At 39.8% G+C, this 125712-nt stretch overlaps 8 protein-coding genes and 1 non-coding gene across 14 annotated transcripts; 7 read left to right on the top strand and 2 right to left on the bottom strand.

The window, feature by feature from the left end:
* Positions 1-3370: 3370 nt before the first annotated feature.
* On the bottom strand, positions 3371-5406 carry LOC105041077 (3-ketoacyl-CoA synthase 6). Its single transcript, XM_010917870.4, is given in 2 exon segments — positions 3371-4800; positions 4803-5406. Coding segments are annotated over 2 exon segments (1488 nt in total). The 5' UTR covers positions 5245-5406; the 3' UTR covers positions 3371-3754.
* A 17053-nt stretch (positions 5407-22459) lies between these two features.
* Positions 22460-22566, top strand: LOC140856743 (small nucleolar RNA R71). The gene has a single exon (XR_012140347.1). It is a non-coding gene; the product is annotated as a small nucleolar RNA R71 (small nucleolar RNA).
* A 14200-nt stretch (positions 22567-36766) lies between these two features.
* Positions 36767-46719, top strand: LOC140856311 (uncharacterized). The gene is made up of 8 exons (XM_073253422.1): positions 36767-36876; positions 42090-42214; positions 42311-42549; positions 42675-42896; positions 42969-43061; positions 43156-43239; positions 43320-43578; positions 46586-46719. Exons 1-8 carry the CDS (start codon positions 36767-36769, stop codon positions 46717-46719), a joined length of 1266 nt encoding a protein of 421 aa, XP_073109523.1.
* Positions 46720-49189: 2470 nt separating this feature from the next.
* On the top strand, positions 49190-53014 carry LOC105041078 (U-box domain-containing protein 10). Of its 3 annotated transcripts, none has more exons than XM_019848876.3 (5): positions 49190-49659; positions 50777-50893; positions 50983-51429; positions 51534-52610; positions 52741-53014. In XM_019848876.3, the coding sequence occupies exons 1-4, from the start codon at positions 49330-49332 to the stop codon at positions 52608-52610; spliced, it is 1971 nt and encodes a 656-aa protein (XP_019704435.1). In that variant the 5' UTR covers positions 49190-49329; the 3' UTR covers positions 52741-53014. The 3 variants fall into 3 exon arrangements, with proteins under 3 accessions (XP_019704435.1, XP_010916175.1, XP_019704436.1); XM_010917873.4 differs by having other exon boundaries at positions 49191-49659; positions 52752-53014; XM_019848877.2 differs by adding an exon at positions 50497-50560 and having other exon boundaries at positions 49409-49659; positions 51534-53014.
* Positions 53015-59727: 6713 nt separating this feature from the next.
* On the top strand, positions 59728-62186 carry LOC105041079 (uncharacterized protein At1g66480). The gene is made up of 2 exons (XM_010917874.3): positions 59728-60318; positions 61853-62186. The coding sequence occupies exons 1-2, from the start codon at positions 59770-59772 to the stop codon at positions 61895-61897; spliced, it is 594 nt and encodes a 197-aa protein (XP_010916176.1). The 5' UTR covers positions 59728-59769; the 3' UTR covers positions 61898-62186.
* An 11329-nt stretch (positions 62187-73515) lies between these two features.
* On the top strand, positions 73516-74552 carry LOC105041080 (HMG-Y-related protein A). The gene is made up of 2 exons (XM_010917876.4): positions 73516-73764; positions 73865-74552. The coding sequence occupies exons 1-2, from the start codon at positions 73714-73716 to the stop codon at positions 74312-74314; spliced, it is 501 nt and encodes a 166-aa protein (XP_010916178.1). The 5' UTR covers positions 73516-73713; the 3' UTR covers positions 74315-74552.
* Positions 74553-76006: 1454 nt separating this feature from the next.
* On the top strand, positions 76007-79792 carry LOC140856576 (uncharacterized). The gene is made up of 4 exons (XM_073254304.1): positions 76007-76170; positions 78891-78944; positions 79047-79136; positions 79464-79792. Exons 3-4 carry the CDS (start codon positions 79069-79071, stop codon positions 79786-79788), a joined length of 393 nt encoding a protein of 130 aa, XP_073110405.1. The 5' UTR covers positions 76007-76170; positions 78891-78944; positions 79047-79068; the 3' UTR covers positions 79789-79792.
* A 239-nt stretch (positions 79793-80031) lies between these two features.
* Positions 80032-86126, top strand: LOC105041081 (DNA-directed RNA polymerase I subunit RPA12). Its single transcript, XM_010917877.4, has 5 exons — positions 80032-80303; positions 83823-83863; positions 85590-85673; positions 85757-85813; positions 85916-86126. Exons 1-5 carry the CDS (start codon positions 80186-80188, stop codon positions 85991-85993), a joined length of 378 nt encoding a protein of 125 aa, XP_010916179.1. The 5' UTR covers positions 80032-80185; the 3' UTR covers positions 85994-86126.
* Positions 86127-86573: 447 nt separating this feature from the next.
* Positions 86574-112478, bottom strand: LOC105041082 (probable serine/threonine protein kinase IREH1). 4 transcript variants are annotated; one of them, XR_003800302.2, is made up of 18 exons: positions 111544-112478; positions 106204-106274; positions 105902-106087; positions 104348-105727; positions 102347-102519; positions 101892-102129; positions 101126-101218; positions 100908-101048; positions 100732-100824; positions 96911-97121; positions 96723-96808; positions 92096-92184; positions 89121-89172; positions 88943-88999; positions 88679-88852; positions 88347-88427; positions 87154-87322; positions 86574-87054 (listed from the first exon to the last, which is right to left on the bottom strand). XR_003800302.2 is itself a non-coding variant. In XM_029263372.2 (18 exons), exons 1-17 carry the CDS (start codon positions 112235-112237, stop codon positions 87239-87241), a joined length of 3903 nt encoding a protein of 1300 aa, XP_029119205.1. In that variant the 5' UTR covers positions 112238-112478; the 3' UTR covers positions 86574-87054; positions 87205-87238. The 4 variants fall into 4 exon arrangements, 2 of the variants coding, with proteins under 2 accessions (XP_029119205.1, XP_010916180.1); XR_003800303.2 differs by having other exon boundaries at positions 88347-88424; XM_029263372.2 differs by having other exon boundaries at positions 87205-87322.
* Between the last annotated feature and the right edge of the window lie 13234 nt (positions 112479-125712).

Here is a 125712-nt window from a genome sequence, read left to right as displayed (position 1 = left end):
ACATTCACTTTGTAATGATTTTCACGTGTCAAACATACTAGAGTTTAAAATATATGCATCAAATGATCGGCGGATTAAGATCAAAAGCCAAATGTAATAAATGATCACAAAGTAATAACTTTTACTTTCTAGATTAAAATCAAAGCCTCTCGATAGCACATGTATTAAGGAGAAGAGTGTCAGTCAACTAGGTCAAGATAGAGAAATTTTTTGTGCACCACGAGCATTATAGAAAATCTGATATGGAGCACACTGTTTTATCCGATTAGTCCACATCGTCACCATTTTTTAACGTATATTTAATGTCTGCTGATCAATTATTTAATTTAAAAATTTTATATAATAAAAATATCTCTGCTTTTGAGAAAAAATTATGACATCCTGTGGCATATTATAGCCCAGGATGTCATGATATGACCCAAGATATCATAATATGGAAGGAATATTTTTATCCAACTACTCTCCAACGTACATTTAATACCCATAAATCGGCCTTTTCGTTTAAAAATTATGACTTTCTGGACGCAGAATGTCATAATATTATCAAAAAATAGGAGTATTTTCATCATATAAAATTTTTAAATAAAAAAATCGATATACGGATATTAAATATATGTTGAAAAATGATGACTATATTGATCAATCGGATAAGATGGTACGTTTACATCGGATTTTCTACATCATCTGTGGTGCCTAAAAGTTTTCCCGACCAAAATGTGGTTAGGATTTCCTTAGGCCCAAGCTTGGCTGAAAAGAATATCTTTGGACTTCAAATTGGGCCCATTCTCAAAACTTTTGCTAAAGTTAAGCTCAAGCTTCAGCTTGAGCTTGAGCTAGACTGAAAGGCGAGAGAGTAGAAGATGGCAACATTGCAGTGCAATCAGGCGTGCTGGTAAAAGCTTGAAAGGTAATGGATTAGGGTAAGATGGATTGGAGTCTAAACTCTGAATTCACTTTAAGTCAAGCACAAACTAGAATTTTATTTGGGCCTTGCATGGCTGGGCATTGGCTCATTTCCAACCGCATCCAAGACTTATTGATGTATTTGCATGTGAATATTATAATGGAAATGTATCTCAAGCACATCATCAATGGCATCATTATTTTCTGTCAATTTTCTATCCTAAGAAAACTATACATCATCGCCGTGTTACTGCGAGACTCAAAATCTCGGATGGGAGATTAGATTAAGCCATGTTGGTGTGGCTGTGGTGATCAAATTTGAATCTTTTTTGAATAATCCTGTAAAATAAGTCAAAAAATCAGATGAATATCCTTCGATTCTTGATCCTCTGATACTTAAGTCAGTTCGAACATTGAGAACAGGAGATGGAAAAATAGAAGAATAGAACGCATGAGGGTTGGTGAGGAGCTAAAGAGTTTGTGACTTTTGCGGGAGCTAGAGTCCCTACGGTAGAGTCTCGCTCTATTTTGAGCTCTAATTTCAGTTTAGAACTTGGGAGTCATAATTTACTCAGAGGATCTCCTGGCTCTCTATTTATAGAGGGGATGATGAGACTGTTAGAAAGTTTGTTAAGCCGTTAAAGAAGTTTGTTAGACCGTTAGAAGCCAGCTATAAGTGAGCTAGAGCATAGCTATATGTATTAGCTGGAAATGAGGTCATACTTAGCTGTATGTATCAGCTGGAGATGAGTTGTAGCATGGCTGTATGTGAGATCGCGGTCAGCTGTGGTTTAGTTGTAGAGATTGTGGTGGGCTCTTGCAAAATGATTACTGTCATTAATATAATGGCTCACTTCGATAAAAGATCAAGATGAAATCGAGTATCATATGAGATCAGACGTCTCCGATATATGAAATACTTTGTTTCAAATTGGTATTTATATGAAGTGAAATAAATCAGATCGGTATTTATATGATCTGATCATGATATTTTGTCAGAAGTCAATTCAGATAATTCAGATTAATATTTATATGGGTTGAAATGAGTCAGATCGGCATTCAACTTCCTATTTAGATCGGTGTCCAGATTCCAACTCAAATTATTTTTATATGTGCTTAGCCTTCCGGGATAAGCTGTATCTTTCTTGAGTTGTCGTGTCGAGGCCGAGTTGAGGTAAGATAAACCATAACAAAATTTAAGGCCAAGCCCATGGCCCTTTCTTTGCATGACCTGTACAATTGATTTCATTCGCTGATTGAAATTTATCACATCCTTTTGATTTTGATATGTCATACCTCATTAAAAGTGATCGAGATATATCCAAGCTATAGAGGTCCAAAATTAATTCGTGTCAACTTTTCTACTCATCTACAGTTGATCTTAGTTTTTTAATGCTTCTATCACTCCAACCAATAAAAGAGTAGGTGCGTAATCCGGTTCGCTCCTCCAAATCTATCGTCCAAATCTATGACTACGATAGACGAGGACATTCATCCTCAAACCTAATACAAAACATGTTTCACATTATTGCCAATCAGATTCTCCACACCAACAGTCATTAAACAAGGGCTACCAGGGTTTACCGATTGAATTGACTACCATTTTACGTGTAAAAATTTTATGTGAGTTACTTGATTGCATAACTATTTTATATATTACCCTCCAGCTCATTATACCTTTAGACACAATAATATACAAAACAAGTACTATAGAAATAAATCAAACTCGGTGGTGCAGAAAACCAGTCTGGTCGTGGACAGAGCCTAAATATAAAATACTATATGCAACCAATCAGCAAATGACAGTAGAAAGATTTGAAAATAATAGGAACATAAATTTTTTTTTTGAATTGATTATAAAAAAAAATTATGATCGAATTGTCACGTACATAGAGATATTCATCAAAATAAGAATAATTATATAATATTTATTTAAATTATTTAAATATTTATAAAATTTATTTATTTATTTTAAATATTTTGATACGTATGTAGTCACCTATTTTTTTATGGATATTTTCATAATATATTTGATCATAATTTTTTTAACGATCCATCTGAATATAAAAGTTTATAGAAAGTGATGTGATGCACGGCCGAGTCTAACACCCGAGCCACTCCCTGACCGCGGCGTTTGATTAGCATGGTTCAACTAACAACCAACCCCAGCAGGCCAACGCATTTAAACCTCTCGCAAGTACCGATCCATCGCGTAATTGTTGGTCCTCCTTGACCGTATTTTCCCCTCTGCTCCTCATCCATCCCGCATTTAAAATGTTGCCTCTGATGCCCGGTATGCTGGCGCGGACCGTCTGTTCTGAACATGTTGGGTAAAGAACAAGGATGGAAGTTTATCGGGTTGGCTTCTACAGGATCCTCTAATATTTAGATAATAAAAATTAAAAGATTTATTTGTAGTCAAAAACTTGTATCTTCATCCCAATAAATCATAAAATGCTAGTGAAAAAATTTGAGATAGACGGACTGAGTACCTTTCTTTCGAAGGAAATTCGATTTAGCATGGACGGTAGCAGACATCGGTCTTGGATGCAGGTTATTTTAGATCCATTTATTCCGATATAGGATGCACGTCATTCGCTAATCGCGTATTAAGTGCATTGTCACGTACAGGAGGACGGACACGTCCTCTCAAAACCCCATTCCAGTTTTAGACCAAGGTGGCTGTCTTGCCAGCATTAAGTACACCGTCGAAGCAAATCCAAGCACACATGGAGAGCAGATACCGATACAGAGAGCGAGCGAGAGAGAGAGAGAGAAAGAAGAAGTCTATGCATTGGCTGAGGGTTGGTGATCTATGGTAGATCGTCGTCGGGCTAATTAAGTTCCTCCATCAAAGCTTGACGACCTCCGGGATGTGGACCGGGTAGCGGTGGATGCAGTCGGCCCACGGCCCATCGACGGGGGTCTTGATGGTGCGGATGCACTTCCAGACAGCGCTGTTGCACTTGAAGCCGCTGCCGAAGCCGATCTGCCACACCCGATCGCCGCGCCGCATCCGGCCTTTGGACTCGATGTAGCTGAGCTCGTACCAGAGGGAGCTGCTGGAGGTGTTGCCGAAGCGGTGCAGCGTCATGCGCGACGCCTCGACGTGCTCCGGCGACAGCTGCAGGTTCTTCTGCAGCTCGTCGATCACCGCGCGGCCGCCGGCGTGGATGCAGAAGTGCTCGAAGGCCAGCTTGAAGTCGGGGATGTAGGGCTTCCATTTCATGTTGATGAGCTTCCGGCCGACGAGGGTGAAGAAGAAGAGCAGCTGCTCCGACACCGGCAGAACCAACGGGCCGATGGTGGTGATGTTGGACTTGAGCGCCTCGCCGGCGATCGCCATGAGGTCCTTGGACAGTGAGATCCCCGAGTAGCCCTCGGCGTCCTCCTCTTCGTAGATGCAGCGGTAGGCCCGGTCGTCGGCGCCCTTGTGGGTGCGCACCACGTGGACAAGCCGGTACTTTGCACGCCGGGCCTCTCGGGGGCGGTTCGACAGCAGGATGGCGGCGGCGCCCATGCGGAAGAGGCAGTTGGGCAGGAGCATCGCCCGCTGGTTGCCGGAGTAGAAGTTGGGCGTGATGATCTCCGTGGAGATGACAAGGGCGTTCGAGTTCGAGTGCACCTGAAGGAGATCGCGGGCGAGGTCAATGGAGAGCAGCCCCGCGCTGCATCCCATGCCGGAGAGGTTGAAGCTTCGGATGTTGCTGCGGAGTTTGTACTTGTTCACGATCATCGCCGAGAGGGACGGCGTGGGAGAGAAGAGGCTGCAGTTAACGACGAGGATATCGATATCCTTGGGCTTGACGCCGGTTTTCTTGATGAGGTCGTCGATGGCGGAGAAGATGACGAACTGGGCCTCGGCGCGGGAGGCCTCCATGGTGGGGTTGGGGGGATGTAGTGGTTGGCCGGGGGAAGGCAGGTCTCCTCGCCCAAGCCGGAGCGCTCGAGGATGCGGGTCTGGAACTGGACGCTCTTGGGGTCGGAGTAGATGAGCCGGGTGTGCTCCATGAAGGTAGCGAAGGGAACGCGGCACGTGTTCGGGGGCTTGAAGCAGGCGTAGTCCACCAGGTACACCGGCCGGGGCCGCGACATGAAGTAGACCGTGGAAACGAACACTATCAAGAACGCCATGCAGAGGATCTCGACGAGGTCGAGATGGAGGGACCGCCACAGCGTGATGATCTCGTCGGGGCCGAGACGGACTAGCTCGACGGCCAGTACAGCCATGAAAGGGACCAGGAGGAAGGTCAGGAAGTTGTTCACGAGGTATTGGTATCCCAGCTTGACGTACTTGAGCTTGACCGAGCTCGAGAACTCAGGCAGCGGCGCGGCCGGCATCGTGTGGAGGTCGATCTCAATTTCTTACTCGCTATTTTTCTTTTTCTCCTTGGATTTGGTTTTACCCTTGAATTGTATATAAGCTGTCTCCTTTCTGCTGCTTTCCGTGATGTGGAAATTGAAAGGAGAAGCTTGCCTTGGAGAGGAGTTATGGGTGTTGAGTTGGGGTGGCGGTGGGGGACTAGGGAGGAGAATTTAAAGGCTTGTGAGCGGGCAATGAATGAGGCAGATGGGTAGTTCAGACGGAGAAAATATTGCATGGACCAGGTCCAAATGGACCAGGGCAAATCGCGAAGCACATGGATGGTGGACAACGCGCAATCGGGAATGGGTGCAATACAACGGGTAATGTGGCGCATCATCAATCGTGGGGTTTGGTGCGGTCCATTGGATCTGGTTCAACTAATAATTAGACGTTTGGACGCGGGCTCCCACCAACAGCAACAGCAATCGGGGGCCAGCGCCAGTGTGGATCCTGTGTTTTGCACCGCAAGATCAGCCACACCATCTGTATTCGAGAAATTTTTAGATAGAGTTAACCTACCTCATACGCTATCGACAAAATCAATAAAAGAATACCATATCATTATTTTAAATTAAAAAAATTTACGATCGTTTCAACACATTGCTACTGGGACCACCTCTAGTACACATGATAAATTTAGTCCATCGAAGGATTCCTTCATCTATTTCAAAGATCGATGGCCATCATTAGAGTGACCTATAAAGACACAGGTCGCATGTTCGAGTGAAAGAAGAATTCGCTTTCCTTCATGCAAATCCATCATTGGATCTTGTAATGGCCATTTTGGGATCCATGCAAAAAGTAACTGAAGAAGTATGCATTGCTTTGAGATCTATGTGGGATGTAATGCAATCGGTCGGTACCGGTGAAAAAAATTAATTATTCTTTAGTGCCAAGACATCAAAGAGACTACGGAAGGCTTGGATGATCAGCAAGGCATCCATTTGCTTGGTTAGTTAACGTGGTTTAGAAGTTAATTAATTTGGTCAACTGATCAGATGCAGTGGATTGCCAAATTTAGCACAGCTGCCCCAACTACTACCTTCCCCTTACTCCTCCTTTAAATGTGCTACAGTACTGTAATACTTAGGAGTCCAAAGTCCAAACTACGGGATGGAATCTTTCGCCATTGACGCAACATTAAAGGAATTAGGTCGCAGGAAGCAAACATCAGTCAACTGATCTGATGGCAGGTTTATCTTATTTAATTCTAATCAACCAAATTATAGACTTTCATATCTAGCCAGATCTTGGTTCTCAAGTTTGAGAAGGTTGCCTTCGGCTTCTCTTACAAAAGCTTATCTTAAACTGTAGAAGTATCACAGTCAATCTTATTGTCCAACAAATAATGGCATTACATAATAATATTTAATTAAAGTTCCGAGTTCAGAGAAGATATAAACACCATGGATGGGTACTTAATTATTATGGTATAACAGTGATATATACCCTTTTTTTGTATTGCACTCAACATTTCTTGGATTTCCTCTTAGGTCGTGTCTCGGCAGGATCAAGGATTTAACCAGAGTAACAGGTAAATTTAACCTTATACCCATACAGTGTAACAATCTGCTGAGGCTACGTGCCCAGAGTGTACGAACCTTTCTTTCTCCACCGCATGCAAGGTATTGTCCGCTCTGAAACAGCGCTTACTCGCTACAGGGATCACTAGAATGCCGTCCCTCATGATTTTACCCCACAAAAGGCACCTCATATAGGCAAGAGAGAGTCCGCATTCTTAAACAGTAGATACTCTCGACTGTGATCGATATGGAACTTTCGAGGCTCGGCCTCCCGATGCCCGACCCACAACATAGCCCCCCCAGTCGAGAGGGTCTGCGCGTGGGTGCGGGGACGGGTTCCCTTCATGACGTGCCAAAGTTGAGGCTACGTACCCAGAGTGTACGAACCTTCCCCCCTCCACCGCACGCAAGGTATTGTCCGCTCTGAGACGGCTCGTGCCCGCTACAGGAATCACTAGAACGCCGCCCCTCACGGTTTTGCCCCACAAAAGGTGCCTCACGTGGGCAAGAGGGAGTCCGCACTCTTAAGCAGTAGACACTCTCAACTGTAGTCGATATGAGACTTTCGAGGCTCGGCCTCCCGATGCCCGACTCACAACACTGCCCCCCCAGTCGAGAGGGTCTGCGCGTGGGTGTGGGGATGGGTTCCCCTACCTGGCACGCTAATGTTGAGGCTATGTGTCCAGAGTGTACGAACCTTCCCCCCTTCACCGCATGCAAGGTATTGTCCGCTCTGAGACGACGCGTGCCCGCTACAGGGATCACTAGAACGCTGCTCCTCACGGTTTTGTTCCACAAAAGGCGTCTCATGTGGGCAAGAGGGAGTCCGCACTCTTAAGCAGTAGACACTCTCGACTGTGGTTGATATGGAACTTTCGAAGCTCGACCTCCCGATGCTCGACCCACAACACAGCCCCCCCAGTAGAGAGGGTCTGCGCGTGGGTGCGGGGACGGGTTCCCCTACCTGGCGCGCCAATGTTGAGGCTACGTGTCCAGAGTGTACGAACCTTCCCTCCTCCACCGCACGCAAGGTATTGTCCGCTCTGAGATGGCGCGTGCCCGCTACAGGGATCATTAGAATGCCGCCCCTCATGATTTTGCCCCATAAAAGATGCCTCACGTGGGCAAGAGGGAGTCCGCACTCTTAAGCAGTAGACACTCTCGACTGTGGTCGATATGGAACTTTCAAGGTTCGACCTCCCGATGCCCGACCCACAACACAGCCCCCCCAGTCGAGAGGGTCAATGTTGAGGCTACGTGCCCAGAGTGTACGAACCTTCCTCCTTCCACCGCATGCAAGGTATTGTCCACTCTGAAACGGCACGTACCTGCTACAGGGATCACTAGAATGCTGCCCCTCACTGTTTTGCCCCACAAAAGGTGCCTCACGTAGGCAAGAGGGAGTCCGCACTCTTAAGCAGTAGACACTCTCGACCGTGGTCGATATGGGACTTTCGAGGCTCGGCCTCCCGATGCTCGACCCACAACACAGCCCCCCCAATCGAGAGGGTCTGCGCGTGGGTGCGGGGACGGGTTCCCCTACCTGACATGCCAATGTTGAGGCTATGTGCCCAGAGTGTACGAACCTTCCCTCCGCCACCGCACGTAAGGTATTGTCCGCTTTGAGACGGTGCGTGCCCGCTACAGGGATCACTAGAACGTCACCCCTCACTGTTTTGCCCCACAAAAGATGCCTCACGTGGGCAAGAGGGAGTCCGCACTTTTAAGCAGTAGACACTCTCGACTGTGGTCGATATGGAACTTTTGAGGCTCGGCCTCCCGATGCCTGACCCACAACACAGATTGAGCCACGTCGATATTCAGCCCTGAAAGTGAAGAAGCCTCCACCTTCAGGGTCGACCGAGAATCATCGGTCGGGTTCTCCGACTGACTTCCTCGAGGAGAGGTTCTAGCCACAATGCTAGCCCCAAAAAGGAGAACAAAAAGAAAAATATCAAAGGAGAAAGGATGCAAGGAGACAAGAATGAAAAAACTTCGAGAAGAGCCTTCGAAGGAGGATGAAAATGACCATCTGAAACTGGGAGACAACTCGACAGAGCCTCAGCGCCAGAAACAGGGCAGCAAAAAATGAAGTTTTGGATGTAAGTGGCCGCATATATATAAGGCCCTTCGACGGTCGAGATGAAAGCGCGCCTGTTGGGTGTAAAACCCACCCAGCCGAAGTTCGTGTCAGGAGTGACCCCTCGGGGATTCTACAGGAAAACTTCGTCCGGACTCCTACGGGAGCCGGACTTCGTCTCCAACTTCAGCTGCAGGTAAACTTCGTCCGAACTCCTACGGGAGCCGGACTCCGTCTTCAACTTCAACTACAGGTAAACTTCGTCCGGACTCCTACGGGAGTCGGACTCCGTCTCCAACTTCAACTACAGGTAAATTTCATCCGGACTCCTACGGGAGCCAGACTCCGTCTCCAACTTCTACTGCAGGTAAACTTCATCCGAACTCCTACGGGAGCCGGACTCCGTCTTCAACTTCAACTACAGGTAAACTACGTCCGGACTCCTACGGGAGCCAGACTCCGTCTTCAACTTCAACTACAGGTGAACTTCGTCCGGACTCCTACGGGAGTCGGACTCCATCTCCAACTTCTACTGCAGGTAAACTTCATCCGAACTCCTATGGGAGCCGGACTCCGTCTCCAACTTCGGCTGCAGGCAAACTTCGTCCGGACTCCTACGGGAGTCGAACTCCGTCTCCAACTTCAACCACAGGTAAACTTTGTTCGAACTCCTACGGGAGCCGGACTCTGTCTCCAATTTTAACTGCAGGTAAACTTCGTTCGGACTCCACGGGAGCCAGACTCCATCTCCAACTCCAACTGCAGACAAACTTCATCCGGACTCCTACGGGAGCCGGACTTCATCCCCAACTCCGACTGCGGGAAGATCTCGTCCGAGCTCCTACGGAAGCCGGACTTCGCCTCCGACTCCAGTTACAGGTAGGATTTGTCCGGGCTCCCACAAGAGTCGGACTTCCGCCCTAAATTCCTGCTGAAGGTCTCGGTCGAGGTTCCTCGACAAATGATCCCCATCCGGGCTTCCATGGAAATCAGACTCCAACCGAACTTCAGCCGACAAGTCTGGACCCCCTGGCAGGCCGTAGTAACGGCCACGACTTTGTTCCACTCTCTGCGGTGGATCCTACGCGGCTCCATTACTCCCTGACAAGCCGTAGTAACGGCCACAATTCTGCTCCACTCCCTGCGGCGGATCCTGTGCGGTTCCACCATTCTCTGGCGAGTCACGACAACGGACGTCGCTCCACTCCCCGCAACTGATTCCACGTGGCGAGCCATGGTGACAGCCACGACTCCACCCCATTACTCTTCATGATAAATTCCTCCTGGCCCCGTACGGTCCACGATGAGGCGATCATAAACAGTCGCTATCAATCTGCTGCTCCCCCCGTCTATAAAAGGGGACCCTAGATATGTTATTCTCTAAGCTCTCATTTTTTACCTAGAAACTCTGTTAAAATTTCCGTTCGAGTGCTCCATTCTTGTTGAGGCAAAGAACTGACTTGAGCATCGGAGGGTCTTGCCGGAGCAACCCCACCTCCGGTTTAGACTTCTTTTGCAGGTCCCAGCGGCGACTACGACTCTCTCAACTCCAGCTTCTCTGACACAGGCGGATTTTTGCACCAACAGGATTGGCGCTAGAGGAAGGGCGGTGAACCTTCGCAGTACCCTTGTTCTTAAAGGAGCGCTCAACGGGACCGCCTCTGGTCATCTTCTCCGACATCCACTCCTCCTTCCCCCACTAGATCCTCGCCCGATGCCTTCTCGCGAAGCATCCACACGGCGACCCACGGCCTCCGCGGCCAGATCTCAGGCTCCGGTCTCGCCTCCGATTTCCCAAGCCCCACATCCTCCGATAATGGTCGTCGGCATGAAGCGGTCGGATAATCGACCTCCGACGGATTTCGCCAACACCATCTCAGGAGGATCCCGGCTGGAAGCAACCAACGTACTGACCGTACCCCTCAAGCGACAAAAGATTGAGGAGCCCATAACCTTTACTGAAGAAGATGCTCAGGGAGTCCAATTCCCTCATAACGACGTGGTTGTAGTTTCTTTGAATATAGCAAATTACGACGTCCGCCGTATTCTTGTCGACAATAGAAGTTCGGCCGATATTTTATTCTACGACGCCTTTTCAAGAATGTCCATCCTTGACGGCCATTTGAGGCCGATTACCTCCCCTCTAGTAGGGTTTACCGGCGACGCTGTCCCGGTGGAGGGAGTGATGACTTTGACTGTAGCTGCGGGTCGATATCCAAGACAATCCAGGTCTCTGGTGAATTTTCTGGTGGTGAAGGCGCCGTCAACCTACAACGCAATCCTCGGCCGACCTGGCCTCAATGCTCTCCGAGCTGTCGTGTCAACTTACCATTTGAAGTTGAAATTTCCTACCAACCAGGAGATCAGAGAGGTCAGAGGAGACCAAGCCCTGGCCAGACACTGCTACAACATAGCCTTGCAAAGAAGCGACCAATCCGACCCCTGTCCAGTTGATGGGCTGGATGCTCGTGACGACCTCACTGAAGAGAGGGGCGGCCCAATCGAAGATCTGGTACCGATCCCTTTGAATGACGGGAATGCGGAGCATGTGGCGATGATCGACTCCAACCTGGGGGAAGAGGTGCGGACGCGTCTCATCGATTTTCTACGAAAGAATATGGACGTCTTCGCTTGGGTTCCGACGGACGTGTCGGGGATGGACGCGGAAGTCATGGAGCACCGTCTAGCCGTCGATCCAAAGCATCGACCGACGAAAGAAAAAATCCGAGGTCATGCACCAGAGAGGCAGAAGGCAATAGCCAAGGAAGTGGACAAACTCCTGAAAGTCGGATTCATTAGAGAAGTCAATTATCCTGACTGGATTTCCAACATTGTCCTAGTCAAAAAGGCAAACGGCAAGTGGAGGATGTGCATAGACTTCAAAAAGCTGAATAAAGCATGCCCAAAGGATAACTATCCCCTGCCCAGAATTGATCAACTGGTGGATGCAACCTCGGGCCATGAGCTCCTCACCTTCATGAATGCATTCTCCGGCTATAATCAAATCAGGATGGCGCCGGAAGACGAAGAAAAGACTGCTTTAATTACTAACCGTGGTCTTTACTGTTACAGGGTCATGCCTTTCGGCCTCAAAAATGCAGGCGCAACCTACCAGCGGTTGGTGAACAAAATCTTCAAGGAGCAGATCGGCCGCAACATGGAGGTCTACGTGGACGACATGCTCGTAAAAAGTAAATCTTCCATGAACCACATCGCCGACCTCGAGGAGACCTTCGGCGCCCTCCGAAAATATAAAATGAAGCTGAACCCGACTAAATATGCTTTCGGAGTGACCTCAGAAAAGTTTCTGGGCTTCATGGTATCGGGGCGCAGAATTGAGGCTAATCCGAAGAAAATTCGCGCCATCCAGGAGATGGCCGCCCCAAAGTCGATAAAAAAGATTCAGCGCCTTACAGGGAGGGTAGCAGCCCTGAATCATTTCGTCGCAAGGTCAGCCGAACGGTGCTTACCCTTCTTCCAAACCCTCAAGCAACCGAAGAACTTCTGTTGGACCCCTGAGTGCCAACAGGTATTCGAAGAATTAAGGAGCTACCTCGGCTCACCTCCACTGTTGGCAAAGCCAGAGCCTGAAGAGGAACTGTTTTTATACCTGGCGGTCTCTCCCATGGCTCTCGCGGCAGTCCTTGTCAAAGAAGAAGCAAAAGTCCAACGGCCGATCTACTACGTCAGCCGCGCGTTGAGAGACGCCGAGACCAGGTATACTAAATTAGAAAAACTGACTTACGCCTTGTTGATTGCAGCCCGGAGGCTCCGACCCTACTTTCAAGGGCACACCGTAACGCTGCTCACCGACCAACCGATCAAGGTGATTCTACATCGGGCGGATGCCTTCGGGAGGATGGCAAAATGGGCGATCGAGCTCACAGAATTCGACATCAACTATCGACCCAGGCCAGCAGTGAAGGCCTACATATTGGCAGATTTTATAGTGAAGTGTACTATCCCAGAGGAGGCCGAACCTGAACAACACGAAATTGACGGCCTGAAGTCCCGACCGAACTCCCCCAAAGAAGAAGCAGATCCCTCTGGTTGCTTTTGGGCCCTCTACGTGGACGGGTCCTCCAACATGTCAGGCGCAGATGCGGGTCTGATCTTGATCTGTCCAGAGGGAGTTGTCGCAGAGTACGCTCTGCACTTCGAGTTCTCCACAACGAACAATGGAGCAGAATATGAAGCTCTGATCGCAGGACTAAGGATCGCCAAAGAGCTGGGGATAGATCGGCTCCAGGTCCACAGCGACTCTCAACTAGTAGTGGGACAAGTCAACGAAAACTACGAAGTATGGGAGGACAGCATGGCTAAATATCTTGAAAAGGTAAAGGAGCTCATCCCCGCCTTCAGCAGCTTCAACATCAGGCAGATTTCGAGGTTGAAAAATACCAGGGCCAACCTTCTCTCTAAGCTGGCAATGCTGGCTCCGGCCGAATTGCCCAAGGGTGTTCTCTTTGAAGTTCTAAAGTGCCCGAGTACGGAAGAATCGCGGTCCGTGATGGAAATTGACCACGAATCCAGCTGAATTGACCCACTGATAACCTATCTCAGAGATGGGGTTCTCCCCCTGGATGCAAAAGAGGCTCGGAAGCTCAGAAATCAAGCCTCCCGATACATCCTTTATGAGGGCAAGTTGTACAAGAGATCATACTCTTTGCCCCTTTTGAAATATCTCCATCTTTCGGAAGCTGACTACGCCTTGTGGGAGGTGCATGAAGAAATCTGCGGAAGCCATCTGGGGGCTAGATCTTTATCCCACAAGTTGCTCCGTCAAGGATATTACTGGCCGACGATGCATCATGACTCGATTGAATATGTCAGAAAGTGTGATCGATGCCAGAGATATGCCAACATCCAGAGACAACCCACCGCCGAGCTTACACCCTTGAGTGCCCCATGGCCTTTTGCGCAATGGGGGATGGACATCCTTGGACCCTTTCCCGTGGCGTCGGAGCAGAGGAAGTTCCTCCTAGTAGCGATTGACTACTTCACTAAATGGGTTGAAGCCGAACCATTGACAAAAATCACAGAAGCAAAAGTGCAAGATTTCGTCTAGAAGTCAATCGTATGCAGGTTCGGTCTGCCAAGGACCCTAATCACTGATAATGGACAGTAATTCGCGGGAGCAAGATTCGCTAAATTCTGTGAAGATCTAAACATCTCCCACAACTTCACATCAGTAGCCCATCCTCAGGCGAACAGCGAAGCTGAAGTGACCAACAAAACCTTGCTGTAGGGGATCAAGACGAGGCTTGAAAAGGCGAAGGAAACTTGGACAGATGAACTTTATCATGTGCTGTGGGCGTATCGAACTACCCAAAGACTGCCCACGGGGGAGACCCCCTTTGCTTTAGCCTTCGGAACGGAGGCCGTCATCCCAATTGAGCTTAAACTCCCGTCGGCACGGGTCGTGGCATTCAACGAACATCATAATTCGCAAGGTCTTAAAGCCAACCTTGACTTGCTGGAAGAAAAGCGGGAGGTAGCTCAAGTTCGGATGGCAGCCTACAGACAGAAAGTCGCCCGCTATTACAACTCTCGGATTAAGAATAAAGCCTTTAGAGTAGGAGATCTAGTACTTCGACGAGCCGCTGTCTCGCAACCTCAGGATCGAGGGAAGCTCACCCCAAACTGGGAAGGCCCGTATGAGGTCAAAGAAGTAGTCCGACCCAGAACTTATTACCTCAAGAAGCTCGGAGGAGCAGACCTCCCGTGACCATGAAGCTCGAAAAACTTACGAATGTATTACCGATAACTTTGTTTTAAATAAAAGTTGCATATCTACATGTCTCCCCTCTTGGCACTAGCTTATATCGACAGGGCAGTCAAAACAAACTGTGTCGGAAGCAGGAGGGGAACTTCATCTCGACAAAGTCGAAGGTCCGGTTCTCTTTAGACCGGATGGGGGGAAAGGCCCGGCAACGCCCATATGCGCCCCCACGACCCTGTTAGGGACAGGAGGAGAACCTCGTCCTAACTTGAGCAAAGTCGAAGGCCCGATTTTCTTTAAATCGGATGGGAGAAGAGGTCCTACAACGCCCATATACGCCCCCACAGCCCTATTAGGGACAGGAGGAGAACCTCACCCTAACTTGAGTAAAGTCGAAGGCCCGGTTCTCTTTAGATCGGATGGGGAGAGAGGCCCGACAACGTCCATATGCACCCCCACAGCCCTGTTAGGGACAGGAGGAGAACCTCGCCCTAACTTGAGCAAAGTCGAAGGCCCGATTCTCTTTAGACCGGATGGGGGGAGAGACCCTGCAACGCCCATATGCGCCCCCACAATCCTGTTAGGGACAGGAGGAGAACCTCGCCCTAACTTGAGCAAAGTCGAAAGCCCGGTTACGCCTAGACCGGATGGGGGAAGGGTCCAGCAACTCCCATATGTGCCCCTACAGCCACGTTAGAGAGAGGAGAAGAATCTCATCCTAACTAGAGCTGAAACCTGTTATGATGGAAATAGGGGAAGAACCTCGCCCCGACATCAATTAAGGTCTGGTCATTCAAGACCAGATGAGAAAAAGGGGGACCTTCCCAGCGGCCCCTTCGCAATAAGACTCCATCCCAACTCCTACGGGAGCCAGACTTCGCCCTCGACTTTGATCGCAAGAAGACTCCGTCCGGACTCCTATGGGAGCCAGACTTCATCCCCGACTTCGACCGCTGGTAAGCTCCGTCCGGACTCTTACGGGAGCCAGATTTCACCTCTGACTTCAATTACAGGTAGACTCCGTCCGGACTCCCACGGGAGCCGGACTTCGTCCCGACTCCACCTACGGGAGCCGGACTCCCGCAGCCCCACCAAGAGCGGAGAGAAAAATTTCACTCTCAAAAAAAAAAGGAGAGAGGAGTTAAAAAGGAAAGCGATGGACTACGTCAGCGACGAATGGAAAACAAACAGCGTCGAAGATGCAGAAAACCCCGTCTCAGCAAGGATTGGGGTTCTTATCAAGAACCCCAGCTTTCAAGGAAGCTTTCGACGCAAGCCCGAGATGAGGCGATTTCCTCAGGGTGACGGAAGCTCAGACCTCCGAGCTCGAGCCCTGATGGGGGGCACCAAATTCGAGTGACCCCAGACAAATCTGCAGCCACGGACGAAAAAGACGGATCGATACGATGGCAATCGGGTACCTCCAAATGATGCAAAGATCAAAAAGAAGCTCGACAAGCGACAATTCAACACATGAGTAAAAGAGGTAGCAGAAATTTTTTTTCTCATATTATTCATCAAATACACATTATAGAGCCCTTAAGGTTGGGAGAGAAGGATAACTGAAAGGCGAGCCGACGTGGCAACAACCGATAACTTACGGACGACGTCAAAAAAAAAAAAGAAGAAAAGAAGAGAAAAAGAGAGAAGGGAATACAACAATAACAATGGTAAAGGAAAGAAGTTCGGTGCTGTGGATCAGGCGGCTAATCAGATCACCAAATCAGTTAATTTTTGATCAATTTTGACCTGATTTGACTCGGGTTTGACCCAATTGAGTCTTCTTTCTTCATTCTTCAATTCCTGGGTCAATTTAACTCCGTTTTGCGTAAAATTTGCGCCGTTGGAATCTTCTTTCCTTTTTCTTTCTATTGATGACCTCTTCTTCTGCAAAATATAATAACAAGTATCAATTTTCTAATAAAGTTAGATAATTTAGATATTAATTGATATTTTTTATGTCAATTTGTGACATAAATCACACCCCCCAACTTAATCATTGCTAGTCCCTTAGCAATGTACCAAAATAAGATCATATTCCAAAAAGATCCTTTCTTTGTAAATTAATTTAAGATCGAAATTCAAAAAGTTTTCTAGTATTACTAAGTAATGAGCTTTGAATTAGAATCGGTAGTCAGTCTACTTAGGAGCTTTCTTAGAGTACACTTAAAGTTTTATAGCACTTGTGTGAGTGATAACTAACTTAGTATTTCAGTATTAACTTGTACAGGCCAATTGTATCATTTTTCATAACTTAGTTCGATTAATTTTCTATACACCCCAGATTAAACAAAGAACTAAGGTAGCTTTCACACTATTTTTTTTTTTTTTTGCTGAGCATCCTGACCTTCCCACCATCGTTTGATGCGAATCTCAACACTTGACTTAGGTGAAGAGACCCAGTTACTAGGCTTAGGGCAATCCATATTTACTCTGTGTTTTGCATTTTATTTCAAGCAGGTAGCTCTTTCCTTAAATTCAAATTTCTTCAATTGGGGTGTAGAAAAAATTATCTAATTTAAATAATATTCAATTCTTTAATTGGCCTTACAATTAATACCTACTTTACCTTGTTAGTGTGCATGTGCAATTGGAAGTGCTAATAGTCTTTAAATGACCTATGCCACCAAGAGTCTAACCAGCTAATCTTCTCCGTGACTCACTACATTTATTAGCAAATACTTTCTAACTTACTCTTATTTTTTTTCTAGATTAATTTATTTTAATTTATTTTAATATATTAAATACAAGAAATAACTCATAGTGGAAGGAAAAGGAAATGATAACACCTGATTTTGTTCAAGCTCTAATTTGCGCCGTTGGAATCCTTTTTCCTTGTTCTTTCTATTGATGACCTCTTCTTCTGCAAAATATAATAACAAGTATCAATTTTCTAATAAAGTTAGATAATTTAGATATTAATTGATACTTTTTATGTCAATTTGTGACATAAATCACACCCCCCAACTTAACCGACATTGTCCCCAATGAAGTTTATCTAATTTATTTGTCTGAAAATAAAAAAAATATTAGAAATTAAATAAGCTAGGTTGCCTCCCAGAAGTGCTAAGTTTTATGTCTTCAGCCAGATCAAATCTCGAAGCAATTTAATCAGAATAAGTTAGTTCATAAAGAACCATGGCATCTTCAACAGTCTCGACAGGTAATTTCAAGAATGATTTTAATCGTTGACCATTAACTTTAAAGATAACACCATTACTTGGGTTTTCTATCTCAACAGCTCCGTGTGAAAAGACTTCCTTTACTAAAAATGATCTTATCCATCTAGACCTAAGCTTTCCTGGAAACAGATGTAATCTCGAGTTATATAAGAGCACCTTTTGTCCGATATTGAAAGTTTTTCTCATAATTGATTGATCATGAAATGCTTTGGTTCGTTTCTTGTATATCCTTGCATTTTCATAGGCTTCATTTCTAAGTTCTTCTAATTCATTCAACTGAAACTTCCTATGGTTTCCAGCGTCGTTCAAATTTGTATTTAGTTGTTTGATGGCCCACATGACTTTGTGTTCTATCTCAATAGGCAAGTGACATGGTTTACCAAATACAATCCTATAAGGAGACATTCCTAGATTGATCTTGAAAGCGGTTCGGTATGCCCAAAGTGCATCAATTAATTTCAAAGACCAATCCTTTCTATTAGCACTAACAGTTTTTTCCAGGATCTGTTTGATTTGTCGGTTTGACACTTCAACTTACCCACTAGTTTGAGGATGATATGGTGTGGCCAATTTGTGGGTGACATTATACTTTTTCATCAATGTTGCAAAAGATCGGTTACAAAAATGGGTTCCCCGATCACTAATGATTGCCCTAGGAATACCGAAATGGGAGAGAATATTTTCTTTAAGAAACTTAATGACCATTTTGCTATCGGGTGTTCTACTTGCAATTGCTTCTACCCATTTTGAAACATAATCAACTGCTACTAGAATATATTCATTTCCAAAGAAATTTGGAAATGATCCCATGAAATCGATCCCCCAAACATCAAAAACTTCAACTACCAAGATTGGGTTGAGTGGCATCATGTGTCGCTTGGTGATTCGATCCATTTTCTGACATTGAGCACAACTTTTACAATATTCATGAGCATCCTTAAACAAATTGGGCCAATAAAAATCATATTGGAGAACCTTAGCAGCAGTTTTCTTAGACGCGAAGTGACCCCCACATGCTTGATCATGACAAAAAGATAAAATATTCATGACTTCATTATCTGGGATATACCTTCTAATAATTTGATCAGGACATTGTTTAAAAAGATAAGGATCATCCCAAATGAAATACTTCACTTGGGCAAAGATTTATATTTATCCTGCTTAGTCCAATGAGAAGGTATCTTACCTATGGCTAAATAATTTACAATATCAGCAAACCAAGGTTCAGTAGACACAGACATGAGTTGCTCATCTGGGAAAGATTCATTAATGGGTGGTTCACTAGATGGTGCGACTGGAATTCGGGACAAATGATCTGCTACAACGTTCTCAGTGCCATTCTTGTCCCTAATTTCTAGGTCAAATTCTTGAAGGAGCAAAATCCATCTGATTAAGCGTACCTTGACATCCTTCTTTGCTAGGAGATGTCTAATGGCTAAGTGATCGGTGTAAACAATGGTGTAGGTCCCAACCAAATAAGATCTAAATTTCTCTAAAATAAAGACAACGGCAAGAAACTCCTTCTCAGTTGTGGTGTAGCTAAGCTGCGCATCATTTAAGGTTTTACTTGCATAATATATCACTTTAGGCAGCTTATTTATCCGTTGACCTAAGATTGCGCCCACAACATGATCGGACGTATCACACATTAATTCAAATGGTTCAGACCAGACAGGAGGATGAATGATTGGAGCTGATACAAGTGCTTTTTTTAGAAATTCAAAAGATTCTAAGCACTCATGAGTAAATTCAAATTTGGTATCCTTTGCCAAAAGATTAGTCAGTGGACGTGCTACTTTGCTAAAGTTGGCAATAAACCTTCTATAGAATCCAGCATGACTTAAAAATGAACGTATTTCTTTCACAGATTTAGGTAGTGGAAGACTTGCAATTAGATATATTTTGGCCTTGTCTACTTCAATCTCCTTTTTAGAAATGACATGGCCAAGAACTATTCCCTGTTTGACCATAAACTGATATTTTTCCCAGTTGAGAACTAAGTGCTTCTCCTTACATCGTTCTAGAACTAATTGCAGGTGATTCAGACACTCGGAGAAGGTTAGGCCAAAAACAGAAAAGTCATCCATAAAAATTTCTAGAAATCGTTCTATCATATCTGAAAATATGCTGATCATGCATCTCTGGAAGGTTGCCGGTGCATTACATAGTCCAAAGGGCATTCGTCTATAGGCAAAAGTACCAAATGGATAGGTGAATGTAGTCTTTTCTTGATCTTCAGCGGCTATGGAGATCTGGTTGTAACCGGAGTATCCATCAAAAAAATAGTAAAACTCTTATCTGGCTAGTCTTTCCAACATTTGATCAATAAATGGCAAAGAAAAGTGATCTTTCCTTGTCACAGCATTCAACTTTCTATAGTCTATACAGACCCTCCATCTCGTTTGGGTCCTAGTTGGGATAAGTTCGTTTGTATCATTTTGGACCACTGTTACCCCAGATTTCTTGGATACTACTTGAACTGGGCTTACCCAAGAGCTATCAGAAATAGGATAAATTATTTCACTATCTAGGAGTTTCAGAATCTCCTTTTTAACTACATCCTTCATAGCTGGATTAAGCCTTCTTTGGGCTTCTCTTGTTGGTTTAGCCTCTTCCTCTAAGTATATTCTATGTTGAACTATAGAAGGGCTTATTCCTTTGATATCTGCTATGGTCCAACCTATTGCTTCTTGATTTGCTTTTAGAACTGACACTAACTTCTCCTCTTGCTTGGGATCTAGGTCTGATGCAATAATTACAGGTAAAGTTTCTTTGGGTCCTCGATATGCATACTTGAGATGTTCTGGGAGGGGTTTCAGTTCTAAAATGGGTGCTTCCTCTATCGATGGTTTAGGTGATGATTTCACCATCTCAATGATTGGTTCAGTAGGAAGTGTCGATTCCTGATTAATCTGATTTTCTTTAAGTATTTCATTGACATCCTCAGACTCATGGATTAACCAGGGGTTAGACTCTAGGTCGACTTCATCATCACTAATGTCAATGGATTCATAAATACCATCTTGGACTACATTGACATCAGCATGAGAAGAGGATTCCTGTTCTAAGTTAAAAACATTAAGCTCAATGGTCATATTTCCAAAGGATAACTTCATTAGACAATTTCGACAATTGATTTCAGCATTGGCCGTAGCTAAGAATGGTCTTCCTAAAATGACAGGTATATGTCCTTTAGGATTCGCAACTGGCTCAGTCTCTAAAACAATAAAATCTACAGAAAAAATAAAATTTTCAACTTTTATCAGAACATCCTCGACCATTCCCTTAGGGATCCTGAGAGATCTATCGGCTAACTGTAATGTGATCCCAGTAGGTTGAAATTTTTCTAATCCTAATTGCTCATACACCGAATATGGAAGGATATTCACACTAGCTCCTAGATCTAGCAAGGCCTTTTTTATATTGATTTCTCCAATAACACAAAAAATTGTTGGAGCTCCAGGGTCCTTATATTTAATTGGCACATGGCTAGATAGGTATGAACTGACACTTGCAGCCAAAAATACTTTCTTTGGTACATTAGTGGTCCTTTTCCTAGTGCAAAGATCTTTTAAAAATTTGGCATAAGTTGGAACCTGATGGATTATATCTAAAAGAGGAATATTAACTTGGACTTGTTTAAATACTTCTAAAATTTTGTCTAAATGTTCAGATTTATTGAATTTCAGTCTGTTTGGAAAAGGAGCTCTAGGACTTTTAAGTACTGGACTAGGTGAATTTTCAGTTTCTGATGCTTGAGGTTGAAAGGTAGTAGTTTTAGAAGGTGACTCGGCAGATGAGTCTTCTATATCATCAAGTGCAACTACCTTATTGTCTATTTGTTTTCCCGATCTTAAGGTATGAATGGCATTTACACCATTAACTTGGTTTCTTTGTTGGGGTCGTGGACCATTTTGGTTCCTAGGATTTGGCTCAGGTTGGCTAGGTAACCTACCATGTTCTTGTTCCCTAATGGTCGAAGTCAGCTGACTTACTTGCATTTTCAGACGGGCTATAGCTTGGGTGTTATTATTTATGAATTGACCTGTGGTTTGCATAAAGCTAGTATGTGTCTTCATCATGGCTTCTAGGCTTTTCTCTAAAGAGGTAATTTTCTTGTCATTATCATGGAAGCCTGACGGGTTGTTCATCACTGGGTTGGACCTTAGATTTTGCTGATTGAAATTTGGATTGCCTACATTAGGATTCTGGGACCATGAAAAATTCGGGTGATTCCTCCAACCTGGGTTATATGTGGGTGCATAAGGATTGTTCAATGGTCCTTGATAGGTGGCATTCACCTGTGCACACTCATTCGAGTAGGAACATTCTTCTAAGACATGGTCTGGTGCATCGCACCCTTTATACATGGGTGCAGATATTTGATTTACATTGGCTGGTCTCTGTAATTCTAAGGCTTCCAATCTACGTGTTAAGGTTGGAATCTTGGCCTCTGATGCTAGGGTTGGTTGAATTTGATGCATTCCTTCTCTTGAAGGTGTAGCTTTATCAGGTTCCCTAGTTGTTTCCCACTGTAAATTTTTCTCGGCTAGGTCTTCTAAGAATTGCCAAGCTTCAGTAGTTTCTTTGTCCATAAATTGGCCTTGGCACATGGACTCTAGCATGGTTCTTGAGTTTGAATCGAACCCCTCATAGATGATCTGGCATAGTCTCCAAGTTTCTATTCCATGGTGTGGGCATTGGGTCAAAAGATTCTTGAAACGATCAAAGTACTTCCAAAATGATTCACCAGCTAGTTGGTAAAATTGATTTATTTCATTTTTAATCCTAGCTGTTTTATGATGGAGGAAATATTTTTTCAAAAATGTTCTCACAAAGCCCTCCCAGGTAGTGACAAAATGGTTTGGCAGACTATAAAGCCACTTCTTAGCATTATCCTTAAGGGCAAAGTTGATTAATCTAAGTTTGACCTCATCCTCTGTTAATTGCAGTTTCATGGTTGCACATACCTCCTCAAATTCTCTAATAAATATATAAGCATCCTCTAATCCAGTGAATTTTGGAAGCATATTTATGATTTGAGGTTTGATTTCAAAATTGATAGCTGTGGGTTGTGGCAACCTGATACAAGATGGTTGGATGGAGCCAACTGGATAACACAAATCCTTAAGGGTCATGGGTTGGATTGGTTCAGCCATTGGAACAACAGAAATTGACTCAATTCTAACTAGACGACCCGACACTCTTCTCCACACACGAGGTGTACGGTTATCGATGTTTATACAATTTTTTTTTTATAAAAATTTTTATGTATAAGAAAAAGAAAGAAAAGAGAAAAAGTTCTAAAGAAAAAATCCTAAGGAGTCCTAAATCTAAAAAAAAGTAATCAAATTAATTTAAATTTTTTTTTTTTCAAACAAGTGAAACAATAAATTAAACTCAATCTATCCTAGGGTTAACCTAAATCTAGACAGCTCCTAACTATTTCAAGATGACCCTTCAAGCCTTCCAAGTGGAGATTGATCAACTAGTTAGCCAGGTAAGTATAAGAGGTGGGAGGTTCACTCATCGTTGCCTTTCTAGACACCAAACGAGTTGGCCAGGTCAGCAACTGAACCAATTTAACAAACCATCCTCAGGGACCTGCCTAGACACCAACTAATCAAACAACTCAAACTTGGTAGAACTCTTAGGGTTCCTTATCCTATTGAGCTCGAATTCCTTAAGGTTGACGTCTAATTGATTTTAAGATTAAAGATCTAGGTAATGCAATATGATGGAGATGATTTTTGGGCTAAGGAAAGGTAATGAAATCCCCACCTTATCTTGTTAATGGGTTGATGCCCTTAGATTAATTATGAAAATGCAAATGCAAATAAACAAGATGACCAAGAATGTAAAAGATTTTAATTTAGAATTTTTTTTTTATTTTGATATTTTACTTCACGATTATGAAATATCTTTTGTTTTGTTTTATTTTTTTATTTTTATTTTTATTTTTTGTGATTAAGTAAATTTAAATGATTAGGTCTAAAAAAAAAGTAATTAACTAAAAATAATAAAAGAGAAATTAGAAGCGTACCTGAGTTTTCCAGCAATCACCAACTAAATCTAGAAACCTAAAGGAAAAAGAAAAAGAGTTATAAAGCACGAAGAACAAATATTTGAAAACAATTTAAAATGCCAAATCCCCGGCAACGGCGCCAAAAACTTGATGTGCAAATCTTAAAATTTGTAAATAAAATCGCAAGTGCACAGTGTGCAGAGTAGCACGACCAGTGAGATCAATCCCACAGAGACTTGGTTTAAAAATGATTTTCAAATCTATGCTCAAGCGAGCTTTAACGAAAATCGAAAGTTGTTTGCTAAAGACAATAAGACTAAGGATCTAGGATTTTTGAATCCACTAGATCTAGATTAGAGAATTCTACCTAGAATTTTTCTTATTGATCCTAACGACTACTCCTCTTGTCTCTCCCAAGCATAGATTATGAAGGGACTAAGGCCCAACGATAATCCATCAAGATTCTTTACAGGGGAGTAGTAACTAGGATCCCTTAGGGTTTTCTCCTCCTATGCACTGAATCAAGCAAGAACTATGAAGGGACTCTGACCCAACTGTAGTTTATCAAAAATTCTTGGCAAAAGAGGAAGAAAAAAAAATCCTAAGAAAAAGAAAGAACCCTATGTAAAACCCCTACTCATGATCTAGCTTCATCGCAAACCCTAGAAGGGATGCTTAGCTAGACATGATCTAAATCTACTTGCAAAATTTAAATATAAAAAAATAAACTACCCTAATTTTATAAATTAAACTATCCTAATTGCATAAATTTAAACTGCATAATTTAAACTAACCTAATTGCATAAAATTAAATTGCATAAATTAAACTATCCTAATTGCAAGAAAAATAAATTGCATAATGTAAAGAGATAAAATTACATAAAAATAAGATTTTATATAAAAAAAATTTATTACAAAAATTTCAAAGCTCGAGGCTTGAGAAGAAAGCTAAAAACCCCACTATCTAGGGTTACAAGCTTGATCGGAAGGCCCCCCCTTAAAACAAGGGCCTTTGGGGGTCTTTTATAGGCATTTGGGGGTTATAAGATTTTCAAAACTTTAGATGTGGGACTAAGAGGTTTTAGAAGACTGTTAGGGGGGTTTAGGGGCTCAAATCTCGCTCAAAAAGTACTTAAATCCATCAAGAAACCTTAAAAATTGTTTCAGCCATCCGATCTTCATCTAAAAGATCCAATTCATCTAATAAATCAAGCCGGAAGCGATTCTGGGCCGTCGGATCACGATCTGGGTGAAGTGCTGCCGTTGGATCGTGCTGCAGAGATGGGATCAGGTCAGATGCATCGTGGACCGTCCGATCAAGGTGCTGGAAGATTTCGTCTGTTGGATCGCGCTGCAGAAGGATCCCGTGTTGTCCTAGTGTTTATTGATTCTTGCAATTGCCTTGATTACGGTTGGATCTTGACCGACTGCGATGGTGGCCGTCTGATGGTGCAAAAATATGGAGCGTTGGATCTTGATCAGAGAAGATCGGACCATCGAGTGATGTGAAGTTACCAGGTTGCCCTTTGGACCTTCTTCTCTCTCCTTATGAGCCCTGGATCGCGCGCGTGGATCGGGCTCGCGATGCATTGCGGTGAGCTGAGACTCACTGATTGGCAAGTTTATGGTGCGCCGATAGGTCCATGGTCCAGGCGCCTATTGCTGTGGACCAGGCGGCTAACCAGATCACCAAATCAGTTGATTTTTGATCAATTTTGACCTGATTTGACTCGGGTTTGACCCAATTGAGTCTTCTTTCTTCATTCTTCAATTTCTGGGTCAATTTAACTCCATTTTGCGTAAAATTTGCGCCGTTGGAATCCTCTTTCCTTGTTCTTTCTATTGATGACCTCTTCTTCTGCAAAATATAATAACAAGTATCAATTTCTTAATAAAGTTAGATAATTTAGATATTAATTGATACTTTTTATGTCAATTTGTGACATAAATCATTCGGCAGACAATAATTCGACGCAAAATACGGACGAAGTAATAAAATCTTCTTCTCATTTTTTGATTAATAAGATGTACGTTAGAAGACCCGGAGGGTCAGAAAAAGAAAACATTATTACAAGACTCGAAAGGGACACACCGGAGGCCACTTCAAGCTGTAGACTTCTCTTCCCGGTTCTGTCCTCCCCAGCAGTATTTTTCAGTACGTGTGATAAGCCTCTCGGCTCTCGCTCCCCGTCTCGTTCCGCTCCATCTCCGAAATCCCAACCCTAGGGGGAAAAGGATGGGATAGAATTCAGGGGGTAGCAAAGGCAACGGCGGCGACGACGACGACCTATTTCAAGAAGAACCGGAGTTACCCCGGAGGTAGCGATGGCGCCAAAAATATGCGCCACCACCGTGTGCTCCACGACAACCTCCGTCCTAGGTGTTCCGACAAGGTCGGCATGCGCTACTTCCACCGTCCCCGCAACAAGTTCTACTGCCCCACCGTCGGTGCCGACCGCTTCTGGTCCCTTGACCCCGACGACATCAAGAATCCCACCACAGCTTGTGACGATAACTCTGCCCCCTTGACCAGTGTCGCTCCGTTCAGCTACTCCAAAATTCTCAGGCAGAACATCCTCATCGGTTGTCCCCGTTATTAAACCCCTGTTGTTGAAGAAATTCTTCCTCGAGCCCCCTTTAAGGTGACGGAAACCCCCAGCGACAGTTTGACAACCGGAGAACTTGCAGATCGCTGTTCTCCTCCTCGCACTCTTCCTGGTCCGTGGCATCCTCTTGAGGTTGGCCTCCGGGGCGGAGGCCCCGACGGAAGATGGCAATGACCGACGCGAAGGATGCTCGGAGTCGGAAAGGGCACCGATGGAGTGGCTGAGTGGCTAAGCTCTCGGGCAGAAGAAAGGCGTCGACCCTCAGGCGATGTGAAGCCCCTGAAGGAAAGACGAGGGCTTAAATAAGCAGCGGGGCCTGACGCAGTTATGGTGGCAGGTATCCCTAGGCCAACCAATACCCACCACGTGTCCCACTCACCGCGGCATAGGGTTGACCGTTCGCGGACTATTATGGCGCGATGCTTAGGATTACATCCTGGTGGAAGTTTCGAAAGGACTCTTCAGGTCGCCCTAATCGGAAAAAGGCTCCAGCATGCGCACATTAAATGCCAAGATTTTCGAGGGCGGTCGTGTGAAGAATTCGAGGAAATGACTTCGGCTATGAAAATATTCTGTACTTCCTCCGATCGAAGCTCGAACTCAAAAGTAGGGAGACTGGTGTTGGGTGTAAAACCTCCCCCAGCCAAAGTTCATGTCAAGAGTGACCCCTCGGGATTCTACAGGAAAACTTCGTCCGGACTCCTACGGGAGTCGGACTTCGTCTCCAACTTCAGCTGCAGGTAAACTTCGTCCGAACTCCTACGGGAGCCGGACTCCGTCTTCAACTTCAACTACAGGTAAACTTCATCCGGACTCCTACGGGAGCCGGACTCCGTCTCCAACTTCAACTACAGGTAAACTTCGTTCGGACTCCTACGGGAGCCGGACTCCGTCTCCAACTTCTACTGCAGGTAAACTTCATCCGAACTCCTACGGGAGCCGGACTCCGTCTTCAACTTCAACTACAGGTAAACTACGTCCGGACTCCTACGGGAGCCAGACTCCGTCTTCAACTTCAACTACAGGTGAACTTCGTCCGGACTCCTACGGGAGCCGGACCCCGTCTCCAACTTCTACTGCAGGTAAACTTCATCCGAACTCCTACGGGAGTCGGACTCCGTCTCCAACTTCGGCTGTAGGCAAACTTCGTCTGGACTCCTACGGGAGCCGAACTCCGTCTCCAACTTCAACCACAGGTAAACTTCGTCCGAACTCCTACAGGAGCCAGACTCTGTCTCCAGTTTCAACTGCAGGTAAACTTCGTCCGGACTCCACGGGAGCCAGACTCCGTCTCCAACTCCAACTGCAGACAAACTTCATCCGGACTCCTACGGGAGCCGGACTTCATCCCCAACTCCGACTGCGGGAAGACCTCGTCCGAGCTCCTACTGGAGTCGGACTTCGCCTCCGACTCCAGCTACAGGTAGGATTTGTCCGGGCTCCCACAGGAGCCAGACTTCCGTCCTAAATTCCTGCTGAAGGTCTCGGCCGAGGTTCCTCGACAAATGATCCCCATCCGGGCTTCCGTGGAAATCAGACTCCAACCAAACTTCAGCCGACAAGTCTGGACCCCCTGGCAGGCCGTAGTAACGGCCACGACTCTGCTCCACTCCCTGCGGCGGATCCTACGCGGATCTATTACTCCCTGGCAGGCCGTAGTAACGGCCACAATTCTGCTCCACTCCCTGCGGCGGATTCTGTGCGGTTCCACCGTTCCCTGGCGAGTCACGATAATGGATGCTGCTCCACTCCCCGCAACTGATTCCACGTGGCGAGCCATGGTGACAGCCACAACTCCACCCTATTACTCTTCATGATAAATTTCTCCTGGCCCCATACGGTCCACGACGAGGCGATCATAAACAGTCGCTATCAATCCACTGCTCCCCCCGTCTATAAAAGGGGACCCCAGATATGTTATTCTCTAAGCTCTCATTTTTTACCTAGAAACTCTGCTAAAATTTTCATTCGAGCACTCCATTCTTGTTGAGACAGAGAACTGACTTGAGCGTCGGAGGGTCTTGCCGGAGCAACCCCACCTCCGGTTTAGACTTCTTTTGCAGGTCCCAGCGGCGACTGCGACTCCCTCGACTCCAGCTTCTCCGATGCAGGCAGATTTTTGCACCAACAGCATCGAACGAGGGTTTCTCGGATGTCGACATGTGGCAGCGCCTGGGTCCTTCCTCAGTCCGACGGTTCGACGCACTTGCCCCAGATCGAGTCATGTTGCCTCCATCCGTGTGAGCGGTTCCGACCCAATAGCCCCCTGACATGTGGCGAAAAAATCGCATCTCGGAGTTAATTAACCGACGGCAGTTTGTGTTCCCAACGAGACAGTGGTTTGCGTTCCCAATGAGATGTCTGACACCGGATCGTCCATTGGTATGATCGCCAGAGTCGGGGCATGACGTGATGGAAAACCACTCTTTTCGTCCGAGGCCATCCCCCATGTGTTCATGCGGGCCAACACGACATCGGACTCAGGAGTGGGGGGGCAACTGTTGGGATATACCGACTGACCTCCGTATGCCGACTTATTCTCGGGCCGGTCCAACCGATGCCCGACTCTACCCACCGGACCGACGGACGACTCCGACAATGACTCTGATAATGACTGTCGATAATGGCTGCCGATAATATCCGACCGAAGGTATGCCGGCTGAATAGACCCATACTGTTTTCGATCGGTCGAGTGGCCGAACCCATATCACCGACTCACTGTCAGGGGTGGCAGTCGACGTTCGACTTTCACAAGATACCAGATCCGTCGACGGTGTCTCTAAGTCACCACCCGACGATCCGACAATCGAATACCAACATACAGTCGGCCAACCCATCCAAATGCCGTACAACAGCTATGGGCTATTCTCCTGCCAAGGACATGCTGTACGACCACCATGGGGTGTTGTCCTGCTAAGGACATGGGTTAATGACCTGACAACCCACGTCGATTTGACAGTCTCCGGAGATTCGACAACTCTCCAGTTGTCTGCACCATTAATGGCGAGACCATACCGCATTCTACTATAAAATGGGGTAAGGCAACAATCTTGGTAAGCATGGGTAAGCTCTCTGAAGCACCTTTAAGCTCTTGAGCTCTCTCCCTCTCGTTGAGTTCTACTATTGTCTAGTCTCCTCTCTGACTTGACTGTCGGAGAGTCTCCGTCAGAGGCATCTCCGGTCAGTGAGGACTTTTCTTGCAGGTGCGCGATCCCGACGATCGGGCGAAGAGGAGATTGGCCACAACAGATTTGGCGCGTCAGGAAGGGGTTGACAGAGGTAAGACAGCGAGCTCCATAGAGCTTAAAAAATCTCTCGAGATGACGAAAATCAGGGCTCAGCGATCGAGAGCTACCGAATCGACGAGGCACTCTTCTCGTCAGGAAGAGGCCCCTCCTTTGCCCTCCATAGCGGAATCCAGCTCTCCGCATCCGGTGGTGACCACGGAGGTGTAGATCACGGCGATCATGCGGCAAATGACTGTTCTGATGGATGCGGTCAAAAACCTTCAACAACAATCGATCCAGTTGCCGCAACCACCAGCGGAACAACCGACGGCGCATCCGATGCCGTCCAGAAGCAGCCGTCGACGCCCGCGTCAACTTCCGTCTCCTCCTCAAGAGTAGCCATCTCAGCACTCCCATCGAGAAAGGAGGTGGCGGCCACGGCACGACCCCACCGATCTCGGCATCCCTCTCCTTGCCAACTGGAGCGAGCGAGGAAGGAGAAGCAGCCACGGACATCGTCTACCTCATTTTCAAATTCATCTAGAGGTTCGACCCCTGGGATTTCTCAACACCGACGGTTGGACGACTACGAACGTAAGTTTGAAAAAATCGACCGTCGGCTTGCCCAGCTCCAGGAGGATGGCCAGAAGTCTTCAAACGACGTCGACTTCCGAACCACCCAACCTCTCTCTCGATTTATCCTCGACGAACTGATTCCTAGTCTGTTCAAGATGCCTCATGTGGAGCCTTACGACGGCTCCATCGATCCAGTTGACCATCTGGAGAGTTACAAGGCTCTCATGACAATTCAAGGGGCGACCGATGCCCTCCTCTGCATCGGTTTCTCCATCACGCTTCGTAAAGCTGCCAGGGCCTGGTACTCCAGCCTCCACTCAGGATGTATCCACTTCTTCAGACAGCTCGAGCATTCTTTCGTGGCCTATTTCAACACCAACTGAAAACCGTCACGAACCTCGGACAGTCTTTTCTCCCTCAAACAGGGAGAAAATGAGACACTCCAATACTTTGTGGCCCGATTCAACGTGGCCACACTTGAGGTTCGGGACCTTAACGAAGACATGGCTATCTCGGCCATGAAGAGGGGGCTAAGAGGATCTCGATTCTCATATTCCTTGGACAAGACCCTCCCCCGAACATATACCGAATTACTGGAGCGCACGTATAAATACCTGCATGCGGACGAAGGTGCTTCCGACCGATGTCTGATCGAGGGCACGGGCCAGAAGGAGAAGCGAAAGAAAAATCGGGCTCCTACTGAACCCAGCAGTCCCCCCCACCGATAGATGGGTTTCGCCCCGACGACGGAGTCCGAGACCGACGCATCACAGGTATGACTCCTATACCCCTCTCTCCGCTCCTCGTGCGCAGATCCTGATGGAGATCGAAGGAGCAGAATATCTACGACGGCCTCCGCCTCTGAAGGCAAAGGGCCTCGACCAATGTGGCCCAATCGCCGAATCTACGCTGAATCTATGTCTCGATCATCGAATCTACGGCTCGATCGTCGAACCAACGGCTCGATCATCGAATCTACATCTCGATCATCGATCGCTGAGCTGACGGCTCCATCGTCGATCATCGAATCCACAGCTCGATTGCCGATCGTCGAGCCTATGGCTCGATCATTGAACCGATGGCTCGATCGCCGAACCGACGGCTCGATCACCGACAATACATCGGGCTCCCACGAGGATCATTCTGTCCACACTAACGGAAGACCAGCGCTGGCGATGAAGCCTCTCTAAGTTGAAGCCGCACTCCTTCCACAGTCGACTCTCAAGCAACGTGGCTGGCTAACTTGCCGACTTAGCTTCGACTAAGAAGGGCAAAATGTCAAGATGACCGTAGTTCGACTTACGATATACCGACTTGGTCATGATCGGTCGAAGGATATTCGGCTTACCACCATTTATCATACATCCCGACGTGCACGCCTGACCAAGGGTCGGATAACGGATATTCGACTTGTCATCGTTATCCTATCCGAATACATCGGACACTACTCGACTATCAGATTCTACGACGGATATCGAAGGGGCGGAATATCTACGACGGCCTCTGCCTCTGAAGGCAAAGGGCCTCGACCAACGCGGCTGGCTAACTTACCGACTTAGCTTCGACTAAGAAGGGCAAAATGCCAAGACGACCGCAGTTCGACTTGCGACATACTGACTTGGTCACAATCGATCGAAGGATATTCGACTTGTCACCATTTATCATACGTCCCGACGTGCACGTCCGACCAAGAGCCGAACAATGGATATTCGACTTGTCATCATTATCCTATCCGAATACGTCAGACACTACTCGACTATCAGATTCTACGATGGAAATCGAAGGGGCGGAATATCTACGACGGCCTCTGCCTCTGAAGGCAAAGGGCCTCGACCAACGCGGCTGGCTAACTTGCCGACTTAGCTTCGACTAAGAAGGGCAAAACGCCAAGACGACCGCAGTTCAACTTGCGACATACCGACTTGGTCACGACCGATCGAAGGATATTCAGCTTGCCACCATTTATCATACGTCCCGACGTGCATGCCCGACCAAGGGTCGGACAATGGATATTCGACTTGTCATCGTTATCCTATCTGAATACGTCAGACACTACTCGATTATCAGACTCTACGGGATGATCGTGTCGACATGCTACGTTTGGGGATTGACCGACACCCGACCCGACGTGCACGCTCGACCAAGGGTCGGACAACGGATATTCGATTTGTCATCATTATCCCATCTGAATACGTCGGATGCTACTCGACTATCAAACTCTACGGGATGATCGTGTCGACATGCTACGTTCGGAGATTGGCCGACATCCGACCCGACGTGCATGCCCGACCAAGGGCCGGACAACGGATATTCGATTTGTCATCGTTATCCTATCCGAATACATCGGACGCTACTCAACTATCAGACTCTATGGAATGATCGTGTCGACATGCCACATTCGGGGATTGACTGACATCCGACCCGACGTGCACGCTTGACCTACAGTCGGGACGACTCTCGACCATCGGATCCTATGCAACCTGTACGACAGTCAAGACACCGACCTACGATCGGAGTTTGCACTGCCGTTAGCACGGCGCACGCCATTGACTACTTTGATCGGCTATGCTGGATCCTACCGAACGTCCTAACGAGGTATGTCGGAGCTACGACCTATACCCTCGGAGATGGCTCGGCAAGTCATACACTTTGAACTACATACAGGAAAAAGTTTGAAAAGTCTTTGATTTCATTTAGTTGAAATTAGACTTACAAAATTGAGCTGAAGCCCGATTACAAATATCAAAGACGAAACAAAAACAAGAGAATACAAAGATAACGGAGCAGACACTTCGACTATTCGTCGGAGTCGACTTCCTGCATCGGGGATAGTTCGGAAGCAACCAGTGTATCCATTCGGGTCGGAGTGGGACCGGAGGTTGGAGCCACCTCACCTTCGGTAGCTCGTTCCACCAGCCCAGGGTCGGCCTCCTCCGCAGCCATCGAATCCTCCGACATTGGGTCGGCCTCCTCCTCTGCGGCCTGGTCCTCCGACCTTGGAGGGATGACGCTGCTCAGGTCGAGCTCCGGGTGCAGACTCTGAATCAGATCCCGAGCGTCCTCGTACCCCACCCGATAGGAGGTGAAGCCGCTCTCGAGAAGCTCCTCCCAGTACTCATCCGAGCCACAGAAGTCCTCCACCGCCCGACTCAGCGCCTCTTTAGCCGACTCCGCCTCGGCTTTCACTATGTCGGTGTCGGCTTGGGCGGAGGACAGGTTCTCCTCGGCCTTAGTCAGATTCTCCAGGCTAACTCAAAGTTGCTCGCGCTCGGCCTCGAGCTCTCTGATGCAGCCGTCCCGCTCACGCCGCAGCCGGTGAATGGAACGGGTCTTGCGCTGGATCTGCTCGCGAGCCGACTGAAGTTCGACCTCCGAGGCGGTTAGGTTGTTGGTTTTGTCGGGAGATCTCCTCCTCGAGCCTAGCCTCGCCCGACAACTTCAGCTGGTTCACCAGCATCGCCTTCTCAGCTTCGATAGTTTCGGCCCTATTCTTTCAGGTCGCCCGGACGTCGCCGAACCTTCGGTATCCGGTCTCCAACTCGGATATGCTGTAGATCAGCTGTAAGTAGAAGGTCGGTCGTCAGAAAAATGAAATGAGGAAAATAATAATGAAGAAAGAAGAAGAGCTTACCTGGATCATGGTCAGATAAAAGGAAGAAAGCATCTCGATCACCGGCCGACTCCTCATGAGCTCTCGATCCGTCGGCAGAATGGTTGCTTGACACAACCTCCTGGCCAAGTCGTGGTTGGCCAGGGCCGACGCTCCCTCGGAGACCTGAACGTCAGATGATGCGACGCGGCCCACCGACCTAAAGTCATCCGCCGGCGCTATCGGAGCCTTCCCCCGATCTGTCGTCCAGGCCCGAAGATCGGAGAGGGACGGAAAACTTGAACTTGATTGAGTTCCTCCCGAAGGTGCGACGGGAGCCGCCGCAGGTCGTTCGGACTCATGTGCTTCGGCCCGAACCTTTTCCATAGGTGGGGGAGCTGACACTCCTTCGGCTGCCCCCTCTTCCTTGGACGGTGCCTCGGGTGGCACCACCGACACTGACAGGGCGATGACCGGTTCAAAGCCCGAGACCGTTCGGGGTCGGGCTGCGCTGCCACCGTCGTAACACCGGTCGGGGATGATGTCTGAGGCCTCTTAGGGGGTCGTGAAGGTTCGGCGTCGGACGTCGGTCTCTTCCTCGCCGCATGTTGTCGAATGTCGGCATCTGTCAGTCTTACTCTCGACGGCATGCCTGCAATTTCAACAAAGGATTAGCACAAGTCCAAAGACGAATGAAAAGACCAAAAGATGACCGACAGACCGAAAGTACCTAAGCGAGTAATCGAACTCAGGCCGACGTCGTACAGAGCTTGCTCAATGACGAGCTCTCTCTGCTTCGGCACCGACACATCCTTCAGTCGACGAAAGTCCTCTCGATCTCCAGCCTCCACCTGACTATTTTCGTTCGGCTGAGTTCGAGGGTCGCCCCTGCGAGAAGGAAACCCCCAAGGTAGCGGAGAAGAAGCAAAGAAAAATTGATTCTTCCACCCGTGGATCGATGATGGAAGACCGATAATGAACGAAAGACCCTTCCGAGGATTGAAGAACCACCACCCTCGGGCTTTCGGGTGGGGTCGGAGGATGAAGAACGCCCGAAAGAGAGAGATGCGGGGAAAGGTCGGCAAAAGCCGATACAACAAAGCAAAACTAATTATCAACCGGACTGAGTTCGGCGCCAGTTGCGTCGGGTAAAGCCTGTAATAATCCAAGACGTTCCGGACGAACTCCGAAATCAAAAAGCAAAAACCTACCCGAAGGTCCTCGACATAAAAGGCCATATGGCCCGGAGGCGGGTTGTTAACCCGACCCTCAATCCTAGGGACGAAAAGTTCGAACTGCTCCGGGATACCATACTGGGGGGGCGTTATGTTGTGGGTCGGGCATCGGGAGGCCGAGCCTCGAAAGTCCCATATCGACCACAGTCGAGAGTGTCTATTGCTTAAGAGTGCGGACTCCCTCTTGCCCATGTGAGGCACCTTTTGTGGGGCAAAACCATGAGGGGCGGCGTTCTAGTGATCCCTGTAGCGGGCATGCGCCGTCTCAGAGCGGACAATACCTTGCGTGCGGTGGAGGGGGAAACACTACAAGAAATTTGAGTTTTTGCGATGAAATTTTAGCGATGAAATATTTTTCATCGCAAAAAAGTAGACTTTTGCAACGAAATTTAAATTTCGTCCCCAAAAATTAGGTATTTGCAATGAAAAAAATTGCGTTGCAAAAAGTTATATCTTTTGCAACGAATTTTTTTTTTTTGTTGCTAGAAGTTCATTTTTAGCGACGAAATTTTTTTTCGTTGCAAAAAATAGTTTTTTTGGCGACGAAATATTTTTTTTCATAGTTAAAAATTTATTTTTTACGACAAAAAAAATTTTGTCGCCAAAAAATTATATTTTTTACGACGAAATTGATTTTTCGTTGCTAAAAAAAAAGACTTTTGCAACCAATTTTATTTATATTTAGCGACGAAACTATTGCGTCGCTAAATTTTATTTTCGCAAAAAAAATTTTGAATATTTTGCGACGAAAATTTAAATTTCGTTGCTAGAATTGATTTTTAGCGACGAAAGTTTTTTCATCGCAAAAAATTTTTTTTTTTGGCGACGAAAAAATTTTTCGTTGCTAAATTTTTTTTTGCGACAAAAATAATTACGTCGCCAAAAATTTAATTTTTAGCGACGAAATATTTGTTTCATTGCGAGAAACTTGATTTCCCGATCATTTGCGACGAAATTAAATTTTCGTTGCCAAAAATTAATCATTTGCGACGAAAATATTTTTGTTGCAAAAAATCAAATTTTTTGGCGACAGAAAATTTATTTTTAGCAACGAATTTATTTCATCGCTAAATATGTTTTACTTAAAAATAAAACCGAAGGTATTCTGCCCTAATTGAAAAAACCGCTTGATCTCCCTCCCGGCCCGATCTCCGCCGCGGTCATCCAAATCTTCTCCCTCCCCGATCTCCGACGACAGTCGTCGTTCCCCGGTCGTCGGTCGTCTTCCCGGTAAGTCCTCTCCCTCCCCGCCACCATCCTCTCTCTCTCTCCCTCCCCACCGCCGTCGAGCCCTCCCTCCCTGCCACCGTCGCCGCTCGAGCCCGCCCCCCGTCGCTGATCGAGCCCACCTCCCAGCTTGCCGGCCATCTCCCTCCCGCCTCGCCACCCTCTCTCCCGCCTCCCTCCAATCCCTCTTCTCTGGCCTCTCCCTCCCTTTCTCAGTCTGTGTTTTTTTTTTGTTTTCGTAGGGCCGCCGCAGCCGCCGCCGGGCCGCCACCGCCGCGCGATCGCGAGATCGCGAGATCGCGAGGGTTCTAGATGAGTGCCGGCTCTCCCACGCCGTGCACACCCGGAAGCTGAGAGAGCTCTCCGCCCTCCGCCCCTCCCGGCCTCTTCTTCCCTTCCTTCGCTCGAGCCCTGACCCCTCTCTTCGACTGCGCCCGCCGCTCCCTCGCCTCCGAGCGCACCGTCCGATTCATCTCCGCCTTCGCCGCCCTTCCTGACGCCAAGGATGCGGCCGCCTCTGGTGCCTTCCTGGAGGAGTTCCTCCTATTCCTCCTCGTCGCCTCCGGTGCTGCGAACCGGACCGCCAGGTTCCGGTCGTGCCAGATCATCTCCGAGGTTTTGTGCCCTTCCATGATTCTTGTGGGATTGGGATTAATTAGGGGAAATACATGACAAAAAATAAAATACCAGTAACCGGCTTGAATCGGGTTCATGTTCTTCCTGGGTGCAAACATATATTTCTGTATTTTCTGTTTGCTGGGAGGAGAAGCATAATATTTGCATTGGCTTACGTTTGTCTTTTATCCCATTATGTTGGTCACTTTGATGATCTCATTTCTGTTTGTTGGTTCTTCTTAATCGCATTGATAAGAGAATGAGATTGAAAATACTGAAAGAGAATGTCATTCTACCTCACACTAAGGTGACAAATCTCTAACAACTACTGGAGGATTAGCTCTTGATGAAATTTCTCATGCAGATATTTTTGGTGGTTGGCTAGGAAAATTCCTTGCTTTAGTTTTGGCATTCCAATTGGATTCACAATGCTATGCTGAGGAAATATTATGAAGCTTGCGGTGTCCTGGTAACAGATAGTCTGTAGAACTTGTTGGTCATCATCCTGTCATTAACTTCGTTAAGGAAATGTGACTTTTTGGTGAACCATATGGTATTATGGATTGCAAACTATACAAACTCAAGGAATTTCAATTTACCTTATAAATGAGCTGGGCTAATCTTTATCTACCTTGTTTTATTTTATTTATATATATATATTTTTTGTTCATGTTGCTAGTGTAACTGTAGAAATTAGCTATTTTTAAACTGTGTTGCATCCTTTGTCTGCAAGCTTGTTATCTTCCTTGCCATATGTGCACGATATACACCTATACTTCTTTTCTATACGGTTTACTACATTTACAGCGCTACCTGATACTAAAGCTTGTCTTTCTTTCAAAGCTCTCTAAATTTATAAGTCTTAGAATTTTCGTTCGAGGATAGCGTGCAAAAACCAATATTTTTTTTTATGAAAAAAATATTGGTGCTTTACACACTATTCTCGAATTGTCCTCGTGGACAGTTTGGGCACGTGAATGAATTTAATATTGCAACACATGTGCTTGTATATCGCAGAGTTTTGTCGGTATTTTCGATCATGTTCTCTGGATACATAGTACAATTTTAATGCTTGTGTATCTGGAGAACTGCGTCGAAATGCTGTCGAAATTTTTTTGGTATACAAGACATGTATTGCAATATTAAATTCTTACGTTTCTGAATGGAATAGGACCATCACCCTATAGGTAGGAGATATAAGGCGTTAGTCAACTATTATTACATAAAATTGATTGTATAGTTTGCATCATAAATATGTAGGTATGGATCGTGGTTGGATGTCTTTGCGTGATAAGTTCTGTCCTGAGTATATTACGGGTGTGATGACTTTTATGAATGTGGCGTCCAATCATACTAGAGAAGATGGGAAAGCTCGTTGTCCATGTCGTCGATGTAGGAATTTATTTTGGTGTCCTTATCGGACATTCAGAATCATTTATACGAACACGGTATAGATGTGACTTACAAGAGATGGACTTGTCATGGTGAAGATTTGCCGACTAGCTCGAACATATTGTCCAGGAGTCCCATAAATCCGTCGTCAGTCGGTGGATCATGCAGTCGTGAAAGATAAACACTTGGTGAAGAAGATAGAAAAATTTTAGAGGATCTTCATCCGGAATTATTTGAAGTAAATGTAGAAGCGAGAGCAGAACATCAGCATTCCATTCCGAGACAAGAAGCTGAAGAGGACATTAATATATCTATAAATGATAGATTCGAGCGTCTATTAAGAGATGCACAAAGTGATGTTTATCCTGGTTGTAAGAAGTACTCTCTGTTGTCCGCCGTAATAAAGTTATTACACATGAAGACACTTGGTAAGTGGTCAAGCAACTCGTTTAATTGGTTGCTCAAATTTTTAAAGGACTTACTGCCAGAGGGAGAGTTACTTCCGTCAAGTCATTATGAAGCCAAAAAATTATTGAAAGGACTCGGTTTGGGAGTCGATGACTTGGGCCTAGCTGTGAAAAGATACATGCATGTCCGAATGATTATGTTCTATTTCGGAAGGATAAACAAGATCTACAAGCATGTCCAATTTGTCATTCAAGCAGATGGAAAGAAAGTCGTGGTAAGGATAAGAAGAAAAAGAAAATACCATGCAAGATTCTGCGGTACTTTCCGATTACACCACGATTGCGTCGATTGTTTATGTCGAGGCATACTGCTTGTGACATGCGGTGGCATAAGGAGGTAAATAATATGGACGATGATGTCATGAGACATCCATCAGATGGAGATGCATGGAAATATTTTGATCGTGAACATCCATGGTTTGCAGCTGATTCACGAAATGTCAGGCTAGGGTTGGCAACAGATGGATTTAATCCATATGGTAATCTTAGTACTGTTTATAGTATGTGGCCTGTTATGGTATTTTCTTATAATTTACCACCATGGAAGTGCATGAAATCACCTTTTAATCTATTGGCCTTGTTGATCCCGGGTCCCCGTGCCCCTGGAAGAGACATAGACATATTTTTAGAGCCATTGATCGAAGAGTTACAATATTTGTGGGAAGAAGGATGCGAAACATATGATCATGTTGTAGGAGGCATCTTTCGTATGCATGCAGCATTGCTTTGGACAGTTAACGATTTTTCTGCATATGGCGATATTTCTGGATGGTGTACAAAAGGGTATAAAGCATGCCCAACTTGTAACGATGATATTACATCGGACCGTATTTGCGGAAAGATTTGTTTTACCGGCCATCGACGTTTCTTGCCAGATGATCATAGATGGAGGAGAAGTCTTAAGTTCAATGGCAAGCATGAACGACGTGCGCAGCCAAAATTCTGGTCTACGGATAATATTTTAAATCAGTTACCAAACCCACAGGATGTCATATTTGGTAAGGGTCTGGCCAGCCAAGTAGGGGTGTGAACAAGTATCGAAAATTGGAGAAAAAAGAGCAAGTTGTTTGATCTTCCATATTGGAAAATGTTTCTTCTTCGACATAATCTTGACGTCATGCATATTGAAAAGAATATATTTGATAATGTATTTTATACCATTCTCAATATCGAAGGAAGAACAAAGGATACCGTGAAGGCTCGTCTTGACTTAGAGGATATGCGGATTAGAAAGGAATTACATTTGATTCGACGAGGGGATAGGCTGGTGAAGCCATTGGCATGTTATACACTGAATCGAAGAGAGAGAAATCAATTTCTTTCATATTTGAGATCAGTGAGGTTTCCTGATGGATATGCCTCAAACTTGAAACGGTGCATCAAGTCGAAAGATGGAAAGATCGTCGGGATGAAAAGTCATGATTGTCATGTACTTCTACAACATGTGCTCCCAGTTGGTTTGCGCGGATTGTTGCCGGATAATGTGTGTGATGCGTTACTTGATCTGGGAACTTATTTTCGAGACTTATGTGCGAAGACATTGAGACGAAGTCAGATCGACATATTGGAGAAGAAGATTATCATTACTCTCTGTAAGCTCGAGATGATATTCCCTCCCGCCTTCTTTGATATCATGGTGCATCTTTCTGTTCATCTTCCACATGAGGCTAGATTGGGTGGGCCAGTACATACAAGATGGATGTACCCAATTGAAAGGTAATTGCATGATATTGTAATATTTATTATTCATTATTGTATTCTTATTATATGTGATATCAATTGATAATTTATTGAATAGGGAGATGCGTGAATACAAGAGTGCCGTCACTAACAAAGCACGGCCTGAAGGTTCAATAGCAGAGGCACATGTTATGAATGAATGTCTGACGTTCTGCTCTATGTACCTTCGACGAGTGGAGACCAAATTTACAAGGCCACAGTGAAATATTGATGTTGACGAGATTCTAACCGATGGATTGTCCGTGTTCTCCAATGTTGCCCGACCATATGGTAAAAAATATTTTCGAATGTTGACACCACAAGAAACGGATGACATGCATTGGTATGTGCTAAACAATTGCGAGGAGGTAGAAGCCTACATGATGTGAGTATATACATTTAATTTTTATTTGTTGATATATCAATGAATGCACGTGGACTCTAAATTAAAATATACATGGTATTACTGTATCACTTCAGAGAACACGAAAGTGAGCTCAGAAGAAGTAATCCTACATTAGCAGCGGCACGACATAGGAATCAATTCGCATCATGGTTTGACGAACGGGTAAGTTATGTTCATGTTCATCCATGATTAAAAGTTTGTTTATATAGTATTTATCTTGTCAAATTTAACCTGCTTATTATTCTTTTAATTGTAGATAGCTCAGCTACGTATAGACAATCCTAACTGTATCAGTAATGACTTAGCTGCACTTGCACGAAAACCTGATAGACGTGTATCAGTATATTCAGCATGCATAGTCAATGGTGTGCGATTCTTAATGGAAGATCGTGATCGTGATCGAACCACACAGAATTGTGGAATAAGCGTGGAGGGCGAGCACAAGGGTGAAATAATAGATTTTTTTGGTGTTCTGCATGAGGTTATAGAGTTGAGATATAGTGGTCTTCGACGGATTGTGTTATTCAAGTATCGATGGTATGACTTAGGATGACACAGGTCAATTGTTATAGATCCTCAACTCGTCAGTGTCCACACTGGTCATGTATGGTATGAAAGTGATCCTTATATTTTTGCAAAGCAAGCAAGACTAGTGTGGTATATTGATGATAACAAAATGAAAGAGCCTTGGCGAGTTGCAATAAGGGCTCAGCATAGGTATTTGTTTGATCCTGCACTTTTCACATGCCCGAACGATGAACATCTTGAGAATGAAGTCTGTGCAATTATTGAAAACGAAGCATATCAAATGCAAGCACCAGATAACATATTAGTGCCAGATGATACGATTGACATAGGACAATTACAAAGAGACGACTATGAACCTGAGGATGTTTCTGTTGTTGGATCGTCCATAAGGGCACGGACACGAGCACGATCCAATAATGACTTCGTTAACGACAATGATGATAGTACTTCAGGGTCGAAGTCTTCTATGACTCCCGTCGAAGATGACTATATGGATACGAGTTCAGAATCTGAGAACAATAATTAATATGAATAAGTAATTCAATTTATTTTTTTTTATTATATCATGTAATACTTGAGTTTTTTTGATTACTTACTGATTTAAATTATTTTAATCATTGCAGCATCATGACTGGTCCTGGATGTAGACATTCACGGGGTAGGCAGCAGGCTCCGCTTGATGATACACATCCTCACTTTAGCATTTTGCATGATGACTCGGAGGATTTAGATGAGACTCAGTTACCCGAGTCCACAGAGCCGCCTAGTGCTCAGCCAGAGCTTGCCCAGCCGGAGGCCATGGTACCGCAGCATCATCCCCTTACAGGTACATCTCTATCAATTTATAAACCATATATATTTTTTTGTTATATGCATTTAGTGATACATGATATATGTTCATTTCATCAATTTTTACATGTAGGAACACAGCATCGACGTGCAGTGCGTGGTCCTAGTAGGGGTCTTGTTTTGAAAAAATATGTGCATACACACAATGAAAAACCGAAGGTACATATATTTCGAGATCATCCGGTTGGCACAGAGGCTAGTATCGTCGCAAATGAGATCAGTTTGTATATGTGGAATCATTTTCCGTGGGCTGCTGAAAGTTTCAAGCATGTAGCTCCTCGATACCGTGATGCTCTAGTCTCTCACATCAGGGTAAGAATTAAATTTGGATGTCTTGCATATCATTACATGATCCATATTATTTTTGGTTATATAAATAAATTTTTTATTATATGAATAATTTCATGTATTTGTCTTTTGGTATGATTATTGTGTAGGATAATATTGACTTCGAGGATTGCACTGACGAAGAAGTGACGGCATGTATTCTCAAAATGGCTGCAAATAGATACAGAGATCGGCGATGTAGGCTTCATAAATACTGCAATGAGCTGCAGGCGAAGGGGATTGATCCTGTGACCCAGCCATACAGAAATTGGGCTGGGTCTAGTGACGATTGGCGGTGGTTATGTGAGCATTTTGGAAGTGAGGCATTTCAGGTATGTCTAGTGTTCCAAGTTTTTTTAATTATGTTATGTCCTTTATTGGTTATAATTGTATGTATTTTGTAGCGACGATCGGAGGCGAATAAGGTGAATAGGAGCAAGATTGATTCTATTCACACGCAAGGAAGTGCCTCTTTTGCACAGGGAATGAAGAGGATGGTATGTAACTACATTTGCAATCATACTTTGTAACTTTTTATTAAATATTTACATTATTTTGATATCTTTTTTTTCTTTTTTTTTGTTTGAACAGGGACTATCCGGAGTCGACGCCTATGCTAAATTCTATCAAAACAAGAGTGGCGAGTTCGTGACCGAGGAGGCGAGGCAGCGTCATGTAAGTATCATTACTCTACATTTTGAATACTTTTAAAGAGTTTGAAAAAAAATTATGATTTTATTTTGTTTATTGTGAAGGAAAAAATATTAGAATTGAGAGAGCAGGCGACGAGGGAGGTGGGATCTGATGGTGATACTGGATTGCAGCAGGTTTGTTTGATGACAGATGATACGATTTTGGATACCGTCCTCGGGCGGCAGCTAGGATCTGGTCATAGCGTGCGGTCCAAAAAATTACGCAGTTCGTCATCCGGCCGGTCTGATGATACATCGGTGCCAGAGGCAGTTAGGACATCCACGAGCATGATGCAAGATCAGATTAGTTATTGGATGAATCGTAGTCAGACGCTCGAGAGGATCGTAGCTGCGGTGGCGGGACGGCTCGGTATTGATGCTTCTGAGTTAGCACCTCTACAGTCACATGATGCCGCCTCTGCACCACCATCGCGACACGTATCGGGTCAGGGATCGACGCCTGGAGGAGGGAACGAGGCCAATGAGTCAGATCATACTTAGTTTGTACTTATTTTAAATTTAAAATGGTGTATGGACTTATATTTTTGTATATGACAAAGATGGTTATGAAACTTTTTGTTATTTGAAATTGGTCTTTTGACTTAGAATATTTTTATTGTGTTAACATACTGTTTATTTAATATATGGTTGATCAGATAATTTGTATTTGAGCAGATTTTTTTGAAAAATTAATAAAAATTTTATTTTTTATCCAAAATTTATTTTAGCGACGAAATATTAATTTCGTCGCAAAAAAATTTGTGAACCCAAAAAATAAAATATTTATTATTCATTGTGACGAAATTTTTTATTTCGTTGCTATTTTTGCGACGAAAGTCTTAGTTTCGTCGCTAAAAATTATAACTTTTGCGACGAAATTTTTATTTCATCGCAATTATGCCGACGAATATTTTTATTTCGTCATCCTTATAGCGACGAAATTATTATTTCGTCGTCATTATAGCGACGAAATTTTTTTTTTCGTCGCAATTTTTGCGACGAAATTATTTCGTTGCTATTTTAGCGACGAAAAAAAGTTTCGTCGCTAAAAATTTAAACTTTTTACGACGAAATTTTTATTTCGTTGCAATTATAGCGACGAAATTATTATTTCGTCCCCATTATAGCGACGAAATTTTTTATTTTCGTCGCCCTTTTAGCGACGAAAATTTTATTTCGTTGCTATTATAGCGACGAAATTTTTTTTCGTCGCAATTATAGCGACGAAAATTTTGTTTCGTCGTAATTTTTGCGACGAACTTTTTGCGATAAATTATTTTACGACGAAATTCGTCGCTAAATTTTGCGACGAAATTAATTTTCATCGCAAAAAATAAGAAAAAAATTTTTTTAATCAAAATATTTAGCGACGAAATTTTTTTTCGTTGCAATTTTAGCGACGAAAATTTAAGCTCTTGCGACAAAATATTTTCGTCGCTAATACAGTACATAACTTCGTCGTCTGGGTTTACTATTTTTTGCGACGAAATAAAATATTTTCATCGCTAAGGTCTTTTGCTATGAGGCTTTCTCTACAAATTTTTAGCGACGATATATTTCGTCACAAATACTATTAGCGACGAAAATAAGATTTTTAGCGACGAAAAAATTTCGTCGCAAAAAATTAAATTTCTTGTAGTGGAAGGTTCGTACACTCTGGGTATGTAGCCTCAACATTGGCGTGCCAGGAAGGGGAACCCATCTCCGCACCCACGCGTAGACCCTCTCGACTGGGGGGCTGTGTTGTGGGTCGGGCAAAAAGAAATTCGCACTCTTAAGTAGTAGACACTCTCGACTGTGGTCGATATGAGACATTCGGGGCTCGACCTCTCGATGCCCGACCCACAACACAGCCCCCCCAGTCGAGAGGGTCAACGCGTGTGTGCGGGGACGAGTTCCCCTACCTGACGCACCAATGTTGAGGCTACGTACCCAGAGTGTACGAACCTTCCCCCCTCCACCACACGCAAGGTATTGTTCGCTCTGAGACGGCGCGTGCCCGCTACAGGGATCACTAGAACGCCGCCCCTCATGGTTTTGTCCCACAAAAGGCGCCTCACGTAGGCAAGAGGGAGTCCGCACTCTTAAGCAGTAGACACTCTCGACTGTGGTCAATATGAGACTTTCGAGGCTCGGCCTCCCGATGCCTGACCCACAACACAGCCCCCCCAGTCGAGAGGATCTGCGCGTGGGTGCGGGGACTGGTTCTCCTTCCTGGCGCGCCAATGTTGAGGCTACGTGCCCAAAGTGTACGAACCTTTCTCTCTCTACCGCACGCAAGGTATTGTTCGCTCTGAGACGGCGCGTGCCCGGTACAGGGATCACTAAAACATCGCCCCTCACGATTTTGCCCCACAAAATATGCCTCATGTGGGCAAAAGGGAGTCCGCATTCTTAAGCAGTAGACACTTTCGACTGTGGTCGATATGAAACTTTTGAGGCTCGGCCTTCCGATGCCCGACCCACAACACAGCCCCCCTAGTCGAGAGGGTCTGCGCGTGGGTGCGGGGACGGGTTTCCCTACCTGGCGCGTCAATATTGAGGCTACGTGCCCAGAGTGTACGAACCTTCCCCCCTCCACGGCACGCAAGATATTGTCCGTTCTGAGACAGCGCGTGCCCGTTACAGAGATCACTAGAATGTTGCTTCTCACGATTTTGCTCCACAAAAAGTGCCTCACGTGGGCAAGAGGGAGTCCGCACTTTTAAGCGGTAGACATTCTCGATTGTGATCGATATGGGACTTTTAAAATTTGATCTTCCGATGCCCGACCCATAACACAATCATATTGATTTCATTATTGTGAAAATGTTTCACAATTTGCATCGTAGAAGATTTATTGCCGATAGAATGTGATTAAAATACTACGGGGGTCTCATATATGCAGAATTTATCTCTTAGAATAATTGTGGGACCCAATTAGGAAAATTGAAGATTGTAGATTTGCTCAAACCAAGCCCAGAACACGAGCCTACCAAGGACAATCGTTACGATTATATGATTATAATTTGGGTCTTATTTTGTTGAGCTAATTATTGGCTGCAACCAGATGTCATGCATTGTCTGTTTTACGAGACATGATCTAAAGCTAGGGGTTGTGAAGTTTTGGTAAGACTTGGAACTTAAGCTAGGGCAGATCTTTAAGCTAGGGCAGATCTTTGGGCACAAAGGTTAAATCTACATCTTCTTTGACCAGATTCGATCTACTTAATGCTCAAGATGTTAGTGGTGCAGTTGCCGCGAGATATGGGATCCTACCAATATTATTATTGGAATAGAAGTATTTATTCATTGTTTCTTCTATTATCGAGTGATAACTGTTGTACTAGGCATTGTTTATTATTATGATAGAAAGCAACAAACAATTGGAACAAAAATGCTCATGCCTCTCATAGCGAAAGTAACAAATACTTTTGGAAAAAAATATGGAAACACCGTCTCTGTTTTGACTGATTTAAAATGACACTCTCTAGGATTAATTTTAAAATTTTTAATTGGATCCTTCGAGTTACCATCTTGACTCATAATGATGCTGAGATCTGTTCACAACCGAGCAAGATGAAATTATCCCTCCCTCTTGAACCTTCTTTGAAGTCCTTTTCCCTTTGTTTGAACCATGTATCTCTTCTTTATCATCTACTCAATTCTTGTACTCCTCTCATTGAATGGCTCCAACGGTTGCTTATGCAGCAAAGAACCTTTTGGGGTGCCCGGCTGAAGAATCACATGAGCAAAGGAAGGCAATGAAGGTTCGCCATCACTATCCTGCCTTATTGGGATTATTCGGCAAGGAGAAGGGCAAATACAAGAAGGAAACTTTGGGCACGAGAGAAAAGAAGCAAAATCAAACGGAATTTATCCTTTTTTTTCCTAAAACCTCTTAATCCAAAATTAAACAAAAGGATCCGAAAGAAGGATAAGATTTAAGTGCAATTGGAACTTAGGGAAAGAAGCAAAATAGCAACTACAGTAATGCCCACACATTACTGTAGTTGTTATACTAGTCAAAAAATAGTGAAAAAATTATAAAAATACCTCTTTTATTTTGATCAATTTGTATTGATAATTTTTGAAATTTAAAAAAAAAATTGTTATCATTCTCAATGTGATGCTGCAGCTCACGTCTAAATAATTTTATGTACGTATCATACAATAATTTAAATTTATTTTAAGACTGGCATATCCTTAGTATTAGTGTTCTTTCAAGCTAGGATTGGATTGCATCTTTTGCGTGAAAGAATAGCTGATTTATTTATCCATCAACAACTGTTGGATCATGCATCACACAATTTTTAAAGCATTTCAAACTTTATCTATCATTTATCTGCATATATCTTATAGTATAACAACTCAAAATCGAAAATATTTTACCATATGAAAAATAGAAATAGCGAATAAGAGACATCAATAATGAAAAATGCAAACTAAAGTCTCTTTGCTTAGCGATATTTTTGGTCCAATTCTTGTTTGTACATCTCCACTTTCTATAAATCCAAACTCGTGTAATTACATTATATATGGGTCCTGTTGAGACTACGTGTCCAGAGTATACGAATCTTTCTCTTTCACCGTACGCAAAGTATTATCCACTCTGAGATGGCGCGTGCCTACTACAGGGATCACTAGAACGCCGTCCCTCACGATTTTGTCCCACAAAAAGTACTTCACATGGATAAGAGGAAGTTCGCACTTTTAAGCAGTAGACACTCTCGATTGTGGTCGATATGGGACTTTCGAGGCTCGGTCTGACCCACAACAGATCCACATTCATTTTTTTTAAAAAATATTATAATAAAATAATAATATTATATTTAAAATGTGTATGTTTTTATATATAAATAGTTCTAGCCGCGCTAGTGTCACATTGTGAGGGCTCACTAGCTCGGTAACATTTATCATCCACAAGATTAGGAAAATCCTTCCGACAAATCTCAGCACGGAAAGTCGCCAGCTAATTCCCCGCGCTTTCAGGCAACGAGCGCGCCACAACTAGGCCCGTCCACAAGATGGTAACCCGGACCCCAAACAGCTGTCGCCATCTCTCTCTCTCTCTCTCTCTCTCTCAAATCATTGCTTTGCTTTTACCTGTTTTGTTTTGTGGCCGCGAACAAACGTCCAGAGAGCCTCCTCCAAAGGCGCGACCACTCCAGATGCCCTCCAGCCGTACACCCCAAAGTCGACGCACCGGCCAGCCAGGATCCCGTGCACCACCCGGAACTCCAAACACCTTAATCACGTTGTCCACTTGGTAAGCAGGTTACTTATGCGCAAACAATGATAGCTCGTACAAAAACTGTGATTTTGCTGTAACAAACGTTAAATGCAACCCGAACAACTATCATTATCCAATTCCCTTAAATATTTATAGAATCTATTTTTAATAATTAAAATGACTTATTATCAAAAAATATTGGATGGAGCAAATGGTTTTTTTGGTCATCGTAAAAATAAATAATAATCATCGTAATATTTTATTTTTTTATTTCTAAAAAACAAAAATTTAGCTGGATTGGTGGGCAATAGAATTTTTTTGTTTTTGATTGTATTAGCACTGCCACTGAAATGTTACTTCTAACTTAAAAGAAAAATACGTCTCAAACATTCTCTTACCAAAAAAAAAAAATCCAAAAAATTGCTTGTCCAACTTATATGTATCCGGTATTTGCATAAAACAACAAAATTTGTGCAACATCATCATTCACAAACTTCTGTAACTTGGCAGCAACGGTTGGCCCCACAAGATAACTTACCGTTGCCACCAGAAGTGTCTCGACACGTCATCAAACAGTAAAGCAAAGCGCGGAGACAGCTGACAGCTGAACTCCGCTCGCCCCACTCCACCTCGTTGTGGAACCTTTTTTGGCTGCGCCTTCCAACTGTATTCTTTCCGTTCTTTATTTCCGCTCCCATCTGTCTCTGCCGAGAATCTTGCAATCTCTCTTTCTCTCTCTTTCCCGCCCCCACCCACTCCTCTCCGCTCCTCTCCACCCCTCTTTTTAATCTCGATGAAGTTGACGTCGCCCGCTTCTTTCTCCCTCCAGCCCGTGACACCCTTCTCGTCCTTCTTTTCGCTATGGCTTCCGCGCCGGAGCTCGGAGCTTCGGCCGACGCCCTCCTGACCGTCGTCCGCCGCGTATCTATCGCGGGGGGCTTCGCCGAAGCCGGGCCCCTCCGGGCCGACTGCCTCCGCCTCGCCCGCAAAGTGTCCCTCCTCGTCCACCTTCTCGAGGAGATCCGGGACTCCGCAGCCGCGGCCAATCCGACTCCGCCCTCTTCTCCCGTGGCGTCCTCTTCTTCCCGGACCTCTCCTTCCTCGTTCTTGGCCGATCTGACGGCGGCTCTCGAGGCAGTCGAGCGGTTTCTCATTCTTGCTTGCCGGCCTCCTTCGGCTGATGCCCCCAATGTACGTATCTTATGCTCGCCAATTGTTTGATGTTTGTTCCGTGAGGGTTTCTGGGGTTAGATTAAGAAACGAATGGAATTGTCATATTGAACGGAAAATGTTGGATTTGTGGGGATTTTTCTTAAATTAGAGATGACGGAGTGCTGAATGTTGCTGTATGCTATTGCTATTCATGAGTTGGCTGACTGAGTAGTTAACCAATTTTATACTATGCTGCCCTCAGCACTCTTGTCGGTGTGTGGACTTAAGTGGGTCATTTCGGTAAACACTAGGTATGCTATTGAATTTTGGTTTACCAGGTACTGCTATTTAATTTTGGTACTATTTGGGATCCTGTTGATCACTTGGATAACGTCACCGAGCATTTGCTGCTCTTGGGTCCCAATATTAAAAAGAAGAACGTTAATTTAATGCCACCGAACACTTCCACAATGTTCGTCTCTTTGATCTAACGTTGGGGAGCTACATAATAAAAGAGAGGCTGATTTGACAGTTCTTAAAAGGACTCATTCATACGGTCCTTTATCATTGAAAGAAAAAATGGTTTTCTTTTTTGATCCTAGGTCAAAAACCATCATAACTCTCCTTTTTGGGTTATGTTTGTTGATCCATATTGTATTATTGTAGAAAATGTTCTCTGATAACTACTCTGATTACCATCTTCATGTATACCATTGTAGCTGCTGACCCAAATAGTTGGGAAAAAGCTAGATGATTGTGATTGCAATGACTGTGATTTTAATTATATTATTGTAGCTCAATCCCCAGTCATTTACAAGACATACCATAACCTTCTGTCGAGTCATTTTGAATTTGGAATGGATCTTTTCTCTACAGATCTCCACAGCATATTACATGTTGGTATGAATTACTCAACAAGAGGGAGGGCAATCTAAACCTGGTAGTGATGTTTCGATCATTCATCTCATTTTATTTCTTGTGAATAATACAGTATAATATAACTAAGAATCCTCACATTTAATCTGAATTGGAACAGCATCCTAAAGTCCTTTGTTGTGTAATATTTTATTTTTATTTTTTACTATCATCTGTATCCAACTGTGAGCAAGCATACTGCTTCATTTTCTAACTGTGTTTTTGCTTCATCATCTTCAAGGATATGATCAACAAACATATGGCAGTCCAGTGTCAATATGCGACATGGCAATTGGAGAAGACTCTTGGAAACTTACCATCTGATTATTTTGACATATCAGATGAAGTCCAAGAACAAGTAAGGGCTGAAAAGTATGCTTGTTTGTTGCAGGGTATACGTAAAGTTAAGCTGTTCTAGAGCACCAAGTTAACATGACTTTGTTGTAGGTTGAATTGGTGCGTGCCCAGCTGAGAAGGGCAGCAGAGAAGGACAAATCAAATCTACAAATCTTTTCAGAAATTTATGATATACTCTTCCATGTGCGTTGTGAAGAGGTTATGTTGCAGTCATCAAGCTGTCACAAAGCATTGAAGAATGACAACCCAGGCCATGCTGATATTGATTTCCAGAAAATAATAGTTCTAGTTGCCGAAGTTAATGGAAGGTCTGAACCTGAGGCCAAGGAAATAGAATCCATTCTGTTGGGAAGACTCCAGAAAGCTGGACTTGGTGATCCTGATAAAACTGTTGGAGATGATATGAAGTCTAGCAATGATGCCCAAAAGACTTTTGATGAAATCAAGAAACCGGATTCCCCGGAGATTCCACGGGACTTCCGCTGCCCAATATCCCTTGAACTGATGAGAGATCCCGTCATTGTTGCCACTGGACAGGTAAACTAACTAGGATGATCAATTGCTTTGTAAGAAATTTTCTTTTGGATGAACTATTGCTTCTTCTGGACCAATGCCGACTATCTACTGCTAAACTTGTGCAGACTTATGAGAGGTCTTCTATTCAGAGATGGATAGACTGTGGCAACCGGTCATGCCCAAAGACTCAGCAGAAGCTCCAACACCTTACATTAACCCCTAACTATGTGCTGAGAAGTCTCATCATGCAGTGGTGTGAAGAAAACGGGATTCAGAGACCACATGGATTAACCAGTGGAAGGATAAGAAAGAGCAATGGATCTTACCATGAAATTTGTGGGGACACAGCCAAAATTGAGGCACTGGTTCACAGTCTCTCAAGTAGCTCCATGGAGGAGCAGAGGTCTGCTGCTGCTGAAATCCGATCGCTGGCGAAAAGGAGCACAGATAACAGAATTCTGATAGCAGAGGCAGGTGCTATCCCAGTTCTAGTTACTCTTTTATCAGCAGATGACCCAAAAATCCAAGAACATGCAGTGACATCTATCTTGAACCTCTCAATATATGACAACAACAAGGGAATAATAATGCTTGCTGGAGCCATTCCTCCAATGATCAAAATACTTAATTCTGGAAACATGGAGGCGAGAGAGAATGCTGCAGCAGCCATTTTTAGCTTGTCACTTGTGGATGAGAATAAAATAACCATCGGAGGCACACCAGGAGCAGTTGAATCATTGGTTAAGTTGCTCCAAAATGGTAGCCCAAGGGGGAAAAAAGATGCTGCGACAGCTTTGTTCAACTTGTGCATATATCATGGCAACAAAGTTCGTGCTGTGTGGGCTGGGATACTGACACCTTTACTTGATATGCTAAAGGATCCTTCCAGCAATTGCATGACAGATGAGGCATTGACGATATTATCAGTTCTTGTGAGCCATCAAGAGGGCAAGGTGGCTGTAGTTAAAGCTAACATGATCCCACTTCTGATAGACCTTTTGAGGACTAGCCAGCCACGCAATAAGGAGAACTCAGCAGCCATATTACTAGCCCTTTGTAAGAAAAATCATGAGAACCTTGAATGTATAGCGCGGCTAGGTGCTCTTATACCATTGACTGAGTTGGCAAGAAGTGGTACAGATAGAGCCAAGCGTAAGGCTACTTCTCTGCTAGAGCATCTGAATAAGTTGCAGACGCACTAGGTGAGTTTTCTTTGTGATTGTGTTGGATACCGAAAAATTGTACGTTTGTATAACTGTCTCATTTGCGTGCAAAACCAGTGGATGACAAGTCATGTATACTGGTTTATGAATTAACTTCATTCTTTACAAGAGTCCGTGCAGGTTTCCTCTGTATCTTCTTCGAAGTGATGTTGTACAATTTCATTCTGGGAGCTGGTTGTGGGATATGAAAAATTGGAGTGGTCTTCACTGTTCTTTGCATCTGCTGAACATTTGTGATGATTTTTTTCAAGTTATGTTGCTTTTTGTTGGAATCTTCTGCAATGAAATAACCTTTCACAATCATGTAATTGTCTGTCATCTTCTTCTAGGTCAGTGGATTCAATCAATGTGTGTGGAAGTGTAGTATGAAGCAGTATAGAGAATCCATTGTTTCTACTTATTGAATTATTTTTTTTTTTTCCTGAGTTGAAAAGGAGACTGTTGCGCAAAAGCACTATTGAAGTGAATTGTAATTGGTTTGGTTACCTGTCTAACTAGCTGTATAAAAGCGGCGGGAAAACATGAGAGTGTTTAACCCTCAGTCCTCACCTTCCTTGTCTTCTGCTTTATATGCGAGTTGATACACAAAACTATTAGAGAATAAAAAAATGAGAGTCCCACATATTTCTGTTGTATATGAGCTTTTAGAGTGTAATGTTTAAACTTAAAAGCTCCACTTTTGCTTTTGACGTTATGCAATGTGAAGCACTGAAGGTGTATTGGAAACGGTGTTTCAAGAATAACATTTCTAGGTGCCAGAGTTGAATAATCAGGTGTCTGGTTCAAATATGCTATGTTTAATACTTATAGCTTATAATGTTCATGACCTGCTGAACCAAATGGTACCATGGTAGAAACACTATTCATTTGATACCTACCATATGAGTGAAGTTGATGTATGCAGAGAGGGGGAAGAGATGGATGTGAACTATCAGTCCGTCGTTCCTAAGTACCTGGATATAAAGAGCATGTTTGGTTGGGGGAGTTAGGCTCGAATAGGAATAAATAACTTTTATTGACACCATGTGGTTGAGGGAGTCATATTTTCATTCTAATTCTAAATGGAATGGAAATGCTCTAATCTCTTAAAACCCAATCGCAATTTTTTTCTATCATTCAAATTTCATTCCCACTCTGATTCTAGTCATACATCAAACATGTTGGAGAATATGGACAATCTGATTTCAATCTATTTCAGTTCTGATTTTTGTTGTGAACCAAATTAATGCACTCCAAAATCTATTCACAAGGATGTGATTCGGTAGAATAAAATCTGAAGATTCCTTGTCATTGGGAGAAAACCCCTGGAATTCTAAACACTACAAAGCTTTATTGGTTTTTTTGGGTCTTTCATCACATTTCTTTTGCCTTTCTATTCCCAAAGGAGACATCAAACGGATAAGCTGCTACGCCGTTTGAGAATTTTTAGCAAGCCTGTAAATGCATCACGATACCCCAGTAGCATGAATCTGGATGCTCCTCTAAAAATCATACCATGTGAGATTGCATAATGCCCACGGAACAAGAGGATGGTTGTGCCATTTGTGATGTTACTATTCAATCTCGATCGTCCAATATGTGAGTATGTTTCCCTTCACATTAATGTTGCATGATGTCACTGCTGCTGTCATCTTTAGAGAAATTTGAAGCTGGGTGCTCCGACATATCACTACTATTTCAAAATTCTTCCTTCAATATTTCTGGCTCTTGTGTGATTATTGAGATTTCAGCTTCTCAGCATTCACATTTGACCGCCTGCAAACCGTTCATACTTTGTGGCCAAGAATGGTATGCTGATTCGGATGGGTCAGTTTGCTTTGACGGTAAAGCTTCTTTAGCACATTCAACATGTCGAAGGTGGGAAAGGCGTCATCTTTTGTCATATATCCAATGGAGTAATCTTGTACCTAAAGTACCTGTAAGAAATTAAACCGTCTTTAGACCCACAGTTATCTCATGAACTCAACGAGCTCAAGTTGAGTTGGTTACAGGCTCTCTCTCTCTCTCTTCCCCCGTCTTATTTTCTCTTGGTAGTGCAAAAACTGCGAGAGACTGAGTTCAGTGTCTTGAGCTACTTTCATGGCATCCTGCGAGATCAGACCAAAAGGACTCAGCGTTAATCCCTGGGTTTTGAGGAGATGCAGCTCAAAATGGTTTTTCTGAACTTGAGATAGCCATTCCCATCCCTTGCGGATAAAGCTAGTAGTAAAGGTGCAAGCAAAGTGCAGCCGGAACTGTTCAAAGTCTCAACGCAAGCCAAGAAACTTTCGATGCAACTTTACCGTTGTTTGGAACTTGGGATGGCCATTACCATCCCTTGCAGATAAAGCTAGTAGTGGAGGTGCAAGTGCAACTGGAACCGGTCAAAAGTAACAAAGCAAGCATGCCATGTCCGGTAGCGTACGCGTGACTATCCACCTACCGTCTCTTTTTATCCCGTAAAAGCTTTCACTATAGTTTGTGGGGCTGCCCAATGGAGGAAATATGAGGGAAATCCCCTTTTGGATCTCAAACTATGAGACATCATCTTTGTGTCATGCTAGCATCGCTCTATGGTGGTTGTGCAAAAATTGTTTAGACCCTAAGTGCTTAATAGAATAATACTCCTTCAAAGTTTTTTCTTAGTTTTTAGAAACTAAGATTTCCATTAATATTACTAGATTGGAAAAGAGTACATATGTAGCCAGCTAATTGGTTGTGATACCTGATTTGCATTCTGTTGTAAGTCATGTTCTATTGGCTTGCATGAATGACTAATGTCCATGTTTGCGAGTGTAAAATATATACTAACTTTTATGGCCGAAAACCAACTCCAGTTATTAACTTCGGTCCATACCTGGACTTTCTGGAAGGATGACTGCAGACTTGCCTTAAGGCCAAGGCACATGCTTAATGGGCATTTAGATGAACATTTCACATCGTACTTGAAAATTGAACTGTACGATGCTATAAATTTCTCTTCATGCTTGCATGGTCACATGGTTTCTAGGTTCTGACCATTTATGATAGAGATGGGGCAGTTGGAAACTCACAAAGAATGTGGTGTCTATTCTTTGAAATAACAAATTGAAATAATGTTTTTTTATTCTACAAAATTTTAAAAATTAATTGGTTGAACATTGTTCCCTGAACATTTCATCTCTTACATGAACGATCTCATCCCTAAGATATATACTCCGATTCCATTCGATCCTCCTCTAACGAAATGATCATTTTAGATGCTTGGAAAGGAGAACGAAAGCAGAAAATAAAAAAAAGAGAGAATATGCTAATGAGTGAGTACGAGCATGACTAGCCCAGTGGAGCTAAGCATGCATGTTGTCATCCACTTTCTCCAAGGCTCATTTTAAATTTTTAGGAAAGAGATTTCTATTTAAGCAAGAAGACTTGAAACTAGAAATTTCTTTGTATGGTTCATATTAGATAACTTTCTTTCCTACACAGTTAAATTCTTTACGTTGTGTTATTAAAAGATGCACAATCGATGTGGGACTATTGGAGTCCTCTACATTATTAGAACCACAACAGAGCTCCCCAATCAAGAGAGATTCCGATGTGTATAGTCCGAGAAGCCCCACAGTCAATTGAGATGGACCTCAGTCCCAAAAAAACGAAACGGACCTCGATCCCTACCTGGGATGCTATTATTGCAGACAAAGGCTCAGTCTGTTATGTGAGGTATTGTCTGCTCTGGTCCATGGATCTCACGATTTTGTCCTTTAAAAGACGTCTCATGTGGGAAAGATTTTTTTCACCTTATAAATGCGAGTCTTCCTTGACTCACAATCGATGTGGAATTATTGATGCTCTCCACATTATTAGAATCACAACAAGTCTTATCCTTAAATTTTTTTTTAATTAAAAAAAAAGGAAAGAGAAAACATGGAGATGATGAAAAGGAGATGGGCAAGGCTGCATATCAGTAACTCTACAAGAAATTAAAGATCTAAACATATCAGGGTCTTGTGGTTTTTCTTTTGTAAAAAAATTAATGGCCTAATCCATGCTTCATCGCATTATCTCGTAAATTGCTACCGGAAGAATAGCCATAAGCACTTCTAATAGTGAGGCAACGTGAATTGTCTTGGGATATATAAAATGACCTGCCATTAACTCTGGGCTAATGGCTCTCCTATAAAAATTTGAATCAACCACAATGGTAAGTGGTTCATATGCAACCAATCCTCCCACATTTATCTCATGCAATGTGGCATGTGATCTACCTTTGTAATTTTGCATATTAGTTTTACCATAAAGCAGTTGAAACATATGTTCAAAATGGTCATTTGATAGCAACTTCTAGTTCCTAGATTCAACCAAAGTGCTTGCATCTATTATTGTGGACAATATCACCCAACCATGGGCATAAACAAAAATATGTTATCCACTCACTCAGTGCACTTCCCTCTCAATCACCGCCGTCCACTCAGAAATAGGGGCGAGTGTTGGTGATGACACAAGGGAAAAGTGAGAGCAGATCTCCACGTCCATAAAATAAAATAAATTTTCTAATGACTTTAATGATTAATGTGAAGCATGCCCTCATTCAAATAAGATACGATATTATGGGTTCTTATGTTGCACCACCGATGATCATAATTACTCCAAGTCACTAAACGCACACAATTTACACAATCTCCTAGGTAATTGCTGTAATGACCCTGCCAGCATCATGCTTGGTCCCCTTCCTGAAAGCCGGTAAAAGTAGATGGATTATTGAACTAAGGCAGAATTTTATTATGTAATTGCCGTTGTATAAGAAAATTATTTGCAAGGTAGAAAATGAAATCAGTTTCTATTAGTACAGAAAATGAATTGCCTGTTCTTTGCATTCTCATTCCACCCCTCAACCCAGCCTGGTTATCTCCATTCTCTATGTGTATGATCATTTTTGGCAGATGATTGTTCTACTCTTGGCATTCGAGCAATCTAATTGGTATGTTTGAGTTTTTGCAGTTTGAAATTTAAATTTTGAATTTTAAAGGTTGATTGGTGCTTGATGATTGTATGGGAGAACTTTGAATTTTGGATTGAGCACCTTTGTTATATAAAAATTTAAAATGCTCTCAACTTTTCTGTTTCCTCTTTTTATGCTCTCTCTCTCTCTCTCTCTCTACTCTTCTCTTCACTTTTGATGAAATTCAACTGGGGCTCTCCCCCTCCTTTTCCGGGAGCAAAACAAACTATATAACGAAACATCCACCCGGAGAAGCCCTCTTCCCACTCCGGCAAATTAATTATTTCATGGTCCGATCTAGCAAACTGCAAGAAAGATGCGAGTTTTTTTATTTTATGAACAGAAAAATATATTTTTATCCACTCCAAGTCAAAAGAGATGAGTTCAGACCTTCAAAGCCCTTGGGATGCTAGTCAAGCTATTATTACTAATTTCTCCAATTAGGCCATGTCCATAGTTGGGAGGAGAAAACTTGGTTAGGTTTGCTAAAATTAGGCTCCGAGATCCGTAACTGGACCATGTAGAACCAGAATAAATGAAATTTTGTGGCTCGGCAACAGTCTGAACCGAGGTTTATGCGAAGCATCTTCTTGAATAGGACAAGCTGATGTGCCTTCTTTTCAGTGTGAACTAAGCCATGTCATGGAATAAATAGCCATAAAAGGCATGTTGAACGTAAAGCCAAGTTGACATTTGAAATGAACAAAAACCTTCTTAAAAGAACATTAGAATGGAAAGAATTAATATTGCTGCTTTTAGTGTGATTAGGTGAAGTGGTAAATTGCTGGTCTGGATAATTTGGTCATTTCTCCAGATTTCACTTGATATCGAAAGAACCATTACTTTTTGAGGGCGTCTAATCTTGCATACTTTAACTGACGCACATAATTTAATGACATAGATGCATTTAACAAAATAATGAAATATCATCATCTTGGTCGGACTCAAAATCTCTCTCCACTACATGCACCAAGTATTATACTCAATTCTTGTTGGCTTTTTCTTTGAATAATTCCATGTCCTTTCGGCTTTTACTATAGAGAAATGCACTAATTGATCTATGTAGCAGCAACTTTCTTCTTAATACTCTCCATTTTCTTCAGTGAAATGTACATTCTAACTCTTTCTAGCTGTTGCCTTTTAGGAAGAAACAAACAAGAAGCGCACCTGTCAATTCCAACAAACAGTTATTCACGTGATTGGACACAGTAACTAGACACTGGTTGTGAACTAGTACAAATGGAGTTCAACTTCGTTTTTCTATGTAATGATCCACTTGGCTAGGGAACCCAAGCAATGGTAATGTCTAGCTACTTCAATATATCATATCAAGCCAATAAAAGAATGCCATGTAAGCCCTTCTAATGCCCATCCCCCCCTCTTTGGTGACAGTTACATGCAACAGAAGAAGAAAACATAGAAACACAGGAAAAAAGACATCAAGAATTATGTTAAGCCATCCCTTCTAATACTTTAAAACATCCACTTTGCTACCTTAAAATGTCAGTTAAGAATTATGCTCTAATTCCTACCAATAAGAATCCCTTCATGTTCCTAGACTATATAGATTTCCCACAGCCGAGATCGCAGAATAAGATAGTGCAACTCTAAGAATCTCAAAGTTTCGAACGCAACTTGTCATGTAGCACCTTTGGATAATCACAAGTTATTTTCTCGTACACGTAACGTACATAACAACCTTTAATTCTAAGCTTTACAACTCAAGCAGCTTTTTATTTTGTTAAATAGCAGTGAAGATGTATCACTTATTTTATGAAATAATGAATAAAAAATGTTCTTGTCAAATGCTTCACATGTCATATTCCAAGGTTTGAACATACCACCCCTTCCAACGGCCGATTAATGGAACATGGTCTGCTTACAATTAACCAAAGATGGAGCTTCCTTCCTGCCAACGGATCACTACAACTCGACAGCTATCCAATCCTGGCTTCCAGCAAGGATGAAAATAAGGCAGAAAAACCCAAGAAAGTGAAAGGATTTGGGAAGCCAAATGAGAAATAAAACGACCAAAGCTTGAAACGTCAAACCACCACGATTCCATCCCCACTTCCTTCGGTAACAACCAACCACCCTCTGTTCCCTCCCCTTTGGACCCCACCATACCTGGCCTCCTCTTTTTATTCCCACTTGATTTCCCCTGAAAGAAGGGTGGAGAGGATGGGTAACGCCATAGGCGGGAAGAAGAGAAGAACAGCGAAGGTGATGAAGCTGGATGGCACCACCATCCGGCTCAAACTCCCGGCTCAGGCCGGAGACGTGCTCCGGGATCACCTGGAGCACACCCTCCTTGAGGCCGAGGAGGTAAAGCGGCTGGGCGTCCGGGCCCAGCCGCTTGAACCGGACCAGGCCATCAAGCCGGGAAAGCTCTACTTCCTGGTAGAGATTCCCCGGCTTCCCCGGCTCCAGGACCGGCGGGTCCCCAGGAGAGCCTGGTCCGGGGCCATCCACATGAGTGCCAAGGACCGGTTGGAGAGCCTCATGCTCTCACGCCGGTCCGCTTCGGATCTCACCCTCGCCAAGCCCTCCTCGGTGGAGACCGTGGGAGAGGGAGGTGTCCGGATCCGGATGAGGCTTCCCAAGGCCCAGGTGGCCAAGCTTGTCGAGGAGAGCAGTGATAGCTGCGAGGCAGCCGAGAGAATCATGGCGCTTTGTGTAGCGAATGGGGCAGAGACGAGCGGTGGGAGTACCGTGGAGCGGTCCAAGGAGGTACAGCTAAAGTTTATACACCATCACTGTATATAAGAATTTAATCATTCATTTAAAATATCTCTGCTAGCAATGTCCATGGCTAAATGGTTCTCCAAGTAATTGTTTAGTTATGTTGGTAATTCTGGAAGTCCCATCCAACAAGATGCAACGGAGAGGTTTTCATGTCAGGAGTAAAGCAGGAATTTCTTTGGATGGATGGGTTCTGAGAACTCTAATTCATACATGACTAGAAGCCGTGATTAGGAGTTAGGACATGGGATCATTCACATTACTGCTAGTTATTATCTTTTGATGACCAATACTTATGTCCACTGGTTCGTCTTTACATCTACATCTGCATCAAATAAAATTCGCTCCTAGATATGATGCATTTTTTTTTTTTTTCATATTTTACCGTGAGCCAACGAGCATTAAAAATTAAGTATGTGAAGGTGGGATTTTGTATGATTTTAGTTACTGAAAGAAATTTGCTATTGTAATACTCAAGGCTGAAGGAAAAGCAAAGCCAAAAATGTTTCGAGTCTTCTAAATGATTGTTCCTGAATTTAGTACCCCTATAGCTGGGAAGATTGAGGGCTGCAAACGGTTTATTTCTGTTGACCATATCAAGTTGAATTAGGCCTCCCTGGTTTGACTTGTTACCAAATCTTGAATGCAAACGGCTGCAGTTTCGGAATCATGATGATTGATGAAATTTGCTCGAGTTAGCAACCTCCTATGGAGGATGAGGAGAGAAGCATAAGGCTGGAATTTATTAAGCTTGCGAGCCCAGTTAAACCATGCATGCATTTATTAGATTTTAAACAAATAAACGGTTTCAAATGATGCAGATGTCAAGCCGTTATTTGCTTCTAATCTTTTCTCATGCCTTCTTTGACAAATCTGTGGTTGTCCTCCCTGATTGTAAAACGTCAAGCATCCCTTCCTGCTGTAGTTTTCACAGGCTATATCAGTTCATCAAGTTTATGATGTAGTCATACGGAGTTTGACAAATAGAGTCTTATGCAACTTCTTCTCAATGAAAGAGACCAAGGAACGTCGGAAAATGATGAATGATAGTTATGCTCAATTTTCTTTAGGCTCACTAAGATTTGATGTGCACGATACTCCAAACTTCAACTCTGATCCTGTTCTCCAAGAGGAGATTCTTTCATCATCTAATATATTCAGCAAATTGCCAGCTGAGTCATCTATAATGGTCCTTCAAAGCAGGCTATGAGTTTTGCAAGAGAGACTTGTGTGAGTTTTGTTAAAAAATTTAGAAGGATGATAATATGGATAACATCCGCAGTTTCACTTGTGTTGCTTGCACCGCGTGCTCTGCTTTCCTATTTTCGTTATATCCAGAAGGATCCTCTGTTTTCATATAAAATAGTCTTAACTAACCAGGTGTTGCTGTTGCTTTTTTTCTTAGAAAAATAGATAACAGAATAAAACCATTTGTATGTTATAGTTTGCAGCTTCGCTTGTTCTTTTTTTTTTGAGAACATTGCCTTCACTTAATCTTATTCTTTCCTTATTGCTGCTTCAGAAACGAACAAGATTTGTGTCGAAGGTTGATGAGATAAGAGGATAAAGCTGCTACAGGAACGTAGAAGAGGCAGCCTAATGACGCAATTCAATCATTTACGTAGGATGTAGGTTGGGAAGGAGAAGCTGCCAAGGGCTTCCTACCACCCGCAGTTGTTGCTTATTTTTGTTGCTAGTCATGTGCTACACACTGAGGATTTTTAATGCTTAAATGGCAAGGTGTAAACCATGTGATGAGTGACCTAAACCGGATGTCAAAGTCTTTCTTTTTTCCCTTTTTCTGTATATAGTTTTGTAACCAGTCTTATAAAAACATTGCAACCATGATGCCACCATCTTCTTCTTCTTTGTGTGTGCGAAGGCTTATAATTTTCTGACTTACGGAATACTTTGTATAACTAGTCAAACAATTTCAACCATGACTTAGCACGATGAACTTTTAATTAATTACGCTAATTATTTAAGCATTGGAACATAAAATATACCATTTGCATGCAATGACGAATTATGGTACGAACTATTTCATCATAACTCATGATTCGAAGCGCACAGATTAATATTTCGATATAAATAGCATCAAACAATAGTTTGACGGGTTTTGTTGGATGCTGCTGTTATGTGTTGCATGCTGCTTCTGGTAGCCATTCCTCACCATCTTGAGCATGCACAGAATTAGATACTAAGATGCAGAAAATTCTTTTGAGGGAAAATAATAGGGCATGTTCCTTTCGTTTTCATCTTTCCTCTCTTCTTGGTTATATTTACTTGGGTTTAGTTATATTAGGTCATTAAGGTCAAATGAATCGGATCAATGTATCAGGCCAAGTTCAATCCAGTTGGCCTCGTTGAAGTATGTTAAGCTGAATTAAATCAAGTTTAGCTAGATATATTCCACCACTGAATTGAGTAAAGTAATCCTATCGCAGTATAGAGTAGGTAAAGTCGAAATGGTGTGCTACCAGTGCAAAGAACTTGTCATCTTTGCCGTCAATTACTGCAAACCAAATACTAGAAAACTGCTACTTTCATTCGGGTAGGTCTGGTGCTTCTCCACCTAATTCTTCAATTTGGTGAGAGATTTGACATTCTCTGAGGGCGGACTACAAGCCATGCATCTCCTTTCCACTTGTTTTTATATACTTTCTTTAGTAGATTTTGTATTGAAACTCTACTTAATTAACTATCAGTTTTGCAAGAAAAGATTGATTTTTCTTCTTTCTTTTCTTTTTTTAAAAAACAATACATGTTTAAATATTTTTGACACTGATAACCAAGCATGAAGCAACAATAGTCTAAACAAATGTACATTAGATGATCAATTTAGTAAATATGTATTTAGTGTCCGATAGATATGTATTTCTTGTTAAAAAGAATCCTTCTACAAAGAGTGTTTTATCAAAGCGATGACTATTTTAAATAAAAGATTTTGATAAACTTCAAACTTATCTAAACTATATGACTATATGAGAAGGATAAGAGTAAGAAATTTGATTGATTGGATTGGCTCAATAATTTATGATGTAGAAATAAAAATGAAATCCGAAAGCATGTAATTGCTATTTTAAGACAAATTTCCGACATTTATGTTGGTGTTTATTGAGAATTCTATGCAAAAAAAAGGAACAAGGTCGCAGATTTTTTCGATATCCAGCAAGCTAGTACTCAGAATTTTTTATAAACCATGAGTAGGTGCCTGCAGACGGCCATTTGACAGGTGGACTATGAAGAAAAATGTCTGATTAAAACAAAATATGAACACCAAAAAGTATTTATTCTTTTCCAATGTGGGACTAAAAACATGACAAAATTTTTAGAGAGCTTTGAATGAAAGAAAAATTTTGAATTTTTCCTTCTAAACTCTAATATTTCTTACTTTGTACTTGAGCCCAGAGGCAAAATTGCATAGAAATATCTATGTATCATACTTAAAAAGACCATCTTTTTAACAAAAATAATTTTATTAAATAATGATTTACACAAGATATATCTTTCCTTACTCATTTCAAAATAATGAAGAAAAAGAAAAAAAAAACATGTAAATGAGTTCAGCAAAGAAGCATGCTTATTAGATTTACTTCAGAACAACTTTAAAAAATAAATTAATAATTTGAACTTGCGGAATCACATTCAAAGTGCATTGCAACGTGCAAGCGCCAACTTAAAAACTTAAAGAAGTATGACCTGTGTGGACATCCCTCCGAATCCTATGATCATATTTTGATTGAATGCCCCTTCACTATGTCCATTTGGATTGTAGTTTGCCATCAATTAAGAGTTCCTGACCCGCCTGCGAAGTTCACCTAGCTCTGCATGGATTGGATAAGAAGGTACTTTGCAAAAAATTTGCAACCTGCGGTTCTCATGATGATTGCTGCTATTTCATGGCCATGCTGGAATTAAAGAAGCTGTAGAATCTTCCTTGTACGAGAGATCATCCGCAGCTAATATTGCAGGTATTTCTCTGATTTCCAACCAGAAAGATCTACCAAGAATTGCTTCAATCTGGACAAAATTAAAAGCTGATCCAGCTCTAGTTAAAGAAGCAGAGGATGCTCTTGAGCTGTGTGGAGATTTCTAGGAGGTACATCTTTTCTTTCAAAGCAACACCGGACTAAGATTGCCTTGTTTCAGAACACTCCTGCTGCTGACATAATTGTTCAGAAAACTCCTGATGCTCTCTCATGGATGCCTTATCTATCTTGTCAAATTTCTGTTGTAACGAACGGCGTTATATTCCAGTTGACTGTCTGTATCCTCCTGCAAAATGTATCTGCAACATCACTGGGATCCTCACTGCTTCTCACCGTGACCACCAAACAGGAACATTTGCCAGCATCTTTTCTTTGGTTTTTCTTTAGTCTTCTGATCTGATTTTGCTCTTTCTTTTCTGTTTGTAAACATTCTCTCTTCACTCTCAGATGAGAGTGAATTAGCTCCCATATTACTGTTTTCTTCCTTATTTTCTAATAAAACTTGGGCGTATCAATTCTCCCATAAATCAAAAAGGGAGAAAAAGGTGTGATCTGAACTATATTTCTTTGTTTAGTGTGCATAAGGGCCATTCAACCAATGTACTTTGTGGAATGAATATGAACTTGGAGACACTAAGGGTCTGTTTGGATGGTTGGACCCAAAATCTTATAAGATTGTGGCCTAATCATAAAAAATATTGGATGATAAGTAAGTCAGATCTCATATTTATGAGTAGAGTAATTCTTTATGCACCACATATGGTGCAATACTATTGCACCACTTAATAACATTGGGGTATATAGTGCATTCTAATAGGATGGACATTTAATACTGCTCAACTTTTTTTTTTTTCAATTTTTCAGTGACGAAAATGTCTTTAATGACTTTCGGATACCTTGTATGACTTGTTCAGAAAGTCATATGACTTCCTGTGAATATATATGATTTTTTGTGACTTCCTGTGAACAAATATAACTTCTTGTGAATATATATGACTGTCTGTGAATATATATGACCTCTTGTGAGTATATATGACTTTCTGTGAACATATATGACTTCCTGTGAACATATATGATTTCTATAGGACTTTCTGTGAATATATATGATTTTCTCTGTATATATATATATATATATATATATATATTCACAGAAAGTCATATATATTCACAGAAAATTATATATATTCACAAGAAGTCATATATGTTTACAGAAAATCATATATGTTCACAGGAAGTCATATATATTTACAGTGTTAATGTGGTTTGAATTTTGGATATTTTTTATGAGCTCGAACTATGATCCGATCCGAAAAGTCTGTGTTGCGATCTGAATGAAATTTTTTGGGAGGTCTGTGGTGGTAGCGGAGGGCATGGGCCTATATATTGTACTTTCTGCCAATCTCGACAGTTTTGTGAGAGAGGTTTGGAAAATCAAATTATAGCTAGGGTTTGAAAAGTTCTGAGTGATTGTATCTCTCTTCTCATCATAGTAAAATTTTTCTCTCATGTCTTGCCCGTAGACGTAGGCTTTTCAGCCGAACCACGTAAATCTTGTGTTTATTTTTTTCTCTTCTCTATTCTGTGTGATTGTACGAATCTGTGTGTGCCCTATTTTTGTGTTTGCTGTATTATATAGAAAATCATATATGTTCACAGAAAGTTATATATATTCACAGAAAGTCATATATATTATTAAGAAATCATATATATTCATAGGAAGTCATATATATTTACAGAAATCATATATGACTTCCTGTGAATATATATATGTTTACAGGAAGTCACAAAAAGTCATATATATTCACGAAAAGTCATATGACCTCTTAAATAATATATTTTTATAGGAAGTCATATATATTGATAGAAAATCATTCATAAAAAGTCATACAAGATATCAGAAAGTCATAAATGATATTTTCATCACTAAAAAATTAGAGAAAGAAAAAAACTGGACATCATTAAATGTCCGTCACATCTGAATGCACTACATGCCCCAATATTATTGGAGGTGCATGCAGTGTACAAAGAATTATTCTTTATAAGTATCTAGGATTATTTTTGAATAAGTTGGCCTAGATCCCATAGAGAGAAAAAAAAGACCTGCTGAGGTCATTTTTTTTCCCCTATGGGATTTGGACCAATCCATTTAAAATGTAGTTATGGATACTTGCGAACAAATGACCTGATCTCTTTATAGTCCATTATTTTTATGCTTGGGCTATAAATCTCATAGGATTTTGGGACCAACTATCCAAGCAGGCCTTAAAAGATTTTCATTGGAGGCAATTGCAGGTGTTGGTAGATTCTGACTCTTATGTGCTGGCATTTGAAACTATTCCTAATAAACTTGAAGCACAGGTTTGCTCTGCTAAATCTGTTTTTTTCATCATAGAATGGAAGACAGTATGTGATACAATTTGAATAGGTGATGTATCTCTGGTTTCATGTCAGATGAGATTAACTAAAACAATTGAAAAACTTGAAAGATAAAGGCTCACAATTTCTTATCCAGAAAACCTGATGGCAGCATTCCCACAATATATATCCAAAAAATAAAAAGCGTCACAATTTCTTATTTCTCACAGCTCTCAGCTTCAGGCATGTAATTTGGAGTTCGTAATCCCAAAACAACTCAAAATGTGTGAATGTTGCGGTTTTGTTGGTAGTGAATTGCTGGTATTCACGTTTTTGCCTTTTAGCAGAAGTTTAAGACCTGAATGTGACTTCATTTCGTTAGTGCAATGTTCTAAATACTTTCTCCATGTTACTGTTTAGATATAGCCAAATACAGGCACAGTGCTAACATTACTGAATATTTGAATTAACTTTTATAATTTGACTTGTTTATATGCCTAGGTGTCAACCTGACATAGATCCTTAATCCTTCTTATCCGGGCTTCCTATGGGCAACACAATGTTAGACGTCTAACAAAAGGTAATTTTTTTTGTTATCATGAGCCTACAAAGTTTTAATTCTGTCATCAAACGGATGGGTGATGGCAGATTGATGATATCATGAGCCACTAGGTCCATAGGTTAACCTGATACTGTCGGTGCTTTATATTTTTCATTTTTTGCAACCTATATTAAAGGAAAGCTATTTTCAGGTTTTAACCGAGCTGCTCAATAAAGAAAACATCCAAATCCCATTTTGGATTTACTTCTGCTTGGATTTTGAACTTGCCTGCCAGTAGAGAGCTTTAAAGAATGCCTTGATATAATAAATAGAAGTGACAAATTTCATGTTGTTGGAATAAAATCGTGTCACTTAAGTTCATACAGAAAGTCAACCTTGGGTTTAGGAAGGTAGAAACTTGTTGGCACTTCAACTATCTAAGTAGTAATCAATTGCTCTTACCATGGTTCTTTTCCCCATCATGTATCCAATTATAATATTAAATTCATCTTTGTCCAATTATATGTGTTAACTGCTAACAAAGAAAATAGAATAAATAACCAAAAACCTTCCTTAAAGCGCTGTTTGGTATATCAAAAGTAACATCAATCGTTGGGATGATGTGATCATCAGGATGATGTAAACACTGGGATGATGTACAAAAACTGAGATGATACGTAATCATTGCATTTGATATATTATTGAAAATAAAATTTTACTGTATTAGATATATTACTAAATAGTAATAGTGATAATATATAAAATACCGTAAATAGTCTTACCTATTAGTGTATAATAATTACTCTAGAACTTGATTACTTCATTTAGAACTCCTCACAAAAATATGTAGCAGTAGTAGTAATAATAATAACTATTATTATTACTATTATTATTACTATTATATATATCTATTTTGATTAGGCTATTAAAATGATATTACAATAATATTATATATAATTGGTCTTAATTAGACTTAGCTAATTTTGATCATGAATATCAGAGTTGTCTGATAGAAATGATTTAGCCCGTCACAACAAAATGAGGAAAAGAAAAGCATAAAGAGATTTAGTATAATCTATTCATGTCAATTAACCATACTTGTCTATGAAAATAAAATAAGTATCCAATAAATAAATAAAATGTATACATGCCATTTAACTAAACCTACCAATAAAAATACAATAGGTATCTAGTAGATAGGTATGTCTATAAAAAGAGACGAGGATGATTTTTTTTCCAATTTACCGATTAAGTATATTTTTGTCCTAAAACAACTTCAACATATCATCAATCCCAATGATATACTATCATCTTGGATATGTATGGCCGAATTTATCATTGGATCTTTCATCATTGGATAGAATTTTATAATACCAAACAAAATGATCACATCGTCTAATTCACATCACTGGGGTGATGTAAACTATCATCTCCTACCATATAGTACCTAAGTTTATATTTACTACATTTGCGTCCAATAGTTTGTCAAACCTATACTTACATCTAAATAAGTTGATGGCGTTAGTAAAATCATTTATCTCATATAAAAAGTCAAAATTGCTTTTAGATAGAGAGGCGGATGCATATATTTTCTTACATCTTTAGATGACTGTTATGCCATTTAAGGTCATTTTCATCACTTTTAAAATTTTTTATGATGGTGGTATTTGGGTCCCATTTAAGGACAATGTTTTGACTGGTGTTCTGTTAGTTTATAAGTTAATTAAAATATTGGATAAAAATAAACCTCAAGAAATAAGTGCAAGTCTTTTAAATTATTGGATATAAATGTAATTCACCCTACTCTTAAAGAGATTTTTGTAGTTTACTCAAGAAATGATAGCTGTTTACCCAGATATTGGATAAAAATATGATGGTAAAGCCAATTGAAGGCTGGTGAGTAGAATTTTCTTTTCGCGCTTTGTCTCTTGACCTCACAGTAAACAATCTCCGTGGGTAATCGGGGCGCTTTGGCAGCTCATAAGCAACATGTTTGATCTCCTTGTGTCTGCTTAAGTAAGCCTTGCTATGGTGGATTTCTTGAACTTTCCAAGGAGATGACAATACAAAACAAAACTTGAAAATTTAATTGTGAGACAGGTAGTCTTTGGACAGGTCTTCAAATTTATGCTGTTTGTCTACTCATGTCATCTTAAAGAAATAAAAAGATAGGAGGCATCATATGCCAATCAGGCTCAATAAGAGACTTCTGGAATATCATGGTCAGCTTCCCTTTGAAAAAGCAACAAGCTAATTTCACAAAGTCTTTGCCATCAACATAATTTGTTAAGCCATGTGTAGTCTGTAAAAATATGATACATTATTATATTGGTAGCAATAATTCATGCTGGACAAAAAAAAAGAGGCAGTAAAACATTGCGGAGCAAATTGATATTGTGGACCCATCAGCCATATATTTAAACATGTATCGGCAATACATTAGATAGATCTTGAATAATTCTATTGGATTAGAAATCTAGATAATATTTTTTTAATTAATTTTTTTAGATGAAATTTTAAATTATTACACATGATATTAAAATGGATCCGGCTCATAGAATATGTGAATCAAGAGATGTTGTAATATATGCTCCTTGGGGCTGACTATAGTTTGATGGTGATAAGTATGATTGGATTTGATATAAAAAATTAAATAATAGATATACATGAGAATTCAAATAGATATATGTTTAATTTTATATCAACTATATAATGAATAAATTTTAAATATTTATATATAATTAAAAATTAAAATAATATTTTTTTAACTATTCATTTAGCGTACAATAAAGATGTACACCGAAGAAAATATATGGCTCAAATATCAAAAATCATGCTATCATACAACTACGCTTCATATATTTTTTTCAAACAAATCGAGGATTTGAACCCTGAACTCCCTCCAAGGGCAAATACCAGCAAGGATGCCAGTCAACTGAGCCGGTAATAGCAATTATTGGTGACTAGACTTAATATATTTCATCTGCTTGCTATGATTGTCAAAGAAGATTTGAATAATTATGACATATACCTAACTTCCTGTCTTTTTAGAAATCGACCCATCTGTTTGTGCGCTGTTCTGCTACCTCACGGATTATCAGTACTACGGTATTCATTGCGTGTCATGACATTCAAAGATTTGCATATTATCAGAATACTATTCATGATGATAATATAATTTATTCTATATTTAATTTTTTTTAATTTTTTTTTTAAATTTCTTTGTTCATTCATTTGCGATACTATATTTTGATCTTTCATGGGCAGCCATCTGAGTATTTTGGAGACGAGAGGTTCGAAGCGTTTGCGAAGATACGGCATGAATCGGATGCTGGTCGGACAACTCCTTCCACCGTTCAGATAATTTCCAGGGTTCTTTCTGCGATGTATAATTTCCAGGGTTCTTAAAATCAGGTCCTCACTTGTTTCCAGGTGTTGACCTCAGTCGTTCGCAACGATGATGTGCCAATTCAATAGAGTTGTTTTTCTGACGAGTTTGGTACAACTAACGTACCTTCTTCGGGCTGACGTGCTATTGATGAGAAAGACTTAATTATTTCTTGAATGAATACATTTCTCGACTGTTTTGTAGTTAACAGGCTCCTGGAATCATTTTACTTCGTTTCCATTATCTCCTAATGAATACAAAAGAGAAAGCATTTTCTTTAGTATATTCTCTCTAAGATGGGAATGAATGAATTTTATTTTCTAATGTTTTATGAGCCGATCATCAGTGATGATAATTTTAACTGATTTATTGGATATCTGATCTAATTCAATCCAAATAAGATAGATTTTATCCAATCTAATTAAAAGTCTGAATAGATATATATTTTAGAAAAAAATATTCGGAACAGATTTAGATCGAATACGGATAATAATATATCATATTCCAAATTCGATCTGATACAATCTTAATAGATATCCAACTTTTAAAATTATAATAATTTTATATTATTTATATATATTCGATTCTATTTGATTGGACTCAATTTTTTTCATCCATCCGATCCGATTTGATCTGCATCTCTGTTTGATTTAATCTGGTTCAACCTGAAATGGATATAAATATAAAATTTTTATTTATGAAATGAATATGAATATGAGTCAATTTGAGCCGTATCCAATTTGTTACTGTCCTATCAGTCACCTAGTTGTACCAATTGTTTTGGTGCGAAAATTGGTGGCGGGCGAGTTTTGGTGTGAAAATTGGTAGCCGGTGAGTTTGTCACAAAAAATTGGGTGCTCATGGACCCTGTCAATCTACTGTCACCGCGATACAGGATCATGAAATTCAAATGTTCAATCATTTGGTCCTCGGAAATTGGCCTGCACGCCACTTAGAATAAACCAAGCTCCTAGCATTTGGAGATGAAGAATTATGAAGTGAAAGCAAATTTTTCTTTTTAAAAGAAAACCTTTGAGTAGGAGGATGCCGTTTGCGATTTTTGATATTTTTGGGGTAGTGATGGCGCTTGCAATGCAGTTGATTTATCCATGGAAGGGTGGATTCAGTGGATGTCTGTGACCCATTAGTCGAGTGTCTCGGAGTAAATTTGACAACTACACTCCTTTCTAAAGTTGATGTTTGTATTAAGTGAATACTTGGGGCTTGTTTGTAATGAATGAACGAGCATAAAAGGGAATCGAGGCACACATTTATGAACGCTTTTCTAGATTTCTAGGAGCAGATAGCTAAATACACAAAATTGGGAGAAATCTAAGAGGCAAATCAGGAAATGCTTGTGATTATTTTCATCACAATGTTTATATATATATATATAGAGAGAGAGAGAGATAAGCCGACAAGATTTCTCCATATTGTAACATTCCCTGTTGCAATATTTAATAATGGAGGGATAGCTCACTGGGAAATGCAAAAGGAATCATGGATACCATGGACAGATGGCTAAAAAACTTTAATCTGTATGTCAGTAAGGTAGCGATCCCTCTGAAATCTCAAAAAAAAAAAAAAAAAAAAAAAAAAAAAAAAAAGAATTTCGGTGCTGTTAGATTCCACTCTTCTTAAGCATCACGCAACTTTTGTAGCTGAAAATAATAACACTTGGTGATTATCCAATCATCCAAGCATATCTAAGGCAGAGGACTCTCATACTCGACTCTTTCCCTTTTTTTTTGTTTTTCTTTTTGATTTGAAGGAAGCAAATAGCCATCTGGCCTATTTATAAAGAAGCTTATGTACAAAGTTTGTCCAAGAAAAACAGAGAAGATTAGCAGAGAACCAGGATGCTCCGCGTAGCCACAACAATCACAAGAACCAAAAACATTCAAAACGTGCTCACGATCAGAATCGATCAGTTCAAATCACTGTTTGTCAGTGCGAATTCGACGCAGCAATCAAAGTTTGTAGGTTTGTCTAGAGACTCTCATGGCTCGTCATGACACTCGATGAGTATATAGATGTTGCCAGCACGCGAAATTATGGAGAGCTTTTGGAAGAACAAAATAAACGGACGGATATTTTTTCAGGAATATTCTAGCATCGCGTTCTCTCTATACTTCTCAGCAGATTGCCGTCAGTAGCTGATCGCCTGCTCTCCTCGAAGACTTTTGCATGCTTATTTTCCTCCAACTCATCCAAAGGTCATGAAGATTAGAAGGCTGTCCACTCTACTTCAGCTGAACTTTAATAGCATTCCAAATGCAGCAGGAAAAGCAACGCCTAGTTATAGTCAAGACAATGGTAAGCAATATAAGTGGAAGGTCTGTTGTAGATAAAACCCTCTTCAACCCTCCTGTATTTTGGTTTTTTAATACCAAACTCGTCATGTGATAACTGAGAGCTTTCTTTTTGTGCACACCCCTTTCTGTTTGTATTCCTCTATTCATTATATCATGCATTGGACGGATCAATTTGAGATATACATTTTGGTTTGGAATGTGGCTCATTCAAACAGACTGTTCTTAAACTGGAGAGACCGAAATCCACTCTTCCAGATTCTATCTACCAAGAATCTACCATCAACTTAGCACCTGGTGTTTAAACCTGACAAATGCCCACATTGTACGTCTGCTGTGGACGTCTGGGTCCAAATCCAGATCGCAGCTATTACGGGATTGATTTGCATCTCTAAATTTCCATAGATGGACGCCACACTACGTACTACATGAGACTTCCAATCGGATCTGAACTTGACCTGACCATGGACTTGAATCCGTCCAGAAAATCTTTCCAGTCCAAAATCTTGGACCTCAACTGTGATCCGGATCGGGTCAATCTTACACTGCCGTCCGTCCAATTTCAAATCCAGCCAAGCGTTGACTCGCAAATAGCCGCTGGATCCTGTCGGCGGCCGTGGTAGCCGGCGAGGCCGGCCGCGGTAGCCGCGACCTTTCCCAAAACGCACCTTAACCTCTCCACTTAACCCTTGATTAACCCCTTCGACCATTTCTCGCTTCCTCGCATCCCCGCATCCCAACCCAAACCCACCTCACCGGCTCCCTCCCTCCCTCTCTCTCTCCTCTCTCTCTCTCATGGCCACTGACGAAGATCCCAAGCCCCCTTCCCTCCCCCCCTACCCCGAGGTCAGCCCGAAACCTCATAAAAAATGCGAAACCCTAATTCGCCTCTCCTTCTTGGTTTATAGATTTCATCCATCTTTTTTTCTTTTTTTCAATGTTTCAGATGATTTTGACGGCGATCTTGGCGCTGGACGAGAAGAGCGGGTCGAGTAAGTCGGCGATATCGAAGCACATCGAGGCGGCGCATGGGGAGCAGCTGCTGCCGTCGCACGCGTCGCTGCTGGCGGCGCACCTTGCCCGCATGACGGAGGCCGGCGAGCTCGTCTTCGTTAACAACTGCTACCTCCGTGCCGGCCCCGACGCCCCGCCACCCCCCAAGCGCGGCCGTGGCCGTCCCCCCAAGCCAAAGCTCCCACTCTCCCCCGCCGGCCCCCGCCGCCCCCGTGGCCGTCCCCCGAAGCCCGTCGATCCTTCCGCCCCCGTCAAGGTCGCCCGCCCCCGCGGCCGCCCTCCCAAGAATCCCGTAGGCGCCCCGGCCGCCGCCGGCCCCAAGAGGCCCCGCGGCCGGCCGCCCAAGGTAAGGCCTCAGTTTGCCGAAGTCGGGTTTGTATGAGGCTTTCTGGGAGGGTGATCAAAGGGGAAATGGTACCACGTGGGGAACTTTTGGTGTTTTACTTGGGAGAAAAAAGGAAATCGGCGGCAGACATGTGAGTGTTTGTGCTTGAAGAGTCGTCGGAGAGATGGTTGGGTTTGTGATTTGCATGTATGTTAAACAAAGATGATGTTCTGATTGAAAATTGGTAATTAATGTTCTGACCTTTACTTTCCTTGCAAGGAGTCCGTTTCCTATCTGTTTTCCTTTTTTCTTAATTAAGAAGATTACTTGCTCCAGTTGTAGCTACTATACTGATGAATTCCGTCTATGTTGGAGTTAAAGATGCTAATTTAAAATGATGAGTGTGAGGCATGATGTTTCTGAGAAAAAAAATGTTTTGCCTACATTCTTATGTGCTATATTTTACTTTTGTAAGCCGTGGGTATTGGCTGAAATTGGTTTAGTTACTCAGAATTTCACTTTGGTGAATTTGAATGAAGTTGGAGCCACGGTAGTTATAGATGGAAGCAGGCTGCATATGTTACTCAAATATCAGATAGATGAATTAGTTGGATTCTGCTGAAAATCGTATGCTTGTCATATCTGGTAGATGGATGAATTAGTTGAGATCTGTGGTATTTGACTTTGCATCTGAGTAGAATCTGTTTATATATTTAAGCATGTAATGGGATAGTTAAGTGAGATTGCTTATGGTAAGCACAGTGCATAGAGCTTGTGCTAAAATAGTTTTTGTGGGCATACTGATAATGGTGTTCGACCTGTTTGTGGTAGTTGCTATTTTTGAAGCGAATTAATTTTCTGTCTTTGAGATACTTTGTAATGTGATAATGTCCAGGGGCTTTAATGCTTGATTAGTTATGATTATCTCTCTCCTCTGGATATTGCTGTGGCTTCCTTGTTTAGCTTTGCTAGAAGATACAATAGATAGTCACGTCTTGTAGATTCCTTATATGCATGTAAAAAATTATTTTAGTAGATTTTGCACTCATTCCTTGTATTCTTTATATTTATGTTTCCAATAAACTTATTGGATACATCATCTTTAAAAATTATGATGCAATTAATATGGTTTTATTTTAATTAATGTCATTAGTAGTTTTTTTAACTTAACTGGAAATTTAATATCTCAAATTTCCATTGTTTGCTTACTGCAGAAGGGTATGTAGAATCTTTTGTTCAATTATGTCTAATTGTCATGTGAAGACGTACATGCAGTTAACAGTGCAGTTGTTATATCATTGTTGCCCACCTTTTGGATTGATTAGTAGAATATGGTTACAATTTTAGCTGCAATCCTGCAGGTAATAAGATTCGACATTATTATGTTGGCTTTTCTTCCATTGTTACTTTATTTTCTGCTATATACCTGACTTGAACTGCCTCCAGAATCAGTCCATGCCACGGCTTTGTAGAGAAGCCAGAACAACAACCCCCTGCGCCATCTTGCTGCCTTCCTGGTGCAGAACCGCTTTTTTTCCTTATCTTCAAGCCAAAGCACTGAACTTTCTGCTAAAACAGCTCTTACCAGCCCTTCTTTTTACCAGCTGCCCATCTTTATACCACCGGACTTTCTTTTTCTTCATCAGTTTATAGGCTTTAAAAGACAGCCACTTGTACTAACATTCTACATCCTCAGCTGGACCTGGTAACTTGAATCTTTGACCTTTCCTTTCATGGACCTGGACCTGAACAGCCTTCTCTCAGTCAAATCTGCAGTGCGTCTTATCTGTCAAAACTCCTGAAGAGAATCTTCAATCAGCTCAAAGGACAGCAAGATGTGATTACAGTACCCACCAACTGGCTTCTTCGCATTTGAGTGAATTATCGGGAAGGTCAATTTGCATTTTGCTGTGGTAATTTCTGACATCAAACTTTTAAGTGCTTCTAATTTCAGCTCATTCTTAAATTCTTCCATCGTATTGAACTATTGCCCTTGCATTATAGGAGGTTTGTTCCTTACTTTTAGGCACCTTTTAGTTGGGTCTGCATGTGTTTTTTGTTGTTACGATAGTGCAGTAGATGGTTTATTTTCATTATTGCATTATTTAATTGATGCGCACCATACTTCTCTATTAATTTACACGTAGGTTGTCTTCTCAGGTCCGTCCTACATCCAAATTATTTGAATGTATAGAAGAGATAAAGGGGAAAATTTTGATGAGAAGTTAATGTTTTATATGGATTGTGGATCCCAATCCAAGCAATATGTTTATGTTCCTTATTGCACATATACTTTGAATCATTGTAAGCATATAAATCAACTTTAAATGGTTTCTTGCTTTCACATATTTTATTATTTGTTATGTAATTGTTAGTTGCACAGGAACATAGTGAAAACTGGGTGCACATGCTTTTGTTGATGGATCATAAAATACTGTCTGCAATATTTTAGGCTAACTGAAAACCACTTCCTCTGGTGGTAAATAGTTGACTTCGACATAACCTTGTATGATTTGTGAAGGATATTTAGGGATAACACATTGTATCATGGATATAATTTGTTAAACCATCAAATGTGTGGTAGTTGATACAGAGGTTGGTAGTTGATACAGAGGTTTCTTAGAGCTGGTTTTGGGGCTTTAGATAAAGATGGTCGGGGCTGAGAAGCAATAGAGAAGGATTATAAAAGAAGAAAGGAAATTTGAGGCACAGAATGCAAGGAAACTTGAATATTACTGAAATCAGTTCTAAGAATCATTCCTTGGAGTACTTTGCGCCAAATCCATGCCTTGCATACTGTACTAGTCAAGCATATGATAACGTAAGTAAAGAATTCTCAATGGAATGTCTTTAGTATGTTTATTCTCAAAGTGATCACTATATTGACATTCTGGACTTTTTTAAATTTAATGAGTAAAACATCTCAACTTTCATTTGTATTCATTGGATGTCTTTGGTATTTTTATTCAGTGGATGTCTTTGGTATCTTGACATTCTGGACTTTTTGAAAGTTAATGAGCCAAAGCATCTCAACTTTCTTTTGCAGCCTATGTTGTATTGGCAATTTCTTTCTCTTTGATTGTCTTAGAGTTTTACTCGAGCAATTTTGGTAGAACATAGGTGATTTTAGCAGTGGCATGCGCCTAGACACCATTGGTAATTGATATATGAGCAGAGTGGCTCTAATGCTCATTACGACACCTAGAAATATTGTCATTCCAACATTTGTACTACTGAACTTGTGAAGCTGCGGTAAGTTTTATTTGATATAACTTTTATTTGTTTGATTTTTATCATGCGTGCAAGACTCATTATTGTTAGACATTTTAATGATGGATAGATTGTTCTGATGTGGAGAAGAATGTTTTTAAACAAAATACATGTAATTATGGTCGTATTTTATTTTCTTCGTGTCCATCATATTTTATTTGTTTTTCATTCTTTTTACATGCAATGTGTTTACAATCCTGCCTTTTCTGATTATCATAGTTCTTCTATGGTAGTTTAGCTTCATGCACACCTTCGAGCACTTGATAGGAAATAAAATATGTATAATGGTTAGCTGGAAAAATATAATATAGAACAATCTGGTCTTGACTAACACTATTTCCAAAAGGTAGTTCTATATCTTTAATCTATTATTTGTAGAAACATACATAATGGGGTTAGATTTATAAATTGCAATTCAGGATCTTTTTTTTTTCTACCAATTTTCTTTTACATGATTGAATGTTTTTCATCTTTGGGTGTTTTTTGTTGTGTTACACTTAGATGGAAAATAGAATTATATGCTCTATAATAAATCTTTCTAATTAGAATTGTTTTTAATCCAACCAATTCAAGCTTCCCAAGTTAGAATGGTGGTAATATCATCCTTGGGATTAATAACATTGGTGCACTAGCTAAAACCTAGACATGCTATAATGCTAAGACTGCAGCAATTCGTTCATTTCTTGATATCTGCACAAACGAGGCCAAATACCTTCGCTTTAAGCCTTTGATCATCGAAGATACCTTTATTTTGTTATTATCTGATCTGCCAAGTAACAGAGAAATCTCAAGTCCTTTTTCTTATGCAATTTTCATGGGATAGCAGCTTTTTCCTTACAAGAAAAACCATTTTGATGATTTGTTGTTGGCTTACATCGGGACAACATGCAACTTTAAGTTTTAGAACGTGTTTATCTTTTGTTTATAGTTGTTATTTCTTATAATATAGCATGATTCAATTTGAAATCGCAGTCCTACTTGTTGATCTAAGTTATTTGGTCTTACGTTCTGTTTCTTAAAATTAGGTTTTTCTTCCATGGTCTTTTCCTATAGATGTTTGATTGTGGCGGTTCGAGGTGCTGACAGAATCCAATCCTGATGAAACGCGCTTTAGCTGTAACTCTTTGCTGACCATGGGAACGGTCATTTGAATGCCGAACATATCCAGTATATATAGCTTGCTTTGATTTGGGTGTTTATCAAAATTCCTTGAATCTCTTGGAACGAGATATTTGTCTCCTGAACTTATTACCAAATTCAATTTAGGCATAGTTGCCCATGAGCAACGAGGGGCCATTAATGCATCGAAATTTAGTACAAAATCCCATCTTTGGTTTTTGTTTCATGTATGTTTCTCTTGCAGGCAACTTATTGCATCATTGAAAGACTCTGATGAACTGCCATTTCCATATCAGTCGTATGCAAAATATCACTTGGAAAATCATGGTAGCATTACATTTTAGGAGTTCAGGTGATTAGGTTTCGTTTTGTTTTATCTTTATGCATTTTATGAACACAGAGATTCAGATTTTGCATGGGCCATGACATCACTCGTTCTCTGGTATGGATGCCAAAGAAAGGGAAAAAGTAGTGAGCAAAATGTTTCCAGGTTCGGCTTGATCATATATACCCATCCATGTATTTTTTTTTCACTAGAATTGTCCATTTTTGGTCCACCCTTCATGCAACTTGTTTGGAAGCCCGGGGCTGTCTGGTAGGAATGGTTTGATCGTCTGGTAGACAGCATTCATTTATAGATTAATTGAGCAAACCATGAACTGCTTTTAATACTAAAAAACTACAAAATAAGACGGGTTTAGAAAGTTGAGCTCATTTACCGGTCAAAGCAAAGGTTAACAAGTTGCAGGCACGTTTGTGGCCTTTGTGAGTGGTCCGATATCAAAGTTTTTTTTTTTGTTCTTGTTTTTGTTAGCAGAAAACATCAAGGGGACATACATGTAAATCGTCCTGATAATTTCACTCATTTAACCTATTGTCAAAGAAATGCCAAGCCATGGCCGGAGAATCGAAAATTACGTGTTAATGCCAATGAAATAGTCAGTACCATCAAGGGAGTTATGCAGGTGAATACTTCGTGCTTTGTAAAGCATGTGCAAGTTGTTTTCCCTTTCTTATCTCAGTTTCTCATGCAGCACGATCCCTTTGGTTGTATGGTCCAGCAATTAATAGAAGGAGCAGTGTTATGGACACCTCTCCTGGAAGAATCCACAATCATTTCTGATAACTTTTTGGCTAAATAAATATTTGCAGATCAAAGTTGCGAGTTCTTGCAATCGAAACTATAAGGCTGTGTGTTATGTTCTGGCTGGGTTGGGCCCATGCCCATGGATTTCGTTGGCCTGCTCAAAAGCACCTTCGGCTAATTAAATCTTGGGAGATCAAGCCTTCGTTTCGTTCAGCGGGTCAGACCTTTCCAAGACGTTAAGTTAGCTGCCTTTCGGCCTGATCCAGTTCGGGCCCAATTAAAAATGGAGACATGTAGGGTGGCTTTGAGATTCGTGCAAGGCAAATGAGTCGAGGACCTGATTTGTTCGTGTAGATTCTGCCTGCGGGGCGGTGGACCGGAACCCTTTTAGTTCTCCCTCGGTTGCCGGGCTCCGCCAGGCAGGCATCGTCGGGAGGAGGGGAGGGGAGGGGATGGCGTTCTGCGAGGCCCGCGATTTCTTGTTCTGCGGCGTGTGCGGGACGCTTCTCTCCTTCGACTCGCTCGACTTCGCCAAGTGCCCTCTTTGCGGCTTCAAGCGCGCGGCCGAAGGTATCACCGCCCTCCTCCTATACGTGCTGTCCCTGCTCTTCCTATTATTAGGGTTTCAGGCGATCGTTTCTTGCTAGAGGCATCATCTTCTTTCCCCATAACTGGCTGTGCCTTCTTCTGAATTTAACGGTGTCATGGAATCGTTTTATATGGTCGAATTGTAGGCGTGATCTTTTCTAGGGTTTAGACTTCTGAAATTGTTTTGTAGAAACCACAGGTCTTGTTCTTGTAGTGTGATTTTCTGCAAATGGATGGAATTGCGGTTTGATGGTCTTTTTGGCTTCTTTTTTGACGGAAGGGTGCCTGATTTTACCTGCAACAAGTGACGTACTTATCTTCTGTAGACATGCTCACGATGTATTTGTTAGAAAGCGCACAGCGTTTCTTGCAGAGATGTCTTTTGAAAATTCCTCCTGCATTAATGTAGGTGATATCAGGAAGCACACCTTTGGAATACGGTGATATGTGCTGTAGAGAAGGATAGATTGAATCAAGAAGAAAGACTAAGCTTTCAAAAATTAATTAAACTCAAGTACTCTTGATACTCAGGCTTAGATTTATGGCTTAATACGTGTAGGAAAACAGGGAAAGAAATCTAAAATTAATACATCTATTTGTTGTATATATTCTTGTTTTTAACTGAAACCTGAAAGTTGCAGCCATCCATTGTAGATCTTGGTTGTGGGTTTCAAAAACAAGGTTTTGCTGAAAAACTATTCATAAGAAAAAGGCTTAAAAACTGATTTAAGATTGATAATTTGTGTTAGAGACAAAATTGTAGTCTTTAATTTTATTAACCATAACTCCAAAAAGGGGCCATAGCTTGTCGTCTATATTTTAATTCACATGGTTCTTGATGAGTTGGAGAACTCATTTGATAAATTACAGAGTGACACCTTCTCATCTTCATCTTCATCTTCAAGTAGGTTTATCACCTTGATGAAGCTGTCTTTTTACTCCTATGTGATCAAAAATTGTATTGTTGGCCTTGGATGAGGTCGTTGTTTCCACAATGTAGTGTCTTGTCCCTCACTAGACCAATGTGCATCAAAAGGCATTATTGCATCCTCTAACTCATCATTTGATCATGATTTTTTTTCCTGTTATTTGAATATATATATATACTGCACTTAGACTCCCAAGAGCTTCTCTTGCTGCTGTCTTAATAAAATACCAATGAGAGCCACCTAGTGTGTTCTATTTGGTCTGCTTCTTGACTTACAATTCCTTTTTTTTTTGGAAACAATTTGTTCCTAAAGATGTCAAGTGTTTCAATTTTTGGCTATATCATCTTATCATCAAACATTTATTAATTTGAATTTTTTTATTCTTAAACTTAGTATAGCTATTGAACTACCAGCCTATATTTTATGGTCAAACTTTCCTCTATTATCCCCTTACAATCCTTGCATGGTGATGTTATCTCTTTTTCATGGGAAAATGCAATTTATTTGTCACAAATTTGATCCACTCTTAAGAGTAGCTAAATGCTTGTCTCTTCTTTTAAAGTATGCATATGCATTTACTAGATCGTAACCCATCCTTAATCTCCCATTAAATTTCGATCACCAAAACCCATATTTAGCATGTATTCTCTTATATACCATGGCACAGATCCCTACGTGCCCATTTGAGTTAGTGTGTCTCCATGCACTTAGCAGATTAGTAGGACAAAATTGTTAGAATTCTTATTAACTAGTTTTTACTTTTTGCAGTTGCTTTGATTTGTGTTTTCTTCCTTTACCTAATTTTAGTAACCATTGTTACCATGTTCTAGATTATGGATTGACCTTTTATAGGGTTAGTGTCAACTTTTATTCTCCCTCTTTGGTAGCCTTTGGTTTGTATAAAACTATGATGAGCATTATGTAAGGTTTTTGGAATAAATCATATGCTTGCAAAACTGCTTTTAAAACAGTCATAAGCAAGTTCAAATGACATAATTGTTCCAAGGGGAGGCTATTATAATTATAAACTATCCCTAGTATAAAGCCATCATTTAAAACTTGTGGCATAACTATTCCTGTTCTGCTCTTTTTGTATTCTCAGACCAAAATTAGTTGAGATGTGCTAATTTGTTTTTACATATAATAACTCTGAAATGATAACAACCATCTTGGATGGTAAAAAGAGTTGCTAGATCTGCTTCATTTGCCACCCAAGTCACTAGTAAATGTGAATGATGATTGATTGCCCGCTTTTTAGGTGCTTAGAAATTTGAGCTTCTGTTCTATATATATGTGCATGAGATAGAGTTTGCTCTTCTCAAGAGGAAGGTATGTGATTGTCTAATGTCCAAAATCAATAATGGGCATCTAAGTCAAGGATCCGCACATTGATTGTGATGTGTACAACTAAAAATGCCTATAAACCAAAAATCATAGATTTTTACCACTCTCTAACCTATGCATCAAGTGGGTGTACAAATATATGATTAAAATGATGGCAGACCATATTTCTTTTTAAAGATTTAAGTATTGAAATATATTGATTTTCAATTATATATGTTTTAGCATGTATAGATCATGATCAACAAGGTGAATTCTTAGTTTAAATGGTTTATCATGTATTTTAACATACTGGTATAATAAAAATGATATATTTTTATGTTCATAGGATAGAGACCATTAAAACACAATTTTTTAATTTTGAGATATTTTTAATGGTATAGATTATGATTAATGGTGTAGATCTTTGATTTATATGTCCTATATTTGATTTTGAACTTGAGATGAGTAGATACCCTTTTGTCTCAAGAAATGTAGTTCATTCCTATATATAATGATATCATTGGAGAAGTTTATTCATTCTTCTTGTGATGATGACCCATCACAAAGGTTCAAAGTCAATATTTTTTTCTATATGTCAACATTCTATGGGAGAAGCAAGTACCATGCCATGTTTACAACTTTTAGTGAGGATCTCAGAACATGTTGCATAATCATAATTGTAATCATAATCATCAACCTTTCTCCCTACTGTTGGAGATCAGCTGTATGGATCCTCGTTCGCCAATCATTCCTGTTTATGGCCTTCTTTAATGTTATTCCACGTTTCGCGATATCATTCCTTACAATCTCCATCCATGTTATGTTAGGTCTTACCATCATTTTATTACCATCTTCAACACAAAGTAAGGTATCTCTCCTTATTGGAGCTTTTTCAGATCTTTGTTGCACATGTCCATACTATATCTTAGTTGTTTTTCCATCACTTTATCCTTAATTTGTGTAACTCCTACAACTTCTCTAATATATTCTTTGATATCAAATTTCATCATCTAGTTATTTCCTTCATGTAAACTGCTTTTTGGTTTACATTTTTCGATTTGTTTTGTGGAAAATCTGTTTTTATGTTTCTTCTATCACTGAGCTTCCTGCTACCCAATATTTTTTGTTATGCTTCTCGACTACTTTCCAATATTCTTTGGCAGGATGAAATTAAAAATTGTGAAGATAATCATTTTTTCATCTTACTATCTGTGGACACTTCTAATTTGAAGATTATTTTTTTTTCCAGAAATTGAAGGGAAAGAAACACATTACACTATCACAGCAGAGGTATGCATTGCAGTCATATAATTAAATCCCTCATTTTCCATTATAACCTCTTCCTGTTGATATTACCCATTGACTAATAGTTAGCATACTTGATTGGTGCATGGAACAATCATTCAATAACTGAATATTGGAGAATTTTGAGTAATCTTAGTTGATAATTTTATTTAAGGAGTATGAGAAAAATAAAATTAGCAAAAACCTACAATGCCCATTGAAGATATGGTCTTTTAATAGAAATTTTATAACAAAGATTGAATCTCTTAGTTCCATGACAACCATCTACCTTATCTACAAAGTCATATTATATGTCTTAATTCAGTTTGTTGGCTTGTAATTTGCTGATTGTTGCCAAAAGATTGGTAAGCCTTGGCACGAAAGTAAGGTTGCTCTATTTTGATATGGAGGTCATGGGTTTGGAACATGGAACAGCCTTTCTATATGTGGGGTTAAGCTGCATACATTTAACCCTCCTTAGATCCTACAATGGTGGGGACCTCATGTATTAGGCCATCCTTTTTTTTTTTTGGTGACAAGATTGGTGATTGTAGTCTCTTCAAGATGCGAATATTGCTTTCCAGATGAATCTGGTGCCAAACTTTTTATTTTTGCCATTTTTAAGTGAAGTCGGCAAAGGTTGCTAACTTCACTTAAAAACAACAAAAGTAAAAAAGACCTTCCCGGGCCCTTGTTTCGTTCGAAATAGGGGACTTGAGGGTGGAACCCCTCTTCCAACCCTACTCCGGCCCCCCATCTCTCTCCCTCACCCTCTTCCTCCACTCCCTCTCTCTTTCTCTCTCTCTCTGGTTTCTTGAACCAAGGGGCGAATCCATGCTAGTTCACTTTTGCTATAGCTTGGTATACCCCAGGTCAGGCGAGTCGGGACAGTACAACATTGCATGGTTTAAGATTAAAGTCTGCATGAACATTCTCAGTCAGTACTGGAGTTTGGGTATGAAGAAGGTGCTGATAGTTAAATTATTATTTGCTACCAACATTGTCGTGCAACAGGACTTGTTCTTACTTCTGTACATATTTTAATAAATCTGAAACAAAAAGTTTGACTTTACCATGACCTTGGCATCCTCTCCAAATTGGACCATTGTACACCTCTCTCTCTCTCTCTCTCTCTCTCTCTCGCAGTGTGTGTGTGCGTGTGTGACATAAGGAGAAATGCTCATACTATTGGACTATGGACCCCCTCTGTGAGATAACTCATCAGAGAAGCAAAGGGGCAGATATTTTTTATTCTAAAATAAGAGAATGCAGTTGACTTACCTCAATTTACACCCTTATAGTCATATTATGTTGTTTCACTTTGATGTCAAATGTCTTGTTTCTACTAACTTGGTTCTTTACCATTGATTCTTTATTCTCTGGCCTTTCACTTGCAAAATTAATTAAGGAGCAGATCATGAGATTTTTTAATCCATGTGGCTGTATATAAATAGGGAGTTCAGTACTTGAGAGTCCCGCAGGCCTTCATAAGATTTTTCTTTTTTTTAGAGCCCTTCTTTGGTGGTCAATCTGATTCAAGGATTATGCCTGGAAAAGTAAGGTAGCAAGCTATTCATGGGAAATAACATACAAGAAATAGACTGGATGAAGATTTTGTTCACACTTTTGTTCAAAAAAGATTGCTTTTTCTTAGATCAGTTCTGATGATTTTTAGAGATTGTTTTTTCTTAGATTTCTGATGATTTTTTTGGTATTTTTGCTTCATTTTCAGGATATTAGAAGGGAGCTGAAGATTGAGCCTTTTGTACTTCTTGAAACAGCTCCAATCGATGAAGAAATGGTGCAAAGAGCAGTGGTTGGTATTGGTTAATTTAATAAACTGTTATGGTTTGCATTCAAAGCCATCAAACTTGGCCCATTTCTTTTCAATTACTACAGGTAAATGAATCATGTCCTCAATGTCACCATCCCCAGCTTGAATATTATACCAGACAGGTAATAGCCAGCTTCTACATATTTGTTTGCTCATTGGGTCACTTGAAATGTCTTGTTTGCATCATTATTTTTGACAATTCTTCTTCAAAATGTAATTTGCAGCTACGTTCAGCTGATGAAGGGCAGACTGTTTTCTATGAATGTCCGGAGTGCAGGCATAAGTTTTCAGTCAACACATGAGGACAGAATTTCTTATTGCAAAACTGATTTAATGCATTATCGTAGATGCTGCTTAATTGAAAATTTAATGTACTTGGTTGCTAAGTCTTGTACTCAGTGGCATTCTTCAAATAAAACTATCTTGGTTGTCAAATATTTATGCACATTATCAACAAACACCTGCCTCTGATAACATGATATTTGGCAAGTCTTGCTCTAAACACTCAAATTGTTGTATATAAACGGCCCCCACGGTTCGCATATGTCAGTTTCAACTTTTTTTTTTTTTGGTTTTTATGGTAGTTTTAAACTTATATTTAATATACTCCATTGGACTTGAGATTTTTATTTTTTTGGCACATTTAGTGTGATGTGAACTAGAGTCAGTAGATAGTAGCATTTAGTTTGAGGCTTGACATTGCCATGTTTCATATTATCAGCTGCATGAACCACTTTAACTAATATTACGGTGGATTACTCAGACAATTCCTAGCAGAATTCACCATCAGATGCAAATTCTTAATACCCTCCACCTGCATTTTGGGATTGTCATCAAGAAGACAAACGATGCTTGTAGCATTCCACCCAGGCGCACAAACTATGAAGAATGCCCTTTACAGGCTGTGCATAGACAATCTCAACCTCTCTCTCAATTGTACAGGCATAAAAATGAGAATTTATAAATAAAAAGGGTATGCGATCCGTCCATTTGCTCGATATCAAACTGTACGCCAAGGACCTATGATCAAAGTTCATGAATCATGTTCCTTTGCCACGTGAGCTCTCGTTCTCTCACAAACAGAGAACAGTTAAATTAAGTCCAGGAGGGAAAATAATATCAACTATTTTCAGGGGGCACTGATGAGTAAAAAAAGAAATCTGATCCGCATCCCCCTGTAAAGATGTATGTTCCATGGATGGCAAAGGACCAATGGTCAAAGCCATCTGATGGCAGAATTTACCATAGGGAATAAAGAAAAATCAAATGGCTCTGCTAAAAACGTAGGCAGCTCCAGACAAAGGAGCGGTAGCCTGTATGAGGAAAAGCACATCCCTGGAGTCCCAGCCTCGAGATCCTATATCTGAAAAGGCAAAAATGGAGAATCAGCATGCTTTGATACAATAAAATACGAAAAAAGAAAAACCTTAGAACTAAATTCACAGCAGTGGTGACTGCTCACATTTACAAGCTGTACAATGAGATCACCAAGATTTCTAAGCGTTTGGCTCACATGTGAAATGCAAACTTGAAAACAGAAGGGAAACTCAAGTATCAGATTTTGATGGTTGATCTTCCTTCCAACCCTTGCTGAGCAAATCATAGTTGATTGACGCAAGCTGCGACAGATTCTAAGCACACATACAAGAAAGTTTAAGCAATATAGTGAGGGATCCAGTTATTCTTAAATGCAAAGTAAAAAAAAAAAAGATGCAGAGTTGAATCACAGTATATCTAACAATACAAATTTAGTTATTCTTTTTCATTGTTTGAAACCTGGAGTCCTACGTGGGCTTCTTTTATCCCTAACTCAGGCTTTTTCTTGAGCTATAACATGCAATAAGCATGCACGCAGGAAATCTTTAGCACTGAACTAAACAAAGGCAGCAAATGGATACTCTTATTCCATGATGCTGACTTAAATTGAAGGCCCAATCAAAAATTAAAACACTAGATTTGCTGGTGTCACCCTGTTTAACACCAGAGCATTCAAGTCAAGGAGGAGGAAGAAGACTCATTCCAGCAGGTTGCTCCGTTCACCCATCAAAACTATTGGTCTGCTTTAATTGTAGAGAATTTGGACTCATTTAGAAACCAACCGTCTGCAGTAACTGGTCCTACTTTGCTTTGGTAATCAGAACATGTGTTTCGGCCATAGTTTCAACAGCAAGCAGTCCCATCTGTTTTGCTTGCACACAAGTAATAATCATTTAGGATTGTATTAAGGTAGCTCTAGGTTCAAGTGTTCAAGCATCCATTGCAGGAACTCAAGGCAAAAGACTTGGATGCCTTCATATTGGTCATGATGTGCAACTAGCCTAAATGACTTCAGCTTCTGCCATTTTTCTCAGATATGGTAATTGAAAAGGGATCACTTTGACCTGCATAACATAAGAGGCACTGCAGGCCAAGAGAATTATTCAAAAATTGTATTCACAGATCATCTCAAAAAAATCTTCGAATTGGATTCAGTTCCCACTTTACAGAGAGGATCTCTTCTAATCCTTTTATTTGTCTATTATCCTAGGAGTAAATTGGTCATGCCCTACCCTGATGAACATCAGCATTGGTGAAATAATGCTAGAACTTCAGAGGAATAAACCAAAAGGAATTCTAAAAGAAACAGGGTTTGATGCAGTTGAATTGTATGCTTACCTTGAATGAAAAGTTACTGAATGAATAATTAACGGATGAGCCAGATTCAAACTCAGTAAGACCTCCACACTCATCCCCCTGCTTGTCATGGTTGACAGAAAAATAACTTCAGCATTCTTTTCCAACAAAATTAGGTACAAAAAGAATATTGAGCTCAAAGATGTCATATTTATATGCATGGCGAGAGAAAATTTGATTGTTAAATTAATAGAATGAATGCAACAATTGCATACAAGTTCACATTTGAACCCTCTAGGCTTCTTCGAGTGAATTCATCAATCACATGAAGGGGAAAAAACAAACTATAACCGTGATTAGTTTATAGTTCATACCAGTTCATCATGACGATTGCTTACACAACTACTGCTTCCACTTATGCTTCCATTGTCACTGGAATCCTCAAACTCGCTGGCTTCATATATGTTTTCATCTGATGGATTCCAGGAGTACCGGCTAGTGAAGTAGCTAGTATCAAGTGCACTATCTGATGAGGGAACAAATGCAGCCTGAAAAGGGGCAGCATTAGAGAAATTGTTCAACTAAACAGAGAGGGAATGATTATATAGGAGGAAACAAGTCATGATCAACAGAATCACCTTCTGCCTGGCGAGAGTGTCCCAGTTAATATTTTTAAAAAATACATGTTGCTTCACCTGAAAGTTTTTTTTTTTTTTTTTTGAAGGGGAGATTAAATATGTGAATCCCACAACTTTAAAACATTGCAGTAGAAAAAAGTGTTGCTCCAATCATACTACGTTCACAGCAGCAACTCACCTCTGATGCGCCTTTGGCTCCAAGTCTTTGGTGAGGATCTTCAGTCAACAATCTGCAAGTTGGCAGCAACTTTAATATTATCACAATGTAAATTTTGTTTGGCAAAAGATCTACTTTTACAAGAAAAATGGACCAGCAAAATATAATAAACCTTTTTCAGGGATGAATGCAATGTTCCATATAACAAGTTGTTAGTGATAATATGAAAATCAGTATGCTTATTAAACTAATGGCTGCATAATTTATCCACCTTCATTTAGAAGAATACATGTCAGACACTTTGAATTTTGAAACAATCATTTTGTCATTGGTAGAACAATTTAGCTGAATATGTAACCTCAAATAAAGATTTTTTTTTTAATATCTAGTGTAGAATTACAAAAAAAAAAAAGCACGAAGAGAATAATAACACAGAAGCATAACCAATTGTCAAATATTAAAACAGGAAATAGGAGCGAAGATGAAAGATAAAATTAATGACGTTTGCGAGGAAGAACTTTGAAAAGTTAGTTGTGACCATTGGGAGGCAAGGCTTGATGGTTATTGTTGGAGTCATGACAATTATATAGCATTAGAAATAAAGAGAAATTTCATAGACAGCGTGTTGACATGAAAAATGCCTTTCCACAACATCCACTTGGGAGAAATAGTACAACAATTGGTATTTCAACATAGAGGTACAAAATGGCCAAGAAGGAGCTCTTTGTCAAAGATGCTGCCACAAGTATGAAGTGAAGCAAAGATTTTTGCCCTCAAGATTCATTAGAAACTAGGATCCTTATAGACTTCAAATTTCATGCATGTTTGATACATAGTAAATATTAAGTATCACATTTCTCAAAATTAAAAAAAGAAAGGCTCTGGATACTACTCAGATGAAGGGGAAACTTCCATTTTTTCTTTTTCTTTTGACAAATGATGAACTTTCAGTAATGGATGTTATGGATGGTTAATTTTAGAGCTGCAATGCTGATGTTCTTGTATGGAGTATGGACCATTTAGTATGTAACCTGTCATTTATCTATTGTGATGACCCAGTAATGTTGAATTTTTTTGCATGTTGCCATAACCAATCATATTGTATCCTATTTTTAAAGATTTGTCATATAAACACATCTGTATTGAGTTATATTCATTTATCACATGCATCTCCATGCTTCATAACTCTTAAGACACACGAGCCATATTACCAATAGGCAATCAAATTATATACCTTTCTACTTCTAACTCGAGTAAGACACATGAAGAAACAAAAGCAACAAAATGTAAAACCCTGGCATAAACCATTGACTTTGATGAGTCTATATCTCTTATCGGCTCTAGTTTTTTTTTTTTTTTTTTTTGTCCAGTCATTCAATTTTTTCAACCCTTTCTACAATTTGAAAGAAAAATTATCCACTAGGTATCAGTAAGAATTCTCAAAAGTTATGTGCTACTTGGAGGGAGATGGAGAATTTGACTTAGCAACTTGACAGAAGATATGGAATCATGGATATTTGCCAACTCTACAAATTGATGCAAGACAAAAGTGGATAGAATTTCAGGAATTCAAGAGTGTCTTAGGATAACAAAACTGAAAAGAAAGATTACCATCTGACATAGTTTTAGTTTAGTTTAACTAGGAAAATGTATAACAGAAATGAACATAAAAGCCAAGTTTCGGGTTCTAACGAAGAGAACAGAAATTGTATGCAGAAATAAGGTGGAGAATAGAAATAAAGAGTTTAATAGGGCCATGCAGTTCTAATGAAGAATAAAAGCTAAGTTTCAGGTTTTGTTGTGAATCTATGACAGGTCTGAATCTGGGTCAGTGTTGAACTATGAATGTTGAAAAGAAGAGAGTGAAATTATATCACGTCTAAATAACACCTATAACATCCCAATATATGGGACTGCCTATGTCATAATAGCTAAACCACTACTAATATCCAAAGTGCCTTAATACCTGAGGATAAATTCAGAGAGCCTTCTTGCCCTCAGATGCCTGACAAAATTTCATACAAATTAGAACACACCCCCCCCCCCGACCTTAAAAAAAAAAAGAAAAAAGGAAAGAAAAGGCAAAAGACATTTACCTTCACAATGATTAGGCTGAGCAAGAAAACCTGAATTTAAGGGCATATGCTTCCAGTACACCATTAGACATTTTGTAAAGTCAGTTATCATAGACGAGGATTCTATGTTGATTGTCCACAAAATCCTAAAAACATGTACTGTGCTTGTCTCCCACACCCTACCAGTCCTAGAAGGATGAGGTTTCCAAGATAACTACCACCAAAGTTAATAGAATTTCCTGTTTACGTTTATAAGTCAAGTCACTGTTAGAGTTCGGTCAAAAAGTAATTTTCCAAGCGGGACTACCTAAAGGTTCAAAAACCTTTAATACATGGACAATTATAGAGACCAGAAGATGTCTCTCAAACTTCTTATGATTTTGTCCAAGTTCTTAGACAGACCACTTATTCCTTCAGATGCCCTACATTACTGCCAAAGGAAAGTAGAATATTCCCACTAAATTCACAGAGTAAACAGTAAAGAAACTAATAGTTTCACAAAGTTTATGAGAGATTGAATTTCAATAAGTACTAAACTTCAGGTTCTTTCCAGCTATATCATGGAATCAGCTTTATACATCAAAACAAATATGGTGCACTGATCACTCAAACAAACTTACCCTGATGAGCAAATGGAACACAAATATCATAAGAGCATATCACAGATGCACCTAAAGAAATTTTCAGCAAGAACAGTTATAGCGCTTATACAGCAGGAATGTCAGTTTAAAAACAATGATTGGCTACAACAATTTCTAACCACACAAAAAAATTGTCGACGACTTTAAAAGTCTCCATCAATCTCCAGAGATTAAAAATTACATCACAAGGTAAAACAGAAGTTGTTTGAGAAAAAAAGGATGTGCAGAGAATTAACAACAGCAAGCGCATCCAAAAGTCATAAGAAGAGGCACTTCTTACTTGTCAATTAGATCTTGGGCTTCAAAACTCATCTCTTCAGGTACTCGGGGCCAAGGTATCTTACGATTCAGAATATTGTCAAAGATTGTCTACAACCAGGAAAACCAAAATAGAAAAAGAAAATTGGTAATTATGATTTCAACATATCTAGTGAGAAAGAAAACTGATAAATGACAGTGTAACTCAATCCACTTGCTGAACTTTATGCAGTTGTAGAGCAAACTAGTAAGATCTCTAGTTTCATAAGTTAACAAATCTAAAACTGGACAACTATGCAAACTACTATATATTTATAGTGTTATGGTGCCTATGTACATTTCATGAATATTTACTTCTAGTAATATTCCTTAATTTTTTATCAAAGAAAACATTCCGCTAATATGATAACAGCCAATTAACTTGCTTGCTGCCCCCTTGCTTAAATGAGATACTGAAACCTAATTAAACCAGATACTGATAAACACTAAGTTACCACCTATCAGAATATATTCGAGCAATTACAAGGGGTGCTCCTAAAATTTCAACTGGCCATATTGAAGAGGAACTTCTGGGATACTACAGAATAATTAAGAAAGGCTAATTCCCCTATCTTATACAAGAATAAGGGTAAGAGTGGCTCGGTACAAGAGCAGCTCTTAATGCAACATATATGCACTATGGTCCATATTATTCTAATTAGCAGGATATGAGCTAGCAGTATAGTACAGCCCAGTGGTATGCTACAACCCAAAGTGTGAGTCCAGATGTTTTAACAGAATTATGCAAGAAGTACATAAAGAACAAGTGGCATTGGGTATGAAAGGAAGATTTGTCTGTAAATCAGGGAGAATAGTAGGCTGACTGGAAAGCTTATTTTAGGGAAAGAACCTGCATTGCTATATTCTTACTGCATTACTAATATTAACTAATTTAAATGACCGTTTGCACGACTGGATGTGCTTCTCAAATCTCTACACTATCAATCATGGACTAGAATGCTTATACCCATACACCATTGAGCCTAACCATGCCTGAACTCATTTATGTTTACGATTAAGTGGTAAGTTATGTTGACATATAATACTCCAACAGTTGATTAGGTTATAACATAAGCCATTGCTCTTATATTTTGCTGTCTACCATAAAATGAATTTACGAGCTAATAATTACATAAGCCTGCTTTAAGAAATCTATTTTCGTTTTAATAATATATACATATATATATAGAAGGAGAGAGAGAGAGAGCTAGACCAAAATCAGATCGACTGGATTTGGACTCATATCTGATCAGATCAAAACTCTATAATAGGGGTCCTACATCAATGATCCAAGCAGTTAAATATGATCTACTACCTCAACTATTTGCACATAAAAAATCATATGATTTAGAGACCCCTAGCATCAAGTAGTCAAAAATTAGACAGCCTAAATAAAAATTAATTAGACGTATTTTTTGATCAAGTGATGCATAGAATAGGGGTCTTCAAATCATATGATTTTTTGTGTGCAAGTAATTTTGAGGTAGTAGATCATATCCAATGGTTTGGATCATCGATAAAGAACCCCCATTATCTAGTTTTGATCTGACTGTATCTGAGCTCAAATCTAGTCAATCTTACCCAAGTCTGCCATTGTCAACAATCATAAATTGTGGTGGTAAAGCCTTCCGAGAATGAACAAACATAGCAAAAGCAAATACCAGTGATTGACAAGACATTAAAGGAATTCTTCATACAACATTATGCTAGTTCATTATTTATGGGGTTGCACAATCTAAGAAGGCCACCAATTTGTCACCATGGAAATTCATGGTTGATTTCAGAAAATCACGACATTGGACGTAAAACTGGTTGATACACAAGCAAATCCAATTTTAAAATGTTTGAGTGATCAAAAAGAAGTGCTAGCCAACCAGGAAGATATAACAGGATGACCATTAAGCTACTCTTTTAACAAGGGGAAGCCTCACATTCATGCAGTCCTATTCGAATGCCATTTCATGTACATTGTCACTGCCAAATTGGTTTAATCTCCCATGTCCTATAATCACAAATCATTGGAATAGTTGCTTCTTTTTTCATTCCATGAGCAAGTTTGAGTGTCCCAGCCAAGGTTTGAAATTTCAGCTGAAACATGCAGTCAAAACAAACCAATCCCAATCAAAATGATAAAAGAAAAATGCCTACTCTCAGCTAGTGTCAACTAAAACTGACCGATTTCTCTCTAATTTCAGCTGGTTTCTCTGGCTGAAGCTAACAAATACAGAACTAAAAGCCTTACATAGAGGAGCCAATAATGAACTTACTTTCAAGCTATCAAATACCCTAACTGATGAAACTCACCGAAGTTAATGGACCATGTGACAAACATCACGGAACTCTTATTTCCTTCTCCATAGATTTGTATGAACTAAGTGTATGGGTCCAAATAGTCAACTCGTGTCTAGTTTCAGACACCCATTCAAGCCTTCATTTATCAACATGAGCAAAGACATGCTGAATTGTTAATCTGCCTTCAATAAAATACGTGCTTTAAATGTGATGCATCTTAATGTAAACAGTGATCTACACCATTACCCGGAGGGTGAAGCTTCCCATTTACTAAGCTTGATGATACTAAGTGCAATTATAAAAGAACAACGTGGAAAAGGAAATGTCCCTTCCTTGTACAAAACTAAACAAAACAAAACAGAATCGTAACCATACAGAATTGAAGTAGTTCCTCGTATGGTGAAGCTTCCCATTTACTAAGCTTGATATTACTAAGTGCTATTATAAAAGAACAACTCAGAAAGGGAAGGTGCCTTCCTTGTACAAAACAAAAGAGAATCATAGCCATACAGACTTGAAGTAGTTCCTCATACGATGACTATTCACAAAAGTAAAAGGCATTTTTTGCTACTTCACCAGTTGTGACAGAACAATATAAAGTAATCTCAGTTTGTCATCGCAAATGTGTGTGGTTAATTTGATATTGGTACCAATAATTAGGTATAAAACATGCACAATTAGATCTAGTGTGAGATTTATATGCAATCATGAAAACAGCCAGTAGATCAATAAGATTAAGCAAGAGGACTAATAAGCTAAATGTGTTGACTATTATTTGCATGCACAGTCAATTTTGTTAGTTAATACATGCACCTATGGTCCCTCATCATTATCATATGGTCCGCATTTTATGATAGCTTTATTGAGTTGTCAATAGAAAATTCTCATACAAAGCAAGTTATGATCTATACTTTATCATAATTTCAATTAATTGTCAAAAGAAAAATCTTATATAAACAAATATCATTTCAAAAATTAAGGAATATTCTGGCATTGATAAGTTTAGTTTCTTATATGATCTAGCATATGAGTTAGAAGTACAAAAGAGAAAATGTATTTGCTTGCATCTAGCATGGAAAATTGATATTTCTTACAGCCCACATACACAAGAGATTAAACAGCCTACAATTTCAAAGACAATGATATATTTTCAAGAGGTCAAATATTGAATAATGCTATAAATGGGCCAGAGTCGGTGGGTCCATGTTTGTCTAGGTACAAATTGTGCTTGTAACTAGTGGGCTCCAGCTCAAAGCCTGTATGAAGCTCTAACTTTTGATTCTAAGCACAGGCCCCTGACAAGCCTCATTCCCCCTATTGGTTCCACCATCGCCTTTGTTGATGGAAGTGGAGGGAGGAAAGTGAGGGCCACTTCATCGTCCCCATTGCAAATGAAAGGAGAAAAGGGAAGGAGTCACCCTCCCCCATAAAATCCTTCCCTTCCTCTTAGCTACAATCAGCATTGATAAAAAGCACAAGACCATTATGCTTGGACACGGCTATCCCCCATTCCCCTAGACTACCTATTTTGGCTTCCAAATTTTACTTTTTGACTTCTTATGTTTTAATATCTTGGTCATTGATTTAAGTGCCCTAGTATTCTATTTGATATGTGCTGAAGTTTTGAAGTGGTTCAAGAAGTTGACAACAACATTTTATCATTATTTTTGCCAATAGTTCATAACTTAGAATTATCACAAATCAATCTGATCAATTTGCATCAACTATCAAGTAAAAACTAATATCACTTAAATTTCTTAACTTTTAATATACTAACAAAAAAAAGAACATTGTATGATAAAGGATAACATTCCACAAAAGGATTGCATCTCCATTTATATATTATATTTTATTTATATAGACTGCTTAATAAAACTACTAAAATAGATTACAACAGTCCATGGCTTAAATAAAAGAATTTTTATTTACATACCTAAAGTCCATTAATCTCATAAAATTATGTTACTCCTAAAGAAATATCATTTAATTTTTCTAGACAAGAAGTTTCTTAATAGCTATTATAAGTTCTATGACATTACATTGTCTACAATCCATTTTTTTTCCTTTCAATAGAATCCTGGATATGTTCATCCTAGAACCTTTTCAGATGGTCAAATAATTTTGACTAAGAAAATGGTGTTCATGTTAACTTTTTGACAGTTAAGTTGTCAGCATTCTATTATTTCCCTAATCAATGAAAAATTAAATTAATCTAAAAATTAATTAAGCATTTATATTCAAGTTTAACTAGCCATCTAATCGTTATAGCAGTTTATACAAATTTTGGACATTTTCAAGCATAAAATTCCTTTAAAAACCTGAGGATGTTCTGCATTGAACGGTGGGATTCCAACAATAAGCTCAAAAAGAATAACACCAACAGACCACCAATCTGCGCTTGCACCTGCAATAATTCATACATGATAATATAATTTCAAGTAGCAGCAGCAAGTCAAAAAGAAAAGGCTCAATAGCTACCAGATACTACTGCATAGGTTATACCAACCATGTGCTGTTCCTAAGAGGATCTCTGGTGCCAAATAATCAGGTGTACCGACAGCAGAGCGTTTCTTTCGTCGTTCTCGCTGATTCAAGTGGTCGGATGGAGATACCTGAGGTTCATCTTCTCCATATAATGATGTCCCACTGACAGCAGGACCGGAAAGATCGTCTGTACTGTTGATAAGGCCAACCTTTGAAAGTCCAAAATCTGTCAACTGTCAAAGAGGAAAGCGGAACAGATCTTTGAGAAATGGTACCTAGGAGAATGACATTCAAACACAAAATATTCCATAGGTTTTAAGCATACAATATGTGTGAACCATAAATAAATTAGAAAACAGATTAAAAAATCCATCCAAGAATGCTAGAGAGAGAGAGAGAGAGAGAGAGAGAGACCAAAACCAGAGTAATTAAGTCTTATAACGAGCAATTTGACACGAATAAAAAATTACACTCGTTACCAAGTTTGATGATACAAACCTTCTGAAGGGATGAAGCATAACACTTTATCTCACAGAATTCACCTGGGAATCAGGAATAAAGCTGAGACAAAGTTCCTTGATACCCTTCACAACACTAGATTCTCAATTGTGATATTTACTGACTTCTTTTTTCCCAACTCAGTAATGCCTGCTTTCCATATGGTGTTTGGTATTTTGCTTTCCATTCATTTATGCCCAGGAAGCAACAAGTCGGAGTACCATGCCATGAACTGTGAAGTACCCTTTAGTTTTCTCAGACCAAATTGACTTATCCTTGTCATCAATGAAGGTCCTATTTAGATACTCTATGAAATATCTTAAAAGAACAATAATGGTCACACAGTGCATTGTTCATGAAGGATCACATAATCTGAAACATTTTTGACATTTTGCACTATAAAATACCTACAGTAGATTTTTCTTCTTTTTGAAAGAAATGCGGGAGTGCCGCCTATCCAAAATAAATAAATAACATAAGAATCTTCTCTCAAAAACCTGGAGAAAGACATCCCAAGGTTGAACATAAACCTGCATCCCATGGAAACACACACCAACAATTGAATTCTTTGCATATTTTTCTTCTAGTTGATTGACCTATTCAATATTAGTTAGTTTCTGGTCTCCCATGTAGTGGTCAGCATGAGCAAGAATTGAAGGTATGAAAAGAAGAAAAGCAAGGAATCACACAACCCAGATACTGGGCAAGCAAATCAGCTAAAACATATCCACCTCCCAATATGTTTGCAAAACTCTTCCAAGGATATGATGCTCTTGAGGCAAAGGCAAATATGGTCATCTCCTAGTATTCAAGTATCAGTATAACATGTAGAGCAACGGTAGATAGTCAGTCTATACCAGTCAGTAGCAGCCAACACACTTTGTTCTAGCCAAGCAATAGGCCAACTGTATCATCCATACTAGTCTATACCAGTTTGGTATGACCCAACATGAACTGGTACTGCCCCCGCCCCCTACACCCCCCCCCCCTCCGCAACAAAAAAGCCATATAGGACTTTCATGTTAATCTTCCCCCATTCTTTTTCAAACTTGTTTCCCAAAGAGAGAATAGAGTCTCTTACATTTTGAAGGCCCATAAGTTTGTCAAAAAAAACCGATGGCATAAAAGTCATCATCCTACACCAGTTTAAAGCTAGAAAGTCGTTGTAAATTCATTTTTTGTTCTTTGGGTCTTCTTTGAAGAACAAGAGAAGGTGTTTTTTTTTTCCCTAATTTAAAACTGAATCGACTGATAGAATACAAAGGACCTTCATATTTTTGGGTAGATCTATTAAATTATTCATGACTGTGGGAAGGAATCATTGGATCTATTAAATTATTCATGACTGTGGGAAGGAATCATCTTTAGGACTAGAAACAAGTTCTACCCAAAATCCTCACCCAAAAACATTGAAGAAATCAAGAAGAAACAAACTCCCTCATTTCTCTCAACTCGAATCTCTTAAAGGAATATTAACAAATAGGATAATCGGTGAAAGTACAGTCCTAATCCCCTTTCTTACATTAATGATGATAACACTAAGTTACAAGATCTCTATTTATAGTAGTAAGGCGACCCTACACAACTAGAAGATGTTTCAGCTTTCCCAAAATGGACATGGTTAGTGAAAATAATCATGACAAAGTTAAAATCTTATAGAAGGTAGATCTTGTCTTCTACATCAACCTTGTCTCCAGCTGCTTCGCTTAATTCTTCATGGATTAAGAGATATACCTGGTCAAAGATTTTTCTTGAGAAAGAAATTTATGCTTCGATCAGCCTGTTCCAAGGCTCAAATGATGTTATTTGCCCCTAATTGCTTGGGGCGCCGGACCATTTCAAGACGTTACATTATAGATCTTAGAAAGTTAACCAATTTCCAAAAAAGAAAAAAGAAAGAAAGAAAGAAAGAGAACTCAACCGGACATCATATGGCTAAAAGTTATGACCTTAGGAATTTTGGTGTGTGATTCAACCTTTTGATTTGGAGAATCTTGCCCCTCGACCATTTACAGACGTACCCATAGCGGTCAAAGCGGTCCATATCCGGTTTGGCAATCCTCCTAGATCAAAGATAATAATGTACCCCCAAAACAACTTATTGTGCAGGCTCAACACGGTGGTTGCTGTAGAGATAGTGGTTCTGATGGAGCATTTACCATAGGTAGGTGTAAAAGAGGTGCTACTAGACCATCTTCAAGCGGAAACAACACTGAAATATATCTTGTGCATGTAGGAGGTCAAAGAAAAGTAAAACTTCCTGAAATCTAGTGCACAAATGCCAAAGAAAATGGATAATTGATATAAAAATAAAAAAGAATTGGCCACTACATATCAAAGCATTTAGCCTTCAACTGGAAATTCAAATTTCCCCTTTGCCATAGCACTTAGTTGCACACATGATCAGCATAAAGCACAAAATTGGCACAGCCCCTGATATATATATATATATATATATATATATATATTATATATATATATATATATATATATATAAACAGAATCATCTAGATAAGGAGGTTGAAGAGATCGGGACCTATATCTTCTGCATATGTGTGACCACCAAGCGTCACAATTTACACTTGCATAGGGCCCACAAGGATGACCATCAAATTCTCATTATTATGGAAGACAGGCTTCCATAAGTTCATGGATGTATTGGCTTGATAAAGGTATAGATCAGTAAAAATTGATAATGTCATACAACTAGTTCTAAACCTGATATCAATCTACCTGACTACCACTTGGTCACGTACTCCTGTACCAAGCAATTTTTACTTGGAAAAGGACTATTCCAGGCAACATGCAAGGGTTGTAGCAGGTAGGATGGTAGGAGGCTTGTATTCTTGTTCGCTTAGTTTAAGATCATCAAATTAATAGGCGTCCCCCACAATTCAAGAAGAATTATGAATAGTCTCAATGAAGATGAAAGAGGAAAAGATTGACATAGGGAGCTCTTCCTCCTCTATGTGCCAAAGGTCATAGGACAAAGCGATAGGAAAACACAGCACCAAAATGTTTTTACAAAACGTAGAATTATGAAGGTACATTAGCATATCAGAAAAATCAGTAAAGGATTTTTTTAGGGATTCACATGAAAAAATAATAAAGAAGTTAAACTATAAAAAAGTAGGAGCAAACCAATTATTAGTGCTTTCTATTTCTGTATTTTCGTCTCATCATACAAATCATAGTATTCAATATAGTTTAAAAGGCATGCACAGGTATGCATTTTCGTTTGCAATATTTACCTTTCAAATATTGAAATTCAAAATAAGATTATAAAATAGGGAGAATTTACCACCATGTATCTCTCCCAAGGTAATATGACAATATTTTCAATACCTTAATATGACCATCATGAGCAATCAACAAATTGTCCGGCTTCAAATCCCGATGCACCACACGCAAGGAATGTAGGTATTCCAATGCAAGGACCTGCAAGGTCACACCCATATTTTGAAAGATCAACAATATAAATGAATAAGGATAGAATTTCCCTTTTATATAGATGAACTTACAACTTCTGCAATATATATGCGGGCGACTTCTTCATCCAAGCAACCTAAATTTCTCAGCAATGAATACAAGTCCCCTCCATTCAAATACTCCATCACAAGATATAAATTCTCTCGGGATGTGAAAGAATAAAAAAAACGTACCTTATGCAAACATACTGCAGTTAGAGAAAGATCTTAAAGTTTCGATACAAGGAGAATAACTTTGATCAGTTGCTTACCACGAAAGGATTCCGGACACTGATTAGGATATCACGTTCAGCTAATATGCTCTCAACAGCATTTTTGCGAATCATATCTGCTTTTTTTAGAACCTATAGAAAAGTAGATCAATTAATCAGTCAGTCAACTTGATCAGCTTCTAAAATCTAAGTACTCTTGTTTTCTAATTTTCTTCACTATTTAGTGGTGTTTAAATCAAGATTTTAAATTCTATGGGATGGGGCTGTCTCAGTTTTTTCATAGAATGGGATGCGCCACCGTCCCGCCCTGTCTTGATGCTTGGGACAGGAGATATCCCAAGATATTCTAATTGGAATATTGGGACACTGGCGGAATGGCCCTATTCCGACACATGAGATAGTACTCCATCTTGATGTCCCACAGGACGTCCCACCGGGATCTGAAACTTTTAGATGCCCTAATTTGATCAGCTAAAGGAGCTTTGGTTTAACCAAGGGAATGAACGGAGTGCAAAAAGTCATATAATGCCCTTTTGATGGATATTCAATCCGATAGCCATAATTTTAGGAACCACTTTTTCTTTTTTAAAAAAAAAGAAAGGTATAAGCATCGTAGATCTATATTAGAAGGCACATAGATATATCATGAGAGAACAAGAGAAACTGCCAACATAAAGAAAATAAGAAAAAAAATTACGGAACATAGTACTCTAAACAAAATGTTTTTCAGAATATGCAAGCACCTTGCAAAATCTCCTAAGAAAAAAGAACATCCAACAAGCAACTGTAAGCCTGAATATAATACCTTTATTGCAAAGAGATCCCCTGTTGTTCTTTTCTTGGATAAGAAAACCCGACCAAATGCTCCACGACTTATAGGTTTTATAATTTCGAAGTCATCAATAGATGTTCGATCCTTGATGGTAGGGTGAACAGGGCTTGCTCGCAAGCTACGAACCACATCCTCTTCTTCATCCATTACAGTACTTGATGCATCAACCTTTTCAGTATCAATTGCATCACAAAGCTGCAAGTACTTCTCCCTACAGGGTCATAAATTGTGGAAAGCAAACAAGAATTTGAACCATGAGAACATAAAGAGGAAGATATAACCTCTAGAGAGTGCTTCCATGAACAATCAAAAGTAATTATACAAGCTTCAACACCACTAACTAGTAGCCAGTCACATGAATTAAAGCTTCTGGAAAGAAATGGAAGAGGAATATAGGAAATGATTGATGACTTGCAAGATATACTTACCGGTGAAGCTTCTCTATGCGTGTGCCAAATGTCTGCACTGTAAGTGCCTCAAACTTCCGACGGCTCATGACTTCTTGTAGATCTTCTACACAGGAAACCAAATACGACAAGGATTGCTCTTCATCCATTGGAGTATTCGCTATGCATCGAGCAATATCAGCAAGTTCAACTATCTGTGACATATCAGGAGAGAATGAGCATTCCTAGTGAATATTTTATGTATAATTTCTCTATTAGAACAGCGTAATAGCAGTCTATCTTGAGCACAACGTTATAGGACCCAACTATGGCACAATGTTATCGAGCAATATCAGCAAGTTCCACCATCTGTGTCATATCAGGAGAGTATAAGCATTCATAGCGAATATTTTATGTATAATTCCTCTATTAAAACTATGTAATAGCAGTCCACATGGAGCGCAATGTTATACAGCCCAATTATGGCACCAAAGAATAGCTCTGTCATATGTGGCATAAGGTGATTTGTGCAATTCATGGGATCGGCGCAATATACACTGGAGTTAAGGTATAGGGCACAGATCCCCTCATTATACGCAAGCTCTTTTTTAAAACTATGGTTGGGCGCCAAAGCATTTTTCTTAAGAGTAATGATATGGGCCCCAATCTAGTACCAAGGGAAAAAAAAAAAAAAACTTGGTAATTTATGCGCCATGTATCGAGAGGGGATTGGCATGAATCATGGGGTTGGCACAATTCACAGGCAGGTCTGAATGTAAAGCGCCAACCCCCTTATAACATGTGCCCCTGAAGCATTTTCACAGGCAGGTCTGAATGTAAAGCGCCAACCCCCTTATGACACGTGAGCATTTTCTCGGGATCAAGGTTGAGCCCAAAGCATTTTTATTTTCTTATAGTAAAATCAACAATGTGCATAGCTCCATAGATAATAGAAGTCTGTTAATGGCATTATGCATTTGTCCCACAACTGCAGCATTCCAACCACTCAGGCAGGTCCCCTCCAATAACCAACTATCAACGTTTGAGCCTAAAGCATTTGCATTTTCTTCGCTAAAATAAACAATCTTTATAGCTTCATAGATGTTAGCAGTTGTTTAATGGGTTCATGCATTTGTCCCTCACTTTCAACATTACAACCAATAAGGCAGGTCCCTCTAATAACCAACTAGCCTTTTAATTTTCACACGTGATTCCACTATTGTGCAAAGTCCACCACAGCCAGAAATCTAGAACATTCATAAATGGTTGATATGAAGTAGAGAGCAGGTTATAACAAATTCTCAAACTCTATTGGGCCACAGCTTGACCCAGTATGCCAACCCATCTAGATGGATAAGGCTGCTTGGTTAAGTTTCAGCCATCAAAAGATAGACCAGTGCGAAAGGTAAACCAGTGTTCATACTAAGACTGAGAAAGTACGACAGCAAGTAGATTTGCTCTAGCACAAGAAGACATAATATTAAGCATAGGTACATTCATCAAGCATGTCCGGAATACAGTGGCCATTTATGTTTCACAGAAAACCAGCCAACTGTAACTTTAGAAGTCTAGAAAGTAGAAACTTTTCTAGCTCAAAAGATTATAACTGCAAGCACTTTCATGAAAGCAAGTCCATGATGATGTTCTATCAGAACCAATGTAAGGAAAAACAAAATTTACATGCATTAACAGCTCAGTAGATCACAACCTTGCAAAATTAAGAGTCAAATTACTAACATGAGTTCTCTTAAAATCTGTAAAGTTACACGGGCATATACATAAACAAATGCATATACAATATTATATATACACGTGTGTGTGTGTGTGTGTGTTGTGTATAAATGTATAGATAGATACCTACATACATAGATAGAGATCTATGAAGCCACAAACCAAACATAAAGCTACCAAATCCATTTCAAGACTTATTTACCATGTATTCTCCTTCCAATCCAAAACTTGTACATATGGAAGGATTGAAAAAAAAAATATAGGGGGATTATGTATAAGTTTAAATATTGTGCTAAATTAGATGGTAACCACCTGTGGAAGATCTTCACTCTCAGAAAGTGCATTTTTCCCTGCCAAAAGCATGTCTATGTGACTGGCTCTTGGTGTCATCAAAGGAGATCGAGGAGTCATGCTTCCTGCTGATGAAGTCGCCATTCCTTGGTCAGACTTTGGACCAAAACGTGTCTTACATGTCATTGATGGCAAATTCTTCAGGTCGTCCAAGAAAATAGAGTTGTCAGCCTCCGGGAAACAATCAAGCATATCAGCCGACCCTCTCCGAGACCAATCACTAAATTTTGGAGAAAGGAGATCAGATTCTTCAGTGGCACTTGAATTAGAAACTTTTGTCACATCTGGGCTTCCAACTGCATTTGGGGGATCCTTCTGTGAGTACGACTCTATCATCTTCTCTAGAGTCTCAGCAATTCTGTTGAGACGTTCATCAACACTCAAACCTTTTTGATCGCACCTATCTGCAATTGCGCAAATCTTGGAGTGATCCTCCACAAACAAAGTAGGAACATACTCCTCACAAATTCGACACATAATTGAACCCTCTTCGGTAATATTCTGCTGATCTGTCCAGTAACCCCAAGAAACTTTGTGTTGATGTTTGGAAGTAACTGATGGGTGCACAGAAGAATCACTGGAACTGGGTAATTCAGGAGGATTTGTTGTGGTCAAGTCTGCATCTGAACTTTGTCTCTTGTTCAATATCTCTGAAGAATCCATTTTTCTGATGGATGCATCATCTTTAATGGGGCTAGCTTCTTTCTGGACTTTTCCTGCAGGAGATGGCAGAGGTTTCCAAGAAGCAAAACGTTCTCTGCTAGCAGGCGAAACCATTTCCTTTTCAGTATCAGCATTAAATGGTGAAAAAAATTTGCCAGGCTTTATTTCTTGGCTTCTTTTCCATTTTACATTATGCTGCTCCTGACTATAAGACTTCCTTGAAGCAGGTGCCTCAGCAGAGTTCCTCTTGCTTTTTCCATCCCTTCCTAATGTAACTTTTTTCTCAGCAGAATGTATGACTTTAGGATCTTGAAGGTTCATCGCAATTTCATCCTCAGGAAAGCCAGTTTCCTTGTGGAATTGAAGCAATCTTGTGCATCGAGTAAGTATAAAAAGCATACGCGTATGAAGTTTCTTCAGAACTCCCATAGGAAGCTCTTGACGCCGATCATCCAAATCCTGAACTATGCCTTCACACTGAAGCCAGAACTCCCCAGGCGTCATGACACAACAGCTCCGAGCAAGTAGCAACAAATCCTCCAAGGTTACATTCCATTCAGGATGGCTTTCTGCATTTTTTTCCATTATACCAACCAAATCCCCTGCAAAAATTGCCAGATCAGAGTTTACCTCTTCCTTTGCTTTCTCAAATTTCACCTGAATGACTTTTAACACCTCCTGTACAGAACAAAGATAAAGTGATAAAATGATAAACCATTTTCCACCAAAAGTCTTCATGCTTGCATATGAATAAAATGGCCAAAGCTGTGCTCCTACATTATAAAGAAACCTAAGTACTAAAACAAGATTATCTCCAAAAGAATAAAAATGGGATCTAGAGAGTGTGATTACCTTCAAATTGTAGATGCTTCGTGGCTTCCAAAATGGAAATGGTCGTACTCCTTTGGAGTTCAACTCATGTGAAAAACTTTTTATGTCAGCAGGGAACCTCTTCCTAGGTGCACTAGTAGCCTGCATTATGGCTTTAAAGCGGGGAGACTCAGACTCTTTTGGAGTTTCACAAGCATCATATGGAGACTGTAAAGACAACAAATTTAAATAATTTGTCACATTAATATCAATACCAACTAATCATATGGTAAGAAATATAATTTCCTTGAATGTAAAACATCGAAAATTAAATGTTGTAACACCTCAGCTTCTGGAGTGAAAGCAGCAGAATTTTTAAAATCTTCAGGATGATTCCATGATGAGTTAGTTTTCCCTGAGAAGGATAATATGTGTATCAATAGAGAGATCAGATTTAACTATTTTCAACATTCATTAAAATCACCACATTGATGTACCAGAACTAGTTGAAAAAATAAAAAATAAAAAATGCCAATAACTTCACATAAAAGTCGAATTGAATTAGCAAGCGAACGGTTCTGCAGGAACAGTTCAGCCTGAAAACTTGGTTAAGATCATTCAAATGCTCCTTTTTACCATGCATGGACTGATCCACATAAAATCAACAAACATCAAAGGCATGAAAAGACCAAGTAGCCAGCAAACCAACACTCCAGCAGAAAACCTACACATCTCACATCTGTTTACTAAACCCATCAAACCCGGAAGTTTATGGAGCAGATCTACAAGATTCAGCATTCCACCCAACCACTTGTATTGGAGAAGTTTCAAAATCTTCCAAGTCATAGAATAGTTCAGAGGCAAACCACAAAGTAGGACCCAAGTTCACCTCCCCCATCCCTTCCCAAAAAAAAAAAAAAAAAAAAAAAAGGAAAGAAAAGAAAAAAGTCAACAACCTTCAAAGTTCAAACAAATGGACAATAGATTAAAATACAGTATACCATATCATTGAAAAGAAAAGGTAAAAATGGGGCTTCTGGGGCTATGGGATGACATTGCCAATAATCATTTTATGAGAATTAGTTCCAATAACCAAGTACAACGCCAGAGCCACCCAGTGAAAGAATCTTCCAAACCAAGTTTTGCAAACCTAGATATAGTTGATAGTTGGCCAGCAGCTACTAAACTAACCAATACTGAGCTCTGTAATCACAATGTTCTCCAACAGGAAATTCACATATCCACTTTCGTCTCAAGAGCAAGAATTTCATATGAAAAACTGGCCCAAATAGTAATGCATATCAATCTTTAACCACACAACTTTATGATAGAAAACCAAGAACTGCACTAATCTTCCCAGCTGCAGAAAGCTAGAAATTATTATTCAAAAAATAATATATAGTAGAGCAAATAACGTGGAAGCCCACACAAGCCATATAAGGTCAGCCCTTACCAGATGGTCAGGGGCCCAACACCAGTCATCCAAGCTGTTAGATGTAATCAACTATCTCGGAACTGCTTATTAACAAAAGTCACATGCTTTGGAGATCCCAAGCCTAAATCATGCATATTCTCCACTTTAGTGATATCTCCCAAAATCTAAATCTAGACCTATTGCAAATCTTATTCTCCCTTCATGACCTACAAAAAGCCTTGGGTTCAACTTATACCTCCCACTCCTCCATATACATGATCAAGATTGGATGCCTACAAAGCAGACATTTTGGCAAACAAGGCATCCATAACAATGTTATTACCCCCCACTAAAAGTCACAACAGTCAGCAGGCAAGGAGCATTGCATTTTAAATCTTTGTTGCATAACGCAAGTAATCCCAATACTGACCAAGTGGTCGCACTAACAACAACATCACTCATTCTTTAAGTCGACTATACATTTATATTGCCAAAGTTTGGAGTTTTCTCTTCAATTAAAGTGTTTACTAAGCTTCATTGTTTTCTTGTTACATCATTGATGGCTTTGGTCTTAAGGACTATTTAAAAATGTAAGTATATTCAAAAATTAGAAACTAAAACATGACATTCAAAACAAAATAAATAAATAAACAATACAAGCTCGATACTGTTGTACAACATAATGTTTTTTGGTATCCACAAATTCATCTCATTTGGCACTGAAATTGCACAAAAATTTAGAAGAAAACAGTACAAACAAGACTGACAGGAAATTGCTATTGGGAGGATGACTATCAAGTGCTATCAAGCATGCTTCAACATGGAACTCCTGATTCACCAAATTCCTTCTTTCCATAAAAGTGACAATTAAGAACTTTAATATGATAAAAAAAAATTCCATGCCCGTAAATTTAAGTCAAAAAATTTCAGAAATGTTGACTAGGCTAGTATCTAGAGAACACCAATGTTTACATCAAGTAACAATTTTTTACTTTGAAAACTAATCAAAAATAAATAAATCAATACATAAATTCTGTTTTCATTTCTACATCTAGGAAACATGAAAAAGGGCAAGATATTAATGTTAAGTTTCCATAAAATTACTCATTATGAACTATTATTTACAAATAAAAACAAATGAGTCAATGTATATATCAACTTGTCCTTTTTAGATCTAAGCAACTCAGAACAGCATAAGCTCTCATAAACATGAACAAATACCAAAACTTTGTCACATGAAATTGTTAATTATGAAATATTTTTTATACTAATAAAATAAACAATGAAATGGAATTGGTTTAAAAGATGGAAATTTCGTTAGGATTTTTGCCCAGTTAATGATCTAAAGCAAAACTAAGCAAAATTGGACAATGCCCTGATGTTGCAGGAAGTTTCAGGACAAGTTCTCCTCGGAAAGATTTAAACTTGTTTTCAGCTAGAATTGCAAGTCTTAAACATAGTAGAAGCTATATTACCAACAAGTTGCACCTCTAACACAGGACGAATTTCAGCATTAATGCATATGAGTGGAAATTGACAGCAAAAGCACTAGACATATATGCTCATCTTTATGAAATGCAACCAAAATAATCTTTTCCATACTCCATTTCACTTTCCAACTAAGGCCAACTTTTCTCCAACCATAGATTTTGTATTTTCATCCCTGGCCTCTCTAAAAATATGATGTTCATGATGCACAACCTTCTCTTCTTTGACAAAATTAGGGGATAAGGGAAACATTTATCCTGTATACTCTAACGTGGAATGAATAGATATAGATGGCTTTTGTGGTGACAAGGCTCCCTCAGAAGCTATTTTGAGAACACAGTGTGAGCCTTAGTAGCCAAAGAAGCAAACTGATTGAGATCATCCAAAGCTAACCAAAATATTTTTCTGGGTTTATCAAAATAACCCAATTTGATCCGAAGCCTAACAAAATTGGAGAACATCTGAAGTTGTGATTAGTATCTAAAGGAGTTCTACAGACCACCTAAAAAAAACCTCAGCTTTCCCTTTTCAGTTAAATTTTCAACCCTTAATAACAAGAATAGCTCTATTACTATCTTATTGCATCTCTATCAAAGAATAAATTTCAACATATCAAGACATATGAAAAAAGTGCGCAATACAGCTATCTGCCCATCTTTATCTTTATCCGTTGGAAGTAGAACAAGCCTGTTTTATACTCCTTTAACCTTCCCACTATGGTCAAACTTACTCCTACCATTACCTTAATTTTCTCAGGAAAGGATATTCAATGTGCAAAACCTCCATTTTTTAACAAAACTGGTGGGGAAATGAGCACATTTATGATGTCTATTTTGCTAGGAGTGCAAAGAGATAGGCTTTTATGGTTATAGAATTAGATTAGATATTTCAAATGATTGCTAGCCTTAGAATCCTGACAAAGAAAAGAAATTGATTTAGGCATTAAAGTAAAAGGAAGCATGAATCCATACACAGTCAAGAAATTTAAGCAAATTTAAATTCAGCATTAGATATGGTAAATGAAAAGAATTAAAAAAAGAAAAAACTTTATCAATGGGGATTGCAATATGACAAATATGTCTCACGTATATAAATTTGATAAGTAGCCAACTAGGAAGTCTAGGAAGGATCAATGTCCAAAGGATGCTTTGAAAGCATGTGAGAGAGCATGGCAAAATTCTGATGCAACCACAACACCTTAAGAAGCCATATAAGGCTTAACTTTCAAGTGGTCGATGTGCTTATGCAAGGTCTAAAGAATTAAAGAACATCATGACATCAAAGAAACCATTGGAGAGCAATTGAAAGTTTGTGCAAAGACCCAATGATAAGATCACCAAAGGATACTAATTACATAACTCATCATAAACTAATACAAAGAGAGAGGGATTTTTATTTTGGGGGGGAGGGAATTACATGCAGACAGATGACAAAGTTGGATTTGGATGCCTATCCAACTAGGTCAGAGGAGAAAAAAGATACAGGGACAGATAGGGGAAAACTCTAAAAATCAAAATTATATGCACAACTATACATATATAAATCAAATAGTTGTAGTCTAGAAATATTAAAAGAAAATATTACGATGGTTCATCTTGATACATAAAATTTTAAAAAATGTTCTACGCTCTGAAGTATTAACTCATTAGTGATTGATTAGTTCATGATGTCATTCCTGATTTCAAATGTTTCAGTGGTTGCAACTTTTTCGATGTGCAAGGTGAAAAGTGTAAGTACTTTTGTGATGGTTACTACGATCTTAAACAGCATAGATCAAGATACATGAGATTGTCTATTTGTTTTATCCAATTATTTAAGAAGGTATTAATGTCAAGAATGATGAAATAACATATTAGCAAGGTACTAATGCTTCCATCATAGACAAGCTCAGAAACAAGAGAAGGCTACTTCTAATGATGTTATAGCGGAAGGGACAGGTTGCCAGAAGGGTTCAACCATAGACCAGCCCCTATAATTTGCAATTAATAATTTGGCAAGTACGTAAAAAATTTGATGTGTATCTCGTTCACTGATAGACATAAAACAGGAATATACATAACTGGACAAAAGGGTCTCATCATTGCTGATATGAAAATAACTAGACATGCCTTCTCGATGAGTTGTTTTTTTCAGGGACTAGAAAGACATGCTCCTGGAAAATCTTGACTGGCAGGAGGCTCTCTAAGGAACAAAATCACCAGCCCCCTAGACTAGAAAGAAGGGCGACCCGGACTCTGCAAGTTGTAAACGTCAAATTGGTGAATGAACCTAAATTCTTCCCCTTTTTAACATTGCAAGGAAAAGTTTGAATTAAATTGTTTCAATATCTCTACTTAAATCCCACTAAAGACTGGTACTACCATGACCTACCATGTTAAATCTGCATGAATTATATTTGGCATTTAGCTCACCATTCAACTACTGCACCTAGGACATGCATACTTTAAGAAGGTCCCGAAAGTAATGCCATCTTATTGAACGACAGAATTACAAAGCCAAACCAAAAATGAATGTACTAATGATTGTTTCTTATTTAATTCCCCTTCCTCTGTTGGAATTACTACCCTACCAGAATTAATGAAATAGGTATTTCAGGAGGTGGCATTATTCCGAGCGAATGTCAGAATGACTCTTTATGATGGAGAGATTGCATTCCATACCGTGCATCTCTTGGATTTCAGTGGAATGCCTATATTTCATAATGATATAACGATAAAGCATATTCACCAGAAGGGAGAAAAATCTCCTGAACATGAAATTAGCATCAAACCAGTCATTTTACCAAATTGAACATTGGTATGCTCGCCATTGCAAATCTGGCTCCCAAGCCGAGCATCCGAGCTCGCCGCTGACCACCCCTTGCCTCGGCTCCCTCCATGATCAGCCCAAGAAGTAGCGCACGACTCGGGAACCTTCTCGAGGCCCCTCCCCTCCTTCTTTGTGCTGCCACTGGCCCCCTTCCCAGCCGACGACGAAGTAGAGCAGCTCCCCTCCACGGGACCCCTGGAGAGGTTGCTACAGCCAAGGCCCGAGATCCTGTGGTCCCCGCGGAAGCCCTCCTGTGGCAACGGGCCGGATCTCGTCTTGATCCGGTTCAGCCCGAGCGAGGAGGCAAGGATCGGGGAGAGCGCTGACGCCGCCGCCACCCCTCCGTCCTTGGCCGCCGCCCCGCTCCGGATCTTGGCCGGGGCGGAGAGGTCGGCTGCCGGAGGGGAGGCCTTGGAGGAGGCGGAGGCGGCGGTCTGCTTGCCCTTGGAGTCCCGCTCCTTGTCCTTCTTGTCCTCCTTCTTCTTCTGCTGGTGCTGCTTGACGGCGTCTTTGATGAGGGTGTGGCGGCCAACGGCGGGGTCCGATTTGACCTTCTTCTTCTCGGATCTGTTTGGAGACGCGAGGGTCGGCGTCTTCGGGCTATTGGATCCGTCGGGACTCGACGAATCCGACTTCTTCGAGGAGAAGAACCGCCCCTTGAACACCATCCTTCTCCCTCTCCTGCTCTGCTTCCCCTACCCCCTCTCCCTCTCGGCTCCTCCCAAGAGGGTTTTTGATTCCCTTTTCGGATTTGCGGGGAGAGTGGGCGGTGGATGATCTTAGAGATGGGTGGGCATTTTGGACAAGACCGGCGCGGCGGTGGCCCGAAGGAGACAGCGAGAGCGAATGTAGGGAGGAGGGCAACAACGGTAAGCGGAGGAGGTTCAAGAGAGATCAGGAATTGGGTTGGACTGGGGAACTCGCTTGACTGTCAAGTAAAGATTCGCACGTGCGAAGAAGGATATTAGATGTAAATATGGTAGAAATTGAAAGCGGACCGTTTAGGGTTTAGACACGTTGGATGCACGTGACTGATACAAGATGAGCGGGTGGTGATTGATGGACGATAGCCATCCGCCGAGACAGTAAAGTATCCTCTCACGTGTAATGACCGATGCAAGATACTTCCGAGTGTTAGCACTCTATTGTGATTTATTAATCATCTAGTTTACCCGATGGTTGTTTTAACTCGCATCCTCTTCTCAGATTTACAGGCACCACTTTTGGGTATCCGTATCTGTCGTGAAGCATCCGTTTACCAAAATCTCTGGTCGTTTTACAGTTTTACTCACATGGTCACATCTATTACCGAGTTTATAGGTATTTTTTTTTTAAATATTATAATATAATACTTATAAATCTATATATATATATATATATATATATATATATATATATATATATATATATATATATATATATATATATATATATATTGTGTATATAAACAAAAATTGAAAAAAAATAAATTATCAATTTTAATCTGTCTATATAAGCATAAAATTATCAACTACGAATACTATTTGGATCAAAATAAACCTCCAATATGTCATGTGAAAATATAAAGAGTGTGTGTAAAAAATATTATGTTATTAAAATATTAAAAGAATCTTAAAAGCATCTATTGAAAATAAAAGGAGAATGAAAAACATTATATTATTAAAATACTAAATTAAAAATATCTTCAAAATATCGTGTAAAAAGAGAAAGAGGTATAGTATTATGTCTAAAAGGAGGGAGTAAAAAGGTATAGTATTATGATTCATAAAACTGACAATTGTACTCTTACAATTAAAATCTACTCATGTGAATTGAATTAGAATTCAACAAATCATCTTGTTTATAGTTCATTCCACTACCATTGTATGTAATCGAAAATATGAACTGACATCAAGAATTTGGATGGACAGATATATAATCTATTGTTTTGCTATAGCTTTATCATTAAGCATTGCATTATGATGTTTAAAACTGACAATTACACTCTTGTAATTAAAATCTATTCATCTGAATTAAATTAGACTTCAACAAATCATTGATAATTGTTTATCATTCATTCCATTACCATTATATGTAGCCGAGAATTTGGATTAATACTAGAAATTCAGATGGATAGATATATAAGCTATTATTTTGTCATAGATTTATTACTTTGAATTTCATGAATTTATTATTTACAATGACTAGATATTATTTGAAAAAAAAAATATTGTTGATGATTTATAATATTTATCAATATTAATTTTATAATTAATTATTTATTTATTTATTGTCAAAATATGTAATTAATTTTATAAAATGATAAATTATATTATAATACTCAAACATATAATACACACACACCCACCATTAATCTATAAAATTCATTTATATTTAGATTGTTTACTAAATTATTTATACTTATTTTTACTTAATATTATTTTTTGATATTATTTATAGATTTGAAATTTTCTAACCAATTTTGAAGTTCAAATAGTGAGATTTTAAACATTACCATGGGTAGGCCAAATTTTATCGGTACCCTGCCCATTGCCATTCCTGCAAGAACGTGGGCAGAAGGTAGTTATCATCAACGGGGATAGCATCGAGGTTATCTATAATTCCTTTCATTTTCTGTAGTTACCTGTTGTTTGAAAGGTCCCCTGATCTACATGATTGAGAAGCATGCGGTTATCTCTTGTTTGAAAGGTCCCATAACCCAAGTACATGATCGAGAAGCATATAAGCACCGGACTGCATTCCAAAAAGGATACAGGGGACTGTGGGCTAGCGAGCGAGAGATTTTGTTCCGTTAAAAGTTGACCTTGCCATTGTCGAGTAGGCAGTAGCATAAGCTGGAATTTCTATTGGTGCGGTCGCCGCGCGGTCGGTGGGGGAGACCAAGGATCGTGGTGGATAGGTGTTACTGCCGTCTACGTATTCCATGACCTCGTGCCCTCCAAGTGCAGGCACCTCCACTGGTCCTCGTGCTTCTCCATTCACAATAGTTTCCTCCGACTTCACCCAAATCCAGTCCCAATTCGTTACAGACCTGATTCAGACCCATGGGTTACCGAAGGCCAATCTACATCCGACACACATGGGCGACCCAATTTGTTACCCTTTCTAATCCCAATTGGGCCCAGCATGATCCAACTCGTGCCAATTGGGACATATCAATTAAGTAACATCCTTTACCTACTTCATTGCGCCCAGTATTTCCAAAGTAATGCTTAGGTTCAAAAGGCTAAAATTATTGAAAAGTTGCGTAGCCGGTGAGCTCATGTAAAGTACAATTTCCATACACACGTTTCTATATATTTACACAACATTCGCCTTGTCTCCGTCACTCGTTTCAAATGAGTAAATTCTAGCCACATATTCTGGTCCCTCTAACGCATCCTTCCAGAAGCCCTTCTAATCTTATCATTTGATGAGCTTAGGCAAGACCTACCAACTCATTCATACCCTTTATCTAATTGAACAAAAGTATGGTTATGCATCTTAATCCTCCATAGCTAAGCCTTCACACAAACGGAGACTCTAACCAACGGCCCCTTCTCTAAAAACTGTGTGTGTACAACGAGAGGACTTTTTTTTTTTTTTGAAAAAAAAAACCCTTGATTTCTAATCATAGTTATTATTTTATTTAATATTTTTTAATTTATTATTCTTTTTATCTCGAGAAAATTGATATCTAGAAGCTTGAGCAAATATATATATCAAATTATATCTTATGACGATGCAATAATCATACATGAAATCTTGACAAGTTATTTAGTCATGTGTCACGCTGAAAGGATATTATATTTGATATTTTTTATCATTATTTGTCATAATAATTTGTTGAAATATTTTCATTAAAATAATAAAGTTATGCTTCAACACTATACTATAAACAAAAAATATTTTAATGCTGGATTTCAGTCTATCAAGTTGTCTAACTAGTTAACATGAGGCACTTGAAAATCCATCGGAAGTGAATAGTAGAAGCCGAGGATGACTGGCCAAAAAAAATAAAAGAAAATACTGAGAGTAAAAAGCGAAATATCACATCTATTGTGCAACGATGCTGTAATAGGACGTATGCCACTACAATCAACATTTGATTAATCCACAGATTTCATTTTAAGTCTCCAAACAAAATTTGTTCTCTAATCAATATTTGGCCATTTCTTTCCTTTTCTTTTTCTCTGCCTTTTTAAATATCTGTTAGGTGCAATGATTAATCGGTGGCTCTTAAAATTTATAATAGCAACCTCGAACAAAATAATTTGTGATCCGGTTTTATACAAAAAATTAATACTTTTCTTTCTTTGGAGAAAAATGACGATGTAGACTTTAATGGTTCTTTCAAATACCTACATGATTTAAATATCATTCATCTGATCACATATCACATTATGAAAGATAGGGAACATTTTCATGTATTCTAATCTTTATTTATATTAGTTTAGGGCATATTAAATAATTTTATATGTACAACTAAATGTAAATTTCATTTGCTCATAGGAATATTGTAGATTAGGAAATGATTTCATTTTAATAAAAAAAAAAGGGTACTATTATCAGAAATTCACTGACATGATAAATAAAAGCTTCAAACCTTATAATGTCGATATATTCTATGAAAGATTTTCTATTATATTTAAAATATTTTATTAAAAAATAGTTTTTTTAAAAAGTATCCTTCTCTCATGTTGGCTGAAAATTTAATACCTTGGTTTAAAAAATGTATTGGTGAATAACTTAAAATATCTCCGCTATTTTCAACTTTTCTCACATTCCATCTCGACTAAGTCAGATCTTCTAACTCCGTATAGGCTCCAACCAAGGTGATCACAATCTACTGATTTTTTAGTAAAAATACAAAATCAATAATTTATTGCTCGAAAATGACTAATTGATGGACCTATTGATTGATATTGCTTGCAATAACTTAATAAATGCTTTAGTTCTACAAAAATTATTTTTACGAAAATAATTCATGGATGAGGAGACACATAATACTACTGATATAAGATATCCGAATGGAAACCAAATAAAAGAGGGATTTATCAAGGTAAGAGATGAAGATGTGTGGACCTATTTATAGTGTTACTAGTGATGGACCCGTGCTTCATGACAAATATGTGTAGAATATGAAAAAATATTTTAGATATTACATATTTTTCTCTCAATTAGAAAGCATATATATTATCATGAGCAATATTCATCCTTTCACATATGCATTTATAACACTCTTTATCTAGATAATTATTGTCTTCAATCTCAAACCTTAATTCATCTTTCGGCACATTTATGGCAAATTCAATGGCTATTTCTTTAGATTTGATCTCCACCATTCCTGTATGGGCCTAGATTTTAGTACATTCAAACAAGTCATCATCTTGTTCCTAACTCCATTCTAAACAAATTTTCATATAAACTCTTAATAAATAATTATCATATAATTATAACCTATATTCTAGTGTCATGAGCTCTAACTTAGTGGTGATCTCATGTAGTATTACTTTGGATAAAATTTTAAACAAAATCATATATGCAATTACATTTATTCATAAAATTATAAACCTAATAGAAGATTTATGCCTATAGCTAAAGTTTTTACGGTAATGATTACCTCGATCATAGCTCAAATAATAGTCTTTTAATAAAATATTTATTAATTTAAAAATGATAATATAAATTTATACCAACGGATGAAAACCAATGCATAAATAAGCCAGGGGATCACCTCTTTTCTCTTGCAAAATAAATAAATTCTCCTGAAAAAAAGCAAATCAAATAAATAAATATACACATATAAATATACACATACATGCACATAATAGGAAATAGTTTTTATAGCATATAATATTTATTTTAAATTTGAAATAACATTAAATTAATAGGATATTTTTTCTAGCACATACTTCTAGCAATGCTGATCCAAAAAAAAAATCTAAGAAAATTTTTTCTCAAAGCATAACGAAAAACCCTTTCAGTTCACTTATATTTTATGTACCTTTCTATAAAAATGCATCTATATTTTTTTTATGCATACTTTTATCCATATAAAACTTTATGCCAACATCCATAAGATAAACCAACTGTGCTATATAGAATCTGACCTCTTTTTTTTTTCTATACACCCCTTTAATACCAACTGTCATTATGTGACACATACAAAAATCGACAGCATCTATTGAAATGGACTTAAATGCCCTAACAACCATCCTCCCCATTCATTCCTCTTCTCCTCTGCATTAATCTAGGTTGAAATCGGATCAAATATAGATTGAATATCAATATATTCATATCTATATTTCTTTTATTTGACGAATATGGCTACAGATACAGATGTCAGTCGAATACAAAAATTTATATTCATATATTTTTAAATGGATATAGATACAAATCAAAAAATAGAAGTATGGATACAACTACAGAAATGAGTTGGATAATTAAATTTTATGAGCATAGAGTCAAAGATATTACTAAGTCAATATTAAATAAAACTAATAGGATGTTAATGTGGTTATATATTTAAAAAAAAATTTGAATAATATATAAATTTAAATAAAATTACAATAGAATCTAATATTCGGATATGGAATGGATAGTCACCTATCCATATCAATATTCATTTTTCTTTGACGAATATAGATATGAATATGAATATTAGTTGAATGATCAAATTTCTATCCGTATTCAGATAGATTTAGATATAAAAATTGATATGGATGAATAATATTTGGTCCACTTTCATCCTACCATTTATCCTTTTACTCCGATCACTCTCCTCCTCCCCTCCGATCCCTCTCCCTTTGATTTTTTTATTTTACTCTACCCCTTTGCTATTATTCCCTCTCATCTACCATCCCTTACAATCTATCTCTCTCCTCCTCCCCATTTCTCCCTTTCTTTGATCCCTCTCCGCTTCCTTGCTTTTTCGACCCCTCTCCATCCCCTTGCCATTATTCCCTCTTATCTCTACCTATCCAAGAAGAGATCCGGTATGGCCAGTGGTGAATCCATGCCCTCATCCCTCTTCTACCCTCTTGATCTCTTGTTGACCAACGAGTAGCATCATCCATGGCATACCTCAGATAAATAAGTTTCTGATTTTTTTTTCTTTTTTTTCTCCTTTCATCCACATCTCTTTTTCTTCTGATTTATTTGTTTCTTTTTCATTTTTTTTCTTGCATCTTTTGGCCCGATTGTCCCCATCTTCCACCAACAAAAGCAACTGGGCACGGATCTTGCTTCCTCATCATCCATAGGTAAGATTTCCATCCTTTTATCTCAATTTTTTTCTTTTTATCCATTTCCTTTTCTTTTCCATCTCTTCAGTAGCCTCCACATCTCCCACCCTAGCCATGATTCTTAACCCTAATTGGAAACCCTAACCCTAACCCTATATTGAATCTTAATCCTAACCCTAGTCCTAAACTATGGTCAACAAACCACTAACCCAGTAACCTGAAACTCAATAATCCATTACTCAATTATCTAATGGGTCAACACCATTAACCCGCTATCCTGATACGTTAACCCATTACCCAAACCCAAATCCAACAGCCAAGTCCTATCGCCTATTATTCCAATCCCGAGAGATGAACCCATTTATCCATTAAGAAAACTCGATACACCAAAAAACCATTTGCATAACCTATTAAAACAATGACTTCAATCTAATCATTTTTTTCGCCTCCTTTTCCTGTCTTTCATCAACTTCCTATACCCTCTTCCTAAACGGTGAGCAATAGTTGATATATCTGAAACAACAACACATTTCCTTCTCTCAAATAATGGATGTCTTCTTTGAGGATTGGAAGGCTGCCATATCACAAACAACAACCTCCCACAGACTTGATAAGGAAAATAATCGATCGGGTTTTTCTTTTTCTTTCATAATTGTGCTCCTAACTCACTCTATCTTCGAATGGAAGTAGATGGCTACTGCATCCACAACAGCAACTATTCCAAATTTCTCTCGGATGGTGTCCTTACCTCTTTAGGCTGATGATTGTACTCTTCTAATACCATCTTTTCTTCCTTCTCGATCATCCTCTTAATACACTCCAACTCAACAAAAAATAAAAAAAAAATTGCATCGGAGAGTTGTTGCATCCGCAGTTGCAACCCTTCCAAATATCTCTCGAATGATGTTCTATCTCACCAAACTGGTGAGAGAAGGAACTGAGATACTATAGCAAAAATAGGAAAAAACCTAGACCTACTCTTTTATAGAAGACCACGCCAATTCTGTTGTTCTTTAAATCTATAGAAGCTCCCTAAATATAATGGAGCTGGAGAATTTTTGTGACATGATTGGCCATTCTCCTCCCATCCATTTCTTCCTTTCTTTTTTTCAAATCAAGTTTGAAACTTCTTTTCTCCCTCTATTTTATATATTTTCATTCTATCCAATTGATCTTGCCAAACCTCAGATTTCTTTTTCTCAATAAAGAGGAAAGAAAAATCTTTATTCTACCTATTGGGACAATTCAATCAACCTTCGATTCTGACTCTACATCGACTTTATGAACATAATATTCTGACTAACAATCAGTTGACTGACCGACAGTCGGCTATTATCAACCAACAACAGACAACTTAGTTAATCTCCGATCGAAAATCATCGACATATCAAAGTTACTGATCGATGTGCATTCGGATCTCTACGACTACCGACCTACTACTATTACTGACTTATAGTCGGCTTACTTGAAGCTGCCAGCGTAGAAGGCCAAAATGTGGTATAACCGCTTATCCCACGATCACATAACATCAGAATGTGCGGATCCCACGTGTATAACCGTTATGAATGGTTATTGACTATATGTTATGATCATTAATTTGTATAAACAGCCAACTAACTCCATGATTATAGTCTAATAAAAAGCAAGACCACGTACTCGATAGTTACATCTGAATCACCTATAAAAAGGAGGTAAATGAACAACATTGAAAAGATAATTTCTGGGCTAAAATTCTGTCATTTCAAATATTCTTCATCTGCTGTTCATCACTCTCCACTGACTTAAGCATTGGAGGATTTTCGTCGGACACAATTTCGATCAGTGCAGATTTTTTTTGCAGGTATTCTTCTCCGGTGACGGACGCAACAGGGGATTGACCGCAATAGATTAGCACGCTAAGTAGGAAAAAAAATATAAGCAACCATACCAAAAATCAGAGCTCAACACTCGATAGGATCAGTGAGGCAGTCTTCCTGCCGAAAAGATGTTCCCCCCCACCTCCAGTGGCAAAATCCAGTTCTTCGTATCCTGTAGTTACTACAGACGCACAAATTGCTGCACTTATGCAGCAAATGAAGGTACTAATGAAGACGGTTCAAAGTCTCCAGCAGCAGCAAACTCAGCAGTAGCAACAGCTGCCGGCGGAGGAGCCCAAACCACATATTCCATCTTTTTTCCCCTCTTCACCCCAGCAGATGTAGCACAATTAGATGATGAATCAACTTAACATGATGATGCAAATGGAGTGGATGATATAGCGTACGGATTTAAGGATGTGAGTAGCTAGCTACAATATTGTTGTTGGCTATGTTTAGAAGCTTGGCTTTAGCTCTATAGAAATTTCAGTCCAATTGATGTAATGGCTCTATCGATAATTGCAGCTATTTTGACCTTCTATCAAACAAACTATCACTGATGTAACATAACCCATTGTCACCATACATCATATTAACGATGAGAAAGAAATCAAAAATCTATTTCTCTTTCAACAATTTCTAGTGCATGGCCTTATTATTTTGTGATATGTGGTGGCTTTATAAATAGGTGACACATGTCACCATGGGAGAATTCTGAACTTTCTTTTCATATATTAGCAAGATTTTATAACAATCATCCAAAAGAGTGAAAAAATATCACATTATTATGGTTGATATTTAAAATTTATTAGAATCGATATCAGATTGGAGCTTCATCCTTTAAGCCATCGTTACAATTGGAAGTTGGCATCATGACCAATGGTGCACCACTAATGCCACTAGCCTCCATCAAGGGCAAGAAAATCGTGGGACCATATTGGAAGCTCGGTTGCAAGCCGAAGCCGAATGATAGGATAGATTTCTACTTTCATGGATCCATATATCAGGCTTCTACTTTTGTTGCAAATGGGGTGTCCCTGGATCAGGGCACAAAGTAGCATCAGTGGGTCATTAATTTCTCAAAGTAGAAGGCAGTTTTAGTTGGACTTCCATGTATGGCATTGGTGATGGTGGTGGAGGCCTTGCAAGTTGGTTCTTGGGGGCAAATTCCTAAGGATTAAGGATTTATCTTTCACACACACAAGAAAAAAAAGGATTTGTCTTCTTTTATGCAAATCCTGTTGCTTTAAAATTTCTGCACATAGATAAATAATAGACTATGGAGCACTTTAAAATCAATGTGATGAGTGAGCAAATAGTTGAATTGAGCGAAAGAAGGCGAATCCTTCTTATTTGCCAACCCTCATCCATCCAGCTCTCACCCATGCAAGCTGGCACTTCATCGAGACATGCCTCTCGCACGACGTCTTTTTTTAATCATTAACATCTAGTGCTGCTGGTTTTGATCGTTTACAGACTGTTTTTGTCCAGCCATCGACTTTTGATTCGTTCTCTCTTGATGGCAATTGATGTGTCTTGTATATTTCTATAATATAATAATATCTTCTACTTCCCAAAAGAATAAAATATTAAAATCTCTTTTATTTTCCTGCAAGTTTATTCCTATGTTGTACAGATAAAGTAATATATACAAGGAAATCATGTCTTCTTGTGCTGGGTTGGCCTAGCAGAATGGTGACTAGCCTAAGCTTGGTCCTACTTCAAGTTGGGAGCTCAAGTTCAACTAACGTGATGATAAATTGATTAAGCCCTTCAAAAACTTGGGTTGGATGGAACAAGCTATGAGCTACGCGAGCCCAACGTGCATCTCCTGTCTCGTTGTGAGTTTGTCGATCTTGTCAAAATAAGAAAAGATTTAAAAAAAAAAAAAATGTTTAGAGAGGATAATTTGGAATAAAATTTTAAAATAAAGAAATAAAAGGAAAGAAGATGGCCATGATATTTTCTTCTCATAATAGGATTAAAATCGGATCAGATATACATTGGATACCAATATATCCATACCCATGTTTATCTTAATTGATGAATACAAATATAGATACGAATGCCAGCTAGATGAAAAAATTGATATCTATATTTATTTTAAATAAATATGGATATAAATTAAATATCGAAAGCATTGATGTAGATATAAATATAAGCCAATAATTAAATTTATAATCATAAAATCAAAGGAATTACTATGTAGAAGATAAACAATAAAATTAAGTTAATACCATATTTATATAATCATTTATTTTTCTAAAACCTCATTATTACTATGTAAAATTAAATAAGATTATAAATAGAATTAAATATTCAAATATATATATATATATATATATATATATATATATAGGAGCAGATTTGGGTAAGATCGATCGAATTTGGGCTTAAATCCGGTCAGATCAAAACTTGACAATGAGTATACTATAATTAATGATCCAAACTGATAGATATAATCTACTACCTCAAAATTATTTGTACATAAAAAATCATATGATTTGAAGACTCTTAACTACTTGATGCCTAAGCTAGGAGTTTCCAAACCATATAATTTTTTGTTTGCAAGCAGTTTTAAGATAGTAAATCATATCAACTGATTTGGATCATTGATGTAGAATTTTTATTATAGAGTTTTGATCTAATCAGATTTGAGTCCAAATTCGATCAATCTGGTTCTAATCTGACTCTTTCTCTATATATGTATATTAATTGAATGTTCAAATTTATATTTATATTTGAACCCTCTATGATCTGAATTATGTTCGCATATCATGATAGGTCATCTAATCTCACGTTATTTCCTCTCCCACCACCATAAATACTCCAACGTTTAAGTTTTCGCACCAAGAAAAGAAATAAAAAAAAAAGGTACATACCCTCAGAAAAAAAATAAAAAAAAGGTACATACCCTCAATACTGGTAGACTGTTTGTTAAAATAAATGAAATAAAAATAAAAATATATAAATGACGGTCCAATTCTAATACCACACGGAGATTGGTGTGTTACGACATGGCCGTACGGGATTGCTGCGATATGAAACGGAAAAAAATATTTCGGTACCAGGGTTGGGCCCGATAATTTCGGTTTCCGCATTTGGAGAGGCGGGTCAAGTGAACCGGGCTTTCACACCATGTGCCATGGTACCAGCAACATTTTCTTTATCGTCCGCGGCTATCCAAATTTTCCTAATGCCATTGGCATTGGCATTTCTTCGAGACAACAAGCTTTTGAAGAAGAGATTGCAGTGAATGCCTCTGTCGTGAATTCTACATTTGGTGCTTTCCCTCCATGATAAGAGAACTACTTATTAGTTTAAACGTCTTATTTTCTTTTCCGAGCCATTTATAATTTTAGCTTCTTCCTTCCTTTCATTTGCAGGAACACTTCAAAGCCCTCTGCATCTACAGCACAGCTGACCATATTTTACAGAGGTTCAGTAAATGTGTATGATGATGTCTCATTGGAGAAGGTAGAATCCATTCCTATTATGGAATTTTGATGGACTAAATTAGAGAAGCTACAGTTGCTGTCCAACAATTTGATGGTGAGGTGAATTTTTTTTTCCCCTTTAGCCTCAAGAGATTATGTTTTTTGCGAGCAATGTGCCTAACATGACTTCCAATTCTGTGAATACAAGAGCCGAGCACGTATAGTGGAGCCGATTAAAGTGCCAGAAGTTGATGCCTCATGTACAAAAGTAAAACAAGGCCAGAGCCAGAACCAGCCGACATCAAAATTGCTTGGGTTTTTTGAGTCCAGTCGCCCTTATTTCAGCTGCTGGGGCTCCATGTGGCAGTGTTTCTAGCAACACCAATGATATGCTGGGGGCAAAGTGTCAGGCTTTCGATGGAGCCTCTTAAAAATGCTAACTCTACCCTGGAGATTGCTGCTTCTGTACGTCTCATGCCTGGAGGTATTTGTTGCACTGTGGACCTTTTATTTGTCTAGTTTCATATGTCATAGTAATTTGATGTAAATATTAAGGTGAATTTTGTTGAAGCTTGAGTTCTCTTATAACAAAAAATTGTGTTTCTTCATAGCCAAGAGTTCCTCTTTAATGCAATCACGTTAATGTAGTTGTAATGTGTTATGTCAGCCGTACATCAGGCTCTAAAGGCATCTATAGCCCGGTTCCTGGAAAAGCAAAAGGAAAGGTAATAAACAATAGTCTTTTCAAAATTCCTTTTTAGGCTCACCTCAAAATTTTGTGTTTATAATTTGCTTCTTGAGACAAACCTATGGTCACTGTTGGTTCAACATTGTTTTATTCTATTGGTTCCACATGTTTTTGAGCTTTAGAGATTCTTATTCGTAATCTTTTAGATGACAGTTGTCTTCATAAGCCGTGATTACCAAAATGTATTGGATGTTTAGAAGGAAGTAGCCTGATAAAATAATGGCAATTAATTGGTCTTGAATATGATATCTTTGAGTAGGAGGTTTCATTGTTATCTCGATTTACCTGATTGGTTGTAATCAAACCATCTTCTTTCCATGCAACAAGAAATCACCTGAAAGTATTTTTTGGTTTCGAAGGTGCCAATTGGATTGCATCAGCTGACATAAACTTCTCCTAGTCTAAGAGAGCAGTCATGGTATTTGGGCCAACGAATTAACAACACAGAAAGTGCATGATCTCCGAGTACCAGATTAGAGATTTAAGGTTGTTGATGTGAGGTTGTTCTATTTTTTTTCTGTACTCATTCTACATCATTTTTCTAACTTTTCATTTCATTTGAGGTTTTACCATTTAACAGCACAGGGATGTTTTTATAGTATATTGATTTGGTAGGCTTTCATATGAAATGACGACGATAGAACTTCTGTGCCATGTTTTTTTTTCTCTTTTCTTTCTTTATTTCTTTTTCATATTTCCCCCGTTGTCATCTTGCAGAAATAATACCATTACGCGGCATCCAGCAACCTGGCTCCTCTGCGCTCCGCGATTTGCACCGTAAAATATTCTACATCCTTGGACGGCCGTCAGGAAATATTTATGGATTGTTATGTTTGATGACCATTCTTCTTTTAATGACGGCAGTCTCAAAACAAG

Source organism: Elaeis guineensis, chromosome 3 (assembly GCF_000442705.2).
Source record: "Elaeis guineensis isolate ETL-2024a chromosome 3, EG11, whole genome shotgun sequence".
Taxonomy (NCBI): domain Eukaryota; kingdom Viridiplantae; phylum Streptophyta; class Magnoliopsida; order Arecales; family Arecaceae; genus Elaeis; species Elaeis guineensis.
Note: the sequence above shows the minus strand (reverse complement) of the source record. Positions and strands in the feature narration are given on the sequence as shown.

Coding starts and splice junctions, on each gene's coding strand:
- LOC140856311 (XM_073253422.1), top strand. CDS start 36,767: ATGCGGCCGCCTCTGGTGCCTTCCTGGAGGAGTTCCTCCTATTCCTCC. Junction 36,877..42,089: donor CGTGCCAGATCATCTCCGAG/GTTTTGTGCCCT, acceptor TCCTCACTTTAG/CATTTTGCATGATGACTCGG. Junction 43,240..43,319: donor AGGAGGCGAGGCAGCGTCAT/GTAAGTATCATT, acceptor TTTATTGTGAAG/GAAAAAATATTAGAATTGAG.
- LOC105041078 (XM_019848876.3), top strand. CDS start 49,330: ATGGCTTCCGCGCCGGAGCTCGGAGCTTCGGCCGACGCCCTCCTGACC. Junction 49,660..50,776: donor CTTCGGCTGATGCCCCCAAT/GTACGTATCTTA, acceptor ATCATCTTCAAG/GATATGATCAACAAACATAT. Junction 51,430..51,533: donor TCATTGTTGCCACTGGACAG/GTAAACTAACTA, acceptor AAACTTGTGCAG/ACTTATGAGAGGTCTTCTAT.
- LOC105041079 (XM_010917874.3), top strand. CDS start 59,770: ATGGGTAACGCCATAGGCGGGAAGAAGAGAAGAACAGCGAAGGTGATG. Junction 60,319..61,852: donor CCGTGGAGCGGTCCAAGGAG/GTACAGCTAAAG, acceptor TTGCTGCTTCAG/AAACGAACAAGATTTGTGTC.
- LOC105041080 (XM_010917876.4), top strand. CDS start 73,714: ATGGCCACTGACGAAGATCCCAAGCCCCCTTCCCTCCCCCCCTACCCC. Junction 73,765..73,864: donor CCCTCCCCCCCTACCCCGAG/GTCAGCCCGAAA, acceptor TCAATGTTTCAG/ATGATTTTGACGGCGATCTT.
- LOC140856576 (XM_073254304.1), top strand. CDS start 79,069: ATGACATCACTCGTTCTCTGGTATGGATGCCAAAGAAAGGGAAAAAGT. Junction 79,137..79,463: donor AGTGAGCAAAATGTTTCCAG/GTTCGGCTTGAT, acceptor TTTTGTTAGCAG/AAAACATCAAGGGGACATAC.
- LOC105041081 (XM_010917877.4), top strand. CDS start 80,186: ATGGCGTTCTGCGAGGCCCGCGATTTCTTGTTCTGCGGCGTGTGCGGG. Junction 83,864..85,589: donor ATTACACTATCACAGCAGAG/GTATGCATTGCA, acceptor CTTCATTTTCAG/GATATTAGAAGGGAGCTGAA. Junction 85,674..85,756: donor AAATGGTGCAAAGAGCAGTG/GTTGGTATTGGT, acceptor CAATTACTACAG/GTAAATGAATCATGTCCTCA.
- LOC105041082 (XM_029263372.2), bottom strand. CDS start 112,237: ATGGTGTTCAAGGGGCGGTTCTTCTCCTCGAAGAAGTCGGATTCGTCG. Junction 105,728..105,901: donor GAAGCATCTACAATTTGAAG/GTAATCACACTC, acceptor TGTTCTGTACAG/GAGGTGTTAAAAGTCATTCA. Junction 100,825..100,907: donor GCATATATATTGCAGAAGTT/GTAAGTTCATCT, acceptor GTGACCTTGCAG/GTCCTTGCATTGGAATACCT.